The sequence below is a fragment of the Oryzias latipes genome, chromosome 21 (assembly GCF_053564925.1).
Source record: "Oryzias latipes strain Hd-rR chromosome 21, Olatipes_Hd-rR_3.1".
Classification (NCBI taxonomy): Eukaryota; Metazoa; Chordata; class Actinopteri; order Beloniformes; family Adrianichthyidae; genus Oryzias; species Oryzias latipes.
The window spans coordinates 24,556,605-24,666,974 of record NC_136257.1 but is presented as its reverse complement, the minus strand read 5'-3'; the positions used below and the strand labels follow the sequence as shown (position 1 = coordinate 24,666,974).

Genomic DNA, 110,370 nt, shown 5'->3' with positions numbered 1-110,370 from the left:
ACAGTTTAACTGTTAGATCTTAAACATTCCCATGATGATCACAAGGAAATCAGCTAAACTTGAAAAAGGCAATATGATGAAATGTTAATTGGATTCTCCTTGTTGCCTTGGCAACGAACCATAGAAAGGAGTGTGGTGATGTGAGTACACTAATAAGAAAACAGTTTGTGTTCCTTTTATCGTTGGTTTCTTGTCCATTAAAACCCAATGACTTATGCTGATTACTGGTATTTTGGTAAATAATAAAAATTTAAAAAATATTTTTTTAAACTGATCTCATGTCAAAAGCAGCTTCCTTGAAAATGAACTTATTGTTAATATGTTTAAAGGAAGCCTTGTTACAGTGAGCTAAGCTAATAAAATGTGACAATAAGGTTTTTTTTCTTGTTTTAGATGTTTTTGTAAAAACCAAAAACGTATTTTGATTAAATTAGTTGCAGTTCAGTATTTCAGCACAAGATGGCAGCATTGTCAACGTTTTTGGTTAAAGTAAGCATTGGAGGATTTTCTACTCTCTTCAAGAATAGAAAATGTTCATATTTAGTCGAAAAATAATACACAAGTAGTAAGTTATTAGTATAAGCTACATATTGAAAGCTTAACTTTAATTGCTTTGGAGTTTTTTTTCCCTCTGCCTCTGAATCCAATTGGGCCAGTCTCTGTTCAGACTTGAACATGCACAAAACAAAACACACATTCCTGTTTTGTTGCATGCCATAAAGCCACAGCCAAAATAAATGAAGACATGGCATGACAGTGTGTTAACACTGCAACATTAAAGCCATCTGTTCAAAAATCAGTGAGAAAAACTCAAATTGCACAAAAAAATGCATCAAGATTTTTAGGTGTCCATCCGTCAGCATGGGCATTATTTTAGTTGTTTCAAGGAAATTTGTTGTAATTGTTTAGAGAAGCTCATAATTTACAGAAAAAAAGAGACTCGGCTGCGGAGATGGTTTTGCAATGCCTGACAGTTTCAGTAATGCCCAAAAGTTCCAGTGAATGCTTTGAGCACATCACCTGTTAATTTTTCCATTTTCTTTTTCTCATCATTTGGCTTTGTTTGACTTGTTGCCATAGTGACTGTTGGCCTGTCTGTGATGTTTCCACAAGCCTGGCTCTTCAAACCTACATTTGCTAGGAGAATGCTCGCACAAGCTGGAAATGGTAAACGTGGACATTTGCGACCCTCGTGACCACCACATGCAGTTTTACTTAGAGGTTTTGTTGTATCTAGGACTTCTGACACGTGCAAACTTTCAATACATTTTTGATTAAAAAGCAAAGAGTAAGGAAAACGTGTTTAATTGTGGTAATGTTCTTGGATTGTGTTTTAGAGAAGCAAATGCAGAAAGAAATCTTTCGTAAACAGCAGAGCCAGTGTGCCAAAAGTGCTCCACAAATGAGCTTGTTGAGAGGTCTTAAGTTCACATGGTGGCCAAATGTCAGTGGATTTACATAAAGCGAATGAGCACCAGGCTTTTCTTCTGAAAGGCGTATTGTGCAGGAACAAAACGGGGCTTACATAAACTGTGGTCGTGTGAGAGATGTTGGAAGAAGCTGTATAAAACTTACATATCAGATAAGCATGTCTCAGATGGAATGTGAAGGCAGATAACTCCAGAGGAAATGCCGGAGGACTGGGACTTTTCCACATGTATCTCTGAGTGATTCAAGTCAACAAGTTTACAAAAACTGGCAGACGTCTCAATCCTTTACATGAGAGACTCACATAAATCAGGGCACAAACCAGCAACCAGGGGGGCAAACTGCATGCAGTATCTGATGTTTTATCTTTTTTTCTTTTGTTGAATTGAAGTTGTGGATGGGATTGATCCTTTGGCTGCACAAAAGATGCAGATGCTTGAGAAAAGCAGCTGACATATGGGTTCTTGCTTATCAGTAGATACTACAGATAAAAGACACTTCTGCAGTTTGCTACAAGAAGTTCAGATGTTTGATGATGATGTTCAAGAACCACAAAACCTGACCTGAATCCATCCATCCATCAGTCCTCCGAACCCTGTTTGTACCCTTTCGGGATCACAAGGTTGCTGGAGCCTATCCTGTTGGGCAAAAGCAGTGTACACCCCGGACAGTTTACCAGTCTGTCATAGGGCTTTTTTCTAACTTGGGTTTCAAAAACAACTGCTACTTGATGCAAAATTTTCCTTGATTTTTTTAAATTGAAAATGTTTTTCCAATGTCAGGAAGGAAATCAAATACCGCGGATGGGCAAACTACAGCTCAGGGGCCCTGTGCAGCCTGTCAAGCTATGTAATCTGGCCTTCCAAACTGGACTAAATTTTGATAACCATTATTAATGTTTTATTTTCCCTGTAGTTCTAGTGTGTCCCGATGTAAATGATATAAATAAATTGACTAATTTTTAGGTACATATAATTCTGCATTCATTTGTTTTTGGAAGATTGATTGTTTTTCTGACACTTTTTATGTTTTCATTCAGACAGTCCTATTTTTTAAATAATTCCAACACCACCTGAACGCAGAATTTCTCTAAGTTTGCATTTTTTCCTGAGGGACATCAACCCATTGGTGCAGTTAGCTCTGAAATAAGAACAAATGTCACTGTTTTTAAATAAAAAATCCCAAATCTTCTGTTTTAGAACATATTTATTCATTTTCAATCAAAATTGAAGCATGTTTTCATCCACATTCCATGTTATTTCTTTCTCCTATGAGGTAGATCATCAAAATACGCCATGCTTCGGTCATGGTCCGGCCCTCCTGTCAAATTTTGGAACCCTTTGTGCCCCACGAGTCAAAAAGTTTGCCCGCCTATGAGCTATACTGTTACTAAAATTCTCAAAGGCAGAGCTTTCAAAGTTAAATACTTTTTTTTTGGTGCTAATCAGTTAACCAAAACACATTGGGGAGAAATTCATTGTACCTGGTAAAGTGCCATTAAGGCTGCATTCATCACAAAACATTATGTATCACCTTGATGAGTTGAGTCAACAAATTGTTTTTAACTTCAGTTCAATTCGGTTTTATTTATGTAGCTCAATATTACAACACAGTTGTCTTAACAGGCTTAACTAATTGTACAAAACATAAAAATCAGTTATAAAATACAATAGCTGATTGCTAAACTAACCTAAACAGACTAAAGTAAACTGGGCATCCCTGCCCTTAGACCCTCCTTCTCCGTGAGGAAACACTCATTAAAAAAAAAACAGATTCCAGGAAAGAAAAAAAAGAAACATCAGGGATGTCCACGTGAAGAAGGGGATCCTCTCCCAGGACAGACAGGTGATGTATCAGAACTCATGTTTGAATAGTCCAGCAGATGGGCTTCATCCAGATGGAACTGGGGCACAACTGGAGGGGGGGGTTGTGAGACGAGCCAAGGACAGGAGCAAAGACGAGCCAACTGGAATATGGATTCACTCCCACTCACCTGGAGGGGAGTGGGAGAGAGGGACAACACATGAATAGCACTTCACCAAACAGAGGAGAGGGGAAGTAAATGAGGATAGAGGTCAGAACCCCAGTGCACCATTTTCCCCCAGCTTCTAACTTCTAGCAGCCTACAAACAAGTAATTGTTATTGTTATTCAAATTTTATTTCAAATTTTTGTTTTTAGGTTCACAGACAGGAAGTTTGCTACAAGATATCCGTTTAACAAATCATTTCTGTATTAACAAAACTTAAAAAAAAAAATCAAAGTTACTGGGGACAGTGAGAGCAGGTCATATTAGGTTAGGGGGTCTTGTGTGTATGATCTATAGGGTCACTTAGACTTAAATCTATATTAAGAATTTCTACAGCGTTAAGGACAAGAGGATTTTGCATCAAGATACTTTTTTTTTGCTAAGATTGAATAACTTTTTATAGAGGAAACATGTCTAAAACATCTTGAGGTGTCATGCAAGGACCATATAAACTTGCAGAACTACGGCAGAGAGCCATCTCAAACAAAATAGATGCAGAAGTAAAAAAGCAGAATCCAACCATCAATGATGTTATTAATAACAACACAGCTATTCACTGTTTTTTTCCTTTTCTTTTTTTTTTGTAAATAGTCAAAGAATGTATGATAATTAAAAATGAGATCACATGCAGTGAATTTTTTGAACTGCTAGATGGAGGGGCTTTGGATAATTGCTATGTTTAGGGCTGGATATCCCTACTACAGAATTAATTTCACAAGTTCATGATTTAATTTACGATCCACCAATGTCCAATCATTAGTCAGCTTAAAAATAAATTCAAAAAAATGATTTTCAATCTTTACATCAAAACTCAATAGATAATGGTTATGCGGGAATTGGATGTTGTTGATGTCTGAACCCTGTGATGACTGTAATAAATGGCTGTAATTTATAATGTGATTGATGGTTAAAAAATCTCCAGTAATACATGTTTTTGGCAAATTTGAATGGGTATTTAGGAATAGGGTTTAATAATCTCCTTTTCCAACATTTTCTTCATTCGTTTTCTTTCTAATTCTGTCAAATGAAAACTCTTTTTCCCCCTTAACCCTCGTGCTATCTTAGATGACCCCACCCTTACATTGACGTGTTCTCCCTACCATGACAAAGGTGGATAAAGGTGGAAAGATTTCATCTAATCCATGGACACCAGGGAGGTTCACAAATCATTAAAGAAAAAAGGTTCAGTGCACTGTTTAGTGGGTCTAGATGACCCAACTCCCAATGTTAAAGTGCCTAGGATGGCACTATTATTACTATTATTATCAGTGTGGGTATTCATTTGATGTCTTTATAACACATTTGAAATAAATAAACTAAACTATACTTAACTAAAATAATTAATTTAGGTGGATTTTATTTTATTTCCGTTGTGTTTGATTATGAAACGAGTTTTCCCGGGACCAGTGAATCAAACTAAACATCTTTCATTCATAAAATGTACACATTTTTTTCCTGTACTTTAAATACATGTGATCAAAAAATAAGATGGATTTGATGAATACATGTTTTAAGTTTTTTACATTTCGTGTAATAAAAAAAAAGTTCAGTACGTTTCGACTTAATTAAATCAATTGAGTTTTAAAAGCTGGCTCTAACTAGAAATCAATCAAATTAAGAAAATAAAAGAAAATAGTTTTGGTTCGGTTTATTAGTTTAGAGGTAATTAAAAAGAACAAGGCTGCACTGCTCTCCTAGTCGTTCCTCTGTACTTTGCTGCATTTTTATTATCAGGCTTTTAACCTTCATGCTACACTTCCTCTTTTGTTTTGTTTCAAGAAAAACACACCTGGCCAAAGATACATTTGGCTTTACAACGTATTATTACCAAAAAATAAACAACTACTTGATCAGCTTTTCCTATAAAAACAAGAAACCCAATGTGAACATAGCAAATGACCCACTGAACAGCTGACTGTAATGGAGAAGGAAGGGTTCCTTTGTTCCTTGAAGGGAAGTCTTTCACAGGTTCAGCTGCATTTCTTCTATGAAAATGAGTTTTCAGTTGACTCGCAGAGGACGTTCGGGTCTTAGTCAGAGCTGGTTCCCACACTTTTGTCCTCCAGCTCTCAGAAACACAACAGAGGAACCAGGAAACAGAAAGAGGAGCAGTAGGTTACACAGTCCTGGAATGTGCGCGCGCTCCCGAGCTCTCCGTCGAACTCACTTGCTGCGCGCGCGCGCTCCGCTCTCGTGCACTCGCAGCAGGTCTGGAAGAGACACAGGGAAACGCGGCTGGAGCGGGGAATGATGGCGGAGAGACAGAAGACCCAACAACTTCTTTAAAAGAAAAAAAAAGACAGTAAAACCAGGTTCTTGTGCAAGTTTTTTTTTTACCCGAGACGATGAAACGGACAGGTGAGAAGAAGCCGCCGACGTAGTTTACTGACGCGAGACTGATATAATATTCAGTCGTTGAAAAGCGACAATGAAGTGTGTGTGTGTTTGTGTACTGAGAGACACAACGTTCAGGCGTGTGTGTGACTGTTGGCCTCAGAAAGTTGAACTTTGTTTTGTCATTTGTGTCTAATGGCCTCGGAAACTTTCAACCCGTTGATTATGGGGGAGTAGATGAATGCTAGCGTCGATGTTGTTCGCTTTGATTTGGACGCGTTAGCTCTGGATCGCGGCTAAGTGCAAAGAAAACGAGCAAAGTTAGTTGCTAGCCAGCCGTTAGGCTTTCAAATGAACGCTTGGGGTTGTTTTCGTTTTAGTTTTTTTCAAACGTGCAAACAAGCTAGTTTTGTTTCGGGAATCGTGAATAAACCGACAAGCTGGTGCGTCGCTTTGAAACTTTTCCCCACTTTGTTTTCAGTTAAGCCGGCGACGGTGCTCCAGAAAACCTCCGCCTGACCCACTGCACCGCTGCCGCGAAGCCACCCGTAGGTTCCCCATCAACCTGCGCGCTCTGCCTTTAAAACCATTGGATTATTGTGCTACGGCTAATCAATAAGAAACATGATAAAAGCGGAAACTAAAGGGGAGAGGACCCTAAGGAGTGCATCCCCTCACAGAAACTCCTACAAGTCTGACTTCCACGCCATTAAATGCTCCTTTGATGGACTAAAGCCAGAGGGACCCTCCAAAACCCTTGCAAATGGATCTACGGACACCCGGGAGGAGTCCAGGGGGAGACCTTTTGGCACCAGGGTGAACAAGATAAAAAACATTTTCCTACAAATGGACGGTCAGCTTCAGGAGGCCCAGGAGGGGAAGCCAACCCTTAAGTCAGATGTTCCCCAGGCCTCCCCACCAAAGATGCCGTTTCCTGTTGTCACTCAAAGGGTTAGCTTCAACAGCGCTTCAAGCCCCGAGTCGCACAGTGCTGATAAAACATCCAAAGGAGAAGATGCGGAGATCGACAAGGTGGCTTTGGCAGAAAAGTTCTCCGTGACCAGGAAGCTGTTTGAAAGGGGCACCAAAGAGCCGCCTGCAGCCGAAAAGCAGACTCCAAGCAGGGTGGTAAACCGTTTATCCCTCGGAAGCTCCTCTGATGATGGGAAAAGTGGAAGGAGAACTTCAGGATCCATAGAAACTCCTAGTAAATCTGAGCAAACTGTTGCATCACCCCTTAAAAGTCCTTCAGAGGATGCAGCTGATGATGCAAAAAAGCATTTGTCCAAAACACAGTTAAATGTAGGGCCTATATCAATGCGCTTGGAAAACCATGCAGCTGAAAACGCAGATGGTGGGAAAGGAGGATTGTTGTCTTCTAAACACAGTACCACTGAACGCACGCAGCCGGCTTCTGTGATGGAAGCCTCAGAATTCTCATCTATGATGTCCAGTAAAAGCAAGGACAGTAAATCTGCTTCTTTGGGGTCGAGCGTTGTGTTGAAATCCACAGTCCATGGTAGCAGCCCAACATCTAAATCTGATTCTTTGTCAACTGATGCCACTCACAAACCCCACTCAGCAGAGGAAATTGCCACAACCACCCACGGCAACAAGCTCTCTTCTGTCAATGGCTTAAGTCGGACATCTGTTGGTGGGGATGGAGGCAAATCACATAGCACCCCCCCAAGGGATGGGAAACAGCCTTTTCCAACAGCTGATGGCCCGCAGAACGCCAGCAGGGACAAAACCCCCGAAAGAGCCCAAAGGGATGATGATGTAACGCTTAGCCCCAGAGGGGACAAAGCAACCAGCCAGACGTCGTCACCGAGCTCCAAAGGCCCCGGCACGGTCCGGGCTGAGCTGGTCGTGGTGCAGAATGAATCCTCGGAAAGTGAAGAGAACGAGGAGGCAAATAATGATGATGACGTGTTTGAAGAGGAGAAAGAGCAACAACAGGACGACGACGTCAGAAGGAGCTTTACGCCAGAAAAAGTGAAGCTCGACACAGTTAACCAAGTCACTTCGCTGGAGGGAATTAAAAAAACACAAAGGGCAACTGATGTGGTTGACGAGGCTTTAGTTCTGAAAGAAAAGAGAAGAGAAGACAGTTTGGCTGTGAGTCAGGATGATGAAGATGAGACATTAGAGGAGCAGGAGGACCTACAAAGTCATGGACGAGCTTCTCCTATAGTCTGCGGCATTGAGAATGCAGCATTCATGGACGACAAGGACGTAGAACAGATGCTGAGGGAAGAAGAGGAGGACTATGAAGATGAGGAAGATCAAATGTATAAGGAGGATGAGTACTGCTATGAGGCCCCTGGTTTGTCAGAAGAAGATGAGCCTCCCTCTAAGAGAAAAATTCAGTTCTCCACGGATCCCATTCTGGTAAGTGTTTTGTTTACATCTAAAGATTTGATGCACTGCTCAAAAATCTTCAGTACCTTTTATTAAAAACCACAGTCTGGCTGTTAGACTGACTCAGCAGTTGGTGTCTGACCTGGGTGTTCCCTGCAGACTCAAAACAAATCAGTGGAAGAGAAGAGTACCTGCTTTGTCTGGTGTGTTCACGTCAAAGCTGCCGGAGTGCATCATCCTATGAGATTGGCTACAGCTTCAAAAAAGAAAACAAACTAAGAACTACTGTTTGTTTAATTTTGATGAAAGAGGAAGTGGGTTGTTAAACCGCCTCTCTTATCTCGGCATAGATGATAAGTTTGGTTGTGGTTGTTTTTGTTGGGCTAAAACATTGACCTGTTTTAAATCCTTTTTTTGGTGTGTTTCTGTTTTTGTTTTCTTGTTAAAGACACAAGTAAAACCTCATGTTTTTGTAAAATGCATCTGTGCATGCTCACTCATCCAATCAAAAGCAGGATGGAGTCAGCAGCTCAAAAAAATGCATTCGTCTGCTTTCATGAGCATTTCTATGGATCCGATTTTTCTATTATATATGACCTGTTCCTGCCATGCAGGCACTTATTTTGAATGTTTGTTGTGGTATATTTGTGATACAAGTGAAAGCCCCTCAGTGTTTCCTATTTCCTCTGTGAGTGTGTTATTTATGAAGTTAGGGAATCCCTCCATGTTCAGCCGCCTGTTCTGTCCGCTTTGGGGAATCGCAGAACAAACATTACAGCTGTGTAGGCAATTAAAAGTAGCTTAAATAGGTCCAGAGTCAGTCTCATGGATGCTACATAACCCAAATGTCAACAGTCAAGCTAAATTGCAAATTCTATTAAAGTTGACAGTTTTCTGGTTGATTTCTAAAACACTTAAATGTTTTTTGTAAGAATTCTTTTCTTCACTTTTAACTTTTGCCTGTAGGGGCTATAAAGAATTTGTAGAGCCGATCCTGGCAACTTGTAGGCGAAGGCAGGGGACACCCTGGACTGTTCGCCAGTCTGTCGCAGGGCCACAATCACACACCCAATCACTCTCACACCTATGGACAGTTTAGAGTTGCCAATTGACCTATGAAGCATGTTTTTGGACAGAGGAAGCCGGAGACCCCGGAGAGAACCCACGCATGCCACGGGGAGAACATGCAATCTCCACACAGAAAGGTCCCCTGTTGATGTTCTGTTTCAGATCCCCTAGCCGGGACTTGAACCAGGGGCCTTCTTGCTGTGAGGCAAGAGTGCTATCCCTCATATTGACAGTGACAAACCAAACTATTTGTGATCAAAGAAATTTTGATGCATTTAAAAAAAAGAAAGATTAAAGCCGAAAGAGAGAAAGAAGAATAGTTTCAGTGAAAGGGGTAAGGGTGAAAGGACAAGTCATATTTTCCACTATTGATTTTCTACACTTACCATATCTTATTTAGCTAGAAAATAACAGAACAAATCACTCCCGTGCATTCCGCACAGTTTGCGACCTGCTCGCTGTTTATACAGACTTTTAAAATGAGTTATCTGAGGGTGTGGATTCCCATCCTAGTCATGGGGGGGGTCCTGGGAGAGGGGACCAGAAGCTGGCCTGGAGTGGAGGGGACACAAACAAAAGTTAAGCTTCGACAAAAATAGTCCCAACTGTACAGTTGTATATTAAAATAGGGTCCTAAACTCTGGATTTGTTCACAACTCCCAGTGAAAGACTTTCTGCGTTGTTGATAGTCTGATTAGATATATGTGCCAAATTTGAAGTCATGTTTGTCCAAAATTATACTGTTTGTCAGCTAACATTTCTATTTCTAGTTGCACCTACAAATGCCTGATTTTCCACAGGCAACTAACCTGCCCTGGTACTGAAATTAAATGGGCTTGTGCTGGAACTGACAAGGAGACAGGAAGTGCGTTGTGCTGCCTGCTCACAACAGGATTGGGTTCCTAAGTAACCCAAGAATCCTCGACAGAGAACTCCTGTGTGGAAGAAAGGTCTTCTTTGTGTAGCAGAGGATAAATTGGCTCTAAACACGCATCAGCCTTGTCTGGGATGAAAAGAGAAATTTGGATAAGAAGGGATTCAAGGCAAATATTTAATGCTTACTGCAGACAAATACACTTAATGGGCCTGGCACTTGAACTGTTCCATGTTATACTTGCACAGGATTTAACCATGTAAAGTTAAATTTATTGACAAAGATTTTTTTAACTTTCAGGGCATTTCGAGAGAAAAAACTACTGGAATCTTTAAAATACATAGACAAGTCTGATTTGTGTCAATTTGAGTCTTTTTGTGTGTGGATGCATGTAGATCCTGCAGTTTCACTGTACTTACTGATTGTGGTGCAAAATAAGTATTACACGTAGCAAAGTTGTAATTTCCCTTTAAACATTAAATTAAATCTATTAATAGGAATAATGTATTGACCTGTATCTGTAACAAAACATGTCATACTTTGATCTTTTTTTTTATTATATTTGAGTGTTGCACCATTTTATAACACAATGTAGTTTTAAGAGTAATTTAATCATTCTTGATCACGGCTGTTGGTCTGTTCATTTGCTTGGTTGTGTGAAAACCGCATCGTCATTACCGAAGCATTTATCTTGGAAGTCTGAGGCTGTGTTGAGTCATACCATGTGACATGCAAGAACATTTTGAATGTTGGAGTCGACCATTACCACTAAAGCTTAAGATCTGCACCTGTTGCCCCGCACTGCCTTCAGCCAAAGGAAGAGCGCTTTTTAATTAAGAGGCTGCGTTGTCCCTTTTTGAGCACACAGGGCGTGGTCAGAGACGGTTTGGATTCTTCTAACCAACCTTTTGGTGCTCACACTGTACACATTAGGCCAGCTGTTTGCCTTGTCCTGTAAATGTTTTTTTCCTTCGTCCCCACAGTAAAGAGTTAAGTTATTTTACAATCTTGTTTGTTAAAAATTTGCAAAAGAAAAAGTTTAAATGTCACCAAAGAATTCAGACAACCTAAACCAGTTTTTTTTGTTTGTTTGTGTCATGTAGCAAGCTTCATAAAGATGGAACATGTTTTGTGACAAACAGTTTATCATCTCTTGTCAGCCTTGCACCAATGTGAATTCAGACTTTTCAAGTTTATGTCACCTTGAGCCTTGATTTAAGGGCAAATAATTAATTTTGATTAATTTAGTCTTTGGAAGTCGAGGGCCTTTTTGGGAATAAATAATTAGTTGTTCAACAGTTTTGAGTTTTACAGAAAACAAATTACTGGTACTTATACAGTTGTACAAAAAAAGCGTATTTGGTTACAGTACTGGCCCTTACAGATAAATCACCCTTTTATTATATGTGTTTATCTTGCTAAAATTTAAACATTTTAATTTGTCTGACTTGGCCCAACCCACATTTAACAAAAACAAAAAATAAAAAGAAACGCTGTTATGAAGACGCCTGTGGGTGATTAAAACAAGGCAGAATGCTGTTGTGGCCTGTCCAAGGCTGTTTATTAAACCGCTTGAAATGGAATGAGTGTTGAGATTTTTGTAATTCTTTGCTTAAACATTCAAATATTCTTTTTAAATAAAGGATTAAAGTTATAATGTGTTAGAATTCGTAGCTGGTTTTACATGAAAAAGAAAGCATTTGTAGGCCACTGATTAAAAAAAAAAAAAAAAAAAAAAACCAGTCCAACCAGTTTGTGCTCTTCCTTTCCTGGTTCGGGTCATGAATCACCACAGGGATGTTTAGGGCAAATTTGAATACCGTTGTATTGGTCATCCATTATACTTTGTTGGAGCTGGAGCACATGGTGTCAAAAAGTCAAAATATAGTATAGTTTGTTGGACTGAAGGCTGAGCTTTCCATGTGACTGGATGCCATTTAAAACTTGGACAGGTTTATTCAGCAGTCCTAGCTCTAACCTGCTGCTGCTCTGTTTTACAGATTCAGGTAAAAAAGAGAACCTTTGAACTTTGAGGTTTGTTTTGGCAACTGTTTTCAATTAAAAGTTGTCAGTTTGTTCATAACACTGCTAGATTTGATTTTGGATCGATACAGATGCATAGTTTTAAATATGAAGTACCGAAGTCAACATTAATTCTAAAGTAAGAAAAGAAAGGCCAACAGGAAGTACACTGTGTTCACTGTTGTGTCTACTCAAATTCTAAAATCTGAATTTGCTTTCATTTCTTCTCCAGCTCAGTCTTTACAGCATGCATGATTTGTTGCCTTTTTGTAGTTCTGTTTAGATTACAATTACCTCTTTCCAGCGATCAGCCCATACTTTTTTACACTGACCTTTTTTTTTTTTTCGTTTGCTTTTCCATACAGATGCTGACTCATTTCCCACACTGGTATTCTGTTATATTGAGGGGAATGAGGGAGGGGTGGAAAGTGTTTTCATTTTGGGTGTGGGGACATGTACATCTGTGCATTTAAAGCTCACATGCGGTACAGAAAAGATCATCAAAGTTGGAGAAGATGGATAGCAAGCCCACACATCTTGCTCGTGGGTTGTTTTGGGGAAGAAATGGAAATGTGATAAAAGCATTGGAACCTACTGGATCCAGATTAGAGCTTGAGAATTGATAAAGTTAAAAAGAGAACTTTTGATTATTATTTTTTTAATATGTGACTCTGTAATGGACTAGCGACCTGTACAGAGTATACCCTGCCTTTGCCCAACTATTTCTGGGATAGGCTCCAGCAATCCTGTGGCCCTGAAAGTGATTTAGCCTATTTGTAAAATGAATGGCTGGATGGATTTTTTTAATGAGTTTAAAATACAATTAGTAAAGATTTTTTTAGTCTGCTAAAGAGTTTGTGTTCCTTTGAGCCAAATGATGTTATTGATAAGAAATGTTAACAACAAAGATGATTAGAATATGGCTCAGAAACCGTTCAAAGTAAAACACGTAGTTTGGTGTTAAAGTCTGTACAATCAAGCCATTATTAGCTACTTATTAGAACATCAGTTGTTTATTTTACTGTCTTTCATTTCAGAGTAAAACAGTGGATATTTTTTTTTTTTTAAAGGGAGGATATTGACATTTTTGATAAGTTTAAAAGTCCTTAAAGTTCCAAAACGGAAGATGAAATAATTGAAGTGATTCACTTTGAAACCAAAGTTTAAGAGACTTGCTTGCAATGTTGTGATTTTTATCTTTCCTTATAAACACTTGGCAACAAAGATGACAATTACAGACAATGTTATTCCTGTGGTTTACTTCAGAGTGGTCTTTGGCTCATCAGCACCGTGGAATCAAACTTATTCTGCTTTTGGGTTCAGTTCTTGTTAAGGAACTGACTATGTGCTCTGTTTTCAATGTCAGCATCTGTGCTGTGCAAAGAAGAGAGGAAGACTTGGAGAGAGAGGCATTTTTCTATAGCTGTCTTCAGGTCTTGACTTGTTGCAGAAATATCTATGATTACATCATGTAACCTTACAGTACATGCCTCAAATTAGTCTAGGAAAAACACTGGATTTGGCTGCTATTATAGTTTGCATGGAATGAGAATTGCATTTTGACACCTTGATGTATTGTTTAGCTTAGCATACTTAAAAGATGACCGTTTTAAGTCAACAAAAACCACGTTTTCTCCAATCAAAGTAAGGATCTTGTTTTATGTATCATAAAATAAAGTTAAAGTTGTTTACTAGTTGTTGAAAATGTCAGTGGAAAATGTTTTCCTCACATGTAACCAGTCTAAGGGAGCAAGGAACGGCTTTGGAAACTATTTTGAGATGGATGCCATTGTATTAAGTTGACATAATACTGTTAGCTTTTGAATTTACCACCTAGGATATCAAATGTATCTCAAAAAACTTTTATTTTTTCACAGATACGTTTAAATTGAGCAAACAGCAAATATGTTTGTATAGGTTTAATTTTAGTCAATGAAGAAATAGCAAACAATATGCTTTCATTGCAGTCTATTATCTGCTTACGTGGATTTCAAACAGAGCTTTTTCTTCTCCCATCTTGCATGTGTTTTTCTTCATCTTGAAATAATGCAGGGCATCGGTGACCTCTGCAAAAGCTACGGTTTCTTTATATTAGATAAAAGCTTCACAAAGTGTAGCTGTCTTGTTATCTTCTATATTCCTATTTTTCTCGTTCTATTAATCATCCTTCCTATTTTTATTTTAAAAATTCAAGGAAAACAGTTTTTTTCTATAGATGTTGGTCAGTCAAAGCTTTTAGTACTCTCTTAGACGCCCATTGGAGGAAAATGAATCAGAATCAACTTTAAATTGATTCACTCAGCAGCAGTTTTATGATGCACTTTTTGGCATTAGACGGGTCATTTTGACCCCATACAGATTAAAGACTACTAATGGCACAGCAGGGGGCTTATAGTGGCGACCCTCTGTTAGGTTGACTTCTCTAATCAGGCTTTAGCCTCTGCTGATGTCTTCTAAACTCTAATCTTCTTGCTCATCTATATTATTCTTCCTCATCTTAGGATGTGATGAGCACCTATCATGTTTTAGTAGAGGAGTATTTTGCTATTACAAAGATTACATTGAATTCTGCAAGTCTTGAAACTGTAAACTGGCAATATTATGTTATGAGTTTAGTTACAGATGCATGTTTTAGAAATATTAATAGGATTTTATGTTGAGTATAGCTGCTTCTTCAACCTCAACAATTTAAGGGTTTGTCTGTAAATAAGAGGACAGAATTTTATTCTTCTGAAACATTTATTCTATAAGTAATTTACACTATTTTTAACTTATGTTTACATGTGAATATGACAGAATTTGAAAAAAAAACAAGCATCTAAAGCTTTACAGCTGATGATCCTTGAGTAAGTGATGAGCTTACTTTCTTGTCATTTGTATTATTTATATACTAATAAACTTTTACAACATGCAAACGTGAAAATGAGTTTGTGTTGCATGTTTTGCATTCAAAAGGTAACATCAAATTTAGTAACTAGCAATGTCATTTTTGAATAAGGAATTAAAACAATAATTGCTACAAATGGCCAAGAAGCCTGCAAAGAGGCCCTTATGGTGCTAATGTAATAGTACATTTATCAGTGGATTACTTCTTTTAAACAATAGGATTTTACTCCTTCCGTTCTCCAATTTATTGCTTTTTAGATTTTAATGTTGTCCCAGCAAATATGACGGTTGTTGCAAACAAAAAAGCAAAGATGCAAGAAAGCAGTTTCATTTTTCTCTCTCCTCATTCTGCTAACTCAAAGCTGCTCTTCACGCATATTTCTCTGCTCGAAATGCAGTCCTCGTCATCAGACGGATTTTTGTGATTTAGGAGGCAGAGATAGTCTGGTATTTAATCTCTGGTATTCAGGGTAAACAACACAAGGTGTTTCATGTTCTAACAAATGGACTTTGTGGGGGGCTACATTAAAATGATGGAGTTTTTCCTTTTTCTTAATCTATGTCTTTATGAGCAAAAATAGAAAATGGTTTGTCACCTCCAAGCTTTCTCCAGATGTGTCCTACTTCCCACATGGTTCAGGACTTTCTTACTGCAGATGTCTGTTTTTTTTATATCAAGCAAAAAGATGAGCTTAATACATGTTGGAAATTTCTCCTTTGCTGCTGTATTAAACATTAGATCTGTGGGGTAAAAAATATATCGAGGTGTTAATGCTTTATGAATGAGAGGTTCAATTGTGTTTGTGTTTCAAGTTATCAAGTTACAAAATCATTATATTCCTGAGACAAAACTGATTGCTTTTCACTCATCAGCAGAAAAATGAGGAGTTTCTGTGGGAAATTTACTCCTGTGCTCTTTTGGACAAATACAGATCTTCAGCACCTTCTCCAATGAAGACTATGATCGGCGCAATGATGACGTTGATCCAGTTGCAGCATCTGCAGAGTATGAGCTGGAAAAGAGAGTGGAGAAGATGGATGTGTTTCCTGTGGAAATTCAGAAAGGTAGGTGGTAGACAAACATTTTAGTGATCTAACTTCAGTAGAACTGCTCTCTTAGGTGTTCAGACATATTGTTTCCCAGAAAAAGTCATCTCATTGGGCATAAATCAGATCTTTGCACCATGAAATATTAAAAATGTTTTCCCATCTTGCTTCAAAACTATTCCATTTTGATAGATGACAATTAAACTCTAGTTTTTAGTTGAGTGGTTTAAAAGTGGGATAGAGAAAAGGAATCCACTAAAACGGCTGCTTGAAGGTGGCATTGCACATGTTGTGAGTTCAACAATATCTTTTCTCTGTCAGCCGACGCAATATTTCTATTATTTACACCACAGCCTTAAGATTTGACTTACTGACTTTCTGCGACTCATATTAAAATGTGGTCGGTAAAGGTTACCATGGTGATCGGGTCAAGTAAAAAAAAAAACAGTAAAGCTCTTTAGTAGCATGGGGTATTAAATCCACCACTGAGCTCAAAAATATGGCTTATTAGGCATGATCCCCCAGACAGAAGGGACAGATCTGGAGCTTTGACTGTGCTTAAAACTGCTGGGCTCCATATAAAAGCAAAAATGTGTATTTTGTGTCTGACTGGTAGAATTTCTGTGAGTTCAAATTCTGTTTTAAACAGTTTTTTTAATAGCTTGAAACGTAAAAACATGAAGTACCAGATCTCCTTTGTATTTAGTGTTGTAGGAATTCCTTCTTTTGAATGAGTCACCACTGCATTCTTGCACTCAGGTTCTGATAATGTAATATACAATGGCCTCATTCTCACATTCAATCTTCAGTCTTACACTTGGTTTACATTTTGTATGAAATGTCTCTATTTCTAATCCTTAGATAACCACAATGTATGAAATACTACAAAATATAAGTTCCGTCTTCCCCTTCCCCACTTTTTCTGTTTTCAGGAGACAATGGCCTTGGCATTAGTATCATTGGAATGGGAGTTGGAGCTGATCAGGGTCTGGAAAAGCTTGGCATTTTTGTGAAAACTATAACCCAGAATGGAGCTGCTGAGAAAGATGGACGGTAAGTTTGAACTTTTAATTTTATTTACGTGTACACAACTCTAGCATCATATTTTAGAGCAACCCTTAAATGTTCTTCCAAGTACCTAAAGTATATCAAACACATAAAATGTACTGGGTTGTAATTTTGAAATTGGCTTTTGAAAACTACTAATTATAGTAGAAATGTTTTAATAACTCTTAACTTGGAGAAAACAGTCTTTTTGTACTACACGAAATCTGTTGTATTTGTCTTCTGTTCATTTGTGTGCATAACTCCTCAACTCCCCATGATAAAATCTTGAAAAACGTGTTTGTATCTGTAGAATCCAGGTGAATGACCAGATAGTGGAAGTGGATGGTGTCAGTCTGGTAGGAGTCACCCAGCTGTTTGCTGCAACTGTCTTAAAGAACACCAAAGGCACTGTCAGGTCAGTTTAACTCTTAAACAATGTTTTTATGGTAAATTTATTGTTGATAAATATGGTCTTTTAAATTAAAAAATGGTTTACAGATTTATTAAGGTATTTATTTTTCTGAGCAGATATTTAGACTTTATTTAGATGTTAGATATTTAGATGTAACAAGTGCTCTAATGTATTTATAAAAAATTAAAAAAAAACAGCTTCCTGATTGGTCGAGAGAAGCCAGGAACTCAAAGTGAGGTGGCCCGCCTCATAAGCGAAACCCTGGAGCAGGAGAGAACCCAGCAGCAGCACCAGAACCTGGATGACCCATATGAGCACTCCACCGAGGAGGTTAGTTCACCTATGACATAACTGTGTTTCAAGCAATGGTTGTGGCACTGTTTTATTATTTTAAACAGAAGATTTCCACTTCCATCACTCGAAAAGAATCGGATATCAAAATCTCCAGTTCAAGAGGTTCAAGTGTAGTTTTCATAATTATAGAATATTGTGAGGTGACTCTGCAGTTGTCCTAGCCCCCTCCCAGTTCTATCCCACTCGGCTGAACCAGGAAATGAGCAGCTGGCTGTGAGTAAGCCATGTGTCACCGCTCTGCCCTGTTGGAATATGTTCTTTCAGCTGCCATCTGTCTGCCAGAGTTGTGAAATGTTTGCTTTTTTCAGAGTTCGAGCCACCACAGACTTGAACTTTTGCAACAGAGAGAGACTGCGCAAAATAAATAGGATTAGCAGGAGCAGAACCCAAACAGTTATCAGTGCAGAAATGGACTCTGTGGACTTAGAATACAGGTTCTTCGCTTTAATTGTATTTAGTCTCATGAACTTGTCATAGTTTTCTGGAGTCCAGCCTACTGCTGTTAGCTAAAAACGTATTGATTCCAAAATTCCCGCCAGTCTTTGGTGAACAGTAGGCGTGTTATTGACACACTGCGGAGCGTGTTCCTGGACATTGGGTGGTTTTCAGATGACATGCATCCAGTGCAAAAATTTTTCCAGGAGGAGCGATATGACGAGGAGGAGGACGTGATAGAAGAAAGGATTTTGGGATCCAATTTTTCTCCAGGGCGGAATGTGGAGGTTTTTGAGCTCCCTGAGTCAGAGGCCATGTTCATGCCAACCAACATGGACGGCTCTCAGATGTCTTTCAGATTCAAAGAGGTATCCCAGTCTGTTAATTGGTCTTTTATCATTCAGGGTAACGTAATTAACAGAGTTAACCAATTTTTATTTGTTTTTGATTCTTTTCTGCAGCTGCAACTTAAACACAGCATTGCAATGGATGACATTAATCAGCTAAAATTAAAGGTATGGCAATAATGTATCAGTGAAAACTGATATGTATAGTAGTCATCATTGTCTCATTTATGACTTATTTTTAAGTCTCAAAGTTCTTTTTTCAATACAATGTTTGTGATAGAAAATGAAGTTAAAATCAACGCACAGGCTGTGTGACAGCATATTGTCATGCCTCTGAAGCAACATTCCACCTTCTCTGTAGGTGCATGAACTGGAGGAGGAGAAATCTTTGTGGGGGACCAGGGTGTCTGCCCTGGAGCAGAAGATTGACGACAGTAACGACAAGATCCAAAAGCTGGAGAGCTACTGGCTGGAGGCCCAGGCTGTGTGTAAGAGCGTAAACGGACAGCTAGCTGAGACCCAAGCGCAGTATGAGACTTTGGACAAGAAGTACAACAAAGCTAAGAAACTTCTGAAGGACTATCAGCAAAAGTGAGTCTGAAGTTGTTTTGTTCAGGTTGGTTTATTTGAAGAGAAAATGAAAAAGCAGCTGTTGAGTAAAAATGGAAAATGAGACGCTTGAAATCACAGATTTTATGTTTATTTTGTTTATTCTGTTTGGAAGTTATCTGAACCAAACTGGATTTTATTAAAAGTAACAAGTGTGAGCTAAAGTTTACATGATAGTAACATGATTTTGCTCTTTAGGGCAACTGGACTCTATTGCTGTCTATACGCCAAAGCGAAAATATCTCATTTTCAATATTTATTTTATAATTAAAGTTGTGATATGTTTTGCAGGTTTTGTTGATTAATGCCACAAGGTCATTTTCAAGTTCTCAGTAGATTGCTTTCCCTCTGTGTTTTGATTTTGGGCGGGTCAGTTTTGGTCAAAGTGTGTTGTTTGGCCTGAGGTTTAAAGGATTTCTTGCTAGATCCTCCTGAGTTTCCTGGACACATGGGATATACAGAGCCGGTGTTGAGCTGCAAAAAGCCCTCCCTTGGGAGAGCGCTGCATCTTTACTGTCAATGACATCATGGCAAGAATCCAAAACGTATGTTTTTAGGCTGTTTTGTTATGATTTCATTAAAAAATGAATCACCTGGAGGCAGAATTAGGAAAAAAAGTGCATTTTCTGTCAATCTGGCTCCATTAAGTAAATCTGTCCTTTTCTTTTCTCAGCCAGTTTTAGTTTGAGTTTAGAGCTAGATGACATTAAAGATGTGTTCATACTATTTATAATTTATTTGAATTTCATTCTCTTAAACTGGTTCAGACTACGGGTGACTGGCTGACTGACACCCCTCTCCTCATAGGGGGTTCAGGGGAGCTTTTTAGCAGTGCTAAAGAGAAGAAAGAACTCATTTGTGATAGAAAAAAAACACTTCAATGACCAAATGCCAAAAGCAGAGAGCAGAGACAGATTAGAAATCAGCCATTAGATCTTTTCCTTGTTGGTTCCTTCTGAACGTTTACCGTAAATTCCGGGTTATAAAGCGCACCCGATTACAAGCCGCACCCACCTATTTTAACGTGCTCAAATGTTTTTGTACATACACAAGCCGCATCAGTATACAAGCCGCTGCCTCGACAAAGCGCGTCCTGACTACCAGAGTGTGCATGGCTCATTACCACACTGTGGGCAGGTACTGGCCTTGTCTCAAGCTCATGTATCTAATTACACCCACTTCTGAAACAGCATGCACCTCTATTCTGTTCACAAATTCCTCAGTTATGGTTTTTTTTATTTGATTTTTTTTTTATTTTTTTTAACTTATTGACAAACTAGGTATCATACATAAAATTACTAACAGTAACCATATAATCAACATTACATCCCTCAGTTATGATGAGGAAATTTACATCCGCGATCCCCCATTTCCCATGAGTCTTAGGGGCTAAAGGCGGGGCCAACGCCCGGCTCGCCACACTGTTGTTCGTGTTTAAGAATGAGCAAGGAGCAGCAGTGCATGGAGGGGTGAAAAGGAACAGCTCTCCTTCCACTTGTGTCGCGGCAGCATTATGGTACTAACGGGGCTGGTTAAAAAACATCAGTAAAATAGCGCGCGCCTCAGCGCGGCGCGTTCGTCAGAAGCTTCCTTTCACAACAAACACTTGTTGCTCCCCGGACGCCTCTGCGCTCCGCGCTCGCCAAGCGGGCTCCTTGTCTCCCCTTCCTATCCGAAAAGCTCACATGGTGGCTGTGAGCTTTTCAATGCAAAATTCCGCTCAGTCAGAAACCGTAAAAACGACCAAATGGATTTGTGTTTCCAGTCGTGTCCCGACAAAATAAAGGCTGATGTTATTCACACATATTTACGTGCAGCCAGCCGAGTCACTATGACTCAGAGGTAAATACACTTCTGAGCATGCGCTGTTCTCTCCGTCACGCAGCTGACCGGCATTTCCATTTACTGATGGGGGATTTTTTCACGCTGCTTTTAATGATTGCTTTTAACTTGAAAGCTTTATCATATTGTAGCGGCGATCAAGTGCACGTTGGGTCTAATGGCACCAAAGGATTCTGGGATGCGGCCGGGCATGCGTGTTTCTTTTTGTTGAACCATGACTGAAGTGTCTAAGACCTGAAGTGACCTCCATGCTGTTTGGCTGCTTAGAGGTGTGTTAAAAAAAAAATGACTTGTGCTTGGTGGTGGATGGCGCATACAAAACCATTCACCGAGCCCGAATGTTCGTACATGGCGGCCGCCAATCAAATCCATAAATTAGCCGCGTCACAGAATAAGCCGCAGGGCTGTGAGCGCAGGAAAAAAAGTAGCGGCTTGTAGTCCGGAAATTACGGGTAGGTATTATTTCTGCTCAGAACTCTTACAGTTCTCATTACGCCTTGGTTCTGTGTGTTTTAGGAGACAAATGACGTACTGATCAGTGTGAGGGGGGTTTCCTGCACAGCCAAATATTCAGATTCTTTTTATCTGTGCAGTCCCTGTCGAGTCAATCGTTGTCCTTTGCAATATCCTTAGTGAATCATTCAAATTCAAATTCAACTTTATTTATATAGCGCTTTTCATGCTTCATAGCATCTCAAAGTGCTTACCAAAGGAAAAAATAAAAAAAAATAAAAAATAAAACAAATAAGATAAAAAAATATATATTTTAGTTAAAATAATAAACAAAGTAAAAAGAATGTAATAATAATAAAAATAAAAATAAATGCAAATAATAATAAAATAAATGAATTAATAAAAACACACAAAAACCCAACACATACACATCCCTCCTTTAAAATAAAAACAAATAAAATTAGCTGTTAAAATTTTATAAAATCAAATAAAAACATGTGGACAAGTAAAAACTATGTAAAAGCTTTACTAAAAAGATGTGTCTTAAGTTTTTTCTTAAAAACCTCCACAGTGGCTGAAGCCCTCACGTCCTCAGGCAGGCTGTTCCACAGGCGAGGTCCACAGTGTTGAAAAGATCATATGTATGTGTTCACTACATTGATGTGATGAGTAGATTCTTCCACCTTCTGGGTTTCCAATCACGCCTAGCTGTCATCCGTGTACCACGGTGTTGGTGCAGCTTCATTGAAGGATGGCGCTATTGGGCATACTGATGATCCCACGGCACAGATGTGTTTTTGCCTCTAGAATTTCTCCTAAAATTGGAAATAGGTGGTGCTCAGGTAGATGTCAAGCAGATAACAAATGTGTTCTGATGTCAGCTTGGTTGTTTCGAGCAGGACTGGGTTTTGTTCCAGTCTTGTCCTTTCCGTTTGTGTGGCCGTCATGGTGGGGAATTCAGGTGAAAAAGTTGACTAGGTCCTGGGTGTTGATGGTTTATTTTTTTCTTTGTGCGTTTTCTTGTTTTAAAGAGGCCCGCCTTTTTGTGATTCTCTTCTAATGGAACATTTTTTGTTTCTTCCAAAGAGAGATAGACTTTGTGAAGAAAGAAGAGGAGCTGAAAAAGGTTCTAGAGGAAAAAGACAGGTGGTATAAAGAGCAGCTGGAGAACCTACAGAACAGAGTAAGATAATAATAGAGTTTGCATGCATGCAAATTTGCAAAAGAAACTGAATGTATGCTGATTTGTTCTTTCTTTTTTTTTTCTTGTTCCTCCCAGATTCCTGTCCTAGAGGACAGAGAGGCTCCAGGTGTGGAAGGTCAGAGTGGTGAGGATTCTGCTACAGAGGAGAGACGAAGCAGCCAAGACTCGGTTACAAACACTCAGTCTACTGATTCGCTGCTTGGTACAGTAAAAATACTCAACTGCATTTTTTATGTAAATGTATCACTTTGTTTGGAGGGTTCTAGCAATCCTGTCTATAATATTTTTAGAAGAATTCTAAAAATTCAGCTTTTTAAAAGGCAGCTGAAATCTGTTACATTTTTGTCTACACAATCAAAACTAAGAAACTGTAACACTTTTTGTTCAGTTATTCTAAACAGTAGCAAGACTGACTTTAAAAAAGCAGACAAAGATGTTTCCAGTCCAACATACTTATCTTTTATTATCATATAATGATAGGAAATGATAAGAAATGGTTTGAAAGAAGATTATTGTTTTTGGAGGATTTTTTTGTTTATAGATTTCCCATCTAATCCAGCTGCATCAGTCTCTATTTTAATACGAGAAAAGTAAACATTATTGTAATTATGTCACGCCAGTCTAATGTCTGAACATTTTAGATATCAGATGTAACATGTTTTCCATTTTAAGTGAGCCATCATCAAAGCATTATGGTAGGCAGGTGCTGAGTAAAAAAATTGAAAAGAATTTCTTATCAGTTGATTTTTACCACAGCTGGTTCCACATTTGGCTTTAATTATGAAAAAATGTTAATTATTTTGATATTGCTTCCTGAGATTGCTTGCTTGAAGTGTTGTTAGACTTTTGCTTTAATCTATTAATAACCGTCACTATAAAGTGGCAAAGTAATTCAGTTTTTTTTTGCTTTACTTGTCATCTTCTCCTGGGGTCCTTGGAGCCCACGAGGAAAAAAACTACATTAAACGCACACCTAGCATGGATTTAAAGATTATTTAGCCATGTTGTGTCTGCATACCTGAATCTAATCACTAATGATCGTTTTACAAACTTCTAAGCACTAAGAATTGAACTATTTTAGATTAGCAGGCACACTCTGGGCAATTAAAGTATATTCTTTATGGAAATTAGTGTTGCAGTTTTGGAGCTGACCACAATAAATCTTTTTATTTTTTTATCTATTTATATTTACAAAGATAAAAACTGTCCTGCAGCTTCTGTCCACTACTCGTGCCCTTGTGGCTGTATAGTTGACATGTTAGTTTGAGGCTTAAGGACTCCTCTGGGCTGCCCACTAATTGCCAGGTTGATGGGTTGGTCCTCCACTCTTCCACATCTTGAGAAATCCATGGGAAAAAATGGTTAATGCCGATGTTGACCTTGTATCTGCAGCTGTGTGTCAGTGCTTGAGTTTGAACTGTAAACATGCGTGTCTGCTGTGGGAGAACATTTTGAAATGAAAGATAAAAGTTTTACATGAAGGATGCCCCTTTCAGACAGAGTATTACCAGCTGCTGTTCACACATTGACCTCACAGCTTTAGATTCTGAGCATTGTGGACATACTTTTAATGTTTACGCTACATCATAGCTTGTGAAAGAAAAAGTCTTTTAAGGTTCACCTTAACTTTCTATGCTACAGCACGTTATACGGTCCAAACATTCAGGGCAAAGGGCTTCAGCTCATGCTTAGTGTCTCTGACTAGCTCTTCAGCTCTATAATCCTGAATAACCTGTTCAGACTTAAATGCTGCCCTGATTAATCAACATGACAGATGTTAAAGAGCCAAAGTCCCTGGAATCAAACAATGTATTGAAAAAAATAGGCTTAAAATAAAGATAAATGCATCCTGTTTAAAGCTACCATTTGTTTCATATAAAGAGAAGAAAATAAAGGAATGAAAGGATTGTTTTCCATCTCAATTTATGAACGCGTCACCTGTCAGTCAAATGTTTTACCTTAGACACTTTTTAAAAGTCCTCTCTTTTAGATCATTCCTGAAGAGTAAGGATTGTTATCCATTAACTAGAAGTACTTATTTCCTGCGTACTGTTATCAGTCTCTGACAAAAATGGGAAGGAATGTTGTCTCATTCTGCTGCTGTAACTTGAGGTTTATAGGTAGATCCGTGCGCAGCTGCTGTAACAATCGCACTCAAGTCTGGACTTTGACTCAAATGTTGCAACACAATCATTCTTTTCTTTTTTACCAATGCTGTTAAACATTCACAGATTTTTGAATATTGTCCTCCAGTTACCTAATTTCCCAAACTCTGGATGTTGGACTGAAATATTTTTTACTATGGTGGCCAGGTTGTGTAGATTCCTGTTCTCAGATGTGTGTGATTTGGGAAAGGTTTGCTGTGCGTTTGGCATGACCAAATATCTTGTTTCTTTTACCCTTCATCGCATGCATTAATTGCTAGTGTCCAGGCGGGGGAGCCGCATCCTTGTGGCCATGGCATTAACTCGTTTGGCTTTTATTTCTGTAGAACAAGAATGGATCGAGTCCATCCCCGAAACCAAGCGCCTGGACACCAGCGTACACAGAGCCAAAGGCCAGTTGGCTCAGATGGCTAAGCGTCAGCCTCCATCCCGGAGCAAACTGAAGGAAAGCTTTGCTGTGGCTTCATCCTACTCTCAGGTGAGCCAAGAAATCTCAGCATTAATGCAATTTGAGATTCCTCCCACCTAAGACTTATGACAATGTGGTAGCCTAGAAATAAAGCGCTTGCAAGATCACTGATTTTTAATAAGGTGTCTAAATAAAAAACAAATCTGTGTATTACAGGAAAATTCAAATTTGCCGCACAAAAAAGACAAACTTCCACTTTTATAAATAGCTTTCGTCTTCTCTTCCTTGTATTGTCCTTTAAAATAACAAGCTTGGTCCCTGCAGGAAACGGAAGAGGAGGACAAGCAGGAGGAGCTGGATTCCTCCAGCAGTCGGAGGTCCACTGGGGAGAACCTGCTTCTCCCAGTTAGCGCCTGTTATCCTGGGAGTGGACGGAAAGATGATCCGAACATCAGCACTGACGCAGTCAGGAGTAACGTGGAGCTCTCCAGCAGCCCGTCTTTGTCCCCATCACAGGGAGAAAGTCCTGAAAGCAGCAGCCCCTCTTTGTCCCCTCCCAAACACGCATCCTCACCCCAGTCCCCCACCAGCTTCATCCGCAAGAAGAGGGAGTCCAAAGGCAAGACAAAGGAGCCGAAAGGTTTGTGATGTCCAGGGTTGATCCTCACAGGAACCAACCCTTCTCAAGAATGATTTTGACTCTGATTACAGAAGACTTTGGTGAAACTTCTCAAGGAGGAAAACCCAAACGGCGATTTCCAGATTTTGGGCAAGTATCTGAACCCATCACCTTAAATCAAAGTTTTTGTTTCATTTTCTAACCTAAATGTTTCTGATCACGCAAGCAGGGGCCTCCGCAAGTCAGGTGGAAAAGGAAAGAAACACGACAAAGAGGCTTTCAGAGCGTCTTTGGACAGCAGGTTTTTATTTTAACAACTTTGATATTAATACATATGAAGGGCCTATCATCACGTTTGTTCCTCTAGATTTGTAGCTTTCATTGCCAGTTCTCAACACACATTTAACGTTCCTATTTCTGGAATGATCAGGGGGTCTGCAGAGTTACTGGAGGAATCTGGAGGAAACTTGTCTCCTGCAGAATCAATGACCGCCATTCCTACATGCATACCCTTCTCCTGGTTCGGAGACAGAGAGAAGGATAAAGACAGAGAAGGTCCGTCCTCCAGCAGCAGCTGCAGCCTGCCGTACACCGCGAGCGAGCCCAGCGGCGAGCAGAACCATGAACGCAGAAACAAGGTACAAGAATCTTCACTGATATTATGTTTTGTGTGTTCATCCTTTAACAAAGTATGGAGGACATCTGTTTCTTCTCCAGATGAGATTGATATCCAACAAAAATGAGTCAATTCTGATTTTAAAAGGCCAGAGTCATCAGAGTCATCAGTTCCCACACCGGCTTTCCAAATGAGCCTCACTTTGTAACATTTTCTATAACAACTTCAGTCAAACCGATAGTTAGGGGTTACTTTTCCAAGATCAGAACTATGTTTTCAGTAATGATAATTACTGAAAATGCTTAGGGCAGCACTTGGATATAATTATTAAAACTTAAATTTAAGTCCTTAGTCATTCACAGAAATTCTGTGTCATGTTAGAAGCTACATTTGCATTTTTTTAAATTCTTTTTTTTAAAGAAAAATCTTGAAAAAATTCTGGACACATTTACAAAAGCTGAGTTCCTTTCATTCATCTCTAGTGTTTTGTCTTCATCCACCATTTCTTTTTTTCTTCATTTAATGCTCCGTTAGATCTTGAATGTCTTATTTATTTGAGAAAATATAATGTTATTCCTTTGTATGAGAAGTCTGCAGTGTTTAAGCTGTGCACCGATCTGCTAAACTGCACACTGTGAGGAGAGGGTCCAGCTTTGTATGAGTGTGCACACCGGGTTCTTGTCATGTGGGAAAAACCCTTTAAATGTGGCAGCTCAGCTCAAGATTTAAGTGCTTCTTTATGACCAGTTTCTCTCCCCAAAACTCAGACTTTAGAAGAGGAATATTTCTTCCAGTTGATGTTAATCTGCTGTGCGTGAATAAGGTCTACTAAAAGCACAAAATGTGAACTTAAAAAAAACAACCCATGTCATTTAAGAGGAGGAACATTATTTCTGGCTCTTTTTGTCTCATATATTCTTTTTGGCGGCAATAGTTCAGGGTTTTTGATGCAGACTAACACATTCAAATGTAAATATCTTGCGTACAAGATTTTTGCTCATTTTTTTCTATTTCTACCAGCCTCTTCTGCTCTGAAGTTGCACAGGATTCTCTGTAATTCAGTGTTTCTGCTTCTGTGTTGAATAATTGTGTTTTTCCTCAGTGCATTTCTCATGTTTCCTTTAAACAGACAAATCTCTCCTGGTCTTCTTTATTCAGTCGCTCGTTAGATTTGGTACAGTATACACGTTTTTCTCCCTCTGATTTTTTTAGAAAGACCTTCGAATGTAACTAACAAACATAGTTCCAGATTTTCTAACATTTGACACACCCCAATAAATTCCCTCATGCTTTCTTTTGTAGTGAGTATGTGGTAGTGTTTGAAGATTTAGTTGTGTCTAAACTGTGCTTTTAATTCCAAGCTGAGGTTTTGATTAACCCGTTTTTTTTTAACACATTCAAGCTTAATCAAAAAAAACTGTAACATGCAGGCGTCGAAAAGGCCTTTTTGCCGAAAGCAGACTTTAAATCGGCTCTCAGCTGCTGCAGACCCTTGGCTTTACCAATGAGTGTTTTGAGAAATGTAATAATAGTGTGGATGCGGCTTACGCTACACGTCGGGCATGTGAGACGCTGGTTTAACTTTTGACACGCACTCAATTGTCACAGGTTTTGTGTGTATATCCCAAAAACAGGCACAGAAACCAGCGAAGACATTCTGAATTCGGAAACTGGAGACATGCATTTATGTGCGTTGACATGAACTTTTCATTGACAGTGGTCGCTGGAACGCACGTTTTCCAAGGCCAGTGTGAACGTAGCATCAAACGTGAAAGATAAAAGCAGCCATATCGTGGATTTTTTCACTTAATGTTAATTTTAGAGAAACAGATGAAGAAAACAGAGACTGCAGTTCAGATCATTGTGGCTCGGTATCTGTTCCTTCTTCACTGACTTATTGAGCGTTTTCAGGGTTTGACATCAATGTAGATCTTTCCATAATCTCCATGTTGTCTCTTCTTAATTATAAATGCGACCTCAGACCTTAGTTTATCAGTGTCGTTTAGTTTTCCTTCTTTAGATATTTTGTCCAGTTAGTTGTAGTTTAGAGGATGGTTGTGGTTTTGGGGATGGATCAGTCGCACCGTAGATTCTTTTTTTCCGCTTCATATCACTTGTTTTGGATCAAAGTCAACCACTCCTAATGAATAGCAGACAACCGTTTCCATAGAAACGTGTCTCCTCCTAACCCTCACATCATTTGTTTGTTTGCTTTCGATAAAAAAACAGAAATCGTACTGTTTGCCTCTGTGTTTCTTTAGTAAATGCGTTCCTTGTTTCCACTTGTTCCAGAGTTTGTCAGTGGTAGATGATTCTAACCCTGCCAGCCACAGTTCAGACATCTCTGGGTTAGTTGCTGAACCCAGTCTGTCTGGGCGCTCACACACTTTAATCTTCTCTTCCAGCGAGGTGAGTGCTCTCCTTGTTGCTCAGTTACAAAAGCCGTGTGGGACGCCTTGATGGGCCTGAAAGGGGACATTCTCAAGCATGCTCTTTGAGCCGGCCTCCCTTTCATTGCACAGATTAAACCATGAATGGAGACAGAATATGAGCGCTGCATGTGTGTCTTCAAACTTGGCATTTGTTTAGTGTTGCAATAAGTCTTTAGTGTTGTCGGCTGGGATGTTGATTGTATTTTGCTTCCGAACAGATTTTGCAGCTTTGCTCCTCGTTTTGTTTTGTAGTTTTGTTGGTGTTTTTGGTGATTGCACGCTAGTTCTCACTTTTCCTTCTTTGGGTGATGTACATCAGCAGAAATTTGACTTCTATGCGCTGTATTTGGCTTTAATATTTTAAAATGCTCTGTCTGCAGACACTATTTTTTTACATTATTTTAGATAATGCTTTTCTGTGAGCAACAAGAGTGGATCCGAAATGTATTTGTTCTTTGTAGACTTTGGAGGATGAGCCAGCAGCTGCGGGTAAAGACTATCAATGGCACAACCGTCCGGTCAGCGAGTGGACCAATCAGCAGGTCTGCCACTGGTTGATGGGCATGAACATGGACCAGTACACGGCAGAATTCACTGCTAAAGCCGTGGATGGCCAACAGCTCCTGCTGTTGGACAGTGACAAGTTAAAGGTAAACCTAAATCCAAGGGTTGAATAGAAAGTAAACGGTGTTTTGCTCTTTACCGCCACCTGGTGGCTGAAACATATATGTGGATTCTGATTCACGTTTTTTATGTTTTTCCAACTTTAGGCTCTTGGTGTTTCCAATCAAAGTGATCGCTCAACTATCAAAAAGAAACTGAAAGAACTGAAAAAAGCCCAGGAGAAGATGGAAAAACAGCGAGAGAAGAGAGAGAAGGAGAGTCGGCGTAGCGGGAAGCTGCCCGTCCCTTCTGACTCTGTCTGCTGAGGTATCCCACTCAGAACTCTGAATAAAGGGATCTGAGGAAGTCACACAGAAACATTCTTTTCTGGAACTGAATGATGGGGCGTTTGTGTCAGGAGGTCCCTGCACCTCAAACTTGTCAGCCTGAACCTTACTGCTAGGACTGATGGGATGCTAAGCTCCGCCCCCACTAATGAGTTTACCGGGTTTATGGTGATTCAAAATTACCAGTTGGAATTTGGGCATCTGTCAGACCTGAAACCATCAGTCCTGAACATACAGATGCTGTTATTTATGTTCATGTTGTCCCTTTCTGTTTTATTTTTCTCCCAAAATCAGCGGCAATTTGAAACAGAAGTCATGAAAGGTTTGGTTTGTGACCAAAAATCCAGATTCCATCTTTTTATACCACTGAAACGGCAAAGACACTATGATTTTTTTTTTTTTTAATTCTGATGTCATGTTCTTTAAATTCACATCCACAATGATCTTTGTTTTTTTAATCATTTAATATTTTCGCTGAACACCTGATTCCATGTTTGGCGCTCTGCTAGAACATGTAAAGTTCAGATAAAAGCACTATATTTGTCTTTTAAGCTTCAACGGGCAGCAAGGTTTTAAATGTATAAATACGTTGTCTACATGTGCCTGTTAACTGCATATCTGTTTTTTTCCTTCCTTTTTTTTACTCAAATTCCAATATTTGTTTTATATTATTCAAATGTTTCTACTAAGTAGAATAGCAGAAAAAAATGATTTAGCAGAAAAGAAGCAAACAGATGAGTCTGTTTTGTGCAGAAAATAACATTAAATCACAACAAAAAAAACTGTTTTCTGACTTCTGACAGTCAGAAAACCGTTTTTGGCACCTGCAGCATCAATAAACTCACTTTTTATTATCTTTTGTGTTTGTTTTTTGAATGTAGGTAATAAGATTGACATAATTAACCCATACACTATTTCATTCATTTCCATTTCTTCATAGTCTTCAGTTGTAAACGTTTGATGGGTTTTAGTTAATTTATCCTCTTTACTAAGGATTCAAATATTTTATATGAAAAAGAGAAAATAATTGCTAATGAATACTTCAAGCCTTTATTCCCAGCATTGATTGTGTGAACTTCTATCACGCACACACTCACTTCACCATCAGCACAGAAAATGCAGACCGTCCCAAACACACGTCCTCATCTGCTGTTTCAGCACTCCTCATTCTCCAAAGGATCTTTAAAATATTTACATGAAACACTTCATTTCCACTGTGCTGAATGGAAATGGTAAACTTATCATAGAGTAACAGTATTGGTTAACTACAGCCTACCATGTACAGGTAATATTTAGCTGAGGTTAACTGGAAGGTGCTTAAGCTCATTTACAAACTACCTGGAGGAAAAATTAACAAAAAAAAAAAACACACACATTCATCCCCACTTATCTGTTACTTAACAGCTTTAGAAATCTAGACTTTTTGTGTGGCAGCGTGTGCAAAATTCCCTCTACTGAGCAAATCAACATTTTATCCTAAAAACAGAAGATTTAAGTTGTTTTTTCTTAAATACCCAAACCCAAAAAGCAGAAGAGGAATACCCCAACAGCATAAGACAGGACGCCACACACACAATGGAGACAACACACAACTGTGCAGTTTGACTTAAAACAGCGGCTCTCAAGCTTCCAACAAACGGCTCAGTGCATTCATGTTATTTTTCTAAACTATTTGACCTCATCAGAGATAAGACTGACTTTTGTTTGTACTAAAATATATCCCTTATCCTTCAGAAGGGCTTCTGCCACATTTCTGCTTCAAAAACTACGAAACGTCGTCATGTCCTTGGGCTCTTTGCTGGGGACGCACCAGTCGTCCGCCTCGTGGATGGTCTTGTAGTGCTTCCAGGCGGATTTGTTGTACACAGGGAGCCTCTCGATGGACTCTGTGGACAGCGCCTGAGAGGAAGAGGAAGGTGTCGAATCGTGCACGGCCTTCCCTTTGCGCTACACAAAGAAAAGATTTACCCGAATGTAGATGACGGCATCCGTCCCGTAGCCTTCCAGAGAGTAGAGCTTCAGGTCCCCTTGAAAGTACCGCGCGTACAGGCGAGAGATGGGCAGGCCGTACCCGTAACCAGCCTGAGGGAAAAAACGCCACAGATCTGGGATTATTAGAGTAAACCCACAGACTGAACTCAGTCCTTCAGGAAGTGAGTATGAGGTTTAGATGATGTCACCTAAAAGTGCCTAAAATTCATCTGATTAGACTAGACTGATGGAAGACGGGTGTGGTTGGATTATTAATCTTAACAAAATCGAGGCTGAATCATTCTGTTCCTTATTCCCATCTTTTTTGAGGTTTTGGGGAAGCGTTGAACTTTTTGTCGCCACAGCTGCTGTGTGTTTGGAGCCAGTGCTGTTGTGTGGGCTGTCGTCATGCTGACCAACAAGCTCGCACGTCTCCAGAACATTCTGCAGGATGGACCGCGGAGCAGAACAATGCCTTGCTTTGCACAAAGGCTCCAGTTAGAAAGCCTTTTGTTTCTGCTGTTTGGGAAAGTTTCCAAACACAAGACAAACGATGCCGTCCAAAACACTTCGCAAAGAAGGTTAGCTTGTGAGATAAAAGAACTTTTAGGTGTTTGTGTAACTGCTGCTCAAAAGTTAAGTTCTGCAGCATAAAAATAAGAGAAATGACTATAAAAGTGATGGAATAATCTCCAGTTTTTTAAAGAAATTTAGCAGTTTTCCATTGGTGACGTGTAGACGGACCAGAGGAGCGCCGCTGGAGCCGTCGATGCTGGGCCGTGGGGCGGTGGAGTACGTGTACGTGAAGAGCCGGTCGATTTTACGCATGGGAACGCCGCCTCCACGATCGCTCACCTAACAAAGAAGGAAAAGTCTATGTAAGAACCAAGAAACATGAGAGAAACGACGACGAGGCTTTGGCTGGGAGGAGGCTGCTTAGCTTCACCTTCACCGTCAGATCCTCTGATCCCAGAGCCACCTGTGCCTGGATGGGAGGACACTCCATTGTGTCTCCACATAACTCCATCGTGGCTCGCATTGCGTTCTGAAACGACGGGTCACAAAAAAGAACGCGGGGCTGAACAAACTGTGCCTTAAGAACGAGGGAAGCTGTTTAAAAAGCTACTCTCACCTTGAAAAGTTCAAAGACCATGTGATACAGGTGAGACGGAACGTAGACTACAGTTACTGGACTTCCCGGCTCTTTGGCTGCGCTCAGGACAGAAAGATGCTCAGCAAACATGTTTATTTTAGTAATTTATGCAACTTTTAAAAGGATAGAATCTTAATAAGTTGGAGCATCTTCAAAAAAATATTCTGTTCTGGTCCTTAAAGTGAGTTTCAGACATGAATCCGAGAGAGTTCATGATTGTCCTCCTTTGACACTTTTTTGTCTCCAACAAGGTTTATCAATAAAGCTTTTACAGCCAGTTATGAATAGCAACAGAAGATGCATCAGAAAGAAAAGAATTCAAACTATTACCATTGAATTCCTCCAGGATCAGGTCTGGAGAGTTCATGTAATAGCGGTCACAAAGGTTCCTTGCGTTTTCGTAGGCATCTACAATGAAGGGAGTTTTTTTTTTTTTTCCATCATTAAAGCAAAACATCCTCTGTAAAACAGTCTCGTTACATTTTCTCTCTTTTATTTGGCTAATAATAAATCTCACCTTTGATGACTTCAGTGACGTGACAGTGTGGATCAATACTGCCGATCTGTTTGGGATGTGCAGGATTCACTTTCCCTCCAAACAGGAGAGCTGAAGGAAACGACCCGAAAAGAAAGGAGTGATGTCAAAGAAACACATTTTTTCTTAAAATTTTATATAGTCACTATTTTTTATAGAAATATTCAAAATGTTGGGGTTCTGCATAAAAAATTAGTTATTTTCACTATAATGATGGAATTATTGTTTTTATTTTACACAAATTAGATTTTCATTGATTTCAAACTGATCAAATTAAAAAATAAACAAGTGTTGCAATGAATGACAACATGCAAAGTTTTAAAAAAAAAAGGAAGTTTAACAACTTATTGAGTCCAAGCCCCAAATTTTAAACTATGAAAATGTAAGGGAGAAAAACATGTATAATCCTTTAATCAGAAAGCTTGAAATAAAAAGGAACTCATTAAAAAAAAGAAGGTAAGGTTCTTCCGTTTTTTTTTTTAACACAAGCGATGCTAGAAAAAGTAAAAGAATTGACATCCACTAAAACAAAATTCTAACTTAAGCTCAAACCGTACATGGACCTTGAAGATTAAAACACTAAAAAACAAATCTGTTTCCTTTTTTGTTGGCTATGAAATGTGTGTTTGCTATATTATCTCTATTTTTTGTTTGTGGATCCATGAAGAAAGACTTTTTTAGTCATTTTAATAAAAATGTCAGTCATCATGGTGTCAGATAAGCCCCACTTTTTCTCTGAATTCTGACTTTTTGTTTTCCCTGGTTGATGTTTCGTCAGTTTTGATTATTTTATGCTTTTCTAGTCTTTGTTTTCCCCCTTCATTTGAATTCACTTCCACGTGCTTTTGAGCAATACAGCAATGAGGTGAACACCTAAGAGTTCTGTTAGCAAATGTTTCACTCACTGTGCTGGTTCAGCAGCATCCTGATGGATATTCTACTCATGTAAAACCGATCCAGAAAATACTGAACGTTCTGGCTGACGACTGGGTCGGTGCCGTAGGTTTCCTTATACTCCACGACGCCTTGAGCCATGGTGGGAATCACATCGTTGTGGCGGTTTCGGATTTTGATGACTGCATCTGTGAACCTGATCAAAAACCCGTTACAGGTTGAATGTGTAAAACCAGACTGTAGAACTGGTCCACTAGTAAAAACGACTCACTCATGTGTGACTTTTTCATTGTCTGCATTTTTGTCCTTGAATTTAAGGATGTCCTGGAAACTTTGCATATACCTAGGGATGGAAAATATCCATAAACGTGTGTGCAAACAGAAAACTCATAGGAAAATATTAATAAAAACAAAAGCACACCAGCTTTGGACCAAGCTAACTGATGAAGTTCTCAGCAGATTATCTGGCAGCAAATTAATTTCCTTCATGATGTTTGCCAGCCTCACAGGGAGCTCTTGTCTGAGGAAGGCGAAGGATGTTTTCTCACATGCATTTTCAGAACCTGAAGGAAGACAAAAACATGGAGGACTTTCAAAAATACTTTAAAGTATCCTTTAAAATTCCAACCATAAGCTAGAATACACACACATAGAGAGAGGGGGAGTAAATTACAACTATATTTAAAGCATCTAAAATTCATTTTACCAAAATCCAGAAACTGCTTCATGGATAAAGGCGAAGGAGAAAACTTTGAGTAATAGTCAATGTCCTTCCCGACCGCCACGCTCTTCCTCAGGAACCTTAAAAGCCTCATGTTGCTCTCCGGCCTCGACTTGATCAGATTTCAAACACACACGACACGTCCGAATTCTTATGGCGCACGCGGCCACAACAATAAATATGTGACGCTTGTTGACACACTAGCTTGTTGGCTAAACTCAGCAGTTCGCCCGCACGTTTGCGATTATCGACCGTGTTTCCACTTGGACTGAATTCCTGCTGCAGGCATGGTCACAGACGGACTAAAGCATCATCCCTCACTTCGGACGTCCTCTGTAAAATTCAGTCAAAAGTCAACACGGCAAACGCACCCACTCCGCAGCTGAGCTAGCAAGTTCAAAGAGTTGATTCGACGCCGAGAGAACAACGCAACTATTTTGCAGTAGTCTTTATAAAATAAAGATGACAACTTTTATGCAATTTAAATAGATTATTCTTCTGCTTTTATTTTATGGTGGTTGGAATACAACTTTTGGGATGTTCGCCACCTACAAATTGATCACTTTTGGTTCCTAACCCGCATATCAGATGGGTTAGATTAGACCGCTAAAAACACCACTAATGTAGAAAGTAATACATATTTGCGTGACAAATAAAATATATGTTGTTTTACTTTAAAGCGTTTAACAACAAAACGAATTTATATAATTTTAATTATTTAGCAAAATGCAAGAGGAATTATTAACATGTAGTTCATATCTACGACACTAAAAAGTGCGTTCTGTGCATCTCTTGTCCTCTATTAACTCTTTGACTGGTTGAAATGCCGTCGCTCTGATCCCCAGTGCTTGTCTGTAAGGTTAAAAAATAAAAACCAATCAAATGTCAGCATTTTTCATTTCGGCACAGTAATTTGGTGTTAAGGATGTCAATCTAAACTAGAGGGTGGGGCTTTTTCTCTGACAGACAGAATTGAGGGCAAAATTGCATGTTGAAAGTGGCGTCACTTCCTTTAGCTACAACAGAAAGTATGCTCAAAGAAACGTTTGGTCAGTTACCCACGTTTTTTTTAAAGATGCTTCGCTAGTATTATTATATTTACCGGCACAGTGAAAGAATTAGTTATTAGACTATGATTTAAAATATCCGTGGCTAACGTAAGAAGTCCTCTCATTAGACGGTTTTTCTTCGGTGAAGCTAGTTGAACCGGCAGCTCGTGCTAGCGACCCGCCAAAAACTGTGGTGAAAGATACCATTTTGTTCGTAAGCTGTAAAGTCATTTTGTTTTTATCAGAGGAAGAACATGAGTGGCGGATTCAACTTCGGGCAACCTTCGGGTTTTGCCTTCGGAGCGCAGAAGACCACAGCGGCCGCTCCGGCCCCGGGCTTCAGTTTAACGAACTCCACGGCTGCGGCTTCGGGAACGGGCTTCTCTTTTGGCACTCCGACTCAGAGTCAGACCAACGCCAACCCGACCGGTGGCTTCAGTTTTGGCGCACCGGCTAAGAACTCTTCCGCCGGCGGCACCGGCTTCTCCTTTGGCACACCCAACGCCGCCGCCGCCACCGGCACGTTCGGCCTGGCCACGACTACCCAAACCACCGCCGCCACTGGGTTGACCTTAGGCTCCTCGGCCGCTCCAGCTGCGGGGTCCGGCTTCACCCTGGGCGGGATGTTGTCTTCGCAGACGAACAGCGCCGCTCCAGCGGGAGGGGGCTTCAACTTTGGGGCTACCTCCCAGGCCCCACCCGCAGCGACAGTTGCACCTACAACAACCACCGCATCAGGTGGCATGGCTTTCGGAGGGTTCAGCTTCGGAGCGCCGAAAGTCCAGGTGACCTCAGCTGCAAGCACAACCATCGCAGCGGGGGGAGGAGGCTTCAGCTTCGGGACCCCTGCCCCCTCCACCCTCACCCAGCCAGCCCCAGCAGCTGCAGCTCCAGCAGCTCCAACCCAGGGTGGAGGGTTTAACTTCGGAATTAAACCCTCATCAACACCAGCTCCTCCCGCATCCACCCAGTCAGCCCCCACCCAGTCAGCCCCCACCCTAGGCCTGTCTCTGTTTGCGTCACCTATCATCACAACCTCTGCAGCAGCGCCAACTTCAGGTTTTACTTTGGGTGCAGCTCCAGCGTTGTCAACCAGCATGGCAGCATCCACAGCTGCAGGTACAGCTCCATCCTTCATGCTCAAGCCTCTGGGGTCCGTTGCCAGCACAGCAGCAAACACCGGCTCCACCACCACCACAACAACTGCAGCTGTCACAGCTAATGCCACCGCAGGCTTCACGCTGGGATTCAAACCTCCGACCATCTCAAGCTCCACAACAGCCTCCACAGCAACAGCCGTTACAACCACCACCACGGCCCCTCCGGTGATGACCTACGCCCAGCTGGAGGGTCTCATAAACAAGTGGAGTCTTGAACTTCAGGACCAAGAGAGGCATTTCTTACAGCAGGCAACTCAGGTCAACGCTTGGGACAGAATGCTGGTGGAGAACGGGGAAAAGATCACGTCTCTGCATAAGGAGATGGAGAAGGTGAAGCTGGACCAGAGAAGGCTCAACCAGGAGCTCGATTTCATTCTGTCCCAGCAGAAGGAGCTGGAGGACTTGCTTTGCCCTCTGGAAGAGACTGTGAAGGAGCAGAGCGGAACCATCTACATGCAGAACGCAGACGAGGAACGCGAAAGAACATACAAGCTCGCTGAGAACGTGGACGCCCAGCTGAAGAGGATGTCACAGGACCTGAAGGAGATCATTGAGCACCTGAACACATCCAGCGGGCCGGCAGACACCAGTGATCCAGTAAGATCTGAGCCTTTTTTTTTTAAATCATATTTCTCATAAAATCAAGTCTTCTGCTGTTTTAATCGCCTTCCTTTCTTTTTGAATCCTTTAGCTTCAGCAGATTTGCAAGATCCTGAATGCTCACATGGATTCGCTGCAGTGGATCGACCAGAACTCTGTCCTGCTGCACAGAAGAGTGGAGGAAGTGTCCAAACAGTGCGACACCCAGCGCAAAGAGCAGGAGAAGACCTTTCGTCTAACCTTTGACTGATTTGTTTTTTGGCTCAGTGCTTATTTTTCCCATTTTGCTTTGGATTTTCTCCTTTATTATACTTCTATTGTGTGTTGCAAAACTATTTTAAATGCAATCATCTTTATAATTGTATCTACCTGAATAGAATGATTAAAAACAAATTTTGAACTTTTTTGTGTTTTCACATCCTAATTTTACCTGTTTTTTATCTATATTTAGGATTGAAAAACATCTAATGACAAGATTTGTTTCTTGTTCTAAGACTGATGTTACCCCTTGTGCTATCTTAGATGACCCCACCCTTACATTGACGTGTTCTCCCTACCATGACAAAGGTGGAAAGATTTCATGTAATCCATGGACACCAGTGAAGATCACAAATCATTGAAGAAAAAAGGTTCAGCGCACTGTCTAGTGGGTCTAGATGACCCCACTCCCAATGTTAAAGTGCCTAGGATAGCACAAGGGTTAATACTTGCAAGGTGGATTTTCAATTAGGATGTTTTTGCTATGACACTCGTTTGAAGGGGAATTGACTTCAGCATTTGTTTGAGTTTTGTCAAAACAATGTTTTAAACTTAATTTACGGAGAAGCTGAAGATGTTTTTTTTTTTATATAGAAAAGGAAGATTCATTAGAAATAATTCTTTAAATTGTTTTATATATGACAAAAAGAAGCAGTTACACCCATAAAAACAGTCTTTTTAGCACATTCCCTTTGGATTGAATAAAAATAAAAACAATCCGATTCAGTGATGATCTAAAGTACAGTGGATGCTACCTGAACATCACAGCAGTGAGAGATTTCAACTTGACGGGAACACAGGCGATGAGTAAAATGACATCATTCCACAGTGATGGACTTGTACCTTTGCATAGATTTGACAACAATAGCATCTCAGCTGTAAACCTGTTATTACGAACCTTTGGCACCATGTTTTTTTTTATACAAAAATAAATACAAAATGTGCAGAAACCATAAAAAACAAACAGCACATAGAAAAATATATCTGTACAGTGTCAAAATTCAAGGTACTGAAACCAGTAAATCCTGGATTTACACATTAAAAATGATGTCAGCAGAATGATTGATTATTTATCGAACAAATGATCTCAGCTTTCAAGAGTAACTTTCACTGTCCATCCATGATGTCATCCACTGCTTCTTTTCAGTAACATCAGGTTTGAGTTTTGCATCTTCACGCTCGACACTCTCCTTCCTTATCCGCACCGCGTGGTACTGAGGAACGCTGTCGTCCTTCTGGGAGCGCTTGAAGAATCCGCACTGGTGACACAGGCAAAACATGAGATGAAACAGGAAGGCAGGTGTGGATCCTGACATTAAGCATGCTCTTGCTTAGCGTATTTTTGGAGTCCAAGCAGACAAAATGCTGACAGGCCGCGCATCGACAGAACTGTGCACAGGAAAAGCACCGAAATGTGGGCAAAATTCAGAGACACATGTGGCACCACTGGAAAGCATATTTTGTCAGTGGTTCATTCATGCTGGATTGTTTTTAAATGACTTCTATCGTGTGGTTAGTAAAATTTGAGTCCGGCTGAATTTGTCCCACATCACATCTGCAGATGGAGCAGAAAGGTAAACTCATGAGCAACTGCAAAAGCACGCTTCATGCTAACGTTACCCCCGTTCAGACAGAAAGTCAGGCCTCAGTGAGTGTTTCTTGTTCAGAAGGCTGTTGATGGATATCTGCCCTGTGACTGGCAGCCTCATATTGATCTTTATATGCTCTTTTGAAGAAACCGCACTGAGGAGGAGCAAGGGCAGTGGTTAGGAGCGATGCTCTATCATCCTCAATTTCATCCAGTAAATGGACAGTAAAATAAACTGCCTTTTACCGTCCATTTTGTGTTGTACCTCTTCTAGTATTTTGCACAGAAAACTTGGAGAGAAAAGATCTTAATGTTTTGTGGCTTTGTAATAAAGTTCTTTAGGAACAAATATTCAAAAAAGAAAAAAGAAAATACTTGATGTTGTAACTCTGATCCGTATTGGAAAGCCAGAAAATATGAATGGCTTTAAATACATTAATATTAATATTATATATATATATATAATACATTTAATACATATAAATTTAGATAAATAATTAATATGGATATAATAAATACAATGGAGAATCATATCCCCCCTGTGACGTTGAGAAGCCCAACTACTTAAAAACAAATATTTTGCATTATCTTTCACAAAAATAGGGACTTCTCTAAAATGACATTTAATTACAAAATATATTTACCAAACCTCAAATAAATTGTTAAAACTAATTGTGAAGGAACTCGTGTTCTTTGGTCTTTTCAGACAAAAAAAAACGTTCATCACTACTTTGTGTTTATTTCACTATAAAAAACTCTAAACTATTCAGTAAAGTCAAATAGATTTCATTTTACAGCTCCCTTTTTGATTTGATTAAAAAACATACTTAATTTTATCAGCAATTATATCATAGGAAAGTATTTATTTAAAAATAATACTTAAACATTTAATGATTTTAGAGGGTGAATTTGCCTTTTAATGGGCAAAAATGTGTGCATTTATATATGTATTGATGTATTTATTTAAATAAGCAAAAACGTTTGTAATAAATGTTCTTAACACTAACATAAGGCATTGTTTTATCTAAGAAGTAGTTACTTTATAAAACAGTTGAAGTGTGAAATAATAGAGAGCAAACAACAACTATGTCTTTTATTTAATTAAATAAGAGCGATATGTTATGAACTGTAAAATCAGTCAAATGATTCATTGTGCTGATCACTTTGGCAGCCATTTTGAGTTCTTTTAGGTCCATGTGAAATATGGCAGCTACATTTATAACAAAAATCAAAAGATTCTGTTTTGTCCTGCAAACAACATACAGAATGTGTCCTCTTACCTTCCAAAGCATAAATACCATCAAGGCCAAGATCAAGATTCCTGCGAGAACAGCCAACAGTATGACCCACCACTGGACGACATACTGCGCCACGTCGCTCTCTGGAGACACGGCCACCGTTACCTGCCACCGTTTTAACGCCACAAAAAGGCCATGAGATGCTATCAAAGCTGTAAGGGTACATTTGTCTATGTAAGAGATCAAAGACTCACATCTATGTTAGGAGATTTCAGGATCACATTTTTGACATCTGTCTGAAGCTCAAGAGAGGCCTTCACCAACAAACGGGAGGTTTTTACGGAAGCATACTCCTGTCCAAAACAAAGATGCTGCTGTTTAGCAAATATAGTAAACCAACAATGATGATACACTAAAAACATGGAAGAAAAACATTTGTATTTTTTACCTCTAAAAACGTTGAGTTCCACAGACGAGTTCTCAGCTCAATTGTTGTACCATCAATACCCAGCAGAGTGCACTGTAGATGTCCCCAGTGGATTCCACTCTCCATAGACTGTAGACAGGAGAGAACAACAGCTTTAGCACATCACATCAGGGGGGTATTCCAAAAAGCAGGTTATGTGAGTTACCATGGTAAGTTTGAGGCTAAGGAAGCGTATAACCTCAGCTTTCGGTTCCAGAAATGGAGGTATGTTTCAGGGTTTGTCAAGTTGCCATAGCAACTCATGCTCTGAACATAACCTGGGGCCTCATTTATAAAACTTTGCGTAGGATTTGCGTCAGAAGTGGCGTACGGATGAAACATAGGACGTGCGTACGCAAAGAAATATTCAGATTTATAAAACCGTGCGCACGCACATCCTATGCATCTTTCCCTTAATAAATCACAACCGATTCTAAATGCAGCGCAGCTTTTTGCGGCTTCATGACACGCCCATATTTGACCATAAATAGTCCGTGAAACGCCCACAAATGAATATTCATTGATTGCGGAACCATGGCAAACACCGAGAGGAAATCAAAAAAACGTAACTTCACTCAATGTGAAGTAAAAGTTATCGTTGGCGAGGTGGAAAAGAGGAGAAAAGTGTTGTTTGGAGGGCACAGTGTGGACATTACTAATGCCAAAAAGGCACGTGAGCGGCAAACGGTGGCGGACGCCGTAAATGCTGTAGCCTCACAACCATTCGAGGTTGTGAGGCTACAGCGCTCCATCGGGGGGGGGGGACACCGGAGCGCCAGATGCATGCGCCGGGGGGACCGGAGCGCCAGATGCACCGGGTGACACGCGTGGTTCCTCCGAGTGCTCCTCTGTAACGCCGGGCCCAAAAGCCCGCAGAGGTCCAACAGGACGGCTGGAGGAAGTCAGAACCGGCTCATAAGCCACTCGTCCTCATTTGCCAGCACGTCTTCTTGCTGTCTAAAAATGCGTTCACTCCGAATTCTTCCATTTGCCACATCTTCTAAGAGCGTAAGATCAGCCATTGTGCGTCATTACGCATTGTGATGGGGCATTTTATTTCCCTCCATTTAATTGCATCTGACAAGCTACAGATGTCGGTAATAATCGACGTGGAAATGGGAAATTGATCTGCGCAAATGTAATTTCTTGTTGCTTTCTGAATGGTTGAGACATACGCCATACATTGTTTTATCAAAAATAAAACAAACTAAAGGCATATGCATGAATACCATACTTCCATAGCTTATGAAGAAATGTTTTGCTCTGAAAACAACTTTCCCCAGTGGACAATTAGTACGTCTGTCCGTCCGTCTGCACGCCCACACCTTTGTCTGCTCCTCCAGACGGACACACTGACGAGAATATCAGTTTTGTACATTATTTCGTTCTGTTAACTATATTATTTATGAGGATGAATTGCACAACATGCCAATATTGCAGAACATATTTCACTTTTCTTTTTCCAAATAAGTGTTCATTTGAATTTCTGTTGTAATTTTCGTTTGATTGTTTTGTTTGTTTCACTGCTGAACGATCAAACGGGTGTTTGTGTAGGCTGTTAATTGTAAGACTTGCTTTGTGAAGTCTTCATGTTATTTCTGAGAGGCAGGATTGTCATTTTCACTTTCACGTGTTTCTTCCATCTGCCGACGGCGTCGCCGTTTCTCATTTCACCCGTTTTTGTGCGTACGCCTGGGTCAGAGCTTGCGTGGAGAACCGCAAATTTTCCCGTCAAGTTTGCTTTTTATAAATCTCAACTATTGCGTAGAGAGTGGCGTACGCCTTCTTTTGTGCGTACGCAACGTTTATAAATGAGGCCCCTGGTCTGGAGCAGGTTTAGTTGAAGGTCAGTTGGTTTCAGAGAGGTGAAGGAGCATGGTGTGTCCATTTGAAGATGATTTAGTGGATGAAGAAGCTCAGATAATACTTTTTCCACCATGAGAGGGTGATAAGAGCACGTATGGATGTTGGAAAGATAAGCTTTTTAACATTGATCTAACTTAATTATTTGCTTCAGTTAAGATAAAAAAATTGGTTTTAGTTAAGTCATCTTAAAAATAACACGTAGATATCAAACAGTTATTTTACTTTCATTCAAATTAATTCAATTACGTAGGTATAACTTTGGTGCTGCTGTTACATCGGCACAGCACGGAATTGTGGGCTACCATTTCCTTTGCCAGTCTGGACAGATTGGGGTTTAAGTGTGGGTTTTTGACCAAATATGTTTAGCTGTTTTACTGTGTTTTGCTGGGTTATTTTGTCCTGTTATGTTTAATTCTTTCTGTAGAATGAGTGAGAGGATGATGAGTTTATTTAGCACCACTAGTACTGATTGATGCTACAAATAGTGAAGTTAAAGTTAGAGTCATAATAATTGAATAAATTTGTCATGTTGCAAATCCACATTAAATCATTTATTTTAATGTTATAAATATGAGAATATCTGTGGCCTCAAACTTAGACATACGAGAGTTCAAGAAGTATAATAAATTAAGATGGAAAAACATTTAATTGAATTGGAATAATGCGTTTACTCTGTCCGTTATTTTGCTCCAAGCAGAAACTCTTTCTTTTGCTGATGATGCAGCCGTATTACTTTGTTGATGGGCGTATAATCTTCATACGCCGTCATTAAAATCTCAGACTCCGTCTCACTGAAGTGTAGCGCTCTCTTTTGTTCTCCACGCGTTTCCATGGTGACTCCAGAAATCGGCGATCCATTGAGAATGTCTTTTTGTACTTGCCGTGCGCGCGCATTAACTCAGGGTTACCAAGTCGAGCGTAATTACACTAACTCATATCCGGTTTTTTGGAACCGACATACCCAGAGTAAGCAAGTTCAGACAGATTTCAGCCAGAGTTCAGGGTTAAAGTCAGGGTAGTTTAAACATGCTTCCTGGAATACCCCCCTGCTCACAAATGAGACTGTGCATGTTAACACCCCAGCTTACCAAAACATTGTTTTTTCTTCCAAAGAAAGACGATATTCTTCCACTGGTTTTTTTCTCTTCTTTTGTGATTTTCTGATTTGGTTCAGACACGGAGGACTTCTGGAAACATATTACTGAACATTATTCCAGCACTCAAAGAAAAGCAGAAAGTCAAGAGCAAAGTAGCGCTAACAAATGTGATCAATTGAGGATCCAGAATACCACATGGGTGAGTTTGAGGCTGTTGATCTCAGTCTCTGGGGAGCAGCGGACTTCATTCTGTCCCTTAGTGGAGACGTTCATCAGGTACAATAGATATTTCCCCTGCTTGTTTAATTTCGGCCACTTTATGTGCAGAACAGCCCGAACAGAGGACTTCCACAGCAGGTTTGTCAGGTAGTGGATCTGAGGAGAAATTCACTTAAACGTACAGGCTGGTGTTCTGTATTTGACTTAGGAAGGTTTTCCAGAATCAAACTCACCCTAACAGTGATGTTAATGAGACTTCCTACATCTTCCTCAGTCTTCATTGCGCTTTCACCTGTCACAACACCTCCAAAAGAGACCTGGGTGGGGCTGGCTTCACTGAGGATAAAAGGAGGCATCTTTATCCTGCAGGTATTTTTGGTTGCTTCTGCAGAAATAAACCTGCAACAACATACTCACCCACTGACAGACAGAGGCAATTCAAAAACCAGGGTGCTCTTGACTTTCAAAGGTGGAATTTTCTGGTTACTTGTCCTGGAAATTTTAATAAAAAAAAAAAAACATACATGAGTAATTGTAGCTCAAAATGTGCAGAATTTTGAAATGGCAAAGTAAATAAACTGAATAAAACTTTAAAAAATTGTAGACAAGTTTTAAATGGTCTCTTTTTATTAAAAAAGTATAAATTGTTGTGTCAATATTATCTACTTTTAAGTTTAAATCTGAGATTTATGACAATTAGACAGCTACAGTGAGGCAAAAAAAAAGCCTTTCAGTCACAGTTTACTACAACGGAGTATTAGGGCCATCAAAAAAAAAAAAAGCCACCCAAAAAAAAAAAAAAGTAAAATTACGAGTTTTTATCTCGTAAATTTAGGAGATAAAAACTCGTAAATTTATGAGAAAAAAACTCGTAAATTTACGATATTAGTGAGCATAGAAGTGAGCATGCAGAGCAGCAGGTGAATGCCGCGCAGCAACAGAGCAGACCGACTAAACTTTGTTGAACAGGTGAGCTGAATGAGCTTGAACGTTCCAAATATCTGGAAGCTCATTTGTTTGATTTACAATTTATTAAAGTTTTATTTATTGATGGTTGGTTTGCAGGATCCCTGCAGCCCGATGAAGCCATCGGTGTCCCTGCAGCTTTCCACTTCAATCCTTTCTTCCTCCACCCAAAACAAGATCTCTACGTTTGTGTGACGCTTCGGTCTGAGGAGGAGGATCACTTTTTTTGGCATTTTCAACGTTCTAATGCTAATATAATAGACTGTTTTCATTCATCTTTGTTGTTTGATGATATAACGGGACGTTTACTTCCGCATTGGTGTTCGGATCTGATGACAGGTTCATGACGTAAGGTGACAGATGAACTTCAGGGTTTGTGAATGAAAAGGAGAATAAAAGCTGCAACGATCCTCTGCACCCAAACGTGTCTCTGAGCTCCTTATTTTACATTTGAAACTCCGCTTTATTGACACTGAACCCCGGAAAACCGGCTCCACTGACAATAATCTGATTTTGAGTCGCCAAAGGTTCAGAATCTCTTTGTTTTAAACCGATAATAAACCTGGAAATAAAGCTTCACAAAAGGCTCCACATCTTTCATCTTCAAGCGATGCTCCGATAAACGGACAACTTCGGTGTTTTCTCCTTGTGTATGACTTTTCGTAAATTTACGAGATAAAATCTCGTAATTTTACTTTTTTCTTTTTTTTGGTGGCCCTAATACTCCGTCGTAGTTTACAATTACAATTACAACATGAAAATAATTTAATGTAAATGTGTCATTTTTCAAGGAAGAATTTATAAAAGCAATTTTTTAAGCATGATTTAAAGTCATTCTACGTTGTTTTTATTGATTAAAGATGTAATGTTAGTTTCATCTTTGTTCTCTGTAAATCACTAATCGTCACTAATCCTCTGTGACATGATTCTTTTTTTGGATTTCTTTATTAATAAAATAGTAACACTTGTGTCTTGGTTTACATCCTACAGTTTTGCCTTTGTGCTCAGATGTTTTTTTGCAATCGGAGCCTTAGACACATTTAATTGTTATTCTGGCTGTGATAAACCCCATTTGACCACATTCAAACATGATGCCGTCCAGCCTCTGTCCCCATAAGTCTCGACCTAAAGCTGCATCAAACTTCGTACCCACTTCAAAACCATTATTTCTTTCCAAAGTCATACAGACATTTGTTTATTTGGTCAGTTACTGGATAATTTAAAATTGAATGTGTACACATTCAAGTACTACAACAGTAGTTTTAGAGTGTGGTTCTCGTTTCTTGGAACCTCAGATCCTTTTTGATGGTTTAACTTTAGAGTAATGTGTGGGTGTGTTAAACCAGTTCAAGTTCCAGAAAAAGAAAAGACTGTCTCGGTTTATCTTGACCAGTACGTCTCTGAGGCTGAACCCCATTACATTTGGAGTCACAAGGATCCGTTTTAGGACCCCTCATGTTTTCTTGTGTTCACTTCTCTTTACTGGTTTTCTATTCATTTTAGGATCCAGTTTAAGATTTCCTGATCGTTTTAAAGGCTTTAAATGATTTGGCTCCATCATGTTTACCATGGTCTCTTGGTCTTTACAATGATCAACATTTTTAGAATGAACTTAATTTAACTCTTTAATGCATTGTTACTGTAATCACTATGTTGCTGTGTACAGCGGTTGCTGTCATTTATGTTCGATCATACGATGATTATTGCATTACTTCCTAGCCTTTTTTTGTTTCTGTCTTCAAGTGCAGCACTTTGAGGATTCTGTGGCTGTTGAGCTATATGGATTAAACTGACATCAAGAAAGAATTTTCTGCAGTGGCACTACTTACGTTTTGAGCTGAAGATCGATCTCAAACTCAGTGGTGTCAACGGAAATGTTGTTGGTGCTCAGTATGATGTAAAACGTAATCTTATGGAAAGAAAAAAAAAACAAGTAAAACACATTTTAAACAACAGCATCTGAGTGATGGAGTGAGTGAGTAGAAGGGTGTGGATGTGCTCACCACTGAGTCTCTCTTAAGTGGATTCCCCAGCTCACAATCCACTTGAGAGCTGTTCTGACCAACACTGCAGACGACCGGATTATCCGTCTAGAAGAATTAATGATGGATGATGATTATTTCAGTGTATGTCCAAAGAGAGGCTGGCCCACATTATCAGTAAATCCTTGGATCTAAATGAACCTGATACATAAACTTGTGAAACAAAGGTTGCTGACACATTTGTAGTTTGCTTTCAGAATCAATTACCATGAAAAAGTATGTGAAGCCCTACACGGACCTGAGGACCTTTATTAGTTGTATTTTTAACTATTCAGAGCTTCAGCCCAAAGTTGGTGTTTTTTCTTGTAATTTAGACAAAAGATGTTGTTTTTATAAGAAATGTCAAACATTTTGTAAGAAATATAAAAAATGTCTGCAACACATTGTGATTTAACTATAAATCAAACATTTTGTTCATATTTGTTTTTTTTAATGGAATCTTCAATTCAGCACAGTTCTGATAATTTGAAGGTGTTTTTCAAAATGTAAATTAAGAGTTAATGTAAAAACTGTTTAGGAGGCATTTGTGAGCCCTTAGAGCAGGGGTCTCAGACTCCAGGCCTCAAGGACTGAAATCCTGCTGGTTTTTAAGAAATCCTACTTCAACTGCTGCTGATTACCTGGATCAGGTGTGTTTACAGAGGAAGTCTGCATATTTATTGAACTTTTGATATCAGAACATATCTGCTTAACCCTCTATTGTACTTTTAAACAAAAAAATTTGAAGAAACTAGAAACTATTTATTTTTCCTTTGTTTTGTGTGAGAGTGCAGTAAACTCACCGCAGCTTTGACCATTCTAACTCCAGAGTACTCCAGGCCACGTGGGAAACTCCCCGCAAGCTTCGTCTCATAAGCGTAATCCCCACCACTGTTTGTCACATTCACAAGCAGAGCCAAGTCTTTCCTCTCATAATTCAGAACAAACTCTGCCACATTGTTCTTGCTGCAGAAAAAAAAAAAACACAAGATCAACAGGTTCAGCTTTCAGGAAGGAGAAAAACAACTTTAAAACATTAAAAATACATCCTCCTTACTTTTTGCTAAGGGGGACGAACTCATTGCTTTGTTTGTAGTGCAAACTGCAATTCATTTTCAGGTTGCTGTAGCAAATGTAGCTATCCTGACATCCCTCCTTGACAAAAACAATCTGTAACAACAGAAAACCATCATACCCTCATGTCAACAATCCAAATTCTGCAGTTGCATATCATTCTATACCTGAATGACACTCGTGTTTGGCTTAAAGGGGTCCAAGATTGGTGCAAGTGAAGGAAGGCCATTCTTTGTGGTTTTCTCCATTGTAGGAATAATGTCTGCAGACACCTCAATAAAAATTGGGCGCACTTTGTCTTTTATGTTGTCCTGCACAAAAAGGACACAACAGTGACCTCTGGAAACAAAAAGCCTTAAAACTTATTCAAACATAAAATATAAATACTAGAAGAACTGTTGTATATTAGTATAGGATGATACCTTAACTATGGCTTTTAATTCAACATATCTTATTTCGTTTTGACTCTGGAGCTCCACTCTTCCATCACTCTGAAAGCCTGATTCGTTGCTCAGGAAGACTCTGGGGGTCAGTCCTAGTTTTCTTTGGAGTTCATCCGCCTTAATCGAATAATTAAGAGCTGTTACATCAAAAGAAAATCCACATAAATTTAATAAACATATGCATCTGTACAATAATGCACATAATATTGTTGAATTTTACTTTTATGCTTACATAGAAATGAGTTATAGGTTGCAGGTTTTGTCTTATAAGAGAAGGATGCATTCACAACGAAGCTGTGAAGAAAAAATGTAATTAAATTAAAAGGCAGAACGTTTTGAGTCCTAGTTTTACTCAAAATGATCATTTGCCCAAATGATTAATGATATATTAAAAAGTACCTACCAAATGTTGTTGCCACACGTTTTATTTTTAAGGTCGATTTCACGCACAGATGTCTTAACATCTATATTAATGGCAATGACTGGCCTTGCCCTGAAAAAAAAAAACAAGTTTGAAAATTACATTTTATCAGGTTAAATTTAGTGCCACTATTAACTGAATAGTAATCAAAGTCTCAGTGTGAGCATTCACACAAATACCTGTAAATTACAACAGCATCTGCCAGAGAACCCACAGCGAGGTCTGGATAAAAGTTTTCATCTATGTCCATTTTGCCTGCCAGAGAGTATCCAAAAAACCGAATGTTGTTTGCTCTTCCAGTTAGGACCTGATAACAAACAAAAGAAATTATTGCCAAAATACAAATAAATATAATAAAATTGATAATTTATCAGGGGGTAAAAACAAATTAAAAAAATATATATTTATAAATGCCTATAATAAATAAATGATAAATGAAATGAAAGCCAACCTTTCTGGTAAATTATAAGTTTGAACCTGATTGCTTTGATTAAAAGGTGTATACTTCTATAGTGCCTTATCGACTTTCCTTGATAAATATTTTACAATCACAGTCCCATTTTCCAATGCACACAGGCATTCAACTCTCAGATGACAGCTACACTGCCTAACACCGGCATGAACCTACCAGGAGCACTGCTGGGTACAGTGTTTTGCTCAAGGGCAATTTAACACACGGGTAGGCAATGCAGGAACCGAACCTGTGAACTTCCGCAGATGCAGGATGCCTTCATAAACCAAATTGGCAGGAACCCAGATCCAAATGCTGCTCACTTAGGGACGATATTCAAATCCAGGATCAAGTAAAAACCAAAAAGACTCACTAACCCTCTGAATTAGGCGCAGTACCTCATCCTCATTTCACTCTCATGTTTGACATTCTGTTAGACAGTTTACTACTTCATCATGAGGGTCTCCTCTTTAGTTTTAAACTTTATTTCTGACACATCTAATGCAGCACTTGCATCATTTATCGCCTTTACAGAATTTCACTTCTGCCCTTTGTCCAGTGAACCAACAACAACAACAACAGGGTTTCCATGCTCAGTCTGCATCTCAGCCTCACATTAGAAAACAACTGATTATTCGACCAACAAATTTTCTGCGAATCAAACCTGCCAGTGTGAATAGGCCTTAATAATTCCTTATTCTTCCTACATATAGCTTCAAGACGTTATTTTAGTTAGAATGTCTCAGCTGCTGGCCTGCTGCTTCACAACAGTGCATTTTTTTTCTGTCCACCTTTAATGATAAATCTTAATTTTTAGCGTTTCCACCTTAAGGCTAATGTCTTTTTAGTCAATATGGGAAATTCTACAACAAAATAACAATCTCCTGCAGCACATCTCTATCTAAATGCTGACCTCGTTGATTTGTTGATGTTGAAGTGAAAGTTCAACTGGAGAATTATAATTTAGCTAAACAAAAAAAAAATTAAAAGTTCAGTAAAGCAAAACAAAGTAGGGGGTGGGATTTTATAGGTTTGCTTCCTCCCACTCCCTTTTAAGCAATCTATTGAACTTCTTGTGACAACCTTTTTAGTTAATTGTTTCATTCTGTCATGTTCTATAATAATAATTGAATTCCTTGGAGAACATATGAGTATTTTCATATCAATTTTATGACTAACTTTCCTATGTTATATATATTTTTGTATGGATATAAACCTCTGTTGGTTATCTTGTTTATACATTATTCTTGCTTTGATTGCTTGAAATAAACTATTTCCAGTCCAATCCAAAGTTAACCAACCTGAGCAGGGGTGGTTTTGATCTGATGTGCAGAGCCAAGATAAATATAGACCTTTCCGGCACCCTCATCATCCAGTGGAGCACCAACAGCAATATCTGTGTTTGAAAATATTATGTTGTTTTAACTGAGGAAATGAAAAAAAATTTGCATCTGCAAACAGACGCACTTACCTTTATATGAGTCCAGATTGATATCCCCAATGTTCTCCACCGCCAGCCCAAACATTGACTGTTTGGTCCCGTTTAGGCGGAGCGGAGTAACTCTTTCCCACCTCCCTTCTTTGTTCATATAGACATAAACAGCTCCCCCGATGTCGCCATCCTTCATGAAAAAATGGGGAGCTCCCACAACTATGTCTTCCCATCTACCGAAAACAGTTCAATTACGTTTTTGTGATGGGGATACTTACTTAAACAGATCCCTTATCTAGTAGAAAAGTGTCTACATTTGCATACAATTAATAGAACTGACTCAACAAAATATAGGCTGATGTATCACTTTGAGATTAAAAAAGTTACCAACCCATCATTGTTGAGGTCAACTACAGCAACGTCATATCCAAAGGAGGAGGCCAGTCTGGGCCCTTTGAAAGTGTGGACTCCCACTAAACTCCCTTTGTCTTCTTTTCTCAACAGAACCACAGCTCCACTGTGGTTGGCTCTGGGTGCTCCAGCCACCACCGTCACCACACCGCCTGGTAAAATGTGACGTCCTGAATCCACAGAAAATCCTGAAGAAAAAACAGTAATTTTCTTTACTGTGATAAAAATATAACACAGTGTAAATGTTGGTCCATGAAGGGTAATGTCAGCAGAATAATAAACATTTAATCAATCATTTTCCATTTTTTTTAAAATTGCATCCATTTTTTTACATTTATTGATGCTGAAACTCGTTGTATGAGAAAGTCTGGAGTGGCATAAAAGAACATTTGAGAGCTGTAAAGGCCCGTACACACCGGAACGAATTTCGCGCGCGATATTCGCAGACGTTTAAGACAGTGGTGAGATGTGTTGTAGGTGTGACAGAGGAGCTCAAGGTGGAGTTGAAACTGCACCAATTATCAGCTTTGACTCCCTTCTTGCTTGCTGGGGTGATGGACAGACTGACAGATGAGGTTAGACAGGAATCTCTGTGGACTATGATGTTTGCAGATGACACTGTGATCTATAGTGAGAGGAAGGAACAGTTGGAGGAACATCTAGAGAGATGGAGGAGGAGGAAAATTAGTATCTGAGTGTAAATGAGAGGGACTGAAGTGGAACAGTGAGGTCACGGGGGAAAAGGTGAAGAAGGTAGAGGTCTTCACTGTAAGTAGGGTCAACAGTCCAAAGTAACAGAAAATGAGGAAAAGAGGTGAAGATGCATGTTCAAATAGGTAGCAATGGGTGGGGAAGATTTCAGGTTGTGATGTGTGACAAAAACGTGTCAGCAAGAAGGAAAGGAAGGTGTTGAAAATGGTGGTGAGAGCAGCCATGTTTTTGGTTTAGAGACAGTGGCTCTGAGAAAGAGTAAAAGAAACCAAAAGAAAAGCATCAGAAGGCACCCAAAAAATCTTGTCAGTCATCAAGATAGAAGAGACTACAAACTAGTCCGAAGTGGTGATTAAAGGCAATGACAAACCTACAACCAGGAGGACAGAGGACGCATGCAGGTTGATTAAACATTGATTTACAATTTGATTAGACCTCCGATTCAACGGGATCTTAGATTCGTTTATTTTTCACTTTCTACATGCATAATTAGCGATTTAAACTGAACAATGGTTGAACTTTCATCATAAAAATGTAGGACTTGCATGTAAAGAATTCAGCAAATAACCCAAACAGAAAATCTATTCAAGGACTTGATAAATCAATATTGCATTATCATAGCAAACATTCATTTGATTACTGTAAATTGATGTTTTAACCCAACTCTAAGTAGAAGCAAAGATCGACCTGAACAAGGCAGGATCCTGGTACAGTTAGGTATGATGGGCTAACAGCCATGCTGTAGTAAAAAGGGAATGACCAGCTTATAAAAGTATAGAAATAAAAGGTTGGACAGATTTTAACCACCAATAGATTTGGTCTGTGAAATAAAACAACTGTTTAATTGAGGATTGAATTGATTTAGATCAGCAGCTTCATGATTTCTGTGGAAGACATGCATTGACCAACCAGTAGGAGGAGCCAGTGTAACAATTGAAACTTCATCTGCTACAACTTTGTTTACTAAACAGATTTCCTTTTTCCTCTTCATTATTTAAGTAAGACTTTGTGCTCTTTACTCTTAAGTTCTTAACCCCTTTTTTAAACAAAAACTAAGAGAGTGTCTCATCCTGCCGCTAATTTTGCATGAAGCTTGCAACTGAGAAGCCCTGTTTGACATTAGAAAAACATGGCATTTCTATAAACCTGAAAAAAAGGAGTAAAGGAATTTGCAGATAGAGTGGGTAGACTTGTCAAGACAAGCTGCAAAAGTTCACATGAAAAAAGAACATAACAAAACAAAATAGCTAGAATCCACCTGATTGTTGGACTCACCTATTGATCACTGAATTCAGATCATTCCAGTTGTTTGAAATCACTTAGCCATGCACTTTCTATGCTGACTGACTGGGTAAAGTTCTTATTTCAGAAATTCTTCAAAATACTATACAAAACCACCAACAAACCATCCTCGCCTTCAGCTGGGATAGGCTCCAGCAACCCCGTGACCCTGATTAGGCAGGTTTGGAAAATGGGTGGATAATGAAAAACTTTTTCAAAAGTGGAAGCTCTGCAAGAATCTATGCATTTAGATAGACTAAGTAGGTCAAAAACTTGTTTGTTTTGTAAGAATATAAACTTACCAAGGAAGCTGTTAGCAGGAACTGGCACAAGTGTTGCATCCAAAAGACTTGCATCCCCAACTTCATACGGGCCATCATCATAGATCTCCATATCTATTAAAGTGTTGTTCCTGTGCTCCATGCGTACAACTCCTGGGAAGGATTTGAGAGGCAAAACCATCAGTCAGAAAACATAAGCTTAGACGGCACTTCATGTGTGAATCTCAACAAAGAGATAAAGAGAAGTGTACCTCTCCAGTTGAAAGTTCCAGGGGCTCCAAAAACCAAATAATGACTGACGAAGGCAGCCGCCATGCCCTGCTGGCAGTATCCAAACTTTTCATGGCTTCTGTCTCTGCCGTCACAGAAGTTCCAGTTTCCACCATCCTCATCTGCATTTGGGTCGACGGTCAAATCTTGACTCAAGACGTAACAGCGGCCAATGATGGAGTGAAGCTCGTTGGTATGGCCGACTGTGGTCCGCCTCTCATAGCGATGAGCGCACGTCTAAAATAACAAAATGCGGCTGTCTTTATTTAAAAAAAAAAACCCCCACAAAAGGACACTTAGAGTGATGGTACAAAACACTGAGTCACTCACCACAATCTTTCCCCCCGGCCCCTGACTCTGTACAGTCACACCCATCCACTGATCTTCTTTGCTCTCTCTTTTCGGGTCCTCTTTAATAATTAAGCAAGAAGACATAAGAATTTCTTCCCTCCAACCAAATAACAGACAATAAAAATCATTCTTCTCACCCTCATTATCAAATTCAACACGTTCACAGGTATTGGACATGCTGATTTCACACTTGTAAAGCCCTCCTGTGACCTTGGATTTTTGGCTTCCCAAAGCTTTGGCTTTTGGGGCACCAATCAGCAGTCTGATGAAAGATGAAGACAAAAAGGATTTGTTATTTTGTTTTGTTCATGTTTTCTGTGGATTAAACTCAGCAACCACTTTGCTTTGTGGCATTCCTGCCAGTGCAGCTGTTCCTTAACATGCTAACAAGTCAACTGAACTCTTTATATCACTTTATATCACTAAGTAGCTTTGGAACAACTTTGCTAAGCTCAGCATTTAAATGAGCAGCGTGTCTTCTTCTATGTTGCTGTCAGTAGCGAATACTGATACACAAACCTACAGTGCCCTCTAGTGGTTATTGCTTTTGAATTTTTTTTCAATCACATATAAGTCATGGTCAAACAATGCAAAAACTGCAACTCATACCCAAAAAAATAGAGTAAACATCCAAATTTAACACAGAAGGTACAAGCAATAAAAAAATGTGATTATGATTTATACTTCTAAAAAAATGACTTACTTCACCGGATCAAAGTAATATATGATACAAGCTGAAGTCACCAGTGGCTCATAGGGAAGATGCCGCATTCTAGGCTGTCCTGCATCAGTTTTACATCAATTGTTGTTTGGGTTTATTCTTTTTGTAGTTTTTAATTTTATTGTTTAGAGCCCAAATCTTTTTTTAATTGCAAAAGGAGGCAGTCTCATGACAGGAGATTTAAACTGTAATTTTTTCTTGTTAAAATGTGTTGTTTTCTGAACATGACAGGCAACGTCTGTGCACGGGTCTGTTTGTCTCAGAAGCAATGCAGCAGAAAGGGGAACCAGAAGGCTACATTTTTTTCTGTTAACCCTCGACCTACATACCACTAAGTCCCACTAAGGTTTATAGTCTCACAGAGACTTAGCAAACATGAAAAATCGCAGTGGTTTAATCGATTATAATTTTAAATTGGTGTTATTTTGCATGTACACACAGCGATGTGAGAAACGCCACTTAAATGCATTCATTTGACTGTCGTCACAAATTCTTCTGAAATATGTTTTTCATGTGTCCAGCTTTTGAGCTCTAATTACATCAGTCTTTTACTGCAGTCAGATGACAAACATGTTGGTATTTAAACTTGTGAAACAGTTTTAAATTAAAGACAAAGAGCAAAACTACAAACAGTCCAACCACAAATGTTTTTGGCAGCAGTTTTCTTCTGTGTTCATGGTGGGATTTGCTTAGACGTTTGTAAATGTTACAGTGAAACAAATTTCACTCAAATTAATTTATTGATGTGTTGTTACCATATGATTGCTATCATAGCATGAGAGTCTTCATAGACACATATGATTGCTATTGGTTCTCAGTTTAGTGCAGACTCACAACTCAGATTTCTGACTTTTACCCTGTAGATGCAGCGGATGGGTTACTACAGACTGTGTTGGTGTGTTAATCTTGTATCCTTGGTTGGGCGTAGGCCATCAGCACCTCCCGCCATCGTCCTCTGTCCTGTGCGATCCTCTCTAGATCCCTCCAAGTGTGACCGGTCTGCTTCACATCAGCTTCCAGGTCCCTTCCCTATGTGTTTCTTAGTTTTTCTCTTCCTCTGGAGATTCCAGCCTGATGGGTGCCTGGTTTGGCGCCTGGTTTGTTCTTCGCTAAAGCTCTTGTTGCTGTTGGTTTCTGGGCAGTGAATCTTGAGGATTCTTCTCAGACATGAATTGAAAAAAGTCTGTGATCTCTTGATGGTTGCTTTTGTTCTTCTCCATGTTTCAACTCCACACAGCAGGAAAGACTTGATCTTTGAGCTGAACAGGTGAACCTTGGTGTGTGTCATGATGACCTCAGATGCTCTTGAGGGTGATGAAGGGTGCCCTCACCTTTCCAATGTGGGTTTTTATTTCCAAATCCGTTCCTCCCTGTTGGTTCACCACATTGCCAAAACACGTGAAGAACTCCACTTTTTCTAAGTTGTTTTTGCCAAGCTTCACTGACTCTGTGCTGGTAGAGCTGATCTTGAGGATCTTCTAGGGGTGGATATGGAGGCCAGCTTGGGAAGAAAAATAAGCTAGACTAGACGTTTGTCCTGCATTTACAGACTGATGGAGATTATAGCCATTATCAAACAAAGAAATGAAAAGGAAATTTTGATTTAGGTCAATTTAGAAAATAATAACAAGGCTGAATATTATTTCTGTCTCTTTTTTTATTTTTTCACACATTCCTAACTCCTGCAACCTGAGACTCTTTCATTCCTCTATTGTTGCTCGTTGGCTCTAAATGAAAAAGCTAAAATTTTAATAAATAATAGATTATTTAGGTTTTTTCATGTATGTTTAGATTTTTTAATTTAGGAGATCTTATATTACTAAAGTAACTTATTTTTTGAGTCTCCAGCAGACATTACACTAAAATCCAGATTATTGTGATTTACCACTCCTCACAAACTCAAACAGATAACTGAGATAAAGGTTTCATCTACTGAGAGCTGTTCATTATTAGGAAAAACTTAGAGCAAATATTATCTTTTGCTGGCTAGTCGCTGTACACAGGAATAGTTCTTCAAGTATAGAAGTGCATTTACATGTATAGATGTTTTTAAACTGAACTCAACACCGATGTTGTCATGTTCATATCTAACAGTAAAAGCAGAAAAAGGTTGAAGGCGCAATGTCATGACGATAAAACAAATGCCTAGTTTGACTGTCTTGCATTTTTAAATCAAGTAAATTTGATGCAGCAGGAGGATCTTATTTGACAAAACGTGCATTTTATTTTGAAAGGAACATATATGTGCAGCTGTCTAAAGTACAAGAAATTAAATTTGTTTTAAACAGAAATATTTTACACTGTATTCGATCAAATATTGTAAATATTTAAAAGCTAAATATTAGAAATATATGGCTTAATGGTGACAAAAACATAAATAAAATGTGTTTTAGTGAGGTTTTGCTAAAGTAAATGGTCCAAATGGCTCTTTTAGTGTTTAGTCAAAGGTTGCAGACCCCTGGTCTAATCCTTTGAAATATTAAATCACAGCTCAACTCTGACCCTACACTGCTTGTTTCCCACTTGCTGTTGAGCACCTGGATCAAGGTGTGTTAAGTCAATAAGAACTTCAAACAAACTCTCTTGGAAATTTAGCAATGTATGCACAGCTAGAAAACAACCAGGGTGTAAGAAGTTAGGCCCGGTTAGGTCAATGGTAGGCAAATGGTATACGCCGTGTATTGTATAGCGCTTCCTAAAGGCCCAAAGCGCTTTACAGTCACATTTCCATTCAGACAAACACACACAGTCACACACTGATGGCCCTTCCACTGCCGAACACTGGCGCTCCAAACACAGCTGTTGTGTTGGAGGACACTGTCCAGAATATTTGAGATCCAAATTTCTGAACGAAGAGGGCAGTGACCCTGCACATTGATGTTACTGCTTTCGTGAAACTGTAACGCTTCAGAGATGTTACTACAACTCAACGCAGATGCACACCACAAACACACACCTGCAACACCTGGCAGACTAAGATACATCATTCATCAGAATGAAATAAAACAAAATCAGAGTGACTGTCTCACAACTGTGACCCAGATTTGAGTGACAGCAGGCATTGAAAGGATGTGAAGGTGACCTTTTCCCTTATTTATTTATTCTACCCCACAGAATTGTTTGTTTAACCCCCATTCGACATGCACGGTTGAATATTTGCTAGGCAAGTAATTTGTAAAAAAAACAAAAAAAAACCGACCAATATGGAGAATTGTAATCCAAAGAAGGGACCATTCTGGGACCACCTGCAAAAATATTAAATTCCACCCTTTTAGCCCTCCGCTAACTCCTACAATTTAAGCTTTAGTCAAGGCAGCACCAATACCACATTGTTTTACCTTTTTCTTACAATTCCAAAACTGCAACACTTTCCTCTGTAGTCAGCAAAATCAATGCAACAATGTCTTCATAGGAGGGAAAGGAAATCCCCCCCACCCTTCCCTTCTGCCCCCCCCATGCATTTTCCTCTGTGACCCACCTATTGATCTGTGGGGCGACTCTGTTCCTCCTCAGTAGCGGCACAAAGACTCTCTGGAGTGAGGAAAGATGCAAGACCGAAGACCACACCTACCTACAGACTCATCAGAAAGCAGCACAACTGCAGATCTAACAATAATGTCAATAGACGGAATACTTTTTGACTTTTGAAGGCAAACATGAGGTTTGTTTTTCAGCTGGCAATAGCTTGAATAGCTGACAACCTGAGTGTGGTGATCTGTTTGTTTTGTCACTCAATTAGAGTGTTTTCCAAAATACCTGTATTGTAGAACGTTAGACAGAGAAGAGTCAATCTGGAGACGGGAATTTCTCTAAGAGTGTTTCTTAAACCTTTGAGACCATGCGGTTCTGACCCATGCAAGATTTCAGCAAATAATCTGCTTTGACCAAGATCAAGCTGATAGACAATGGAACCACAAATACAATGAAAGAAAACCTAAAGACAATGAGGCAGGGGTGGTTAGGCTACAGCCTGTTAAACTATTTATTCTGGCCTGCCAAACTAGAATAAATTATATTGATAGTCTTGATTAATGTTTCATTTTCCCCGTAATTATGGTGTCTCCCCAAAAATGGTGTTATAAGAATAAATGGATCTTTGCTTAGATGCAGAGTAACTTTGAACAAGTAGTGTTGGAAGATCTGTTGTTTTTCTGACATTCTCGTGTATTTTCCAAGTCTGACAATTATTTTTCCAATGATTCCAACAGCGCCTGAATGCAGCATTTTTTTTTTCCTGAGGCTCATCCACCCATTGGTGTAACTGGCCACAATTTTAAAATAAAAACTCAAAAATGTTCTGTTAAAAAATACTTATATCAATTTTCAATCAAAATTAAAGCCTGTTTTCATCCAGATTCCACGTTGTTTCTTTCTTTTATCAGTTAGGTTACCAAAACACTTCACATAGCCGCTCCAGGTCTGACCCGTCAGTCAAATTTTAGAACCATTTGTGGCGAACGAGTTAAAAAAGTTTGCCCACCGCTGCAATAAAGGCAAATGCCAAATAAAACTTTCTCGGTGTTTCAACATAAAAGTTGGTTTCTGTTTCACACATCTGACAACAGTTTCAACTCAAAGTTTTATTATTTTTATAGTTTTAATCATGTATAAATCATCAAGCTGGCTTCCAAACGTGTAACACAGGCTATCAGAGACTTTCACAACTTCAAAGCGGAGCAAGAAAATATGTAGAATTTAGAGACGACGTGAGGACCAACACTGACACTCACATGCAGGTGAGGCTCCAACTCCTTCATGTGTTCTTTTTTCCCAAAACCAATCCAGTTTTGAGGATTTGTGCTCACTTTTTGCTACAAAAATAAAAGTAACAAGTTTTACCTCAGTAGAAAACAAAAGATTAAACTGTACAGTAAAATCCAGATAAAAAAACCATCTCCTCTATGAATGACTGCTGAGTTATTGACAACTGAAAAATCCCCAAAGAAACTTTTTGAGAAGAACAGTTATTTCTCTAACTGCTCGGCCGTTTGCCCAAACTGTGAGTGATCCGTGCAAAAATGTAACATGTCCACATATTATTACAGTTTTCGAGAAACTGAAACAGCTCTTTAACTCTATTCCAAGCCGATCTCAAGGGTGAAACTACAACCCATCACCCAGCAAGTCTCTCACAGTGGTGTAAAAGGAAAGGCACAGTGAACGGTTTGGCTTTACACTATGATCTCACTGGTCTCTGTTAACAGATGTGCTGCAGTGCTCTCACAGCTGTGCACTCAAAGCAAGCAGCTGTTCTAACTCCTTCAGTTTACGCATTGTTTTCAGACTGCTGCCGACTTAAGAATAGCTGGAAACGCATCACAGAAGAAGCTACGTAGATGAAGAGACGGATGACTAACATGTTTGCCTGTTCAGCTGCATTTGCTTGAAACCTTGCATGGATTGATGATTCACCGATGCGTTAAATCTATCAGGTTACACGTGAACAGATGGCCACGCATGTCCAGTCAAATGGCATTTTTCTGTGCTTGAACTAATAGCATGGCTAATCCTGACCCTTAGCCTAATGCATTATTCATTGAAGAGGTATCTAGGATCCTCCTAACAAATAAAGATCTACATAGATATCCACCACTTGATGACACAGCAGGAATTATGATTGAAGCAGAGACAGCTCTTTTATATATTACAATATTATTGGTGATCACAAATCTGGTTGAGACATCATGGTGTGTGGAGTCCCTCAGGGTTCGAATTAGGAACCACAACTATTCAGTGACTACCGTAAATGCATTGTCTGAGACATTTCATACCCATAAATATAACGTCATGTTATAGATTTGCAAATGACACTAAATTTCATTCAGCGTTATCACCAAAAAACATTGCTTCTATAAACAAACTATGTCAACTCCTAGGCTGAAACAAACACAAAACAGAAGTTGCTGCTTTTGGAAACAAAAAATGAAAAATTAAAAGTCACAGATGTTCCTGGCTCAGCACAAAGATCAAAATTTAAGGTAGAAGGGTTGGTGTACATGGCTTAGCTTCAGAGCAGAGGCCATTAAGCTCCAAAACAAACCCAACTTGATTTGTCTTTTTAAACAGAGAAAACTGGTCTTACCAGGATAAATAATTGCACTATTTCCATTGTAAAGTCCCTTCACAGAGATCCAAAATATAATAATAATATTTATAAATCCCTAATAACGGTTTAAAAATGACTTTATGAGCCTCAACAGAAGGCTGATCTGAATGCTTAGCTCATCAGGCTCCCCCCTCTATGTAAAGAAATATAGAACTAAATAGAAAATCGTCAAAACATTTTATTTGATAGGTATTAAAACAGTTGTGGAAAAAAAACATAATATACATGTGTTTATTTCTGTCAGGGGCGGACTTACCAATAGGCAAATATGGGAAATTAGAGGGGGCCACTAGAGGGACCCCAAGCCGAATCCTTAGAAAAATGTCTAAAATAATTTCCATTATTATTTAAATCTGTCATAAAAATCCCAAAGTAGAACCACTGCACAGGCCCCCCATGTTATTGTTTGCCTCACGCCCCAAAACTGCTCAGTCCGCCACTGATTTCTGTTGTACAACAAGGCTTTTTTTACATTGACAAGGACTCACTTGTAAGTAAAAAGACACCAAATGCTGCAGTTTTAAATGCCTCTGTGCTTAAAAAGGTGAAACGCAAATAAAGCTGCCATGCTTTGAATGAAAGAGAAGCCTCATTGTTCATCAGAGAACGGAACAGAGAAATAGAATCAAAGCTAAGATGTATTTCAGCTCATCTTCAGGCATTATGGTTTCACTAAGAAGTGTTTAAAAAGTGTTTCTGTTTTTGTTTAATTTACCATAATGTTTGTATGCCACCGTTTTTTCAGCTGCCAGTGATCCTCATCAAACACTTGTTGGAGGAAGAGCAGTTACAGATGCAGGGAGTGACACGTTTCTGGTTTAGGCAGCGCTGCTTATTTCCTTTGTACGTGTGCTTTGCTGAGGTTTCTGTTCAGTTTCTGTCAGACTCGTGAGAAAGTTTCAAGCAAAGTTTATGGCTGAGCAGAAGCCAGCCTCTACAGCAAACAGTGCTCTGTGCCATGCAGTTCCTAGTTTTGTTTTGCAGCAAGCTATGAGTGCTGGATAAATGAACTACAAAAGAGATTGGTAACATTTTACACTTTAAAGGAAAGTGTTCTATCCTGCTGCAGATTTTAATGTAATTTTTTTAATGCTTCAAAGGGAGATTAGTAGCTCATGTGTAATTGGTTGGTTGAGGCTCAAATCCCAAGCTTGACAGTCAGCAAATCTTTGAGCAAAACACTCAAACCTGCAAAATGTTTTAGATCAAAGCATCTGCTAAAGACTCAATGTAAAAAATTGAATGGGAAAAGTTGCATTTTTGGTAAATACATTCTGTGTTATCAGGATAACAATCAATTGAGTGTTTCAGGGCACATGTTTAATTGTTCCTTAAACACTTCTGAAGGTTTTACTACAACACGTGGTCGTGGTTTTTGGACTAGAAGCCGATCAACATAACATTGACGTTTTCATCTTCTGGGTCAGTAGTTTAAAAAATGCTGAGTCAAAAGGGAAGAAAAAAAATGTTCTACAGAGGAAGTGAAGCTACTACATGCTGAAAGTAAAAAAAAAAAATCATTTTGCTCATATTGCACTGATGACATTTTACATGAAACTTTCACAGATGTATCATGACTAAATCTGGCCCAAAACGTGTGCGTCAATTGCGTCGTTTTAATGTGATATACACGATATAGAAGGAAACATCGCTGGTACGTGTGTGCAAAGTCCGTTGGACATACTTTGGAAGCCACAAATTTGCGTATGTATCTTGCATAAAATCTGTCAAAATTGCACAAGATTAACATAATAATTGCGTATAAACTATGTTAAATACGCATAAGCTGCATAATTCTCAACTCAATTCACGTAAAGACTGGTCGGCCCAAACCCTTGGCGGACATCTGTACACATCTGCAAATGACGAATGAAGAAACACTTATGAGTCACGTATATCACGCATGTATCACCACAATTTCATACGTGGAAATGTGCAAAATGTACATAGTGGCTGTGTGATACAGCCATTACACATACTAGCATGATTTTCCCAGTGGCAGCAGAAAACAAACTTTTCCCTCAGTATTACCTTTCAGATTCCTGTTTATCCAGCATGCATAACATGAGGGTAACATTTTTGATTCTAACTTTGCTGTGCCAGCTGCTAGACTTTTGCATAATTTCATTATTTATATTAAATTTACCTTCCACTGTTGGAATTTTTGGTTGGATATTGACGCAGTTTTCTTCAGCTTATTCTATTTCTGTCATTGTATTGTGGATTCTTGTCTTTGAAAATCCTGTTTGAGTTTGCTGTCTGCGTAAAACTACGACTCCTTACATATTCCCTCTTTGCTTTTGTTAAATCACCAGAGGAAAAAAAAAAGATAAAATTCCACATGGTAATCTTTATCATCAGCTTGTTATCAGGACATATCATTTCTCTACATGCTGCAGTGGGAATTTATTCCTGCGTGTAGTATGACCCCCCAGTTTATCTCTACTCATTCAACTTTCATCAACAAGCATCCCACAAAAGCATTAGGAGCTGTCTGAGAGAGATAATTCTGCAATGCATAGTTGGCAGCTTTGCAAAAACAATAGGGAACGTAAAAGCAAAACCTGTGATTGAACTTTAGTATGAAAATTCTAAATAAATCCCTTAGATTATCATTTGGTCTAATGGTGACCCCCCTCAACCATCCAAAACCCTTTTGTTGGAGCCGAGTAAATAACTTTCTTCTGTCACTCAACTTTTCCTCTCCTTAAGTTGCAGCTGCATTTACATAACAGTTGCAGCCTTTGTTTCTGCACTTGTTCTATGCCTTCTTATTGTTTCACATTCAAAGCGTCTCAAAGGGGGAGGAAAGTACATCCATAGAAAATAAGGACAAAAATCCCAAACAGTAACAAAATGGGCTTTTAAAACTGTTTGCAAAGATTATTCCTTAGTTCAAGAGGACAAAGTAGATTCAGAGAGCAAAGAAAGATTTAACTTTCTTAACTTTCTGGTTTAACTGTAAGAAAATATAAATAGGTAGAGAAGGCTACAGTTGTACATCAGTAAAAGTAGTGTTACTTCAAAATAAAATCATGTGAAAAATGACTTAAAAGATGAAAAGTTTAACTTATTCTACTGTTTGAGAAAAAAATCTACTCAAGCTAAAGCAAAAGCCCAACTAAAATAAAACAAAAAAGTTATGATCATACTGTATCTATTTATTTCCTACCTAAATGTCACTATATATTCGGGGGAAATAAGAAAAAAAGTAAACCTGAACTTCCTCATCAGACATGAGCTTTCACATCCCAGAAACAACGACACAAACACACAACCAGAGACAGAATCACAACTTACAAGACTTTATGATCCGGTCTGAGTTGTTGGTGGAAGGTGAGAGAAAGGCCGAACAGGGTCCCGGGGTCCCCGTCCTTCCTGAGGGTATTTTGGGGGTCCAGGTTGAAGGCGAGCACCGGTTCCAGGACATGCAGGAGCAGCAGCGCCGCCTGAGCCTGCAGCAGCATGGCAGCGCGTTTCAGTACTGCGGGCCCGGAGCGCACAGCCGCAGGTCTCCCTCCCTCCCTCCCTCCCTCCCTCACTCCTGCTCCGAGGAGGCTGAGGGAGGCGCAGCCGCGTGTTTAAGCGGAGCGGGGACTGGACTGCTCCACAGCGCCCTCTATGGTCACCCGTGGCAATTCAATCAATTTTTTTTTAATTGAGACAAAAAAATATCAATTTACCAAAAAATACGAACTAGATATGTTTGTTAAGGCCTATTATATAACTTTTTTTTACACAAGTGTCATTTTAAAGTCCCGAGCTGTACTTTAATGCAAATTTCTAATCAGCCAATCACATGGGAGCATCTCCATACATTCAGGCATGTAGACATGGTCAAGACGATCTACTGCTGTCCAAACTGAGCATCAGAATGAGGAAGAAAGGTGATTCAAGTGACTTTGAGCGTGGCATGATGGTTGGTCCCAGGCGAGCTGGTCTGAGGATTTCAGAAACTACTGATCTACTGGTATTTTCACCCTCAACCATCTCTAGGGTTTACAGAGAATGGTCAGAAAAAGAGAAAATATCCAGTAAGCGGCAGTTCTGTGGGCAGAAATGCCTTGTTGATGCCAGAGGTCAGAGGAGAATGGTTAGACTGGTTCCAGCTGATGGAAAGGCAACTGTAACTCAAATAACTACTTATAACAACTGAGGTCTGCAGGACAGGAGAGCCTCTCTGAATGCACAACACGTCCAACCTTGAGGCAGATGGGCTACAGCAGCAGAAGACCACACCCGGTGCCACTTCTGTCAGCTAAGAACAGAAAACTGAGGCTACAATTCACTCAGACTCACCAAAATTAGACAATAGAAGATTGGAAAAATGTTTTCAGGTCTGATGAGTCTCCATTTCTGCTGCAACATTCAGATGGTCTGGTCAGAACTTGGCTTCAAGAGCCTGAAAGCATGGGTCCGTCCTGCCTTGTGTCAACAGTTCAGGCTGCTGGTGGTGTAATGGTGTGGTGGATTTTTCTTGGCACAATTTGGACCCCTTGGTACAAATTAAGAATGGTTCCAATGCCACAGCCTGATTATTGTTGCTGACCATGTCCGTCCCTTTCTGACCACAGTGTAAGTGTACCCATCTTCTGATGCCAACTACCAGCAAGTTAAGGCGCCATCTCATAAAGCTGGAATCATCTCAGACTGGTTTCTTGAACATGACAATAGGTTCATTGTGCTCAAATGACCTCTACAGATCTTTACCCAACCGGGCACCTCTGGGATGTGGTGGAACAGGAGATTTGGACCATGAATGTGCAGCCAACAAATCTGCAGCAACTGCAGATTTTCTTACACTTTCTTAATAAAGGCGGTAACACCCCAGAAATTGATTTTATCAAAACAGTTTAATAGACTTGTTGTGAAAATACTTGTAAGTTAAAGACAAGAAATCAATCAAATTAGTTCAAAGAAAATCTTCATTTTAAATTATTCATTGGTTCAGTCATTAATAAACACCTGCTGGTGCCATAAATAATTAAGTAGGCATCAGTTTTGGGGGCTTGCATTGATGTGGGCCATCTTCCAGAAGGCAAACAGAAATCAGCTGCAGTGTCCGCTCACTCGACCCAGTGGAACTGCTGGTGTTGGAAGTGGTGTGAAGCCTGAACCAGGCTGGGTCGTGATCACAGCGCAGAAAAAAAACACAATGTGAGCATTGTTGGAGCTCAAGAGTCCAGTGACTGTGCGGCCCTGTATGCGTGCAACATTGGCAGGTGGGGGCTGGGGTGTGTGTGGGTGGATAGAGCAAGAAGGGGAGGTGGTGGACGGGTCTTAACCACATAATTGCAGAAGTCTTGTGAGGCTTCAAGAGCAAAACATGTAAAAGGCATCTCTGTGACTGTGGCACTTTGGCAACAAATGTTCGGCGCTCCTCACTGAGATCATCCAGTTGACCCACTTCACAGTCTCTGCTGATAAAAGGGTACTTTGTGTGAGTTGTGTTTTTGAAAGCCAACAAATGTCACTGTTTCTGATGAGTTTTTGTTGTTCTTTCTGAAATTGTCTGGTTGAAATTAAGAGGGTTTGAACAGAAACTTATTTTCTTTGTAAATGAAAAAAGAAGTTTCTAAAACAGAATGGACACTGGGAAAGTTGTTTACTTAACATGCTTCTTTGTTAGTGTGTTGTACAAGTCTGGCATTGGTGGATTTAGCTGCAGACCCTTAATCTACACGGGGAAAAAAAATATGTTGAACAACCTTCTACATGGTTTTTGGAGCTTTACAAATTCAAAAACATTGAAAAAACGGGTGCGGAAAATCAAACCAGACAAAAAAGTTCAGATATCACCAAACGTTGTTGATCTTGTAAGATGTGGAGCACTTTTCCATATACAAGAGTTTGCATTCAAAGTTGAAAGAACATTAAAGCCCTAAAAAGTCAGCACCAATCCACTGCTGTGTTTGAGAAATGGGCTTTTGGTGCCCATTTCTTCTTTGAGTTCACAGAAGCTGAAAATACAAGTCTGCTGTTCCGCTGGGTGATTGGGTAACATTACCTGAGAGCAGGTGAGGCTGTCTGGCTTTGTCTTGAGACAGTTCAGAGAGAAGAGAGTAACCAGAGACTCAGAGTAGAAGGACTCCTGCAGGTGACAAGGCCTTTCTTGTTGATTAGCCGTGCTTGCATGAAGACCAGAACAAAGTGTGTGGCCCTCAAAAAGTAAACCACTTGCACAAGTAATAAATTCCATGGATAGGCAGTAAGTCCAAGTGAATTTAAAATATTCGAAACGAGTTGTTTTTGCATTACAGTGACTTTTTCCTAGCATTGCAACTAAGACAAAACAACCAAGTATCTTTGTATTATGGCAAAGTCTCAATTGCAGAGGCTTGAACAGGAATTGGATCCTAAAGAGCAGAAAGGGGATGAAAAACCAAAAGTCTGCCTGTGTGCAACACCTGAGGATTAAGATACTCCTGCATCATTTAAGAGAGGTTAACATATGTGGGAGTTCACAGTCAAAACAGTGTGAGTATCAATAAACGACAGCTACCAACAGACAAGCTGCTGGTTCCTTTTGAACGATCTGATTCACTGACCTAAAATTGATTCAGGACATCTTTAGCGAAAAATTCTAACTCATGTGATTTAGAGATATATACTTGGATACTGAACAGTGCAGCCAAAGTTTTCCAGATTCCTTGTTTTCCTCACGAGATAATCAAGTGTAAATAAAATATGTGTACGAACAAACAAGTAAAGAAGAATTAAGGACAAATTCATTCACATTTTAGTTTCCTGAAGTTCAGCCTACTGTTGTTCTTCCGCTGTACGGTAATGTCTTTCCTAAATTCAAAGTTTTTTTCATGATGGCTTGATCGTGTTTTGCTGCCATCATGTCTGTGATGTCACTTGGTCGTTTTTATGTTATAGTAAAAAAAAACCTACTGTGTCTCAATCCAAATTGTTTCAGTCAGTTATTCATTACACTCCTATTAAAAACCAATGAAAACCAGGTCTGATGACCATAACAGAACAGAGCAACAACAAAATCCTAAAAGTACAAAAACAAAAGTATTAGAATTGGACTCTGATTCTCATGAGTGTCTATATGAATGCAACAGTACACTTTAACACAAATATGAACCAGTAGATTCACATTTAGCCCCCCAAAGGAATGTATTTTTTACATTCCAAAATGCATTCTATAGGTGAAACCAATTTAAATTGTATATAGACTTGAATGCCATAAAGCATTCAACCCATTGTTTCCCTGTTTTCTCTTTATTTATTTATTTATTGTAATATCTGTCACGATTAATTTGCCGCTCAACCCCTTTTACAATTTTTCAGCTATTATAACCATTCAACTATTAAAATGTTCAGCTATTTATCTAGCCATCCCTTTTCTTAACCCGCTTTGTCCTGGTCGGGGTTACAGGGCTGTCTGGGCCCAGCCTGGCCTTCTATTGGGTGAAGGCAGGGCACACCCTGGACAGGTCACCAGCCTGTGGCAAGGCCATAAACCATAAACGTATTTCAGTTTTTCAAATGAATTTGGCATGCATGTCATGAATCTTCTTGAATATTTAGAGGTCTATTGACTTCAATGCTATATTTGTAAAAAATATTTTTCTTTTCCAGCAGAAAATGAGAGTACGGTACTGTTTAAATACCACAGTGGGACAGTTCTGCCACTCCAAAGTATTACTGAAATGTAAACCTGTCAGACATAAGGGGTGACTCATTAACATTACATGCAGTCCTGAATTAAACTCATTTGGAAGAAGAGTAGGATACCAAGCCCAGAAGCTGGCAGCAAGCAGGGAGGCATGCACAGCTGACCAAAGCTGCCATCTGGTTTGGCAACACTGAAATTCTTTAAAAGCCTCAATAAAAGATGAATCTATGTGTTCTTTTTGCCAAAGATGTCTGCTATTTTTTTTCTATTTAATGTATTGCTTTAAATAAAAGCATAAATTCTGTATGTTCAAACAGCTCAGTTAGACTTTGGAAACACTAAACTTCAAGTAAAAATGGGACATTTTTCAACTTTTATGTTGATGCTGAAAAACGTAGATATTGAATTTCTAGATGACAGAAGGCTTTGCTTCCTAAATTTCACGATTTGACTACAGAAAAAAGAATTTGTTGAAGAAAACTGTTATCAGAGACGCAGGAACCCCAGAGAGTACAGCTGCCACAAACACTACAGCAGGTGGTGAAGAAACAAAGTCTCGTTCAGGAGCACTGGAAGAAAGAGGGAAATCCAACTGTTACTTTACAGTACATCAACTTTCAGCACAACAAAACTTAACCAATTTATGGCATTTATGTTAAGGAAGGCAATTTGCATTCACTCTTAATTTTTAGCAAATCAGGAAAGCAGCAACTATTGTTCAACAATGGACACTTAAAGATGTCCTCAAGGTGTTTTTGTCAGGCTTACATCCAAACGACTCACTACGTCCTTGAGACGAATGCAGAGACTCGAAAAAAAACCTCCAAATATAGCAGAAACAAAGCGATAGTCTCTCAGATACAGGAGGGAAACATCTCTGTTTTGCAGCAGAAGCATCCAAAGGCAGAGTGATAACAGAGGTTGTGTCTGCATCAGTGACCCTGTGAAAGCATGCTGTGTGAAAGTTAGAAAAGTTGATCCTGCTCCTGTTGTGACAGCGCTGGGATCTTTTGTGAGGAGGCCATCCGCACTAAATCTGGTCCACTCCCCCTTAACACAAAGGGCCACCACTCTTTATGGGTCCTGGATGAGGGGGGTGCCACTAAAGTCCTCTGTTAGAATTCCGTTGTTAGCCCTGGAAAAGTGAGAAATCATCTCTGATTAAACATGAATATCAAGGGATGTGTTCTCACTGAAGAGCGCCCTCATTGTGTGGCGAGTTTTCATTGACTTGGAGGAGCTGCTTCATTTTTCAATTGTAATTATTAGTAGTTTTTCATGACGGAGAAATAGGTCAAGGTTTTTTTCCCTCACAAACAGAATGAAAACCCTTCAATCGGGTCCATGAGGAGCAGCAAACCTTCTTCTACATTTTGTGCTGGAAACCAAACATTTCCTTCCACAATTGTTTCTGTCTGGCTGTGCTCCTCATTCAACAGCCTTTGCTCTTAAAAATAGCTCCTTTTCAGGGGGGGAAAAAAAAAAAATCCGGTGTGACTAATTGTGAGGAAACACATGCTCAGTCGTGAACACGCTGCTGAAGCTTTCCAGCTCGTGTCCGGAGCCAAACGTGCTTAACCTTTGATCAAGAAAGGTCAAGAAACACTTGGTGGATCATTTCCATGTTTTTGAGACGCACATGGGATGATGGCATTGTGAAGCTTTGATGTGCTCACAGTGCATTGTGAGGTTTGAAGACAATGGAGGAAGAAACCACCTGCTGTTGGACTGAGAAAGTGTCTTAGGCTGAAGATGAAGAACGTTTGCAGACCTGGGGTTTTCTCTGAAGGGAGAGTTTGCCAAGAGTATGAACTTACAGCTTCAGGTGACCCAGCAGGAAATCCATCAAGAACCAAGTCAGCATTTAATCCTCGTATTATCCTCAAATGTTTCTCACACATTTCACCCTCGGGATCAATTTGACCCCAGGGATATTTGCCTCCTGAAAATTATGTAAATATAATTGTTAACCAAGTTTTTGTGTCAGGCACATTGTTTATTTGTTGAATACATAAATAACCCCGTGATAATGAAATAGATCAGTGGGTTGACCTGTTCTCTAGTGCCACTATCAGAAAAAAACTTTTAAATTAGAATTAATATATCTTGAAAAGTTTTTTTTTATAAATCTTCTCAAATTTACTGTCAACATTGATGACCACAAGAGTAGAAATCCTATTGGTTTTGGTGATGATATGACCTTTGCTTTAGTGCCACCATCAGGTCAAACTTTCAGTTTTAGAGTTAGTCAATCTTGAATATCTTTCATCCAAGTCTTTTCTAATTTGGGGTGCACATTCATGACTCACACAATGAAGCATATTGACTGATGTTGGTGACCCCCCCCCCCCCCCCCCTTCCTCTTATAAACATATTTATTTACCTATTTGTATCTCCTTTTTATATCATATATTCGTGGTTGGTCACTATAAAGTCCCCATGGTGTGGGAAAACTCTCGTGAGAATATTGTTTCCCCCTTCCCTAATGTCACGTTGTATGTATCCCTAATGTAACGTCACCAAAAATGGAAAATTATGGTCCCTCTACTCACTTCAACGACAAGGTAGACGTGCTGCTAAGAGTGTGTTCTGCCAGACACATAGTCAGCCATGTTGAAGACAAAGTCATTATTCGAGCTCTTCATATAGCCATCAATAGAAAATGTTTTACTTAAATGGTAAAAAAAAATGGCGTATACTTATATAGCGCTTTCTACTTCCCTTGAAGGCCCAAAGCACTTTACAGTCACAGTCCCATTCACACATTCACACACTGGTGGCAGCTCTGCTGCCGAACACTGGCGGCAACCTTCCACCAGGGGCAAGGTGGGGTTCAGTGTCCTGCCCAAGGACACTTCGACACTTCGACAAATGGGTGGGAATCAAACCCACAATCTTACAATCGGAGGTCGACCGCCCTACCACTACACCACGGCCGCCATTGAGATGATAATTTCAGAGGGGAGGCATGTGTAGTTGGAAAGACTAGGATGTGATCAATTCACAAGACTACATAAGCTTCCTCAGTTTGGCTGGAGCTTCACAAGCCATGTTGTTTCCCACATGCCCACACAACAAGAAGAAAGAAAGTTCTGGTGAGAATAGTTGTTTTCCCCACCCCCTGTTATGTATCAACTCAAAAGTATCAACTCTGTGTGGGGATATTAGGTCACACACAGACAGACAAGTTTTACTCAGCTAAAACAGCCTGGGGTCAATTTGACCCCAGAAGAACACCAATGTATGCAATATGTGTTTAGCACATTGAAAAAAAATATCATCATGATCATTTTATGATTAGTTAGTTATCCCCATCAAATTAGGAAAAGTCATGAAATATGAAGTAAAAAGAAAAAGGTTAACTATTCCTTTTTGAATGACAAACATTGACTTGGGGTCAAATTGACCCCAAGGATAATAGGTGGGTTAAAGTCGAAACCTGCTGAACAAACACAGTGTAGATGCAGTAAACTAAAGAAAAAATGCTTAACCGTTTTCACCAAACTCATGTGCTTTAATGGACAAAATTCTCAACAAAAATTGAAAAATGTACATTTATTATTTGGACTAAATAAAAAAAACGTGCACAATTTACAAGACAAAATTGCAAAAATGAAACAGAAGAGCTTTTAGAAAATGTTACCTGGCTGTTTGGTCCACAGCAGAGCTCACTTTCTCAGATTGTCTTCTGCATGTAGAGGATCCGAACAAACACAAATTCTGGTCCATTTAAAAAGGCCAGCAGACCTTTTGCTGGTCCAGCTTGATTGTAATTAAATTACTTTGTGAACCAATAAGCGTAAGACACTAAAGAAAATGTGCTCCATGCAATAATTTTCTGAAAACACAGCTTACCACATGAATCTAAAATATCTCAAATCACAAAAAGGTTGAAAAATGTATTTCGAGGAGGTGATGGTGCAAGAAGATTTTTAAGAAGTGAAAAGCATTGGTTAAATAAAAGCATGTTTGTAAAACACAATTACAACTATGAGCTTACATATTGTTTTACACAAACCTTTGTTTGGATTTTTCTTTTGTCTGTTTTAAGCTGAGGAAACTTTTTTCCTGGTTCTTCAGTTTTATTTAAAACAACTTATTTACTTATTTACAAAGAACTTTACAGCCACAGTCCCACTCAGACACACACATTCACACACTGATGGTGACAGGGCCATGCAAGGCACCAACCTGTACAGGCAAAGCGGTAACTGAACACGCAGGTTTCTGATCAGAGGTTGACCCGCGTCTGTTCCACAGCCATCATGAAAAATCCTTATCTATCCCTTCATTCATCCATTTTCCAAAGGCACTTAATTTCCACAGGGAAATGCTGGAGCCGATCCAGCCAGAGGAGGGCCAGGGGTTGGTACACCCTGGACAATGACAATATCATTACAATTAAAGCTTCCAGATCTTGTGAAACTATTCTAGTTTTCAGATATCTGAGAAGTGCCACCTCGAGAAAACTGCATCAAAAAGAAAAAAAAGAAGTAGAAATATTAAAGCTGCACTTGAATATTGCACTTTAAGTTTAACAAAAATTGATCTTTGGAATGAAAAAAGACGAGAAACACTACAGCAACTCCTCATACTATACCTTAATGAATGAAAATAAATGAGAATTATTCATTTATTTAAATTTGTACTTTTACAGGTGTATCCTCCTCTCTATGCAGAAACAATTGAATCGGTTAGTTCAAAAGGGGCCCTATTTTCAAAATAGAGATATTATATATTCTATGGTCTTCAAAGGAAAAGCTATCTGCTTATGTGCAAAAAAAAGTCCCAAGTCTGTTGTAATGTATTGACTATGCATGACATTTAAAATGCATTTAATGCAAAATTACTGTTTAATTCAAGAAGGGCCCAAGTCCAGAGACTTTAGTTTGCTAGTCCTCCGAAATTATAAAGGTGAGGTGCTTCATATTATAGCATTTGTAAGCTATGAACTGGTGCTTGATCTGGCTAAAGTATTAATCATTTGGTATAGCCTCCCTTTAAGCTATGCAATTTAAATTATTTCCTGGAAAAATAAACCTCTTCGAATTGGGCCCCTTTTGAACTAACCGATTCAATTGTGAAAAAATCAAAAAAAAATGTTCACTTCTCCGTCAAGAAAACACCCAAACAAGATGCAAAAATAAAGGGTGGGCAGCTAAAATAACAATTCTGAGAAACATAGCTTCTTTTAACTCTTTTTACATTGGTCATATCAACATGCACTTATTCATGTATCATCATAATCATTGTGGATGAAGCTTTGGGAGAAAATGTTCACTGAGTTTATTTCTGATTTTGAGTTTTCACCTTCGTCCTGTGTTTGCAAGTTGTATGAATTTTCTTCTGTCAGTTTAAACCGTTTAAACCGTGCAGGTCACTTTGATTCTAACTTAAATGTCTCCAACAACAGTGTTCACTGTCAACCCATCACACTGCAGATCTTAGCTTTTGTTGGGAGTTTCAGCTTTCACACCATAAAAGAGAACAACAGCAGAAATCCGAAATCAGTAACTTCTCTAATCGTCAGGGGCTGCTATCTTGCAGACGGACTTCCTGTTTTGTCTGACTCCTCAACACAATATATCGACATCAGCCAGTGTCGCCACTCTCCAAGAAGCTTTATCTTCAAACACTTTTCAAAAGCACAAACTAAAATTAAACCAACTGGAATTTAGTTGACAGAGCGTATTATAAATTTTACACAACAGAAAGATCTCTTGGATATAATCAGCCATGTGTGCTCTGTTAGTGCTAGGCAAAAATGAAGAAAAAATGCAAAAAAAACAATATATCTATATAGATATCTATATCTATATAGATATATAGATCTATATATATCTATCTATATATATATATATATATATCTTTATATATATATATATAGATATATATATAGATATAGATATATATATAGATATATATACCTATATACATTGCAGCGTTTTTTAACCTACTACTGCCATTAAAAGACGTAAAAGTGTGCATCATTTCTTCTCAACCCAATTTTGATTGAAAACTAGAAGAAATTCAGTTACTTACATTTTCTTATTCATTTATTTCTCACTCATTGTTTTTGCTTTTTAAACTCCTGTAAAAACGAAGAAAGAGGTGGAAACTGCATGAACTTATGTGCCCTCATTTGCCATCATTTCCATGTCAGCGAACAATGGAAAGACCCACTACGCCAGCTGCTCTGCTGCCGAGGGGAACCTTAACATTCATTATCCACCAACTCAACACTTTGGTGTGCTGCAAAGAAGTAGGTAGTGACTGGAAAATATGTTAAGGTTCAGGTTTAACCAACAAAGTGTTCAAATTGATGGTTTGTGATGGAGGTGTGACCATCCTTTATAGACTGTGGCTTTGACAGCCTGTGCAGAACTCAGACTTTGCTCTACTAATGAACAGTGACATGCAGCTCCCCTGGCCTATGGTGGGAAAGGGCTGCATGTATTTGAGGACAACAATGAACTGATAGAATCCTCCCTCGACTGGATGGAGGGTTTTCTGCAGCAGAGCGGCCACACGCTCTGGCTGACAAAGGGCCACAAAGATGTGCAGCATGGCATCAAGCACTGAACGATGACTCACTGTCTCACAATGGCAACTGTTTGAGAATCTCGGGCAATGAAAGAGAAAGGCGTACTTCCTCATCACACAGTTGCACAATGTCAACACTCTGCAAGGTTACTGAAAGGAAAACTGGAAGTTAATGTCTAGCAGCTCAGAGGACAGGGTGTGCAAATAACTTTCAGACTGATTATGATGACCTCAAACAAAACTGCAAGGGTTTCCTGGTGTGGACTCAGAAACAACAACACAAGAAAAAGAAATTGGATTTAAGTCCCCTGGAATTCAAAATATTCCTGCTTGGTTGTATTATTCCAATATGTTTGCTTTGTTTGAATGCTTTTTCTTTTTTAGATATTTTTTGTGCTCTAGCTCATCTTATTCTGAAAAGTGTGCTGACTAAAAGAGAAATTTATTTTTTCTTCTTCTAGTTTTTACTTTTCCCTGATGGAGAGGGCTGTTAGTAAAGAAGGAACTTTGCTGCCATCTTGTGGCACTGAGGGGAAGTATTTGTGTGCCATAGTTTTCAGAGGTGGGACTTCATGAGGTCGAAGCACGCAACTGCAAACACGTGGGTCTCTTCACGCTGCTACGGAGTCATTTAGACACAAGTCAATGATTTTTGGCATATGGGTGCTTCAAAAACACCCACAAAAGAAGTGAAGCCAATGCACAAGAAAAATCCCTTCAACGGCAGGGGGCGCTGGAGCAGTTCAAGATCAGACAAAGAACCAACATCAGCACCTTTGAGGAGAAATGTTGGCGAGTTCCCCTTGTTCATCCGTTTCTCTCTTATGTGCAATGTCTTTTGCAAATATTCAAAAAGAATAATGATTTATAATAAAACTACAGACCTGCAGCGGAGCTTCTGCATCAATTCCAGGTGGAGCCAACCTCAGTCTCAGCGAACTGACCGGTTATCTGCACTCATGTGTGTGGCAATATGCTAAACTCATTTTTTGTCCAGCTTTGACACATAGGAACCAGACGTTTTGTCCTCTCCCTCATGTTTCTCCCCGTGTTATTTTTAACTCCATTGATGGAAAACTGCCTGCAGACAACTGGAAGGACAAGCCTGAACAAATAATGGAGGGTGTACGCGGTGGGGAGTAGTCAGTGGTGCAGCCTTTGCCCATTGGTTGCCTCAGACACAGGAGCTCTCCCTCGCACATAAATGCGCTCCAACCGCCGACCGTAGTGTATCATCAAAGGCCGCTGCGAGAGGAGCACGCGCTCCGCTTCTTTTTTGTCACAGTTTGAGCAGGGATGCGCTTTGGTTCAAACAGCTGAGTCGTGTGTGGTGGGTTTTATTATTTTTTAGTCGACTTGATGCGCAAATTTTGATCAACTTCAAGATGACTGGGGTTTTTGAGAACCTAAACACCGATATGCATTCCAACCAGATTACCTCAAACAGTTACCACAGCTTGCACAAATCGCAGGAATCTCCGACCCTGCCGGTGTCCACGGCCACGGACAGCAGCTACTACAACGGCCCGCAGCCTGGACACTGCACCGGGACTCCCTTTGGCCAGCTGGGCTCCTATCAGTACCACAGCAACGCCACGGGTTCGGTGCCATACAACGCAAAGACCTACGAGCTTGGTTTTAATTCGTCTTATGGTGCATACAGCTCTTATGGATCCACGAATTCTCCCACTCCCCCTGCAGATAATGGTAAGTGGCTGGAAATTTAAAGCATGTGCCGTTATATATATATATATATATATATATATATATATATATATATATATATATATATATATATATATATATATATATATATATATATATATATATATATATATATATATATATATATTATTTGGGGGGGGGTGCCAAAAACAATATTACTGTGTAATGAAAATGCCTCTGGATAATGCGTAAAAGCGCAAAGCATACGTAGGAACATGCTTTCTTTTCAAACAACACCAAACTAAATCAACGTCATTTGATTTCCTGTTAAAAATGAAACAGTTTTCAGTAAGATTCAGGAGAACACATGTCTTATATGCACAAAATAAAAGCAGAACAACAGCTCAAAATACGTTTTGGAAAGGAAAAAGGTGAAATCCTGACTCGTAACGTTAAATGCATTTGAATGTTTCCTCAGAGAAAGAAGAAAGCGAGCCAGAAATCCGGATGGTTAATGGAAAACCAAAGAAGGTCAGGAAACCTCGAACCATTTATTCCAGCTTCCAACTGGCTGCACTTCAGCGGAGGTTTCAAAAGACTCAGTATCTGGCTCTGCCAGAACGGGCCGAGCTGGCAGCCTCACTGGGCCTTACGCAAACACAGGTGGGTACATCTGAGATGTGGCTACGTGTTCTGCGAAAAATCCACGTTTGTGAGAAGAAATTAAAGCTGACAAATGGACTTTGAATCTGGAGAGCGTCAGCTAATCCGTTTTTCATACGTGTCTATTTCAGGTCAAAATCTGGTTCCAAAACCGCCGCTCCAAGTTCAAGAAGCAGTGGAAAAGTGGAGAAATTCCCCCAGAGCAACATGTTGCTGCCAGCGAGTCTCCTCCGTGCACGTCTCCGTCAACGACCGCCTGGGACTTTCCACAGACTCAGAGAATGAACAGCATCAGCTCGAGTTTACCTCAGAGCATCAGCCCTCCCAACACGACGGCGCCTTCATCGTTTTTGACAAACTACTCATGGTACTCCACGACGAACTCTACCACGCATCTGCAGTCCCCTCTGGTCCAGCACCATCATGGCTCTGCAATAAGCGCCGGGACGATATTTTAGGACTGGAAAAAAAAAACACTGGGGTGAAATCGGGCAACACCGGTGAAAAATTAAAATACCAACACCTTACACATTTGCGCCTTTGTGCGCAAAACGCAGCAAATGGCTGGAGTAAGGTTCCTAGACCTTGCCGGGTTTCTCCCCGTTAGTAGACACAGATTTTGACTGTTATTTTTGTATTTATTTATTTCTATTTGTGTGAGGGATGAATGAACCACTACTACCCAAAGCAATGACAGACTACATGGGCGCAAGCTCACCTTTACGCGGACGTCACTTTTTTTGGGTCCTTTCTTGTGCAAACAGCAGCAGGACAGCCTTTCACAGATGTAGCACAAATTACTGTATTGTGCCTTTTTTCAGTATGACCTCATCTTCTCGTGGGGGGTGGGGGGTAAAATTGTGTACATTCTACAGTTGATTTAAAAACGTTGAGGGGGAGGCTAAACAGACCCACGCTGTAAATATTTTACCACAGCTTTATGATGTCTTTTTTTATTAGGCTTTCTGGAACAAATTCAATAATCAAGTAAGCTACTGATTCCCCAACACTCTGACTGGCTTGTATTTAGTTCAATTTTGTATTTTTGTCTTATTTATTTTTTAGCAGTGTTCCATATGGCCAAACCTTATTTAAATAAAATGTTTCCTGTGAATTTGCATCTGACTTGCTCTTTTTTATCTCTATGTTTCTGATGTAATTTTGAAGAATGTCTCCCATTTTGAATGTTTTAGCTTATTAAATATAAAAAGCTGATCTTTACATGAACAATGTTTTATTTTATTTATTTTGGGTAATTATCTATTTTAATATTTTTAATTATAAGGCTATTTCATTATTTGTTTTTTCCTAGTTTTGTTTGATTCATTTGGTAATTTCTAAGGCAAATAATGGCCCAACAAAACTATTTCCAATACTTTAAAGTGTGGTAATATTTTTCTAAATGAGCCAGGGCTGATCCAATCTGCAGCCGCTCTTGGCACGCCGCAGGGGAAGATACGGGTGGGTGTGTAAAGAGCTGGAGCTCCTCAGACTCCGTGGAGTCAGAGAGCCGCTTTCCAGACGTTTTATGAACTCAGCCTGACTAACAAGAGAGAACAGAGACAGGAACTTCGTCCAAGACACCCTGGAGGTAAAAAGCTGCGGCATCATGGAAACATTTCTCACGTCTCACAAGCAAACCCTCTGATCTCTGAGGACGAGCAGGTTGACCCACATTATTCGTGTGAGTCATGTAGGGCCTCCGGGCTACACGGAAAACAGGCGCGCGTCCAGAAGCTGCTTGTAACATTTCCTCTGGTGTAATATGAAACACACCAAAAACATATTTTGGAAAACATCCTTATTTAATTCCATCAAACTTGGCGTTTTATTGAGCTACCACAACCTTAAGGGTGGGGCTAATATCCATTCCCCATCAGTGCGCGCGCTTCCCTTCAAACAACCACAGGCCATAAAGTGGGATCGTTTCCTTGTACATAATTAGGACTTAACTTGTCAGCGGTTGCTATATCTGCATGATGGAGCCTCCCCCTCCCGGAGAAGGGGCTGACAGTATCAAACAGGCCCCCAGAACGCAGCCGCTCTGCGTGCACGCGTCTGTTAGAAGCTCCGTTAATTGTGTGGTAAAATACGTGCATGATCAGACTGCCTCATGCGCCAAACCATGACAATAAAAAAAGAAAATAGATTGTTTTTTTCCCCTCAATATCTATGATGTAATTCATGTTGCAGGGTTTTTTTTTTTGCATTTTTCCCAGCAACTTCTAAATGCCATTGCCCCCCACCCCCATCCTCATTTAAACCCTGATCTGTAATTTCATCCACATTTGCTCTGGTTGGAGCATTCTGGCTTTCAAATGTGAAAGCCTGCAATTACTATATAATTCTTCGCAATTTCAGATGTCCTAATATGGGGTGTAATTTTTTACACAAGACAATTTCCCGCTATTTCAAGCATCAACATTGTCAAAGTTGTATGTGCATAATAAATGGGAATATCGGCGCATAGTTTTTAGCCCAACATCTTGACTCAACGATAATTATATCCGTGTGGAGCCTACGTGGAATTAGTCTGAATTGCATGGTAACTGCTGCTTTAAATTTTAAAAAAATTGCTCATAATTTCCCCCCAAAGATTACCAAGATCTCGAGTGCACAATGTCATCAGCGTAATGAGGAGTAAACATTTATGCTAATAATCTACAATTTTTTTCCCCATCGGCTATAAAGAGGGGAAATAAAGCTGAGAATTTCAGTCATATTCGGAACTCCGAGGATATAGCTTGGACTGAGGCATTTAGCGGGATTTACGCGTCGATCTAGTGTCTGTTTCTGCAGGATGCTCCTGCTCATCTGCCTGCAAGTGGATCCAGAGAAAGGGGCTTCAGTTCCCTTATGAAAGGTGTGTAGTGTTTGCTTTTCTTTTATTTTTGAGCAGCATAGATTCGCTTTAATAATTAAAAAAAGAAATGTGCAATATTAATTTTATCTGAACCACAAATCCTTCGATTTTATTCTTCTGCTCAGTGGTTTGAGCTACCAAAGACAAACCGTTCCAGCTTTACTTTATGAAAAATCCATCGATGCAATGATGCACAAAGGATCCGCTTTTGTGCAGAAATCCCCAAAGCTTCGCGCACCCAGGAGACACAGGGAGGCAGGGAGGCAGACTCGTTACTCTGACATTGTGCCTTACTAATTTTGAAGCCTCTTCGCATTGACAACCCAGTGATGCAGGCCTACACCTGCAAGCAATTTGTCAGCCTTATACATATAAGTCTAAAGGGAACAGAGATGAAATGGCAGCTCACCTTTTTTTCAGGCTGCAGCAGAAATTTTCTTTCAGAGCTCTGTCTCTTTTGTTAAGGCAGAAAAGATCCTTGGTGTGAAAAAAATTGCTCATAATTACCGCAGAGATAGGAAACTGCATTAGAATAAATAAGGGGCGAAATTACTGTAATTATGCTGGGTTTGATGGGCTCAGCTCGTATAATCAAGGGGAGAATACAGCAAAATAACACTGACCCTCTTGGATGTGCAGCTGCGCCTTTCTATAGGGCTAGGTAGGCACATTTATGGGATGGAGCAAGGCTGTCTTGGAGCTGGATGTGCACAGAACTGCTGTGGACGAATCGAAAAGAAAACTGTTCAAAATGTGTTTACTTAGTTTCATATTAAATTAATAGTATTATGTAATTGACCTACATTAAAAACCATAAAATCTAATCAAGTCATTTGATTTGAAGTAAGTCATTGATAAATATGTAACAACGTGTAAACAAAAAAAATTAATATTGTCTTTTCTTTTCTTTTCTTTTTCTTTTTTTTTGCTCGTTGCAGAAAAAAAAACATTTCAATAAATGTGACATTCATTTATTATAATCTTTTTCTTGCTTCTATGCACCTTTTTATCCACGCTGTCTAACGATGTTTTAATGTTCGTAAAATCAGATCACTTCACGTAAATATTTGCGCATCGTTTTTGCGCATTGCGCACCGAAAACCGTCTAATGCGTAAACTTTGATTTTGGACTCATGATAATAGTTTAAGGGCATATTTATGCTTCTAGACTCCACTATATTTATCAAACGATCATTTTGGGTGATCTGTCCAGCAGCTTCCGGCACCGTACAACACCAAATAAATTAAGAGCATTTAGGCGCGTTTTCTTTAAACAGATAAAAAAACAATTTATTGAAAATATAAATGGTATATCCGCTTTTTTAAATGTGTGTAACCATTTTTCCACTTATGTGTCATATAGGAACACTTGTTGATTTTTTAATACATAAAAGGCATCTCATCAGCACAGGTCACTTGAGAGGTTTTGCAAACATCTGCAGACAGACTGAATGCTAAACATGAGCATAACGAGGAGCTTTTTGCAGCTCACACAGACGTGTTTGCTGCAGCAGTCAAGTTGTGCTTTGTGTCAGCTGACAGCGCAGCTGCATGGAGCTGCAGCATGATGTTTTACGCGCGCACGCGAGGTGGGCGCAGATGGATGGATGATGGGGAGGTTAAATCAGACACCGTGCTTTGACATAATTTAAACCATATTTTACTCTTTTTGGAAACTTTGCACTTTATGTACATAAACTCAAGAAACACATAAATAAATTAGAGGGATCAATACAAAACTAAATTTTTTCTATAAGGACTAAACACATTTTGGACAAGTACACGAAGCCTAAACCCTGTTTCACAGCGTATCCAGTACAGCACAAATACCCCCAAAACATTCTGTACAAAATACAGTGACAAATGAGCTGCTGGCTTTTGAGATTTTCCTTTTTTTCTGAAGCAGCAAAATCGTCTGGCCATTTTACATTTTTCACATAACGTCGGGGCATATAAAAGCTCGCCTTAGTGCAGCATTAACAACGCAGTGTTGTTATTCCAAACACGAAAAGGAACACAAAAGCCAGTCTGAATAACTTAACTTAAATAACAAACGTATAGAAAAAAACACAGAAGCGATTTGAGGCTTTTGCGCAGCGCATTCGCTGCGTTTGGATTTGCTGTGTGCTGGAATTTGTAATTTGCTCAAAGACACTGATGGGGCCCAACAGGCCATTTGCTGCCATATATGGAGATTTTTTGTTGTTGCGTAATCGTCACCTTTTGGTAAACAAACATAAACACACAGCTTCACTGACAGAATTGTTCACACAAAGAAACAGGTAGAAAAAGACATGAAAGAAACCGGCGCCCGAAATAACCGCTCTTTTTGCCCCCTAAATTCCGCGGCCCCTCATTTTGTGGCCCCTTGGTTCGCTGTTTGCTCCGCTCTCTGCTCCTCGGTGGCCTCGGTGTCATGTGGCGGGATGCGGCGGCGGCGGCGGCGCATCATCAGCGCATCGTCGTTGCTGAGCCGCGCTAAGCGGCTGCAAGTAGGGGGCCTTTCACCACTTCACCACCTCCCCCGAAATGTCTGCACTGAAGGCTCCTGTTCACATGAGCTGGGACTGTTGCATAGACTCTTGGTGTGTGGTTGGATACCACGAGGTGTAGCTGGGAATGTACGAGCCCGTCGTGCCCACCGACGTCTTCACGGTGGACGGAGAGGTCCAGACTGGAGCCACCGAGGGAGAGCCGCTAGACAGTCCGCGGCCGGTGGTCAAAACATTGGTGTCAATTGTACTGCCGCCTTGTTTCATCAGTTTCTTGAACTTGGACCTTTTATTCTGGAACCAGATTTTTACCTGAAGAGGGAAAAAAATACAGTTAGGATCATTTCAACGCATGCGTAAAAAGCAAAAATTGAACAAACGCATTTTGTGGTTGTAATTATTGTTGTTGCTATACTGAACAGAGGCGTGTGTGTGAAGCTATGTGAGAGACTTGCCTGTGTCTGAGTCAGACCCAGCGAGGCAGCCAGCTCAGCTCTCTCCGGCAGCGCCAGATACTGCGTCTGTTGGAATCTCCTGTTCAGAGCCTGAAGCTGTAAACTGGAATATATAGTCCTTGGTTTCCTAATCTTCTTGCCCTTTCCGTTGAACCGCACCTCTCCACCTTCGACCACCGTGTTTTTCTCGGCTTCTGGCGCTGATGAAGACGCAGGAGCAAAGTGAAAGCAGGAGAGAATAGGAAGAAGAAAAAAGAGAGATGAGGCAGTTGTAACCAACAGTGCTGCTCAGCAATGAGTAGTCCTGCGCGCGTTTTACGGGGTGTACTTTAGGTATAATTACCCTTAATTGCATACATTGTTTATAGCGTTACGCAATAAATAATTGGCCAGTTTCACATCTGGCTTGTCTGTTAGTGAAAAGCAAACAGAGAAAGTCAATATTTGAGGGGGGGAGGAATCCAGCACTTACCCGCGTCCTCTAATCGCGTCTGCGTGAGTCCAGAGCTGTTCTGATAAGTCGGAACTGTACTGAGATATGGACTGGAAGAGTGGCTGCCCACGGTGTTGACGTATGGATAACCCAAAGGTCGGGTGAACGACGAGGCTGGGCTGTAGCTGTCGTGCTGCGTGGGACCAGCAGAATGTAAACAGTGCATGGGATAGTGTCCGTGAGACATGGATGAAGGCGACATTTGTTGACTCGGGGGTCCAAACTCCATGAAAACGGCTTTTCCTGAGGCAGGGCTATTGAGAGCATCCGGAATCGTGGTCATTGTCATCTCTTCTGACGGTTCCCCTTGTCTCTCTTTTGTTGTTTTCCTTCTACTCCTATCTCAGAGACGGACGGGTCCCAATTTAAGCCGGACAGATTTTTTCTCTTCCCATTCATAAGAAAATGTAGTTTGTGGCCGTGAAAAGTCCCAGGAATGATGCTGTGGACCAACACAAACTCGCTCAAAGGTTTGAATCTCGGACTCATGAATATTCATCGGGGACGCGCGCTGATTGGTCCATTCTCTGCACGGAGGAAGCCGATTGGTGACGCGGAGGCTGTGTCCCAACAAGCTGATAAAGTCAAAGAAAACCTCAAAACCTCACATCTTCGCTTGACAGGTCAACGTGCGCTGTATGATTATCATTTTTATATCATCATTGGGCTAATTTATGGGAATAATAGCAGCATTAAAAGTGGCATTTGTCACGCGCCTAATAAACAACATTTTCATCAGAGTTACAGCTGCTTCATCTGGGTTGCCAGTGTGATGAAGGACTTTTATGATTAAAGCTCCTAATGCGCCATCGGGAGGATGGCGTGCATTAACATAACACTGGCGTTTAATTTTCATAAGTAGCTCTGTAATTAGACATGTATTTAACACTTGGTGCGACTTGAGGCCTGCACCTGGCAGCGCTGGGAAAGAAAAAAACATTTTCATCTGATGGGGTTTTCTCTCAGAAATGCAGGTTTGGAGATGCTCTGTAGCACGTGAAATATTTTTTATCAGAAGTCGAGACATTTTTCTCTGGAGCATTTTTTTATTCAGGCCTAATCGCTTGGTTTTTGCGTAAATGGGTAAATTTGTGAATTAAATTTGATCCAAATCTTGAATTTCTAAATGAACACATCATTAAATTTAAATTCTGAACTGAAAGCAAACCACCACACCAACGCTCAGACATCCACTCTTTCAATCAGCAAAGCAAAATACAAGTCTCTCCACTTACTTAAGACAATCAGTGGATGGAGAAGAAGCGGATGAATCGTGTAGTCCGAGGTCAAACAGCCTCCGCGGGACGCCCTTGGTGAAAGCAGAGGAAATGATCCGGCTGATCTTCATATTAGGATTCATTTGCAGACCGCAGCCTCTCTGGTGTTTGTTCAGAGCAGCAGCAGCAGCAGCACCACAGCAGCAGCCTGCCTGATATATCCTCTGTGCCTTCATCTCCACCTGAATTACAAGGCAGCCGAATTCCCTCACTGTGATCATCAGTGTCATTGCATAATTAAACTGGAAAAACAGAACCAGCAAAAGTTGCAAAATGGGTTCTCAAAACGCGCACACTGACAGCGTGGAGCGTGTGCCACAATGCACCAGGCAGGCTGCGGATGCCTGGATTTAAAGATTTCTGTGGAAATATTAGGCTGTAACGAAAGCTGGTCCCCCTGTTCCCTAAAATGGCCCAATTTGAAGTGATTTCTTTGGAATTACTTTAGAAAAACGCTTCAAGATTTCCTCTATCAACAACGACCATGATAATGGCAGTACAACCAATAATTATCATCTTCCAGAACAGAGGACAGATTTTTATGGGTACTTGGTGGGTGCGACTGATAACTGTCATTAGTTTCCCACGATTACAGTATCTACAGACGTCTGCGAGCAAAACCATTAACAGAATAGAGGCGGATTTTGAGAAAACATGCAAAATAATAGCAGGACTGGCTGAAAAAGAGGAGAAAAAACGTCAGATGCTCTATTTGTGAGCTGATTAAAAATGAAGGGGAATTGTTTTAAAAGGAATCCCTCGGTGTCATTAGGAACATTCAGGCGCATGTTAATATTTGCCCTGCTAATAATTTGAGTTGCTGGCAGGAGGGCAGCGCAGGCCACAGCAGCGCGTTTTAACTAGCCGCGCTAAAAATAACGTCCTCAGTGCACGGATGGATGAAGCGCAGAGGCTGGACTCATTAGGAGTGAGAGGAGCGCCGCGGCTGAGGGTGTTTTAACACCTGCTGCTCTTCACCTGAGGGTTAGTGCAGAGGTGGACAGACAGACACACAGAGAGGGGAGGGGAGGTGTTAAACGGGCCAGCATGTCACCGACTTCATTTCAGGCCGGTGATAGGAAGCTCTCCTCAGCTGCCACCCGAAACCCACATTTTAACGGTGGTCAGATATGATCCAGAGCGCAGAGGTAAACGGGTCTCGACGCTGCGCCATGCGCGTCCTGTGCGCCCATGCACGCGCACAATGATTAACAAAAAAGAAACCTGCTGGTTTTCCTCATATTAGGGAAATGAACTCTGATTTTATCCGCCTCAAGGCATGCCATGACCATTGTGTTCTGCAGTTAGAATCCCCTTTAAGACGAGTCATTTCAGTTTTGAATTATTAATTTGCACTGGTCTCTAATTCCTTACAGATTTTTACCCACATTTATTTTCTGAAACTTCATTACAAAAATGCAATCGGCAGAGGGACTACCAGCAATAATGTCCGTATATAGAAAGGCTGTGTTTCACGTTAAAAAAAGCAGCGAATTAAACAAGAGAAATTGCTTTTTGTTCCGTTTCAGCTCCGTCTTTGCCCCTCGCTGCCATCCTGTAATTTTCAGCGTCACTGAAGGCAAACTAGATGCGCCACAATTAACTCGATTCAGTGTCTATTTTCATGTTCAATGTGGCATCAAAATATGAATTGATTTTGTTTGCTGAGTTACGTGTTTAAAAAAAAAAGAGAATGAGATTGGCTGACAAACATGATCATGGGGCTCCTTCTCAGGGTCACATTCAGAAAATTAAATAATTTAATTTTCTTTTCAATGAATACATATATTTTAATCTAAAATAAGTTTGCTTATTATTTAATTTGTAAGATTTATCCATGTTGTCATTTTTTAAAATGTGTCATTTAAACAAAACACAGTTGTATAAATACATTGTCTTGGAGTTTTATAAAGATAAATGAATTAAATAAACTATTTAATTTATTATCAATCGACTTAGAGAGATTCAGTTATAATTATTTATTAGTGTCAATATTTCTGTAAACAAACAGCAGTTAAAGATTATTGAAAAATACTGAAACCAACAGTTTATATATACATATACATATATATATACATATATATATATTTTTTTTTATTTTAAGTTGGTGTGAAAATTATTAATGACATTTCTTGTTTGTTTTTCAGACAATCAGCTCCTGGGTCAAGTTCAGGAAATCCAAACTGGTCTTTGTTTTTGGTCTGTAAATGAAAGAGAAACCTCAAGAATGACGTTTTTTGTGAATTGTTTACTGTTAAAATGTGTGTAAATAATAATAGAGAAAGAAGGGGAAGAGTTTTGATTATTAGCACAGAAAAGCTTGGAAGTTTCTAATTCTTTTTTCCATCCCAGAGTTCAGAGCCTCTTTCTCCTCAGAAAGCAGGGCGCGCTTTGAGGAAAAGCCCCCGGTGAACTGGTAGAGATGCTGTCCCCATTACAGCAGCAGCAGGGGTCAGGCCAAGGCGTCCAGCATCCAAGCTGCCCAAAATTGGCGGTAAAATGACCAATTACCTGAGTGAAGGCTGGGTAGAAAGGACCTAGAAAAAAATGTGGCTTTTACTTAATTCAGCTAAACTGTAAAAGAAACTAGAGTCTCCCTGATGCCTCACGCTCAATCCACGTTACAGCATTCCACCTGTTACACGAAAAAGTCTTACTTTATCCAAATACGAATTCCCAGAATATTAATAAGTCTGGTTTTGATTATGTAAGGGTTTGATAACAGGAATAATATAAGGTGGCAAATTATTTCACCAAAACAATGGCTGATTAAACATCTTTACATGTAGGTTTTATTGAATTAATTTCCCTACAAATGGAAAACATGCAAATTTGCCAATTAAGTCATTTGCCCATGGAGAGCCGGGCTGCTTGACGTTCAGCTGCCACGGCTCCTTTAGTCTGAAAACCCTTTTTAGTTTTTGTTAAGAGTTAAGTCTCCAACAAAGACAGGAAGGAGGTCAGCACTCAGCCAACACCTGAATGCGCCTCTTTTTTTGTGCTCCCCTTGATCCCCACAGTCTGTGCCTGTCATTAGTCTTAATGATGGAAAATTGTCATGTTGATACAAGTCTTGCTCTCCCCCTCTCTTCTTTGTATAAGTAGAAGGTGGAAGCTCCATTTGTAACAAAGTTCTTTGTGACTAAAAGCCGTGGACATTGCATTTGTGCCGGGGGAGAAAAAAGGCTTTAGATGCTCTTTCCATAGCTGGGATAATTATTCCTACTGTGACCTTAATGATTCACTCTGTTCATCCTGCATCTCATCCACGCGCCAGGCCCTCAGCGGAGCCCTGTGTCAGGGAATATGAAAAACCCATATAATGAAACCATTTTGGTTGATGGAAAAAAGGGGCTACTGAAGCCGCACTTGCTACAAAGACGGCTCAATTATATGAGTAATTGTGATAATTTCCCCTCCATTCACGGCTTTCTCTGAAAGGTAAAAAACACAGATGCTGAAAGGGAAATTACTTGGACAATATATAATCTGTGAAATGGTCACAACAGAAAAAAAAAGATGACTGTAAGAAAGTGAAGGATTATAAATAGGCATGTTAATGCAGGGCACATAAATACACCCTCACAAGCTCGCACACGTAAACAAACAGCACTGCTCTGCACAAGGCAAAAAACTGACCAAAAAAAAAACCCAGATAAGAGTAGATGTGCAGCTGCCAGAAAATTAAACCTCCTTCTCCTTCCTATCAACAAATTTCAGCTCCTGAAACTGCACCCCCATAGTTGACTATCATTTGTTATTCCCTGACAGGAAAAGGATAATTACCTCTCTAAGAGGCAGGAGGACTGACATGCCCTTTAGACTTTGCCATGAATGCAGAGGCTTTGATAGAAAGCTTGAGGAATAATTTTGTTCTTTGCCTTTCCTTTATGTTCAAGAGCACATTTTTATTTGTGGGGGTGACAGAACAGTGAGTGCATTAAAGCCAGAGGCTTAATACTGTACGCTTCACACCCTTGTTTCTGTTGGCATTGATTTTTAGAGGGAAAATCTTGTACATTCAGTTAGATTTTATAATAATCTTGAGATGAGATCATAAGAAATGATGTACGCTTTGGTTTCAGGGTGCATATTGATTTAAACTTTAAGGAAAAAAGCCGTTTTCCTCAATTTTGTGCATGAAAATATAATTTTTTTACAGGTTTTTAAGAGTTTGAATAAATATAAACACAGATTGTTTGCTTTTGGTTCTCTTCCGTTAAAATGAGCAAGTTTTGGAATTTTTTGTTTTCATCAAAGCCACCCCCACTTCACAGTTTTCCTTCACCCTCATGTGCACTGCCTGCTGACCCCTCACACGCACCAAGCTGGAATCACTTTTTTTTCCAGACAAGCAGAGCAACATCCCAACCTCACTTCAGGTACTTGTATCGGCCTCAGATGATGAGCCTTCGTCACACACTATGTCATCAGTTTCACCCCCGAACCCCCCGATAACTTCCGCCCCATTGAGCCGCCTCATGTGTCACGGCGCCAGGACAGCCGGAGACCCCCTGCTCCTGCCTGATTGTGCCTCTTGTAACATGTAGAAGCAAGCAGTTTGATCCAACCAGCAGCCTGTACACAGAAACACTTTATGTGCAGCAAACACACACACACAAATACCCACAAACCAACAATCTCAAATCAGTGCACCCCACTGTGAACTTCCTGACAGCCTCCAGAAATGTTTTCAAGTTGTCAGATCCCTACAGTAATAATCCGGCAGCAAAGAACACGGCAAAACAATAATCACAGGATCAGAAATCTAGGTTATGTAAAGACTGTAAGAAGCTGTTTGGGCTGCATCTTTCAGCCGTTTTTATGCTCTGCTTTCACTGAGTTTCTCATGGAGAGATGGTGTAATTTCTGAACCATTTGGTCACTTTGTCACCGAGCCACAGTCACTTGGTTCTCTGTGTTTGGAGGAACTGACGAGGAATTTAAACAGAAAATCAAGTTTACAGATTTGTTTGTAAGTGACTGGTGGAGGCATAAAAATGCATTCTTTTCTTTTACTGATTATTTTTTAATCATCTATGACATTTTAATTGATCAAATACTTGACTGTAAAAGCTAAAATAAAACGATTTATATTTTTGTCTAATGAAGGTGAAGGTGCACCAAAGTCATGATGATGAAAAAATTATGAGTTTGTGCCTTGCATTTTGAATTCAAGTAAATCTGTTGCAGCAGGAAAGTCTCATTTGCCACAGGATATATTTTATTTTGTAAGGAACTTTTATGTGCCACTATCAAAGTAAAAGAGTTTAAAATGATATATGAAGAAAAATATAAAACTGTCAAAGTTCATTCATGTAAATATTTGAATTTTTTTAAACATAAAGTGGGACTTTGTGGCTCTCGCAGGGTTTTAGTCATTAAGAAACTGGACCAAATGGCTCTTTAAATGTTAAAGGTTACAGAATCCTGGTCTGAAATAATATACTTTTTGAAAACTTTTTTTTATCAAAATCATCAGTTCTGTTTGCTTTAAACTCTGGTTGTTACAATCTTTATTCAAACTTTAAATTGTGATGCTGTTTTGTCTGGTTTTGTCTGGTGAGTCTCAGTGGGACCATCATCTGAACTAGAATTTTGTTTACATGCTCTTTGTTTTTCTATTCTTCTGGCATGCTGCCTGTGAGGCGGTCATGCAAATTTTATAATCAACTCTGGCAAATGTGAGAATCTGCATAAATATGGCTGACTTTTTTTTTTGAAGAAACATGAAGATTCTCACTATAAAAATTTGAGTCAAACAACAAAAAAGGCAGTTTCATTTTAGCCTAAGAATTACTAGAGCGTTTACTTTGAAATGGATCTATTTTGTGAGAAAACGTGTTTTATCTAGTACAACGTTATTTCACCTTAAAGTAAAGCAGAACCTTTGCATTTTCTGCAGCAATACTTGAGGAGGGTATTGAAACCTCAATCACTTGCAATAAATCCCAAACAGATGATTTTCTTTTGGTTTTGTCATTTCACTGACAGAACTTGTGGGACTAAACTCCTAATGCAACAATAAATGTGACCTGTGTGTCAGTTTCTATTCAGAGCTGAAAGCAGTAAGGGATCCACATCGATGGAGGCATGGCTGTTGGGTCTATACTGTTCTCACTTTGAGCACAGACACCGACCCTCAGACGGAGGTGGTCTGATTTTGTACTTCATAACCAGTAGTCTGATATAAACCAGTCTGACCTACAGCTGTACCTCACTGATATTACAAGCCAGGGACAGACTCGTCTTCCAATTACACGGCTGCACCACGGTCTGACGCTCAGCCATCTATGGAGAGAGCTAAGACAAGGCTGTCAGCGACTTTAATAAATGTAGGGAACGCCGCATGGGAAAAGTGTTGCTGTCTCAGAAGAGTGGCACAGACAGGCCAAGGCTGTCAATGGAGCCCCTAATGACAGAGTAAAATAATGACAGACCCCAGTCAGAATCAGCAGGAAGAGGAAGATCAATCTGCAGCCAGAGAGGGAGGGATGCAAGGAGGGGGATGAAACTGTGGGCTCTTTCTTTTCTATTTTCTCAGTTTTAGCTCATCTCATACATATCTTTCTGCTGCAACTGGCTCGCGCCATGGCAGGGCAGCTCTGCATTAAGCGCACAGTAGATCAATAGCCATTACAACTCCCTCGCAGCCTGACACATCGCAGGGCCGCAGTTGACATTTCACTCAGGGCTGCATTGATCCCCAGTGCACAATATTCAAGCCCCCAGTTAGTAGCCGGGCCTGGGGTTCGGCTGGAATTGAAAAGCGATGGAGGGGGGTGTAAAATGGCAGAAAGATGACTAACCAGCTGCCTGTGCTGCAAGTAAACAGCACACCCCTTGATGCATTCCTCATTTTCAATCTACTGGTTTTCCTCCCACAACTGGCAATAAAAGAGCTTTACCAGAGGATCAAAGCCTGACCTATGTGAATTATTTATACATGCACCAGATCAGTAAATGTGCAGGCAGAAATAACCTCACTGCCATCTTTGTTGATAACATCTACTGCTTTTACAAACTGATGGAAACACAGACTAAAATAAGCATTTGGTGCAATTAAAATGTGGGAGTTTCCGAGAAACGCAGCTCAAAACAAGCACAGAACACAGCAGACAACACAAAGTTAGACATAATTTTGTGTAATTTCTTTTTAATTGCCCTCTGAGACCAAGATCTTATCTCTGTGCGCCTTCTGGCTTTGACGGATTGCCACAGAAAGCTGCTGCAAACTCCTGACTTCATGTCCTTAAACGTGTGTGAGGAAGCTGAGGACAGACTGAAGCGTGGTAGGATTTCCTGTGGCACCAATTCAAATCATGCGAACGCTGAGACTCTAACAGCCGGCAATTATGCTACATATGAAAATGGCCTTTTGCATTTTAGTTTCACGATTTTTCATCACACCAAATAGCACATGGAGCACCCTTTCATAAAGAAAAAAGTATTCATTCGTGGGAGATGTTCAGGGTTGTTGTGCGCGGCGTCCAAACTGTGTGTTTTATAGAAATGGGAGGGTGGTCGTGGTGGAGGGGCCATTCTCATAACTCCTGTGGCAGTGAGCACTGATGCCGGCCCTGATTTTCAAATTGCACACCACAATTGAAAGAAAAGGGGCCTTACAGATACCTGTCAGGTGTGTGACCACAGCGGATTTTCTACTTCTACCGATGAAAAGTCATTTTAATTTCTGTTGCTGTTGCAAAAAAATGAGATGCACTGTCTGAAGAAAGAGTTCAACAAATGTGTACCAAAAAAAAGAAAATTATTCAAAAGTTTTAGTTCTTTGTGGTATTTTATTTTATGTCATTATTATTATTGTGGATTTGAAGAGCTTGCATGTGTGAAATCAGAACTGGAAAAAAGCTTTATAATTTTTTTAATATGTGTGAAATCATACGAAATAAGATCCCACAGTCAGATCAGGCATCCGGTTAGCAACACATTTGGGCAGGAGTCTGCCACCCTTAACATTAAAAGAGCTATTTGGGCCAGTTTCTTATTGACCAAAACCCAGCGAGAACCACAAATAATTAAAATATCAACTTTATTTATGCTTTTGTGGTCATTAAGCCATTTTTTGAAAAAAAGAAATTAGCTTTTCAATATTTACAATATTTGAATTACAACTGTTTTATATTTTGTATATGAAACAATTTTTTTTTAATTTTGACTGCAGCATATACAAGTTCCTTTAAAAATAAAATGCAAATAAGATCTTCCTGCTGCAGCAGATTTACTTAGATTTGAAATGCAAGAAAAAAAAGGCTTTTTCCATTGTTATGACTTTGGTGCACCATCATCATATTTCGCCTTTTGCTATCAAGTATAAACATGGCAACATTGGTGTAGAAATCAAGTTTTTAAATGCAATAACATAGGACATGAATATTTGCTTTAATTTTATTCTAAAATCAAACCATTGACGACTTAATAAACCAAAACAAACGAAGCAAAACTAAAAACCTATAATATTTTGAAATTGTTTGCATTTTTCTTCAAACCCAAAGAGACCAGATGAATGGACAAAAGAGCCACCATTAGGTTGCAGATCCCTGCATTATAGCACTGCTTTCATTGAGGACAACTGTTTAAAACATCAAGGACATTAAAAAAAATTTTTTTTTCTGTGAGGCTTCATGCAACAAACAGAGGCTGCAAAGTTTTAAGTAGTGCTCAAGTAATAATATTGATACTTTTTAATGAAATTACTCAAGGGAAAGTATAGGGTAGTATAGGGCAGTTTCCTAATAAGTTAAAAAAACCAAGTAAAGTCAACCAGAGTTTGTTTTTTTGCATGAAGGGGAGTGGGAGGAAGCACATTTACATAATCCCACCCCTATTGTGTTTTTTCTTAGTAATGTAACTAAATAAATGAAGCTAACCCGACTCTTATCTCCAATATCTGCAGAAAATGACAAATATCTAGAGTTCTTTTAGAAAGAAATACCTTGTCTCACAACAGCAACAGCAGAAAGTTGAGATAAAAGTAACAAAAATAAACAATCAAGGAAAATAAAAAAGAATAAAGAACATTTTTTTAAATTATTTTCTTATATTATTTTCTTATATTCTGTATTACCAAAACGTGTAGGAAACATTCCTATTCTTCAAAGTTTTTCTAAGGTAAAGTTTCCCCCTTCCTGGGATCTTTGTGACCTGAGAACAGTCACAATCCTCTCTTCCATCAGGCTGCAGGTTGCAGGGATTGTGCAGCTATGTCTTGCCTTTCATTTGGTTCATTTGGTTCATTTATAAAATACAATAGCTGATAGCTAAACTAAACTGAACAGAACAGACTAAAGTAAACTGGGCATCCTTGCCCTTAGACCCTCCTTCTCCGTAAGGAAAAACTCCTAAAAAAAAAGAAACATCAGGGGTGTCCACATGAATGAGGGATTCTTTCCCAGGACGGAGTCGATGTGCCAGAACTTATAGAGAGAATTAGCTTATCTGACTCTACAACTACATGTTTTAAATAGTCAGCAGATGGGCTTCACCCAAATGGAACTGGGGGACGGCTGGGGCAGCAAGCTGATGTCCATGGCCAAAGACAGGAGCACAGACGAGCCAACTGGAATCTGGAATCACTCCCACTCACCTGGAGGGGAGTGGGAAAGATGGACAACACCTGAATCACACCGCACCAAACAGAGGCATGGAGAACTTCATGATAAATAAATGAAGAATAAAGCAAAGGAGAAATAAATAAGTCCTCAAAGTGCCAGATATAACTTGTACATGTAACTAAATGTCATAAAAAAATAAATGTAACTACTCCTTAATGTTAAATAACTCATTTATTTATTTATTATAACTTTTTAAATTGACAATTACAGTTGCATAGAAAACATATATTTGCTTGTTACTCTAGCATAAATCCTTTTAAATTTTGTCCGCTTATTAAAACCCACAGACCTCCATTAATAAAGGATCAAACTGTCCAAGTGATTCAAGAAAAATAACATTAAACCGATCTGAAAAGAACATGCATTACACGTGAAACATTTGACAAAAAAAAAGGCTGCGCAAAGCTTGCATCAAACTGACAGTTTGATGATAACAATTTGTCTGCTTACACACACATAAGACCTGCAAACATTGAATAATTACAACAGCAGCTACACATAAATAATATGTAATCAGCTAAAAAATATATATATTTTAAGAAATCAAAAACTTTCATGCTCTTGCAGGCCACATAAAATGACATGGCGAGCCACATTTGGCCCGCGGACCTTGAGTTTGAGACATGTACACTGGGAGACCTTTAATATAGGATGGGGTCATACCATACAAGGCCTTATAGGTTACCAGGAGGATTTTGAGCTTGATTCTAGATTCAACTGGGAGCCAGTGAAGTAAAACTAACACAGGAGTACCGGTAATGTGTTCTATTCTACTAGTTCCTGCTAACAATCTTGCTGCTGCATTCTGAACAAGCTGAAGACTTTATAAGGAACTTTTAGGGAGTTACAGTATACAGTCTGGATGTGACAAATGCATGGATGTGTTTTTTAGCATCACTTTTAGATAATGTATTTCTGATCTTAGCTTTATTGCGCAGGTGAAAAAATACAGTTTTACACGCCTGAGATATGTGAGCCTTAAATGATCAATCCTGGTCAAATGAAACCCCTGGGTTTCTAACTGTGGAATTGTGGCCCAGCAGAGACACAGAATGTCAGCGCACTCTGACAGACGCTTCAGCACAAGAACAAGGTTGCTTGTTTGTAGTCTCACGAGTACAAGACAAAGCTTTAGCCCAAGTGGTTTAAGGGCACACAGCAGTGTAGAAAATGGAGCTAATGTTTATAAAGTGAAAGTTGTTTGAATTGTTGGCTGTCACACAGAATTGATAACAAATGCAAGCAAAAATATTCCACAGGAAGACTATAAGCTGTATTTTTATGGTCAAAATCTGTCATTCAGATTGATTATGGTTTAGACTTGTCATTTTAAATGAAGTGAATCTCCAATTCAGATTTTTTTTAAAAGAATTATTTTCATGGTAGTCAACTCAGAAGATCAATTTTCCAGCTCCAAAAATCTCTTATTTGACTGGTGGATTACTGTGTTTTTCTCTCTCACAGCCTCCTCAAACAGTTAAATTGATGTCTTTGTGGCTCTGACTCAGGACAGAGTTTGTGCAGATTATTTTGTCTTTTTTATCCCAAATTTTCTTTGGGGTTGAAATAAAGTACCAATCTCTTTTTCTGTTTTAATCGTTGGGAAAGCTGGGGTTTGCATGTATAGCCAGTGAAATAGTGAACATGTGTTTTGCACTGAGTTTAAAGCTGTGTCTTTAAATTGAAGATGGCGGCTGAGAGTCACCTTCTGGAAGTGAGGGCAGAGGAAACACCTGCAAGCAGCAACACATCTGGATCCACAACAGATCCTCCCCCTCCAAGTAAAGAAGACTGTTTTGAACATTTATAGCTTGTCCAAACTCACCACCAAAGAAAATCTGATAATAAAACAAGCAGCAATAGTTGACGGACGTTTCTGCAGAGAAGGAAAAATCTCAGGCTTTGCTGCGCAGAAGCTTCTCTGTGAGAAAAGTTTTCTCCCTCCATGCAGCCTGGACAAATTAGCCCCAGAGTCAGAGTGTGGACAGCAGCTGGAGTGCAAGAGTCAGCTCTGGCAGTGGTGATAATCAGCGAGGAGGATGTGGAGAGAAAACCCCTCAGGGAGGAGGAGGAGGAGGGGGGCAGTGGCGGCGGTGGGGTGGCTGTGATCCTACAGGTCCAATCACAACCCAAGTGGAGCCGAGGCCTCATGCAGTGTAACAGCACACCACTGCGCTGCGGCGCTCTACATCCTGGACACAGAGCAGGTCTCCTCCCTGAGCAGCTGCTTAACCCTTTCACTGTGTTGTGTGTCAGTGAGAAGATGGGGAGGGGGGGGGTCTGACTCGCTCATCACAGCGATAATCAGCCTCAGAGACAGCAGCTGCAGGGAGCCCCACTCCTAACCTGGCCTGGAGAGGCTGTTGTATTCAGCAAGAGGAGAGCAAATACAGAGCTCAGTGTTCTCAACAGGAACCGCAGAGCGTCAGCAGGTCCAGCATGAGCCGCCCTGTTCCATTATCAGATAGACTCAGAAATATGAAACATTCATCCAAGATGCTGCTAATAAAAGAAAACTACAAATCCATTTGACCTCAAAAATGATTATTATTATGATTTAAATACTTAAACAACAGTTCAAAATTAAGGAAGAAAAAAAACAACTTTTGACTAAGAATGTTTAGGATTTTTCTAACATAACTGTCTTACGGTCGAAATGTTTGCTTTAGTTTGTCCAGGACAACACATACTGATATTTTCTAAATAATAAATAAATAATTAATAAATAAATCAGAAATGACTCACAGACTCTCTGTCCTTATTCCCACAAAATTCTTCATTGTGTTGCCAGTTGTCAACAAGTCGCACAAAGAGGAGATGTCCGTTTCCAATGGGGCTCACTGCACAGCAGAGGTGTGTCTCACTAAACCCACTAAAATGTGTTTGAACAGGAAGCAGCTCAAACTATCTGTGGTATTTTGACAAAAGCAAATAGCAAACATTTACTCATCTATTTGATTAAATGTTAGAAAGAAAGAAATATTTTTTACTATTATTTAGTCATTTTTCCTTAAGGAACTCCATTAAAAGTAATCAATTTTGAGAATGGGGAGCTGTTTGTTCAATATCTTCAGTGGCAGACTCAACTTTGTTGACAGTTTGGTTTATTTCATTAATAGACTACATCAAAAAACGAGTTCGCTTCCTCAGATTACTGACGTTCTCTCTGCTTTGGAGATCTGTGGTTTTATTTTGGGTTTTTCATTCCAACATAAACACATTTTGAAGCTTTGTGAGATTTTCTCATGATGCAGCATTAACAAAATAAAAGCTGAACTGAATTAACAACTAATATGACCATGATTTATTCAGTTTTCAGATTGCCTGTTAGTTCTTTTATTTACAGACTTGCTTCGAAAAGGGTATAAATTAGGCATGGAAAGAATAATAGATATGTGGTGAAAGATTTTTCTGGAAGTAACATAGGTATTTATTCAAAATCACAGATGCCTGTTAATATAAAAGTATAAAATAATTCCGGAAGTAAACCATCCATTTTAGGCAAACTTTGTTATTTTGCTTCCCGTTATGCTCTATACTGTCTTTGCATTCGTACAAACATGTGATCCAAACAAAAAGACAACTTTTCACAATCTTACTTCTACCAAGTCAGGTGAGTTATAATTAGCTAAATCAATATGACTCCATTTTTCTTTTAATAACAAAGAACAAAACCGTCTAAAACTGCGGTCTCCAACCTTTTTCAGGCCACCGACAGCTTTAACATCAGACAATATTTTCAAAAACTGGTCCAGACAGGGCCAACTTTGGCGTTTAATATTTTAAAGCTTCCAGTTTCTAAAAAAAAAACCCACATTTTCAAAATTGAAATGCTACTTCAAGCAATTTAGCTTAAAAAGAAAGTTCTGGAAACATTCGTATGACGATGATTCAATTAAACAAAGTTGATGATTTGTTGAATAATGAAATTAATTCAATAAAAGCAACCTTAAAGTTTTTTTTTTTCATAGAATACCATGATAACACTGGGAACTCAACCTAATCTTAGATCATCTTTCAGGGAAAAAAGATTCATCCTAGTTTTCAGATAAATTCTGATTAACTGTGCTTTTTTTGTTTATGTTTTTTTTTTTTCCACAGAGGAACAATTTTTGTGCTAAAGTTTCTTAAATGCTTTAAATTTGCCTTTCTGTAGGACAATTAATAAATGTCCCCTTTTACAAATTTACACAAATCAGCAACTTTATTTGATTTAATCTTCATTCTGTGTAAAATGTTTGCAGCTGTTTTAAACTTAAACTTTGTGATGAAAATGAAGAAGTCAAAGTGGATGCTAACAACCAGATGCTAACTTTAGCCGCGACCGACTTTTAAGTTGTAAACAAAAAATAAAGCAAAAAAAAAAAACATGACACAGTCGTCATAAAACTGGTATTTTATAGATATAATATGAACGTGAATCCACCATGTCTGCAACCTTATTTTTTGGGTATGTGATAACATTTGAAAGTCAGTCGTCGCGAATTAAGCAAAAGTGGGCGTGCCTGAACAAGTTTAACTCCACCCACATCTGCAGACTGCAGCCAGGGGCTTCTCCTTCTGTCACATGGGAACAATTGTTTCAGTAAATCCGTATTTTGAAGAATAATCCTGGTTTTGTCTGTAAATAGCATATTTTTTTCCCCTTTAAAGTCAAAGACCCTTATTTGGTTTCCTCATTGGCTCTTTTCTCCCCGAAGAAACTCTCCAAATACGTTTTGGTTTCTGTTAGCTTTTGACCTTTGAGTTACTTACTTTGTGGTCCTAGCAACTGTTTGATGTCATGTGAGGTGTCAAGACAAACAAATGTGATCAATAGAATCGGGTAGTTTCCCAAAATAAAACTTCCTATCAGAAAATAGACAAAACAGAAAAAATTAAAGTTAGCGTGTGCATTTTTCTTCTGCCCTCTCTGTCTGTGAGAAGAACAGACATACAACCCAAATACAAATGTCCATTTTATTTAATTTCTTTAACTTTTGTTTAGGCTTTTAATGTCAGAAGTCCTCTTGGAAGTATTTCGATTATTTTTAGGGTGCTTCTAATTAAAAAAAGTCTTTCAATTGATCCTTAAAGGCATGTGTTACTTCAGACTAAAAAATACAGTGAAATGGATTTAAAAATATTCAAAAAGTGAGGCTCTCCTCTGTAGATAAGTACATCTAAGTTATTTTTAACATGAAACACTATTTACAAAAGAAGTAAATTAGTTATTTGTAAAATGTTTCTAATGGAATCTCTTTTAAACTCAAAACTCCCCCGGTAATTTCCTGAAGTGCACTTTACCATTCTTGTTTTCTGTCTCTGCTTGTGTGATTGCAAGCTGGTAATAAATCAGAGCGAGTTTAAATAAAAGCCTGATGAATGTGAGGGGAAAATAAAGGTACACTGTTTTCCCTGTACTTCGGTACAGTGATGGTGCTTGTGACCTCTCCTCTCTAAATCAGAGCTCCGATGGAGCCGGCTTGAAGGCTGCACGTGACCGCCGGTTCATCAGCGTCTGTGTGACACTCCACCGTGATGGAGGGAGCAGAGAAACCTCCAGACAGGTGGGGTCAAAGCAGGGTCTGACTACACTGCTGCTGCTCCTCCATATAAAAAAATCAAACGATTTGGGTTTAATTGAATCTATTCATCCTCTATAAAGCAGACATGATGCTGTCTGAATGCATAGGGTCTCAAAACTTGAGCGTGTGTTCGGCTTTGAAAGGCGACAACCATAAATGAGAAAAATTCAATCAATGTTTAGATTTCTACCCAAAAGAAAGCAGGATACCAGTAAAGTCAATGCTGTCTGAGATGGCATGAAGCAACGATTCTGCATTGTCAGTCAAACATACAGGAAAAAAAAAATCAATGCAACTTGACAGCGTTACATAAAGAGCCTTTGTGTGTGGATATTTCTTTTCTGCGTCTGTACTTTTGTCTAGGGTGCAGTGAGTTGCTCTCGAGGCCCAGGGGGGGCAGGCCAGAACAATGTGGGAATCTGAGGAGGCAAACGGCACTTGTTGTCTTTTCTAGAATGTTTCGGCTGTGGCTTCACAAAAGGCTGCATCTTCACAGGCCATTTCATGTGGCAACACCATCCATCACAGAGTTCAGCCTTGAACGCAAATCCTAGAGTGAACCCTGCATTCTTCTGTGGAATTATAGCATTTAAAGGCAGTTTCACTTTAAAACAACACAGTTTTTGGTCAAATACTCAAACCCTATTAGTCAAATCTGTTTCTCTTTGTTCTTTTTAGGGCTTCCAAACACATTCTGTTGATTTCAAAAGGCAATATAATTTTTGCCAATTACCAATGACAAATTATATAAACAGATAAATTAGAATTTGAGTGCACAAATGCATGAAGCACTTACTTCATTTACTTAAAACTGAGAACATCCATCTGCTCTCAATCATGACAACCTGCAGCTACAATTTACAAGTAATAGGAATATTATTAAAAAAAATGTTATTTTGAAGGAGTCAGCAGCAGTAGGAGCATTTTAAGACTTTGACTAAATTGTGAGCCTATGCTGATCTCCGGGAGAACCAGAAACTTGCCGACACCTCCGACTGTCCGGAAGTCTTCAACCTGCTGTGCCCCGGCCGCAGATGGACGCGGCAGCTTCCCACTCAGAAGAGGATCAGCGGCGTCTCAGAGCTGCACAGGCTCACGGGGTGAACAAGTGGGGCTTTGAGGAGCCCTCTGCCTGTCAGACGGAGAGCTCCAGGCCTCCAGCCCTCAGGGGTTAACCTCTCAGACTGCCAAGCAAAATACTGCAAGAGGCTCGCAATTACAGAGACAGTCAAAGGCCACACGCAATTTCCAGAGCTATTTACACAGTCAGAATGCCCCCCTCCAGACCTGCCAAGAATAGGCAGAATTAAGATGGCAGAGAGAGAGCAAGGTTAGTCTTTTAAATACCTTTTGGCCTCTTGTGGGTTTAATCCATTCACAAAGAAATTGATGGCAGTCCATCTGAAGTGCATGAGCCATGCAGCATGTATGGAACACAGCATACATCTACAAGTGCATTCAGAAGTTCATGGAGTCTGGAAAAAGAGAGGCACCTGTTCATTTGTGCAGTTTTACTTCTTCCACTTTATTTCTGTTCTTATATCCAGTAATTCAAATGAAAGAAATCGAAAGATTCTCCAAAAAGAAAGGGATGGTTTTCAAAATAACAGAACTGCATAACTGCATACTAGCACAAAAGGTTTTTGGTTTGCAAATATCGGGTGTTCTTTATCTTGATCTATTAGTATTTTTTATGATGAAAGTTAGGGTGTCTTTCAATAAATCTGCAGTTTTACGTTCATTCTTTATCAGAACTTTTAAAATCCCAATGATGTCTCAGACAGGATGTGGTGAGTTTGAGCAGTGATTTCCCATAAATACCCCCCCCCCCCCCCACTCCAGCACACACACTAAAACATGAGGAGACCTGCCTCCAACTTGCACAGCTGTTCTCCAGGTCTGGAAACTCTGCAGAGCTCCCTCTGCTTGTGCCACCCAACGCCCTGGGGGCTGCGAAGCTCTAGTAATAACAACATCTACATGCAGGGTCAGGGTCAGGGTCAGGCGCAAACTCTGACCCTCCACATCACAGCACCAGAACCTGGACAGGAGCCAGGACACAGAGCCGCGCTGCTGCCTTTGAAAGCAGAGGTGCAGCGTAGGTCTGTGGGTGGCTGGGGCTCAGGTCTGATTTCACTTCCTGCTTCATGCACAGATTACCATCCTGAGAGGGGGGATGCATGGGGGGGGCATCTTTTCCAGACATGAACAGATTCTTAATAGATTAAGGAATTATGAAAGAGCAGATGCTAATCAAGACATGCCAGTCACCAGCTCACAGGCAGTATGGAGACAAATTTTGCTCCTGATCACCTGCTTTGTGCAGTGCGTCATCTGCACCTGCAGCAGTTATAAAGATAAATCACATCATCATACAAATCCACACCAGAGCTAAAAAATAAATTGTATTATCATAGTGAGCTTTCTTTGATTTTTCTATTGAATTTAAGCATAAAATAAATAGTAAAAGTCACAATTTTTGCAATTTTTTAATTTTAAGATTTTATAAAGACCTTTTCTAGTTATTTTAAAGCTAAACTCAAATGGGCATGCTTAATACAACAGTTCTAAGTTTGTTATAACCAAGTGTTTGGACTGAAAACACAACCCCACCTCAGTCAGGTAGGCAGAGCAGTCAGAGTTTCTCACACGCTCCATGCGATGGGGAATACTTGGCCCTAATTAGCTCCAAGCATCTGGCAAATGTCACTGTGTCTCTGAGTGCAGCATTCCTATTTACTTAGTAATCTTCATTTCAGCTGGAACAAACACAGGGGGAGCTTTGCAGTTCCAGACTGAAGTCCTGGGAGGATTTTGGTATCATATACAGTGAGTGACATACAGTATTTGTACTAATATGGCAGCATTATCCCCAGACTCTTACGCACATTTAGTTTAGTGAGCTTGTCTGGTGCTGCAGGGTTTATATGGCCTCACAACAAACCGGTTTGGACATTTCAGGTATTTTCATAAGTAGACTCTGATCGTCCCATTCCTAAATCAAAGCTTTACATTGATTCTTTATAATCAATTTCTATATTTTTATAAATTCTGTCTTCAAATCAAATCCAGGTGGTATAGAAATTGTCATAAGATCATAGTTATATCTAGAGATGTTAGTCTGGAAGAAATTCAGTTTGCTAGCAATACTTCTTTGTTGAATTACAGACTTAGGTGGTTGTCATGCAAGAGATGACTTTAAAATGTTAAGCTACAAGATGCTTTAAGCAAGAGTTTAAGTCCTAATGAAGAAAATAACAAACACCCATGGTTAGGAAAACTTGTTAAGATACTCCAAAATAAGTGAAACATCTTCTGCCTCCTCCTTATTTACACCAACCACAACCATGTCCTCCTTCTCTACACCCATGGACCTCCTCTTTGGTCTTCTTCTAAACTTCTTTCCATGTATCTTCAATCTCGGCATCCTTTTACCACCATAATCGCTATCCCTGCTTTCAATGTGTCCAAACTATTTCAGTCTTCTTCTTTGCATTCCTCTCCAAAACTTTGAACGTGAGCTGTTCCTCTGATGGATTTATTCCTGGTTCAATCCATCCTCATCACTCCCAAAGAGAACCTCAACAGCTTTAGCTCTACCTCAGAGCCTGCTTGAGTACCCTGGTGCAATTCCCTTTGGTGTGAACGCTTAGACTGTCCAAGTATCAAAGCATGAAGCTAAAATAGATAATGATTGAAGTTTATAAGGAGTAATAACTACAAACACTATGTAGGTCTGAGAAAAAGTGTTTTACAAAAAAAGTTGGAACATGTATGGTTGGTAAATGCAGTATAGTGAGAAGGTGTTGACATTTATAAACACATGACAATCAGAGCACTAAGGAGACCTGCTGGTTGTCTTTGTGTTTAATTTACATCCTCATCTGGCTTGATTTGGATGGTTAACCCTTCAAATGAGAAGCTGTTGGAACTGCATGAATGTCATTGGTTTGCTCTTGATAGAGTTGTTTGTACACTGCAAAAACTGAAAAAGACCCCTTGTATATCAAGAGAATTTGGCTCATGTTCTGTCTTGCAAGAAAAATAATCTTATCAAAAAAGTTTTTTAATTGCAAAATAATCTTAGTTTGGGGAAAAAAACACGCATTAGTGACTAGAATTGTTTTCTTAATATAAGAATTCTTGGTAAGGCCATTTTTCTGACCCCATTAGCCCATTTTTTTGCTTATTTAAATGGCCTATATCATGCAAAATCCACTTTTTAAAATTTTTAGTGTCTTATACTGTTAATTCCTCACTAAAAAACAACTCCAAAGTGATCTTTGATCCATTCATGCATTTCTCAGTATTCCTTTTCCTCCGCTCTGAGCCCCTCCCAATCCACAAAAACGAGCAGGTTCTCACATTTTGGCGTAGATAACTAAGGAACAGCCCCTTCCAGGAAGAGACTAGGCTAAAACACATGCACCCACTTTCTCTGCAGAGCTAGCGGTGATTGGCTAAACGCTTTTGTAAGGCTTCACATATTGCACATCCATCTTTAGGTTGACGTGATGAAACGGATGACACCCACAAGAAGCGAAAGGCGGAGCCACAGGGATCGAGTCGTCTTACGTACTTCCAGGAAGGAAAAAGGGCTGTGAAAATAACTAATATTTCCTTTTAAAAACTGTTATTTTGTATGTCAAGGGTAGTGTATGATCATATACTGTACATGGATATAGTTTCCTCTAAAAGGCTTTAGACAAGCAAGATAAAGGCCCTTTAAAGAAAACCTATCAATGGGGTAAAAAGTTCTGACTTATTTCTAAGGGGCCTGTTTGCAGTGTAAAAGAATACCGTAGCAACTTCATCATCAGCATTCCCTCTGTATTTTAACCGACTCCAGAGCTCCATCTTTGTGTGAAAGCAACCTAAGTGACGTGTTTTGTGAGTTTGAAAATAAAAATCAGCTTTGGTCGGATTTAAAAGAAGGTATCAATAAAAACAACTTTGCCAAAAGTTTTATAAGTAAATAAGTTGTTGTGAGGAGATGAAGGTGCCTGGTACTTTACCATAGAGAAAGGAGGTCAAATGGGATGAAGCAGTTTCTTATGATTGTTCCTAGTTTAGTTTTCCAGTTAGAAATTCTATCGGATCATGTCGCCCCCACTTGAGCTGTTGCTGTAACTGGAAGATGTTTCCAGACAGCTCAATGTGAAAATAAACCAAATCAACTGAAGGCTTGAAGCTTTATAAAATTCCTCACTATTTGCAGTCAAACCCACGGACTGTTCTCGTCTAAAAGAATCCCGTATCCACAAATTTGCATTCTGCTGCAGAGGTCTATATATTTTTGCTTACTAAACCTGATGTTTCATGTAATGACAGGAAATTTACACCTGACATGTGTATAAGCTTACATGTTACCATCATCCAAAAAAAAAAACGTTTATTTATCCAGTCCTCGTTTTTAACTGCTAATGACTTTACTCTGAATGCCCTTTTACCGTAAGCCACCCAGCGATCCTGCCCTCTCAATCAAATTCTTATCTTTCTCATAAATTACCTAAAAAAAGGTCAAAATGCAGGCTCGTCAGTACTCGCACCGTTTCTACCATAGTTCAGGAGAAGACAGGCATAGTTCAGTCCAGTTGGCTCGATCACAGCCCAGATCTCTGAGCTGAAATGATTACAAAGAGGCTTCCTGTCTCCTCCGCCCTGATACCATCTCTGTCTGACTTCTCACTCTCCTCCCATACGGCCAAGTCCCGACGTTAGATAGCAACAATTACAGCCTAATGGGACGGTTAGATTTAGAAAACGACATCCAGCAAAGCACATCAAACTCCCCAGCATGGCTCATTTCAAAGATTAAAACTCAGCCTGGCCCTGCAGTCTTTGGAAAAGGGCAGCTTAGTCAAGGAGGCCATTCATGTGCAGATCCCAACATAAAGCACAGTTTCTAATGACTTCTCTCTTAATGAAGACATTTTAATCAGCTATGGAGTAAATAAAACTGACACGAGTGCTTCATTGGTTTCATAATTACTTAGAAACCCTTTTTTTTAAATTAAATGAGGCTCTCACTTAAAAAGTCTTATTTTCAAACAGCACATGGAGTAAATGAAAGCCAAACACCACAGCAGTCCGTCAGTGTGATTATGTGTATCCTGATAACTTCAGAAGCCAGGGGTCATTTGCATTTGCTCAAGTCAATTAAAATAGAGAACAGGGATGTGGTAAATGAAGCCTCTCAGCTCAGCGAGCTCTGTAGTATTCAATGAGCTGTACAGACAGAAAAGATTGTTCAACAAACACGCATCCCTTCTGACCAAAATAATATCTTATCATGCAGCAGCTCGGCTGCTGTCACTCGCAATAACAAAATCTTGCACTTAATGTGCACCAGCGGATCTATTTTCACTTCCTCTGACTGGAAATCTGGTTTTAAGCATGCTTCATTTGATGTTTGCCATGATCCCAACTCATTTAGTCTATAGATGCTATCACAGCCATGAGGAAATCAGTCACCCTGAATCAAATATTGCTCTGCATCATCATAAGCATCATGTTTGATGAGAGGATCAAGCTCATTTTGTCCTAATTTATTATCTTTATTCAAACAAATCGTCTTTAAATCTTAACAAAAAAAAAAAGGATCAACAGCACCACTTCACATCTTTCACATGAGCAAATCGTCGTATCAGCAGTAAGCCCTAGAAACCACGGTCTGTGGCTGCGCAAATGATAGATGTCAAACTCGGTTTCTCTTACACTGTTTTGGTTCTGGCTGTCAGCGTGTCAAACATTATCTTAAAGAGGACTTGTTTAGCAAAGAAAAGGGACCGACCAGGATCAATGACGGTGACGGGCAGCCTCAGGAGCCTGGGGGCAGCCAGGGGGGACAAAAGAAATTGATACATGATAAGAAAAGCAAAAGTGGTGGCGGGAGGGAGAAGGGGGATACTCCTACTTTCCAGCTCCCTCTCCTGGGATCCTGGGAGCTGGGACTTAAGACCTTCTCCATACAGGTATCATTTTCATCAGGTTCTTCGGTGCAGCTGGGCTTCAGTCCAAACTCCCTCAGCAGAGAGATGTGGAGGCGCCATGAAGCAAAAAGCAGCACCGATGCCAACAGGGGAAACCAAATATTCAAGTCAAGCCTGATCCTCTTATTGTCATTCCTTGGAAAACTAAGCCTTTCTGCCTGCTTTACTGCCAGTGACATGTATCCACTCGCATGATTAAGCAGCATCAAACAAATGCAAAGAGGAGCGAAAAAGTCTGGGTTTTTTTGTTGTTGTTTTTTTAACCAACATGCAAATTTTTAAAAAACAGGAAAAAACTGAGTTTGAGACAAAAATCAACCTCCCACTCTTACACTCTGACAGGAAAACTGTGCTCAGAGCTAAAGCCCAGCAGCTCAGGCTGCACTGCTGGATCCCATAATGACTGAAGCTGTGACACAAAAAAGTGCAGAATCTACTCTTCAAATTTCATTTTATGGCACTGTGCCAAAATTCTCCTTTTTAAACAAGACTTTTATATAGTTTTTGCTTCCTTTAACTTTATAACATAATAAAACTTTCATAACCGTTGTGCTATCTTAGATGACCCCACCCTTACATTGACGTGATCTCCCTACCATGACAAAGGTGGAAAGATTTCATGTAATCCATGTAATTCATGATAACAAATCACTGAAGAAAAAAGGTTCAGAGCACTGTCTAGTGGGTCTAGATGACCCAACTCCCAACGTTAAAATGCCTAGGATAGCACAAGGGTTACAAAGTAATTTTTGCACATCTTATTATCAGACAAATTCTGAAACAAAAATGTTTAACTGTGATTGTGATATGAGGAAAGACCTGTGAAAAAAAATCTGTCTCTGGTGAAACACCAGTAGGAAAGTCATTTAATGGTGTTTCAAAAATAAATCAGAAATAGTGTATGAAAACATTTACAAGATAATAAAAAACAAATACTATAGATCAAGATCCATAAACTATTTTTTTTTCTTGGGACAAAGTTGATCTTATAGAAGACTAACTGATGCGGTAAAACATTCTCTTTTTTCCAAGCTCAAAAAACTTAAATTTGAAAAAAAAATAAAAATCTTTAGTTGGGTAACTTAACATTGTTGTTGCTTCATCTTATAAATGCATGGTTTATATTGTGGTTTGTTTTTCCACATACTTAGTTTAAAAAGGTAAGCTAAAGTTATTCGAACTAAAAAAGTAAAAACTTGTAAACATTTTTTTAGGCATCACATTTTTTTTGTTTACATCATTCTTTTTTCTTGTAGTCTGGCACTGATAGGTACAAAAAAAGGCAATCCTGAAAAGACATGTTCAATGTACAACTTTTGGAAAATAATAAATCATGCTTCTTAAATCTAGAAAAAAGCGGGTGTTAAAAGTGGCAGCACTTTGCTAAACTACTTACTAAGAACTGCAAGAGGTGATTCGGGAACGTAAAAAAACACACATTTATAAAATGTCAAACTTTCCCGTTAACAAAAACAATACAGTCGGCGTTAGACTTGAGGGCACAGGACAAACTCAAAGTGTGAATGTGGTGAGAATAATTAGGCTTCTATAAACTCAAGTGTGTGGTCTGCGACGGCAAAGGGGCTTTCACGAGCTTCTGACAACCACACAAGGGCCTGCAGATCCTCCAAACAAGCTCCTTCCCTGGTTTGTTGCCTTTTGTCCAGCAGGTATGCGAGTTGTTGCTCAACGTGTTGCATGACCGTTGCTGCAGCTGGGATTAAAGAGCCTGTATCGAAACTCGCATAACTGTTACACAATAATGACATTTCCCCGTTTGCAGGTCGGTTGACTAGGCTTTTGCAGTGCAATGCAAAATGTGCACTGAGTGCAGGGAAAACTACAGTGAGATGAGGCCCCTTGTGGCCATGAGTGGATTCAATCAGTCTAAATTAGAGATGTGGAGGGTTCCAAGGTTTTGTCTTGTTTCAAGTGGAGAGAGAAAAAATTGAAAATTGACCTGCAGCCTTAATTTAGTGACAATGTGCTAAAGTATTATAAAGTATGATGGTTATTCATCCCAGTGATCTGCTGGAGCGGAGGCACCACACAGCAGCACAAAGGGTTTCAATTGAAAACCATAATACTCATTAATCCCAACACTCAACATCAACACCAATCAGAAGTTGCATTAGCTGTGAGAGGGTTCCTGCACAAAGTGACACTCCTAAAAAATCCCAACACATACTGGAAAGTGAATTAATCAGGCCATTGTGATCTGCAATAAAGCGCTGAAAATGAATCCATTCACAGTTCTGATGGCAGCACACTAAAACCTGCACAATTTCTCAAGATATTCGTGTTGACGGCTCAGTTCTGAGGCTGTGGGAAAACTATTTATTAGGTCGTTTTGCATCATTACTCATGTTGCAACTGAAAACCTCCAAACATGAAAGATCAG

At 39.6% G+C, this 110,370-nt stretch overlaps 6 protein-coding genes across 15 annotated transcripts; 3 read left to right on the top strand and 3 right to left on the bottom strand.

Annotated features, from left to right (window-relative positions):
* The first annotated feature begins 5,471 nt into the window (after nucleotides 1-5,471).
* On the top strand, nucleotides 5,472-30,796 carry ppp1r9ala (protein phosphatase 1 regulatory subunit 9A-like A). Of its 6 annotated transcripts, none has more exons than XM_011489782.4 (20): nucleotides 5,472-5,814; nucleotides 6,272-8,181; nucleotides 15,934-16,066; nucleotides 16,981-17,101; nucleotides 17,406-17,510; nucleotides 17,705-17,837; nucleotides 18,503-18,664; nucleotides 18,758-18,811; nucleotides 19,005-19,234; nucleotides 22,634-22,730; nucleotides 22,827-22,953; nucleotides 25,243-25,394; nucleotides 25,650-25,965; nucleotides 26,037-26,094; nucleotides 26,174-26,245; nucleotides 26,375-26,582; nucleotides 27,690-27,734; nucleotides 28,853-28,969; nucleotides 29,454-29,642; nucleotides 29,763-30,796. In XM_011489782.4, the coding sequence occupies exons 2-20, from the start codon at nucleotides 6,415-6,417 to the stop codon at nucleotides 29,919-29,921; spliced, it is 4,245 nt and encodes a 1,414-aa protein (XP_011488084.2). In that variant the 5' UTR covers nucleotides 5,472-5,814; nucleotides 6,272-6,414; the 3' UTR covers nucleotides 29,922-30,796. The 6 variants fall into 6 exon arrangements, with proteins under 6 accessions (XP_011488084.2, XP_011488083.2, XP_011488086.2 ...); XM_011489781.4 differs by having other exon boundaries at nucleotides 26,171-26,245; XM_011489784.4 differs by lacking the exon at nucleotides 27,690-27,734.
* Nucleotides 30,797-30,973: 177 nt separating this feature from the next.
* On the bottom strand, nucleotides 30,974-35,621 carry pdk1 (pyruvate dehydrogenase kinase, isozyme 1). Its single transcript, XM_004081758.5, has 11 exons — nucleotides 35,202-35,621; nucleotides 34,917-35,058; nucleotides 34,767-34,838; nucleotides 34,507-34,691; nucleotides 33,584-33,673; nucleotides 33,397-33,474; nucleotides 33,046-33,122; nucleotides 32,860-32,958; nucleotides 32,658-32,768; nucleotides 31,911-32,024; nucleotides 30,974-31,841 (listed from the first exon to the last, which is right to left on the bottom strand). The coding sequence occupies exons 1-11, from the start codon at nucleotides 35,308-35,310 to the stop codon at nucleotides 31,701-31,703; spliced, it is 1,218 nt and encodes a 405-aa protein (XP_004081806.1). The 5' UTR covers nucleotides 35,311-35,621; the 3' UTR covers nucleotides 30,974-31,700.
* Nucleotides 35,622-36,158: 537 nt separating this feature from the next.
* nup62l (nucleoporin 62 like) lies at nucleotides 36,159-38,429 on the top strand. The gene is made up of 2 exons (XM_004081757.5): nucleotides 36,159-38,022; nucleotides 38,117-38,429. Exons 1-2 carry the CDS (start codon nucleotides 36,520-36,522, stop codon nucleotides 38,273-38,275), a joined length of 1,662 nt encoding a protein of 553 aa, XP_004081805.1. The 5' UTR covers nucleotides 36,159-36,519; the 3' UTR covers nucleotides 38,276-38,429.
* Nucleotides 38,430-38,901: 472 nt separating this feature from the next.
* On the bottom strand, nucleotides 38,902-76,955 carry itga6a (integrin, alpha 6a). 5 transcript variants are annotated; one of them, XM_023950515.2, is made up of 26 exons: nucleotides 64,998-65,249; nucleotides 55,008-55,132; nucleotides 54,850-54,929; nucleotides 54,501-54,756; nucleotides 54,271-54,402; nucleotides 51,957-52,164; nucleotides 51,605-51,798; nucleotides 51,435-51,529; nucleotides 49,862-49,989; nucleotides 49,665-49,754; nucleotides 49,494-49,555; nucleotides 49,241-49,398; nucleotides 48,986-49,129; nucleotides 48,802-48,914; nucleotides 48,548-48,710; nucleotides 47,727-47,813; nucleotides 47,553-47,632; nucleotides 45,175-45,249; nucleotides 44,991-45,093; nucleotides 44,731-44,913; nucleotides 44,530-44,628; nucleotides 41,558-41,665; nucleotides 41,364-41,462; nucleotides 41,152-41,274; nucleotides 39,904-40,026; nucleotides 38,902-39,542 (listed from the first exon to the last, which is right to left on the bottom strand). In XM_023950515.2, the coding sequence occupies exons 1-25, from the start codon at nucleotides 65,162-65,164 to the stop codon at nucleotides 39,922-39,924; spliced, it is 3,177 nt and encodes a 1,058-aa protein (XP_023806283.1). In that variant the 5' UTR covers nucleotides 65,165-65,249; the 3' UTR covers nucleotides 38,902-39,542; nucleotides 39,904-39,921. The 5 variants fall into 5 exon arrangements, with proteins under 5 accessions (XP_023806283.1, XP_078795436.1, XP_078795438.1 ...); XM_078939310.1 differs by having other exon boundaries at nucleotides 44,530-44,625; XM_078939312.1 differs by lacking the exons at nucleotides 39,904-40,026; nucleotides 64,998-65,249 and adding an exon at nucleotides 76,755-76,955.
* A 144-nt stretch (nucleotides 76,956-77,099) lies between these two features.
* On the top strand, nucleotides 77,100-79,314 carry dlx2a (distal-less homeobox 2a). The gene is given in 3 exon segments (NM_001104820.1): nucleotides 77,100-77,577; nucleotides 78,014-78,198; nucleotides 78,330-79,314. Coding segments are annotated over 3 exon segments (834 nt in total). The 5' UTR covers nucleotides 77,100-77,255; the 3' UTR covers nucleotides 78,657-79,314.
* Nucleotides 79,315-82,698: 3,384 nt separating this feature from the next.
* On the bottom strand, nucleotides 82,699-85,272 carry dlx1a (distal-less homeobox 1a). Its single transcript, XM_004081756.5, has 3 exons — nucleotides 84,481-85,272; nucleotides 84,009-84,208; nucleotides 82,699-83,865 (listed from the first exon to the last, which is right to left on the bottom strand). The coding sequence occupies exons 1-3, from the start codon at nucleotides 84,788-84,790 to the stop codon at nucleotides 83,614-83,616; spliced, it is 762 nt and encodes a 253-aa protein (XP_004081804.1). The 5' UTR covers nucleotides 84,791-85,272; the 3' UTR covers nucleotides 82,699-83,613.
* Between the last annotated feature and the right edge of the window lie 25,098 nt (nucleotides 85,273-110,370).

Bases quoted from the DNA above. Each gene is read 5' to 3' on its own strand.
- dlx1a (XM_004081756.5), bottom strand. From the start codon at position 84,790: ATGACAATGACCACGATTCCGGATGCTCTCAATAGCCCTGCCTCAGGA. The intron at 84,209-84,480 runs GTAAGTGCTGGA...CGTCTTCATCAG, and splicing joins GACGCGATTAGAGGACGCGG to CGCCAGAAGCCGAGAAAAAC. The intron at 83,866-84,008 runs GCAAGTCTCTCA...TTCCCTCTTCAG, and splicing joins TGGGTCTGACTCAGACACAG to GTAAAAATCTGGTTCCAGAA.
- itga6a (XM_023950512.2), bottom strand. From the start codon at position 65,164: ATGCTGCTGCAGGCTCAGGCGGCGCTGCTGCTCCTGCATGTCCTGGAA. The intron at 45,250-47,552 runs GTAAGTAGTGCC...TAAAATTTCCAG, and splicing joins ATCGATCTTCAGCTCAAAAC to GACAAGTAACCAGAAAATTC. The intron at 44,914-44,990 runs GTGAGTTTGATT...ATTTCTCCTCAG, and splicing joins TCATTAACATCACTGTTAGG to ATCCACTACCTGACAAACCT.
- pdk1 (XM_004081758.5), bottom strand. From the start codon at position 35,310: ATGAGGCTTTTAAGGTTCCTGAGGAAGAGCGTGGCGGTCGGGAAGGAC. The intron at 33,674-34,506 runs GTGAGTGAAACA...CGTTTCCTTCAG, and splicing joins GATGCTGCTGAACCAGCACA to CTCTCCTGTTTGGAGGGAAA. The intron at 32,025-32,657 runs GTCCGTCTACAC...TTTTTCCCTCAG, and splicing joins GCTCCAGCGGCGCTCCTCTG to GCTGGTTACGGGTACGGCCT.
- ppp1r9ala (XM_011489781.4), top strand. From the start codon at position 6,415: ATGATAAAAGCGGAAACTAAAGGGGAGAGGACCCTAAGGAGTGCATCC. The intron at 17,102-17,405 runs GTAAGTTTGAAC...TTGTATCTGTAG, and splicing joins GCTGCTGAGAAAGATGGACG to AATCCAGGTGAATGACCAGA. The intron at 18,665-18,757 runs GTATCCCAGTCT...TCTTTTCTGCAG, and splicing joins TGTCTTTCAGATTCAAAGAG to CTGCAACTTAAACACAGCAT.
- nup62l (XM_004081757.5), top strand. From the start codon at position 36,520: ATGAGTGGCGGATTCAACTTCGGGCAACCTTCGGGTTTTGCCTTCGGA. The intron at 38,023-38,116 runs GTAAGATCTGAG...TGAATCCTTTAG, and splicing joins CGGCAGACACCAGTGATCCA to CTTCAGCAGATTTGCAAGAT.